This window comes from Calypte anna, chromosome 13 (genome assembly GCF_003957555.1).
Source record: "Calypte anna isolate BGI_N300 chromosome 13, bCalAnn1_v1.p, whole genome shotgun sequence".
Lineage (NCBI taxonomy): Eukaryota > Metazoa > Chordata > Aves > Apodiformes > Trochilidae > Calypte > Calypte anna.
Genome location: NC_044259.1, coordinates 9,693,208 through 9,811,930, shown reverse-complemented (window position 1 = coordinate 9,811,930; position 118,723 = coordinate 9,693,208). Strand labels below are relative to the sequence as shown.

The 118,723-nt window shown below is 44.2% G+C and overlaps 6 protein-coding genes and 1 long non-coding RNA gene across 10 annotated transcripts; 2 read left to right on the top strand and 5 right to left on the bottom strand.

Annotated features, from left to right (window-relative positions):
* Positions 1 to 8,898: 8,898 nt before the first annotated feature.
* On the bottom strand, positions 8,899 to 12,838 carry LOC103532857 (serine protease inhibitor Kazal-type 6). The gene is made up of 4 exons (XM_008498656.1): positions 12,781 to 12,838; positions 10,621 to 10,646; positions 9,674 to 9,786; positions 8,899 to 8,944 (listed from the first exon to the last, which is right to left on the bottom strand). The coding sequence occupies exons 1-4, from the start codon at positions 12,836 to 12,838 to the stop codon at positions 8,899 to 8,901; spliced, it is 243 nt and encodes an 80-aa protein (XP_008496878.1).
* Positions 12,839 to 24,960: 12,122 nt separating this feature from the next.
* On the bottom strand, positions 24,961 to 27,038 carry LOC115599068 (ovomucoid-like). The gene is made up of 4 exons (XM_030459207.1): positions 26,984 to 27,038; positions 26,129 to 26,145; positions 25,581 to 25,696; positions 24,961 to 25,120 (listed from the first exon to the last, which is right to left on the bottom strand). Exons 1-4 carry the CDS (start codon positions 27,036 to 27,038, stop codon positions 25,075 to 25,077), a joined length of 234 nt encoding a protein of 77 aa, XP_030315067.1. The 3' UTR covers positions 24,961 to 25,074.
* A 1,727-nt stretch (positions 27,039 to 28,765) lies between these two features.
* LOC103532860 (ovomucoid) lies at positions 28,766 to 37,493 on the bottom strand. Of its 3 annotated transcripts, none has more exons than XM_030458817.1 (9): positions 37,298 to 37,493; positions 33,730 to 33,894; positions 32,799 to 32,818; positions 31,920 to 32,056; positions 31,362 to 31,419; positions 31,102 to 31,235; positions 30,485 to 30,545; positions 29,357 to 29,466; positions 28,766 to 28,907 (listed from the first exon to the last, which is right to left on the bottom strand). In XM_030458817.1, exons 2-9 carry the CDS (start codon positions 33,782 to 33,784, stop codon positions 28,862 to 28,864), a joined length of 621 nt encoding a protein of 206 aa, XP_030314677.1. In that variant the 5' UTR covers positions 33,785 to 33,894; positions 37,298 to 37,493; the 3' UTR covers positions 28,766 to 28,861. The 3 variants fall into 3 exon arrangements, with proteins under 3 accessions (XP_030314677.1, XP_008496880.1, XP_030314679.1); XM_008498658.2 differs by having other exon boundaries at positions 33,730 to 33,856; XM_030458819.1 differs by having other exon boundaries at positions 33,730 to 33,856; positions 37,311 to 37,493.
* Positions 37,494 to 45,213: 7,720 nt separating this feature from the next.
* Positions 45,214 to 55,705, bottom strand: LOC103532858 (ovoinhibitor). Of its 2 annotated transcripts, XM_008498657.2 has the most exons (16): positions 55,588 to 55,705; positions 54,806 to 54,825; positions 53,832 to 53,968; positions 53,598 to 53,658; positions 52,949 to 53,082; positions 52,432 to 52,492; positions 51,292 to 51,428; positions 50,799 to 50,859; positions 50,027 to 50,163; positions 49,539 to 49,599; positions 48,255 to 48,388; positions 48,117 to 48,177; positions 46,669 to 46,805; positions 46,301 to 46,361; positions 45,832 to 45,944; positions 45,214 to 45,404 (listed from the first exon to the last, which is right to left on the bottom strand). In XM_008498657.2, exons 1-16 carry the CDS (start codon positions 55,640 to 55,642, stop codon positions 45,359 to 45,361), a joined length of 1,416 nt encoding a protein of 471 aa, XP_008496879.1. In that variant the 5' UTR covers positions 55,643 to 55,705; the 3' UTR covers positions 45,214 to 45,358. The 2 variants fall into 2 exon arrangements, with proteins under 2 accessions (XP_008496879.1, XP_030314675.1); XM_030458815.1 differs by lacking the exons at positions 46,669 to 46,805; positions 48,117 to 48,177.
* Positions 46,315 to 64,058, top strand: LOC115599043. The gene is made up of 3 exons (XR_003988103.1): positions 46,315 to 46,397; positions 63,780 to 63,784; positions 64,046 to 64,058. It is a non-coding gene; the product is annotated as an uncharacterized LOC115599043 (long non-coding RNA).
* LOC115599042 (serine protease inhibitor Kazal-type 5-like) lies at positions 61,590 to 115,281 on the bottom strand. Its single transcript, XM_030458816.1, has 11 exons — positions 115,211 to 115,281; positions 76,916 to 77,020; positions 75,740 to 75,765; positions 74,534 to 74,661; positions 73,972 to 74,038; positions 72,134 to 72,261; positions 71,917 to 71,968; positions 69,514 to 69,644; positions 68,850 to 68,931; positions 62,183 to 62,235; positions 61,590 to 61,804 (listed from the first exon to the last, which is right to left on the bottom strand). The coding sequence occupies exons 2-10, from the start codon at positions 76,971 to 76,973 to the stop codon at positions 62,230 to 62,232; spliced, it is 678 nt and encodes a 225-aa protein (XP_030314676.1). The 5' UTR covers positions 76,974 to 77,020; positions 115,211 to 115,281; the 3' UTR covers positions 61,590 to 61,804; positions 62,183 to 62,229.
* On the top strand, positions 113,336 to 118,361 carry SPINK1 (serine peptidase inhibitor, Kazal type 1). Its single transcript, XM_030458820.1, has 4 exons — positions 113,336 to 113,444; positions 114,902 to 114,942; positions 115,528 to 115,640; positions 118,240 to 118,361. Exons 1-4 carry the CDS (start codon positions 113,390 to 113,392, stop codon positions 118,307 to 118,309), a joined length of 279 nt encoding a protein of 92 aa, XP_030314680.1. The 5' UTR covers positions 113,336 to 113,389; the 3' UTR covers positions 118,310 to 118,361.
* Positions 118,362 to 118,723: the final 362 nt, after the last annotated feature.

The window sequence follows — 118,723 nt, the reverse complement described above, 5'->3', positions numbered from 1 at the left end:
GTATGTGTAATTGGAATACAAAGCCACCTGCATGATAAGATGGTGTAAACAAGGCTTCTCTATATAAAGTGGGTGCAAGTTGTTAATAAACAATTTCATACAATCATATTGATGTGTACATGGAATCCTTAAGCCTCCGCAGACTGCTTTCCCACACATGAGCAGAATCCCCACATTAATTGATGATTCTGTGCTTGGAGTGCAACTGATGTCCATGTGTCTTTTGGGTCCCTCTGCTGTCCTAATGATGGATGTTCCTTCAACCAGGATCAAAATAAGCACATTTTTTGAAAAGGTAAGTGTATTAAACTGCCTCAGAAATAAAAAAGATAACATGATTTGTATTTTAAATCTGATTAGTCCCTTACAGATGTCTAAATGTAACAGGTATGTTGTAAAGCTTTTTTTCTGTAACAAAGGGTAGCAAAACAAAATAACTTGTGTCTAACACTTGAAATGAAAGATATTTTGAGCCTCAGATACAGGTGGGTTTGTAATTACATCTCAGCAATATCCCTATCTCCATAAACATTGATTAGTTGAGATAAACACATTTAGAAGCTATTACAATTACTTTGTTTAGAATTTAGTGAGCAGCTGCAACTTGAAGAAAACAGGCAAACTGAAAATCAACTCCTTTATGCAGAATCAGACTATTGAGCTTTGTTTATTTATTTCTACTTTCAAATAGTTCTAGGCTTTAAGAATTTTTCCCCTTAATATGATATTGTTTCGGTTGATTCACTGAAGTATATCAAACAGCCCCCTGAAAAGACACCTTAGATAAACCAAAACTGAGTAAATTTATGTAAATTTAGTTTTGCAACTAGTAAACTACGTTACATACAGTTTTATGGAACTGAAATGCACCCGTGCAGCATTGAGTTGGTACTGTTGTTACTGATAAATTGAATTAATGGCTGGTCACTCACTCATTACAGCAATCCCCAATCAAGAAATGTGACAGTTTGTCTGGTTTTAACTGTAGAAATGCTATAAAATAATTATCCAATTAAACTTACATCACAGATGCAGAACCATTCATTACTCTCCAATGCATGGAAAGATGCAGGGAAGTGCTCAGGATGAGCCTTGCAGCTTGGTGCTGGTCCCAAAGCCTCAGTTGGGTGCTGGGAGCCTTTCTGCACACCTGGGGGTCAGAGACAAAGGGGGTTGAGAAGAGACCAGCAAGGAGAAATGTTTGTCCTCATCTTTGCTCACCTTGCAGTTAACCCAGCACACTGTATGCAGAGGTTACATGTACCCGGCAAGATGAAAGCATCAAAATGAGTAGCAAATCTTCCAAGATTAACATATAAAATCCCTTAATGGATGTCAGCCACACGACTACAGACCTATGGAGCATGACTCAGTTAAGTACAGGGCAAAATTCCAGAAACCATGAAAGGAAAAAAGTCAAGCCAAAAAAGAACAACAGCACTAAGTTATCAGACTACTGAGGCAGTAAGCAGGGCAAAGATTTATTGGCAGAGTTTCCAGCACCAGTTAGTCTTGCAAAGGAACCAATTAATGTTTACATACCTCTCCCACCCACCCTTTCCAGAGGGCTGAGCAGAAGCCTTGCAGTAGGCATAGGACAAGCACCATAGCAAAGTGCTAAAGGCTGGGAAGAAAACCAGACAGGAGCTTTTGAGTTAAAGCTTCTGCCAAAGCCAGTTAACATGCAACAGCTGGATTGCATCAGCTTTGCAGGTGAGGGATGGCACAGAAGGACCTTGTCTTACCTAGTACAGACAGCACTGAGCAGGTGTTCATGCAGCCAAAGTGTTGGTCTCCTCAGCCCTATAACAAGGACCTAGCAAGACTATTTGCCCAAACCATTCCTTGACCCATGGATCAGTATTGTTTCTCCTATTCCTAAATCACAATGAGACATGGGTGCAGCAGGACCCCCTCAGGACAACCCAGATATGCCCTGAAAGCAACAGAGCTGGAGGGGTATCTGCAGGTCCATGCTTCCCTGCTTTCCCCTCAGCCCCTGCTCATGCTGCAGGGATGCAAAATCTGTGCAGAGAGGTCCACAGCCATATCCTAAATCAGAGCACCATGGACACTCATCTCCCCGTGACCAGCAAGGATGGGGGAGCTTGGGAGGAACAAGAACACTCATCTGAAAAAGGCTGTTTTAATTCTTGAGGGTTTTTTTTTTTTCCCCACCCAAAATGCCAAAGAGATGCAGAATCTGTTATGTGAAAGGCCCCCAAGGTCCCTTACAGGGTGCATATCTGTGTCACAAGGCAGGGCTGAAGCCAACATGAGGGCTGCAACATCATCCCAACCGGAACAATGGAGCTCTGCCAAGACAGAAATAGGGGCTTGGCAAGAGGATCATATTTTTGTCTCAGCACCTGTGACAACTGCCAGGCTCAGGGAACTGCCAGGTAAACCTTTGCATGTTATGACCCAGGGCTAAGACTTGCAAACAAAACAAGGACTGGGATTTAGTCCCCAAAATATTTGTCCCCTGCATCATGCTGATTTTTCAAACAGGTTTGTTCTGCCTTTGCATCTTCTCAGTCTTCTTGAAACATGATTTGACCTCATATTAGAGGGGATTAGACAATTTTATTTTTTTTTTCCCCAGGAAGATAGGAGTTTAGCTCTCGCCTAATCGCTGCACTCTAGGAGCTGGGGCTTTACTATAAGCCCCATAGCAAGAACCACAACCTCGTCCCAGAAGCTCAAAGCTGAACTGCTCAGCAGAGACACAGCAGCACTGATAAAGGCACCCGGTCTGTGGCAGCATCCAGTGTCCGTCTTTGGTACTGCACTCTCCCTCCTTCCACCGCTCTCCATTTCGCCCACTGGACTCGGAGCATCATCATCCTGTCAGGTCTTGGAGAGACACCAAGAGCTGGACAGCAGGTCAGCAGCGGCTGGGCAGGCCATGAAGATAAAACACTAAACAGCACCTTCAGCAGCAGAGGGACCTCCGAGATCTTTTCAGGGCAGAGGGGCCTGCACCAACTCTGCAGCTGTGCAGAGCTGCTCTGAAACAAGCGTAGGCAGCAGCTTCCTCCTTTGTCACAGAGGGGGAGAGTGTCACAGAGAGAGACAAAACCACAGCCAGGTTCAATAAAAGGTTTAGCAAGTGTTGTCACTCTTGAAGTCTCTCCACTGATGCTAAATCTCAGTACATCCAGCAACAGCATGACTGAAGAACTGTCCCCAAACCCTAGAGTTACAAAGCCCAGCTAATCTCACTTGCATCTCTCTGCCCTCAAACTTTTTTTTTCTACTGGAGAGGCAACCAATGCCCTGAGGAAGACAGCAGTCTGAGCAGTCTCAGGCAAAGGAAATAATTGGCTAGAGCCACCTTTTTTGTTATATTAAGGGACCATACTGAGACTGGGCCCTGTGCCTGAGTTCTCCAAGTGGTGATGGGCCTGGCAGAAGCAAAGGAAACTTGTTCAGGGGACCCTGACCCAAGAGCAGTCTCAGGAGAGGTGCAGAATGGCTGCCAGGAGTGAGACCCAAGGCACAAGTAACAATCAGAGAATTTACCAGCACAGCTCACAGTGCTAGGACCCCCCCTGCACTGATCTCTCTGAGTTTGTTCATTGCAAGAACAGCTGCTGGGCAGAGCAAAAAGAGGCTAATACAGACACCCATCCTGAAAAGAGGATGGGTGTTGCAGTATCAGGAACTTGTCAGTCCCTAGGGGTGAACAGCTTTACCGCAGCTTGTGCACGGCTCTGTTGTCAGCACCTCTAATTTTAAGCAAGGCTTCGACACGTACGTGGCTGGGCCATCCCTCTGCAGACCATTAGGGCCACGGGAAGGCGTTTCTCTCACTTCAGCGGAGCTGAGTTGCTCTCAAAGGTCGGCTCAGCGGCTGCGGTGCCTCCCCGGCCTCTGCCCGGCGGTCAGCAGAGGGAGCCCGAGGCCCGGGCAGGGAACGCGAAGCCGGTGAAAGGAGTCCCGGGGCCCACCCGCTCCTCCCGGCAGAGATGCGCTGGCAGCAATGTCCCTGCCTGGGACAGGAGAGCAGCGCAGGTGACCTTCTGCAGCCCTCCTAGCTCCTTTCTAATGGGTCACCATCATCATCAGACAAAATTGGAGCATCCACTTGACGGTTTTAACAGTGGATTAAGGGTACATCTCAAGGAGGAAGATGACATGAGGATGCTTTTGCAGGGCAGGGCCCAGGCAGCTGATGGCTTTATCATAGGTGACTCCACAAAATCACCCTCCCAAAGCCAGGCACGACATTCTTTGGGAAGAAGGCCAGAAGCGTCACAGACAGCCCTTGCCACAATACTGACATTTCAGTTCACTCCCAATTAATTGGGCAGCGTATCACACAGCACCACTTCTCATCACCAAGAAAACTTTACTCCACAAGCAGGGTACTGCATTCAGTCCTGCTACAACCACTGAAGCTTTTGCTTACGACCAACTTCTATCTCTCCAGACCCAGCAGAAGCTCAGTTTTTACTTTACCTTTCAAGTCCTAACTGAGGCTCTGCCAAAGCCCTCCTCCCCAAGGAACTGACCTTATTAAAGCTCTTGCTCCTTGCTGCAACAAGGGTGTCAAAGCCAACGACATACCTTGAAACATCATCTCCTAAGTGGAGCTTCAAAACCAGCATCTCTTTACATGATATTTGCCTTTCTCTATGCATCTATCTTATGCCTCCCCTGTTGTATTGCCTCCAATTGCCGATTGCATTGCCTCCCCCTGCCTCCCATGTACTGTGGTAATCCTTAGCTCCTACATGGATTGAATAAGCCTCCCCCAGCATTTTTACAGCAGCTTTATAAGACATCAAGACAAGGCACAATTCCTGCAGCTATTCCCATGAGAAGCTTCCTAAACCACATCACTTATTTTTGAGGAAAAATAATAGACCAAAACCACCAAAGCTCACACCACAAAACAAACCTCACCTCTTTGCTCTGGAACCAGTAAAAACAGTCAGATGCCTGCCCTGGACTCCTATTTAAGTCCTTCAGCTGTGATGAGGATGGCAGAACTGTTGGCTGATTCCCAGCACCTGGCAGCCATTTCATCCCAGAGCAGGCTCAGCTGCTCTCTGATCCTTAAAGGACCCATTACACACTGACATGCTCCTGCTGCTTCCTGCAGCTGTCACCAACTACACCTTTTTGGTACCCTGCAATACTTCTACAGTTCTCCTACCTAATCCCTGAAAAATCATTTTCCTTGTCCACATAGCTCAACCTTCCCTCCCATGTTCAGTTTTAGTGCCCCCTCCAATACAAAAAAGTAATTGAAAAGCTGAAGAAAGTTCAGGGAAGAGCCACCAAGACAGATGGGGACTGGAGTATTTATCCTGTGAGAAGAGAAAGAGGGAAGTGGGGTTGTTTGGCCGGGTGACCAGAAGGCTTCAGGGTGACACAAGAGCAGCCTGCCAGTTGACAAGCAGGTTAGTGATTAGGCAGGGCCAGGCTCTGGGAGTGCATTGCTTGGAGATGAGGCAGTTGAAAGAAAAGAGATTGAAATGGAGTATAAGGAAAAATTTATTTACCATGATGATGAACAAGGTAGCCCAGGGAGATCACACATTCTCTAGCCGTGGAGGTTTTCAGTCCTAGTCTGGATAAAGCCCTGAGCAACCTGATATGATCTCAGAATTGACCCTGCTGTGAGCAGGAAGTTGGACCAAATTCCCTTCCAACCTGATACAGCCAGCCTGCTCTTAAGGAAAAGAGGGTAAACCAGAAGGATAACCAAGTTCAGAGCTTCCTTCCCAGCCAGGCTGTGGGAATGCTGCAGTCAGCTCCACCACCCTAGGATCATCCCATGGCAGCAAGAAAAGCCTTGTCAAACTCTGTGAATGTCAAGGGGAAAAACTAGGACGAAGGATTCAACTGAGTTGCAACACTGACACGTGCCTGTGCTGGGGAGGAGGAGGAAGCAGTGGAGCACATAAGTTAAATGGGCCGAGAGCCTGGACACAATAATGTATCAGCTACATCGTAAGCAGAGTGAGGCTGTAAGATGGAAACACATCCTTCCCCTCTGCCATGTGCACAACCCTGTCACAGAAGGGTGCTCAGCTGTGAGCAATGGCTTCCTTTCAGTAAGAGCAACCATGCACAGATTTAATTCTTCCATTATTTTAACTGCTGAGAGAGACTGAGTGAGATGCAGGGAGTACAGGGCCCTCATTCTGCTGTGAGGGGCAGGTCTTGGCAGTGGCCAAGATGCTGGGACAGCTCTCAGCCTCTGTCCCTTCCTCCCCATGGAAGGAAAAAGCTGAGAAGATGCTCATGTTATCTAACAGAAAAGAGATCTTGAATATATCATGACTCACTCACCTTTCAAAGCTGTCAAAAAAATTTTCCCCCAAATCCAACACATCTTAAAAGGTGGAGGAAGCAAATCAAAGGAAAAGTAGTAGCTGAAGGTCTGGTTTATGGTTTGGTACTTGTGCAGCAAGGCAGCCAGCCACAGATGGGAGCTCAGGCTGGACAGGCAGTGGCCATTGCCACTCTCCTACCCTGTCCCTGACACCCATCCATCAGTCCTGCTGAAAAGGTGAGCACAACACTTGGAAACCAAGAATGAATGATGTTGGCACCAGCAAAGCCTCCCTGCATCTCTGTTGACAGAGGGATGTGCCCATCAGCCGGAAGGACAGACTGAAGCAGAAGCCATTCACTTGGTGTAGATCTGCCTCCCTTGGCCTCTTCTGGAGACAAAATTTCCCTTCCTGGGGGAAATAATCTCCTTAAAAGAGGTAACTCCCATTCTCCAGTTTCCCCAGCACAGGTAAGGGGGGGTCTGTGGAGGTCTGGTTTTATTAGCTATTTATTTGCACTAAAAGTTTCTCTTGTCATCTGTCCTTCTTCTCTCATCCTCCAGATTAAAAAGGATTAGATATGGAAATACAATGTGAGATTTTTTTTAGTCACTGGGGGCCATTTCAAGCATAAAGGTGTCCTGTACCCTCTCTCTCATTTAAGTGTGGCTTTCCATCTTCAAAATGAAGTTTTTTCACTCTTGTTCTCTGATTATGCTGGTCAAGGTCCACACAGTATAATAGGATCATTGCATGGTAACTCAGGTAGGAAAGGTTATGGGGAGATTGTTCTTCTCCAAGCAAGAGGATTGATGAGGAAGGTCCTACCACTTTCCCAACGTGTCCTTCATGACCACTTGTTTTTGTGCAGGAGGTGCTTCTTGCTTCCCTCAATCTTACCCATGTTCTGGATGTCTTGCTCTGGAGTTTACCAATGTAACATCTGAATTTCAAGCCAGACAAGTATACTTTCCGGGGCTATACAACTTGGCACAGAGATTGTTAGTCTGGTTGCAAGAAAAAAGTGAAAAATTTTGCAAAAGTCTGGTAAGTTGAGATAGGAAAAATACCAGGATCAAAGACAGCTGATGTGAGAGAAGCTCCAAGCCAGCAGAGTTTTGTCTGCTTAGTTCAGCCACTGGTTGGCTGCTGCCTGCGTGCCTCCTGTAAAGTTACCAAATTACAAAGAATTTGCCAGAACTGGTGTTGCAGATGTGAATTGCCAGAAGAGAAGCCAGCTTTAAGCGTGCAGATCACATTGCTAAGGCTTCATTTTTGAGGCATTGCATCCCAGTTGACTTCAACGCTTGGATTGTGGCACGATAGGCAAACACCCAAGCTCTGTCTGAACAAGGTCCAGAGGTTTAGATGTTCGGCTTCTAGGTGCTTGCAAAATATGTTGACACCTGAGGCACATGATAAAACCTAAAGCTCCCTTTGAAAGTTATGTGTTTAACATGAAGGAGCTAGTGTCCCACTGATCTGCTGCCAATGTTTTAACAAGGGAATGCCACAAGTATTTCCCTCTGTGAATTTTGCACAGAGAATGGGGAGAGACTATGGCATTCATTGTCTCATGTTGACACAAAGGATTTTCCATCCAGTGTCAGGAAGAAAGAAGGCAGCAGTATGAAAAGTAAATAAAGGAATAAAGTCCATGTGCATTAAAAATTGTGTATAAATAAAAATCCTTGTGCCTAGAAAATCAAGGTCTGTGTATGATTCAGAAAGGGTTTATCCTAGAGGGGGGGAGAGGAAGCCCACAGCTCTTCTCCTCCAGAGAATTTATTTTTTTTTAATTATTGACATTTTATACAATCTGGTGCTCTTCTAAATATAATTTTATTAGCATGAGAAGACACTTGGCAGCAGGAAACTAATGCTGGTGAGTTCACAGTTTTCAAGACAAAGCGTTCTCTCAAAAGGAAGAAGAAAGAGACTGATTTGGAAAGAAGATTCTTGAAGCTTCTGCCTTAAACCAGCCTCCACCTGCCATATTTGTGTTTCGAGCTTAAATGGAGCAATATTCCTTAGCCTTGGCTTTTTTCTATCTGGTTTCCAAAGGAGATGAGGCACATGCAGTCACACTGTTCACCAGCTCTCCTGTCACCCTCCCACAATAACCTCTAAGAGAGGAAGGAACATGTCTATGAAACCTGGGTAAAGAACAAAGGTGCTCACTGTCCCCCACCTCCTGGGACAGGAAGAACTGGTCAGGAGCCTACAAGGGGCTGCCACCCCTGGCTGCCCAGCAGCCACATGCCAAGCAGGATGGGACAGAAAAACTGTGGCTGCTGGGGACCAGGGGACACAGCCCAGGGGAGCAGTGGAAATTGCCTCTCCAGCACAGGGACCATTTTGTTTCTAGGGAGGTGGGTTGTGTAACAGCACAGTATAGCAAAGCCACACATTAGGCTTTAGCACAAATGTATCAAGGCACTTTTCTGGGTATTACGGGAAAAATAATCCAGCCAAAGAATTGTGATGAGTTTTGTTTTATTGAGCAGAGATGATGGAGATGAGGGAAAGCTGCTCCCATGCCCATACCCAGGCTTTAGTGGCACTTGCTGACGGAGGCTCAGCCATTCTGTTCTGAGACAGTGAGGACTCAACATTTCCCCATGTGCTTCAATCTTATTTTCCCTCCACTTCTCCTGCAAAAGGAGCAAGATAGTCTTAGAGAAAGCAGTGTAGGACAGACACAGTCCCCCTCATAGTGTGGGACAATGAACTCATCGGTTCAAAGAGGATGATTTCCCTGGCCCATGTTAGTACCTCCCTCCCTGGAAGCAACATGCCATTTTCTCCTCTCCTTGATCTCCTCTGATTTACCCTTGGGTATGGCAGCCTTGAGTGTGCACCAAATGTTAAGGGCTTGTAAGGGAAAACCAGTGCTCTGTGAGCCTATTGCAGTTCCTTTAAAAGGTGAAATAGCTCAGGAAAAGGAGACTCAGGTTGGGGTGTCTTGCTCTACAAAGTCCATTCAGACTTTACAGGAATAATTTGGCTCAGCTCCTGCATTCCTCCAGACACTTCTCAATATCCAGAAATGTGGGCAATGAGAGTTGCAGCCAGTGGCATACAGTGGGAAATGTGCATCAATTTAGTGCATGCAGAAGGTACAGACATGGTACAATTGCTTCCCAGGCCCCGTGCTGCCTCTCAGCATGGCAACCAGCAGCATGCAAAGCCTAGAAATTAATTTAAATTAACTTGCATTCACACAGCTCTCTTTCCAGCAGGAAATATTCCACTTCACACAATTCAGAGGCTGGCCCATGCAAGAGGAGCTGCCTGAATGCAGGCCTCCCCTCTATGAAGAACACTCTTACCTACATGAAAATGGACTCAACTCTTTCTGGATCCCCTCTGCTTTCACTTACAGCACTGCCCTGCAGAAGGCACACTTGTTTCCATATGTGACGCCATCCGTGCCACAGTGAGGGTTGGACTCCCTTGTGCAGTACACGCTTCTGTCTACATACTCTCTACAAATCTGCAAAAGGAATGAAAAACCCACAACTTGCAAGACTCTCATACTTTTTTCACTTTCCAAATTAGAGACAAGGTCACTAATATAATGCTTTTTCTGGAAAGTGGACTAAAGCAGCAGTGATGACACTGCAAATTTAGTAAAAGACAAAGCCCTGTTAGAAATGAGCAGAATCAATGTTTCAGGGGAGGTTTTGCCCTGTGTTTGAGGAGGGAAATTGTAGTCACCTAGGAGAAGTCTTGATCTCCCAAGACTTAAGCAGATTAACCTGGACATGTGGGAGAAGAGTCAGCACCAATGTGTTTTGGAGCCAAGTTACCTTACTGCTGCATGGCTTCGTGCATCTTGCAAAACTGTGGACTCAGCTTGGTGCTTGTTGAGCTTTCTCCATTCCCAGTGGAAGGAGAAGCAAATCATAATATATAGGGAAATAAAAACGGTGTCCAGGAAATGCACAGATGTTTTATCTGTGATGGGCATTGTTTGAGGGGATAAAAATTCTGAATATTCTATTTGTGCCATGACTGGACAGTGGAGCAAAGTGGACAAAAGTGGTGATGCATACAAATGCATACAAATACAACCCTTTGCGAGCACCCTAGACCTAATCATGGGAAGTGTTTGCTAAAAAACCATCTATTTCCTTGATGTACTTGTTATTGTGGCCACTCATAACATCCCCTATACAACAGTGAATTCTCCAGTGTTGAGACATCTTGGAAGGAAACACCTGCCCCCAGCAGACATTAAAAACTGTTTACCACACATTAAGGTCTCTGTTACAAAATTATTCCTCTAGAAAATGCAGATTCAATAAGCATGAGCAGCTGCACTAACCTCTTCAATGTCTTGACCTTCTACATCTGGAAAGAAACCAAGAAAAAACACATCATGATTTTACACATCAACATTATTTTCTGATACAGACTCAACTAAAGTCACAAACCCTTTATGCAAACCACAGTGAAATATGCACCAGGTTTTTCCTACTCCGTCATCCTGTGTGGAGGAGGAAGGGGCAGGAAATACATTATCTGAATTGCTTTTCAGTATTTTGCTTTTCTGAAAAATGTTACTAAAATACCACGTAATCAGTCATTCAGCTGCTAACTGCACCTCAGACACATAACTCAGTCTCCTGGAAGGCAGCCATTCCTGGGAAAACATGCTGCAGTATTGGACCTGGAACCACAACCAACACAGATTTTAAAGCTATATTGACTTGTAAGACTTCAAGGCTCCTGCACCTCTGAACAGCAAAAAATGGCTGGTCCTGCTAACAAGGGTGTACTGTGGAGAAGGAGACATCATGATCAGCTTTACACCCAACCTCAGCACAGCACAAAGGCTCTTCCATAACAATTTTATCCCAGGCAAGATATAAAGAAACATCATGGGGTGATGTAGAGCAGAACAGGCATTGCCAGTCATAACAGTGACTTTACAATTAAGAGTGCAAAAATACCATCTGTAACCACAGACCCTGGACTTGAGGGTAATCAGTCCATCCCCTTTATTATATTTCTTCACTGCAAAGACTGCAATCAGGCACACTGGCTGAGTCACAGCTCAAGGACAGGGTGACCTTGCCATGTGCATAAGAGAGGTGGCCAGACACTCAGGGATGGATTGAATGCAGATTTGCAGAATCTGGGTTACAGCACTGTGGGACAAGTACCCAACATCTTGCACAGCAGCAGAGGTTTGGATGGGACCTGATGGGCCCATGGGACCATTGCCAGCATGGATGTTGCTCTGGTGGCTCTAAGAAGGAGGAAACCTCGGGCACGGGATGGGATGACCTTGTCCTACACTTGGGTCCCCACACATTGGAAATCCCACACCACACTCAGTCAGCCAGAGCATCCTCCATCAACCCACCATTACTTCCTCAGATTAAGCCCTTCTCAGTTTTATCCCTGGCACTGGTGTATTTATCATGTCCTCAGGTTAAGCCAGGCTGCCTTAATTATAAAGTCACTATTATGGCTATCTTCATAATATTTACAAAATAACTCATTAGATCGTTTTTATAAATATTATATGTGGTACACAAGACTTCATGAAGATGTGTCTTGACATCTGTTTATTTTATAGGAGATCACAGAGTTTGCTACTGTTCCGCCTGGCCTTGGAAGGAAGCTTCAACACTCTGACAGAATCCAGTCCCAATTAAGACTCAGTTAGAGACAAATGAATATTTCATAATGAATAATGTGTACAAAATAATTCACTTCTTTTCTCCATGCGCAGCTTGCCATTTCCTCAAGTGAATTCTTTATTCAAATTATTAACAGAAAACCAAGTATAAATAATTCTTGTTCTGCACATTCTTCAATAACTGTTGCCACAAACCTTGCAGAGCTGGGTCAGCTGGATGCAAGTAACTGATAACACTTGATGTGACCTATATGTTCAAAAATTACCAGTCAGCTTCCCCAGATCATCAGAGAGATGGGTAAATCTCCAGATAAATAAATGCTGGATCCTTTTAATTTGCCCTCTTTGTTCTGAATCCTTGAGGACATCTGAATTCAATTTTCAAGCTTTTCTCTGTAACACAAATGAAAGCTGAAACTTCCATCTAATTATGTTTCCACATCTCCAAGGAAAACACCAAGACCAAGATGCTTAGGATCAAAACAAGAGCTGATAACCCTGAGGTGAATGAATTTCTTCTCTAACTGGTTCAGCAAAACTCTTCAGTGAACATTTGTACCAAAAAATTCATAATTACACTGTGCTTTGGTATATTTGCTGAAGGAGCCACTTAAAGTTTGCTCACTCTGTCTCCCAGTGACACCTCCACTGTGTTACTCACTGTGGAGGTACATGAGGATTGGAAATAGATCATACAAGTCAGCGAATCCTGCAGATATTTCCTGCTTGCTCAGCTTTATCTTCAATCCTGTCATCCATTCACTAAGGCTCTCTGAAGTTTGCTGTTGCCAGGAAAGGTTTGGGGTTTCTTTCTAGCCTAGGGAGAAGATCACTTACCGGAGAGGAAAGAGAACAGCAGCAGGCTGAGCAGCACTAAGGCACCTGTTGCCTTCATGCTGCAGGGAGCTCGTAGGTTCAAGCCCAGCAACGAGTGCAGGAGGTGTTGTCTCAGCACCCAAGCCCACAGTGCACACCCAGGCCTGGCTTAGTGGGTATTTATGTGCCCATCCATAGCTGTCCTCCTTCCCCACCTTAATTGTGAGAACTTCTTCACTTTGTTTCTAAAGACATTATTGGTCCTGGCCGTGTTTATGATGCTTTAGGAATGCTGCCCTGTCCACATCAAATCTAGAAAGGGATAATTATATGAGTGATAGAGTCGGCTTGTAATATCTTTCTTTTTCTTTTTTCTTTTTCTTTTTTTTTTTTTTTTTTTTTTTTTTTCTAAATAGTCACAGGATTCTCACAAGGGTGAATTTTCAAAGCAGTGATTCATCGGGAAGCTGGTAATTTTCATTCTCTGGGCCCTTGCTGAATGCCAGCTCCAAGGCTTTGAGCACAGTGTGATGACACTCACTAGACGTTACGAAATAAATCACAGCATGAGAATGTGTTGTCTGTGAAACCAATTATATGTTGTTCCCTGGCTATTTTTGAGGATGGTTCTAAATTTGGGGGGTTGGGGTGGAGAAGTTCTCTGGTGTGACATGCTCTTGTAGCTGTGTGCACAGTCCCAGATAGGACTGTTGACTTTCCTCCCCAAACTATTTGAACTCTAGCTGTCAATATTTTCCAGTTTTTCACATTCACAAACACATGTCAGGGCTCCTCTCCCACTGCAAGTGGAAGTGAAAGGAATTCTATGGGGAACTGGGAGAACTAAGCTCTATTTCCATCTGAATTTGCGGAAGAATTTGTGTTCAGCTGCACCACCTGCAAAATAGATGTCGAGATAAGAAAAAGCTTAAAATTTTAGTATGCTTTCCTAAGGAGACAAAGCTTAGGAATGCAACATATATAGATATATGTTTATTAGTTCCCCTAGTAAATTTTGAATCTGTAACTAGTTCATATCAAATTTGACAGTGAAAAAAAAAACAATACCACCACCACCAAAATTTCTTTATACTTTTTTTTCTTTTTAGCAACAGGAAAGATGCTGCCAGCACCCTCAGCTACCAAGAGAGCTTCTTCAGGACTGCAATACTATGAATTCCCCACATCTGGGGAAGCATTTGAGTTTACAGCCTTTACAGCCTTCGAGGCACTTTAAATTCCACACAGCAGAGAAACTGTGACTGACAGGTGAATTCTCAAATGTCTGTTAAGGGTAAGCTCCTGATGCAGCCTCTCATATAATTTAGTTATCAAGTCAGTCAGCCGCAGCACTGTGCAAAATCACACTTAGTTCTGCCCCTTACAGCACTATTTGTTTGCCTTTTCTGGTTTCATATGTTACTGCTCGAGGCCACAGACTTATTGCCTCAGTCCTTTAACTACACAAATATTCCAGCTGCTGCAACATAACTGAGTGGCTAAAGCCTTAGAAAATATACCACAGGGATAAACCCCTCCTGGGTATCATTATTACGCCTTTCCACTTTTTTACAACATCTGAAACAAGCCACTTGCTGGCACAGGCGAAGGAGTTCTTCTGTCCCTCTGATTTCTCTGAAATCAGGGTTAGAAGAAGGGTGCTTGGACCTTGCTCTCAGTCTAAGGGGTATAGCTGGGAAAAGTCTTGCTGATGTCAAGCCAAGTACACACTAGTTCGGGGCCAATCTTTAGTCTTATATGACACAAATCTTTCCATCTTCTAAGGAGTTCTTGCTTAGAGGTTCATGAGCCATCTAAGATGGAGCCACAAAGCTGGTACTTGCAAGTTGCCCTCCCTTTGCCTGTAGGTGAGCAGCATTCTGGGCTTTTCCAAAGCCTTCTGAGCTCCTCCATATGTAACTGGCTTCCTCAGGCAGAAGCTTCCACTGCAGTGGAGGCTCAGCCTAGGATCTTGCTGTTGGAAAGAATGTCCTGCTATGACCAAAACTCCACTACTCTGCAGCCACTCTCTAAACCTCTTGGTCAACAAGAAATAAGAACAGAGCTCTGTGCTGTGCTGACAATTTTCTGTTCATATCCACCAGCTACTTAGACCATTCCTATTTTAGACACACAGACAAGATGGAAAGCAGTGAGGACTCTCACTGAGGACTTTCCGGTTTGACTTTTCTTAAGAGCAGGCACAAAGGCACAATGAGATTGATATTGTCTGCACTCACAGAAAGAAAACACCTGAAAACAGAAAGTTCCATGCATCTTCCTAGGACAGAGAAAACATCAGCCAAAAAGATGGCACTCTTTAGGCTCCCACAGTAATGTTATCCCCATACCTTTTGTCCCCAAGATAGACAGCATCTTGCAGCTATCAACACATCCTCTGGCCCTTCTTTTGTGGGCTTTGAAAAAACAGTATTTTTTCCTGAAGAGTCCACTATCCTACTTCTGCCTCAAATACCCCCAGTACTCTTCAGATCTCTTCTCCAAGAAGCTGAAACCTTGAGCCCAGCTTAATTTCTCTTCAGGTTCTCATTAGGCTCATTACAGCCTTGCCCAGCTTGCTGCAATTTTCTGCTGATGAGCACAAGTCTTGATGGACACACCCTTCAAGGAAGAAGCAGTTCCTAATTTTCTTCCCTGGGAGATAGCCTCCTCCCTTTACCATAAGCCTCATTTTATAATGCCCTGCCAGACCTGCCCCTTGCCCAGCTGTGACCACAGCCACCTTTCTCTTTCCCACTTCACCAGGGCCATTCCCCCTTCACAGGGCCCTTAAAGGGACCAGTTTCTCCAAGGCTCAGTGTTGTTACAATGGCAAATCCATTTACACTCCATAAGACACCAGAATTAGGAAAGTGGCCATATTTCACAGCTGCTTGGTTTCTCTTCTGATGGTTTGGTATGGCATGACGTACTCTTGTGAGGGCTGGGGCTGGTGTCTGATGGGTGTTACGCTTTGCTCTTTGTTGTGGTTTATTTCACAACTTCTCCTGCCTGACAGATAAGTACTTACAAGCCTGAAGACCATTACCCCTACCCCGAAAAGAAAACAACCCCCCCAAAAAATGTCCATGGCAAAGAGAGTGTCTGCATTTAATTTATTGATTAGTCAAAGCAGAGACCATTGTGGAACAGTTGAGGGAGCAGGGGAGAGCGTATCTGATTGCATGATTTTTAAGGGAAAATCAGCATGATGGATATGGCTCCAGCACTCAGCACTGGCCACGGTGTCTGAGGAACAGAGTTCCCCGGCTGCGCCTGTGGAGACAGAGTGAGACCAAAATTATGGAGATGGATCTCAGTTTAACAGTTTAATGCAAATAAGCCAATGCTTTTGTGCTCCCCAAGTTATAAAATACTTCACATAATGTTTCACCTTTTTCCTGATTCCCCATGTTACAAATTTTCTCACGTGAAAACTATTTGGGACAAATCCCATAAATTTGGGCACATCCTATGCTCATGCTCTAAATCATTCTGGCAGGGAGGGAGTCAGAAATGCTATGAACCTGCAGATGGGGATCTGGATTTAATTGCAAAGGAAGAAGACTCACTTGGACTTAAGATTTTCAGTGCCTGGGGTGTGACAGGAGTGAGCATCAGAAGAGGAGCACTGAGCAGGGATAGATTTACCAAGGGGCTAACAGGAGCTCCAGAACTTTCACACCAGCTGTCCCCCATGTGTGTGTGCTCCAGATTCTCTGATTTCACAGCTATGTGGTGAGCTCCATACTTACGAAACTGCATTACAGAACTGGCACTTGTTTCCATAAGTTCTCCCATCAGAGCCGCAAAAGGGGTTGAACTCAGAGGTGCAGATGAGGTTGCTAAAACCCTTCTGTGGGCTGCTGTCACAGTCAACCTGCTCCTAATAACAACAACAACAGCTTTTAAAGATTTTGTTCCCCATGTTTTCCTACAAGAGTGCTTTATGTGTATTTAAATTTTATGATATGGCAAAGCAAAAAGGTACTTTTCAGGTGCCAAGCTCTGTTTTTTTTTTAGTGACTGCAAACTCAAAGGCAGAGAAAGTGTTTGCCTGGAGCAGCCTAAAGTGGAGAGAAAAAAAATCTAATAAATACTACCATAAACAGTGAAATGACCATGCTGGTATTTCCAGGCTGGCCCTTCCACTGACTGCTGTGCTCTGGTTCTGGAGAATAGCAGAGGCAAGAGCAGAGCAAGTGGATGGTCCAAGCTACACCATAGCTCGCACCCAAGGAGTCATCACTACAAACAGTTCTGCTTGTGTATGACCCTCCCACCCTTCTGCCGAAAGGACGAGGGAGCATCTCTTGTGCAGCTCCTTTCCTGGTAAATGAAGATCCCATCACTCACTGACTGCTGTGCTCCCAGGTCAGAGGGAGGCTGCATACATGTATTACAGATTTGGTTCTTTCACCCTGGCATACTTTAACTATTTTCCAGAAATCCTATTTGCAAGCCAAATGCACCAGGATAGTGTAGGCATTTCTATTATTTTGTTATACACAAAATAGCATTTTAAAGCTACCAGGTTTTAACTGTTCAAACAAAATTTAAAACAAATTCTTGTAAATCTAATTTTTAAAATTTTCATTCAGTTTCTGACAATTTAAAATTCTGAGGTTTTAATGCAGAATTAATCCTAGATGAGGTTTCTGTCTAGCTCTCTGACATCTTTTCACCCACCGTGGCTCAGCATGGCAGGAGAAGGAGCTGATTTTAGACCATACCTCAACACATTTGCCATTGTGCTTCTTGTCAATGCCACGGTTACGGCTAGAGGAAGAGAGGGAAAAGGAAATAAGGATTAATCTGTTGATACCATGTAGTCATCTCAGTCACTAAGTCTCTCTGCTTGTAAAGCCCCAGTAATTTAATCAGATTCAGGAGCTTTGACACAGAAGATCGCAGGCATTAGGGAAGACAGAAACTTTTTAAAAATCTCGTCCACCCTACGATTAGTCACAATCCCAAAGGCTTTTTCCTGCTGCTTGAAGTGACATCATAACTAATCAGGAGACCTTATACTCACAATATTTCTCTGCAGAGTAAGCACTCATTGGAGTAGGTCTTGTTGTCAGTTCCACAGACAGGTTCGTAGTTGCGGGGACAGGCAACTTGGAGTTGTTGTTTTTTTCCAGATATAGCATAGAGGTACGTGCCACAGGCGGCCTGTTAAAAAGGACTTCTAATGTCTCCAAGTGGAGAGAATGAGTGCTTGCTAATCATATTTTTGCTGCTTTGGAAGACTAGAGTTGGTCATTTTTCTTTTCTCTCTATCCTCCATGGTGAAGAAAAGAGGAAAAATAAAATACGCAGTTTCCCACAGCATCCAAAAGCATCTTTTCATTATTAAGACTTCCAGTACCTTCAGCAAGAATTGTGGGCAGAAACAATCATTCCTTGGGGTATCAGGACAAGGAAGATGTTTTGGCAGTTATACGATAGATGTATAGATTTCCTGCTGGCACTCTGTGCTCTGCTCACTCTCACTCTACATTATTAATTGCTGTCATTTTTATCATCAACATGGTGAGTTATCTTTCTCACACAAGGGTATTTTCTTATCTTAGGAAAAAGACACATTCACTTAGGGGCACTTTTCCCTCTTCCTTTCTTGTTCACTCTCTTTTTATTTTTTTCTCCCTCAAGCCTTCCATGGATACTGTGTAAGTATGAATTATTCATCTTGACTTAGAAATCAAGACTAAATGATAAAGAAGATCTACTACTCACCCGTCGTTGAGAAACAGCAATGTCTACAAAAAAACGCAGAGATTATAAAATAAAAAATTGTACAACATCCTTGACTAAAATTCCTCTGGAATCATCAATTTTCTGTCAGAGTAACTGCCCTTTTTCATTACTGACAACTGATTGTTTTCCCAGGTTTTTTTATCTACTACAAGTAAATGGTAAGTTATATACAAAGATTAGAGAAATCAATTGCTTGTAAAACCAGAAATTTTGACTTGTTAAAGAAGGAACAGGACACGATCTTTTGTTGTTTTGCAGCACCATTATCCTCACTTAGAACCATAAGCTTAAGTCAGACAGTGCATCCTACCAATCTATCGTAGTTACCTGCACAAAGATGAAGTTCATTAAAAGAGATTTTGCATATTCCTAAACCATCACATCTCCAAAAAGGTGAACTATATCAAGATGTTTACTTAGTGTGTAGTATATAAAGGCAAAGGTTCAGGAGTACAAAAGATACCAGCACATACTTACCAGAAAGGCAGCTGAGAAGCACAAGCCCAAGAAGGGCCACGCTTCTTGTTGTCTTCATAGCGGTGCCGGTTGTAGAGTCTGTTAGTTGTAAAGCTGTTGCTGTTGAAGTCATGGGATGGTTCTCAGCCTTCTCTCCCTGCTCTATATATATATGTATATACATCTCTCCAACCACGTGAAGTCATCCCATAGAGTAATTATTTGCTCAGTAAACTAGGAAAACTGTATTGATTATTGAGCTGAGCCAAAATACTTGTTTGTTGGAGTGATGTCCAGAATTAAACAAAAATGTGAGCTACACCCAGCTTGTTAACAAAGGCTCTCTGCTGTACAATGAGTGATTTGTACTTTCCAAACACGAGCACTGTCTCAACAGTAGATGTTGTGAAATTATGTATGGAAGTTGGTAAAGCAAAAGAACTCCCATTTATTGAAAGTGTTTGAACTTGTGCATACCATATTACATACATTACATAGGGTATTTGGGCTCCAGGAGATTTTTCTGGTACACCACAGTGAGGGAACAGCAGCATGGGACACTCTAAGGTTTTACAGACAAAATCTGAGGTTTGACAGGCATCAGTGTACTTTAAATGTGCTGAGGGTTCAATTAATCTCTCCACATTGTCTCCTGTAGTTTCCTGGTACACTGGATTTCTCACCAACAGGAAGGAAGCCATCACAAGAGGAAAACATCATGAAGATGGTCAGAAGATGAGAAGACCTGGGCTTGTTCAGCCTGGAGAAGAGAAGGCTCTAGGGAGACCTTTTAGAGCTGTCTTGCAGTATCTGGAGGGCCTACAGGAAAGCTGGAGAGGGACCTACAAAGGTCTGTAGCGACAGGACTAGGGGGAACAGTTTTGAGCTTTATGAGGATAGATTTAGATTAGATAGTAGGAAGAAATTCTTCACTATAAAGGCAGTGAGACACTGGCACAGATTGCCCAGAAAAGCTGTGGCTGCCCCATCCTTGAAAGCAATCAAGGCCAGGTTGGGTGGAGTTTTGAGCCACTTGGTCTAGTGGAAAGCATTCCTACCCATGGCTGGGGGCAAGAGGGTTTGACCTAGATCATCTTTGAGAGCCCTTCCAACCTAAACCCTTCTATGACTGAGAAGTTTATAAGACATTTCTATGAAGGAACAAGAGTTATTCATCTGCCAGCAATGGGCACAAGTCTGATTATGAAATTATGAGAATAAGTAGCCTTAAGTCTGGACTGGGATAATGTTTCCTCTTAACAGCAAGCAGGTGATGGTCTGTGCAGGTGAAATGGGTTTCTTAATACGAAAGACATTCAAGAAAAATTTGCAACAGCTGCAAATGGAAGTGTCTCCCTTGCCCCCTCTATTGTATGGCATTAAATTTAAAGTGTCAGCTGAAAGTCATGGTTTAGGGAAGATAAGTGAAGAATAATGTGCTAGGCTCTGTTAAGTGGTTCAGCTCTATCGCAAATGGAAAAACAAATAAGGAATATTGCATAAAATAATACATTTTTGATTTAGGGTAGTCACGGAAGGAAGTGAGGGGCAGAACATGTTTGTGCTTTAGAAGAACCTTGATTCATACATGAGGCTTAAATGCAGCCTGAGTTTTAAAACAGAAAACTAGAATTGTTTTTCTTATTATCCTAGGAGAGGTTTAAGTCTTGGCATAGGAAGATAAATCATTAAAATGTTGCTCAAAGTGTAAGGGAACTGCAGTCACAGAACAGAGCTTGCAGGATTTGGCCTGTTCATATCAATTAAATAATTTTCCTGAAAAATAAATGAGTAATGTTATTTGGATCTCATTCACAAATACCAGAAGTTGAAGGGTTCCTTTGAAAGCTGTTTCTCTTGTGTTCTTAGCATCCTGAGTGACTTACCTTTCATATTCCTTGGACTGATTGTGAGCTTATTTGGAAGGGAAGCAGTAGTCATAGAAGTATTAATATTGATTATTCTTCAGGGGCAGTAATGCCAAAGCCTGAAAACAAGTTTTCCTCAGAGCCTGAAGCAGCCACCAGTGGAGATGGCACTCACTGGCTCTGCAGTCATTCAGAAGGCTACAGGAAGGTGGTTTGTCCCCTCTTCAGCCCTGCAACCCAAACTTCTCCATATCCACCTCCAGATCTGAGAACCCCAGTTATCACAAACTGTTCTGCTTCTCTGGTTTCCGCTCCTGCCTGGCTGAAATCACCCTGGCAGGATGTCTGCTAGGGAGAGGCATTGCTTTCATCTTTGGCCAACACCTGCTGTTTAATTAATTAGAATTTCTTGGGAAATCACCCCACCCCTATCCACATGATACTTCTGAGGGCCTGGGTACATCCAGGACTGCTCTAAGAGCAGCTCCTTTTCTTCAGTAATCCCTTGCATTTTAAGAGGGCAGCAGGGAGAAAAGGAGAAACAAGGAAAGAGTCTTGCTACAGGATCTATGAGAAAGGATGAGAGATAATAGGTAGCAGCCAGGGCAGGGCAGAGAGAGCTGCTGGGCAAGGTGTGTCATGGGGTTGCACGAGGAGCTCCATTAATAAGAACCAGAGGGAATGGGACAGAAGTAATTGCAGGGCAGCAGATGGTTGAAAACAGGCATTAAAAGCAATCAAAACCAACTGTCTCCATGCATTTAGAAGAGTGAGCATCAGAAAATGCCATACACATGTTGCAAATGAGAAGGGCAAAGTGGACTCAACTGTCATAACCCTTCTGTCATATTCAAGAGCCTCATAACAGTGGGCTCAGTAAAGTTACTTTGGTCATAGGATTATTTTAATGTTTCTACAGATATGAGATCCACAGGAAACTTTAAATGAAACCCTTCCTGATATTTGAAGTTCTTAGGGGGCAAACATTCAAGAAGATTATGGCCACATAAATAGGATAAACATTGGAAGTGACGTGATGGCTCCTCTTCTATTAGGGTAAATTTTCAATAACCCTAGATGTTCTACTCAGTTCCTAATACAGCACTATTTCTTCCCAATGCAGTGGTATTTCCTGGGAATCTATTCCTCTGGTCTTGAGACTCCCTGTCCCAACAAGGCCATGGTCTACCATGACATAAAAAATTCTTCATTTATGTTCCCTGCTTTGGTTTAAAACTTGTCTACAGGCTTCATCTGGCTACAAAGAGAAATTATACTTAATTTAAAAAAAAAACCAAACAAAAAAACGACAAAGGTGGATATGTGCATGCAAGACCAGGTACTGTTATTGCAGCAGTGGCATCACTGCCCTTACTCCCATATCTGGCTGTCACACACCACAACATAACCAAGAATAAAGCAATCTATGCTACTGTAGAGACAAATGCCACATGCTTTGCTTTGCCATTGACCAGCGATGTGGCCCATTGCAAGAGCTTCGAAAACAGGTTGCTGTTCCCAGACCTCTGCACAGGGGGGCAGGACTGATCTTCTATGAGAATTTGAATCCAGTTTACAGCAAGCAAAGCCCCTGCTCTAAGCCGCACTCACCTAATATTTCTCCTTCTAGTTCAGCTATCTGATTGCTGCCAGCATATCTCCAGTCCTTTAAGCACAGATGATATCACATGCAAGGGTGTCTGGAATAATTTAGCTGCTGGGAGCTGCATACTAACAGCACAAGGATGAGGATGTGGCCCCGCAGATCCCAATCCCTCAGCACATCAGCTCTGCCTGACTGCAGTCCCTCTGACACAATCAGCCCCTCAAAACAACCTCTTCAAGTAATTATCTTTAAAAACATAATTTTATTTTTCTCTGCATCAAAAAAGAATGTACTAACAAAACATTTATCCTGAATGAATCTTCAAAGAGAAACCACATTAACAGAAAGGTCTAGATTGGCCTGAGGTGTATTTTGGTCAGTGACAAGTACAACAATGCACTAGAACAGAAGCATTGATATAAAGTAGAGCAGAACAAAATAACTACATGCAATGTGTTAATCAGATTGCAGGGTAATTGAATGACATTTCCTAAATTCACAAACATCAGATAATGACATAAAGTGCCAGGGTACTGCTTAACAAATTGTACCATAAAATACCTCAGCGGGCAGACAATGTCTCCTGCCTTGAAATTCCTGGAGGGAAAGTTAGATTAGTAATGGAGAGAGGATTTTTTTGTTGTTGTAGCAGGATTTTATTGAGCAGCAACAAAAAAATTATTTTCAACCAAGTGCCCATAAAAGACAACTGTCTTCATCTCCATCCTAAGGAATTGCCCCCCCCCGGGGCAAGGTGTTTGAGGGTGCCTCTGGGGTCCTGATCTGCCCTCAATTACTCCTCAGTAATACTGCCTAATTCTTTAATTTCTACTCACAGTTTCCCTGATATTACGTAGGAGATTTTCCTGTTTAGGGGACATGGTTCCTGGATGAAGCCCTCTGAGGACTACTGGAACCTTGACTGCTATCAAGAGCTGAGTTTGTCTCCAAGCTAGTTTCTGCTTGGCTTCTGGAGGCCATCCTCCTCTCTGCTTCCGTAGGAAATAAAACAGGTGTTGGAGCTGGTGTATACCTGAAGGTATTTAAAAGATGTGTAGATGTGCTGTATAGGGGTGTAGTTTAGGGGTGGGCTTGATAGTGCAGGTGAACCTGATGACATTAAAGGTCTTTTCCAACCAAAACAATTCCATGATTCTCTTATTCCCCAGCTCCCTTAGCCAGTGGAGGAGGACAACAAGGATGAAGTTCCAGAGCCACACAACCCAGCCACACTACTTCCTAGAGCCTCAGCGTGTCTCAGTCCTACGAAATTGCATCTGGCACTGAAATGCCTTCCCACACTCCAACCTGGCTCTCACAAGAGGGACATTCCAGGCCTGGGAAGGGACTTAACATTAAATGTTTGCAGAGAGTCATATCTTTTGGAAATAAAACGTCTACCTTCTGACAGCTGCCCTCTCCAGTCTCTGCGAAGTGACGCATTGTCACTTAAGATCATTAACTATTTGACTGTGAGACTGCTGCCTGCACAGCACTCCACACTGCCAGCACTTTGCTATTAACAAATAATAAATTAACGCTATGCCTCTGAGCCCTTCCTTTCATCAGCTGAGATTTACAGAGGCCAAAGGTTCTCAAAGGATCCTCTACAAGTGACCAGTTGACGTAAGCACCTGCAAACAGCAGCTAAGTGGTGGGTGAGGTGCAGAAAGAGGCTGTGGTACTGATTGCTGGCAGTCCTCTGAACATCAGGTCTGTTATGACTGACTGCCCACTGGTTTTCTGCAATATCCTGCAGTGAAGAATGTTGCAAAAATGAATGTGGGCAGCCATGTATCTGCCTGCTGAGAGAAAACATCCCATCGTGTTGCTTTGGGAAGCAGAGCAGATTGCAAAGGGGCTTCTACTCACCTAGAGGAAGGTCTCCAGTCCTGCTTGCAAGGCAAAGAGGTGCAGCTGGGAAACTGCCCTTATTTACCAATTGTCTTATAAGAACAAAAAAATGGGGCTAACCATGGAAACTGAAACAGTGACAAGTGATGAGCAACCCCAGGTACCAGCAAGACCCTCTGCACCTCCATAGCTTGTGCCTCCACCCCCCAGAGCTGTGACAACCTTGTGACTGTCTCTGTATGTTCAGGGTTGCCTGGGGTCTCTACATGATGCCAAAGTCTCCATCAGTAATTCAGCAGGTATTTCACAGAAATGGCTAGGGGGACAGACAGATCCTCTCAACCCAGCACTGTCTGTCCAAGATGCCCTTAGCCAAATAAATTGACTGGAGCATTGCACCAGGATGCATCTCCAGAGCTGGTTTTCCTTTGCAAAGCTAGATGAAAGCAGAGGACTTCAAGATTGCTTTTGCACTTAGAGCTGATTTTTTTCTAGATCAGAACAATGTATTCCTTCTCCCTATAATTTGCCTGTTAATACCTGCACCCCAGGATTGTTGTAGTGACGCAATCATGCAACATCTTAAGCAAAAACAGAATGAGACATATTATTAAAACGAGTCATAAATGCTGATGGCTTTTTTTTATTAAGCAGAGGTTACAAGAGGCATCAGGAGCATCCAAGCTTCAGGACAAGGCTTTAGGGGAGCACTGGCCATGAGGAGCATTACCAGGGAGCATTCCTCTTTCTGAGCTGAAGCCCAGTGAGAAGTTAACAAGCTGCAAGAGCTCTCAAGCGAAGAGTCCGACGGCTTCTCCTGCACAGAAAGGAATCAGGAACTCAGAGAAAGAGTATCTGGGCCCTTACTGCTTGTCTCTCCCTTTATGAAAGATTTATGATAGAGGAACTTAACCAAAACAGAATTTCTGAACACTATTCCAGATATTTCTTTTTATTACTAACATTCAAAGAGAAGATAATGACTTAATTTAGAGAAAGAACAAATAGTCTGTAGGAAATAGACTCTTTGCCAGAAGAAATCTCTTCAGTAATTATGTAGCAAGGAAATGAAGAACTCTACTAAATGTTACCTATTTATACCTAAGAGAAAGGAATTCCTGGCAAATGGTCCCAATAAAAACTTGACTTTTGCTAGTAAGAGAACAGACAAACACAAAAGAATTTGACCTCTCCAATCAGTCTCCAAGACTGATTGATTAGTTTAGGCTAAGTTAGTCCACCATTTAATTAGTGAAGAGATTTATTCTCATACGTACACGAATGCATTGCAGAACATGCATTTATTGGCATATGTTTGGCCATCAGACCCACAGTGTGGCATGTACTCCATAGAACACATAGGTCTGGGTACCCGGAAGCTGCGGCAGTATTCCTGTAGGTAAATGCAATGTATGTTCACAAAAAAAAAGAAAAAAAAAAGGCTCACAACAACAGACATGCAAGAAAAACGACATTCAGAGATATGTGTGCCACCACTCTCAGCTACCCCTCACAGCAGTGGCCTGCATCAGATGCTAAGAAAAAGCCCAGGGAGAGTTACCCTCAGCAATGAAGAGTCTGTGTAACCATCACAAATGGTTACTCTGAGAATAATTTGGTCACAGACTGAATACTGCACTACTCACTGAAACTGTCATCAGATGAAAAAGGTAATTTCACCCAATAATATCTGTGGCAAATATTGTTCAGACAGCTGGATGACTCAGGATTTTCAAATGCTTGATCACAATGCGATTAGTACAGATTTATGTGGAAACTGCTTTGAGAAAAGAAATGATGGCAAATAGAAAGATCTGTCCCTTACCCGCTGTGCATCAGTAGCTGGAAAAAAATGAAAAAAAGGAAATATTACCAAAAAATGCAATCCATGTGTTCAGTTAGAGTTAAAAACCTGTGAATACGTCCTAAATACACAACTTTCAATTCACTGTTTGCTAGCATATGACTTCTTAGACAAAAATAATTTCAGGCAAAATTTTGTGCTATATTAAATCTTCACAAGATTGATTCTGTAGTACAATTTTTTAATGAGGGCTACGGCCAAGATTGAAATGGGTGTACAAAATTAAAGAAGACAGAATCATTTTCCTTGGTTCAAAGGATGGAGCCAGACATGTACTCAAAGCTAAGCAAGTTATTAGAGCAAACAGGGTCATAAAGCTGGCAAGCACACAGAGGCAGCATCTTATATGGATTGCTACAATAGCTCCTAAGTAAGAGGAGTATTCAGTGAGGCATAACTTTTATAAAGCTCCTACAACTGTTCAGGCTCTCAAATTGCATCTCAGTTCAGAATGACTACAGGAAACGTTCGTTTTCATTCAGTAAAATAATCTGTGTTTTTGCAACATTTCAGAGGTTAAATACTGGATGTCTGAGTCTCCGGGTTGCACCACGTACATGTCACTTCTTTCATTATGCATAAACTAGCACTGAGAGTAGAGCTGTTCCCACAGTTGTTCTTACCCACTCAGTTCTGTTGCTAAAATATTACCCCATAAGTGATAGTCTTTGATGTCAAGTCTTTTCAACACTATATTTCTAGGAGTAAATAAGTCCTTGCAGAATGAAGTTGTCTCCAGTCTGAGGATGTTTTTGTGCTTTTAAAGACAGCCAGCACTTACTCAAAGGCAGAGCAGGAGGCAGGAAAGCTACTCACCTGTGATGCAGCAAAGGGCTAGAGCAAGCAGCAGCAACACACTGGCTGGTTTCATGGTGGCTGAAGCAGAGGAGAGCAGTCTGTGTGCAGAGGAACCTGTGATTTGCTGGGGAAATGGAGCTTTAATTCTGCCCTCAGCTGGCAACCATGCTTATATGTACCTGCGCATGTTGGTGTGTGTGTGTGTGTTTGTGTGTGTTCACACTTGGCTTAGCCACCTTCATCCTGAAGAAACAGGCTAAACTAGAAGTTTTAGATATGCTACATACACTCCCTGCGTTATATCCAGTGAAATATATGAGAGATTCCTTCTAAAGGATCATAAAAATTCCTGTGGGCTGAAGAGTAACTGTAAAAACCCAAGCAGCAACTGCTCTTGCGTTTTCTGCGTGCACCTATCAATGCCTAATTTATACATAGTGCTTTCTCATGAGAAAAATGTTGGATTAATGGCTTCCAGAGTGGAAAGTCTCTACTATTTTCATGTTTCATCCCAGCAGAACATCATTAAGTTACAGTGAAACCAGGAAAACAGCAAACTGGGAAGGCAAACAAGAGCGCCCCAGACACTGAAGGGAGTCCTTGGGCTGGACAAGCAATGGAGCAACTTTTGTGGGTGTATGCAAAGAAATTACAATAGTTATTTCCCCTAAAAGCCACTAGCATTGTGGGTTAGATTTGCAGTAATGGACTGATAGTTTGTTGATGACAGAATGATGTGAGACCCTAGCCTGGATCCCAGGAAAGCTCAACCCAATCTGGAAATAGCTGCTTCATCCATCTGCCTATCTCAATAGAAATCCTTTGTTTTACCACCAAAGCATCACTTTTAGCAGTATCTCATTCCATCATGGAAAACAAGAACTCTCCTCCCTTTGGCTCCCAGGAGAAATACATATGGGAGATATTAATTTTTAGAAGGGATATGCCTAATTTATTTATGGTTTTCTTGTGTGGATCAAACCCCACCAAATTCAATACTCTAGCAGAGGACAAAAAGCAAATAAATTTCATGCACAATACACCAATGACAGGTCACACTCTCAAAAAACAGAAGGACACTTTGTCCTTGGATTGTGAAACACTACTGACTGATTGGGCTGGCAAAGTGCATTATGTTTTTAAAGAGAAAAGACAAGTAAGCAGGAACAGGAACCATCCCTAGGAAAACATTTATCTCAAAACACTGGGAGGTTGCTAAAGGATGAGTCCAAGATGAGAAAAACCTAGGATTGTGTCATTTGGAAGATCCAGACAAATACACAGGGCTCACTCACATGTCTGACACATTTGGGCTTTGCTGACATTGTGCCCTTGAAGAATTCTATGCTTCAGGTAAAGGTTGTCCTTAGGATACCAGGGATCAGCTCCTGGTGCCCATACCACCACTGTCTGAAAGGGTTTTGCTGATGATGCCTGCACAGGGAAAGTGCACCAGAAATACCTTGGGAGAGATCAGTTAAGGTCATTGCTTCAGAGCTGTATTTCAGCCCTTTACAACGTCAAATGTCTAAAAGGGTCTGTACACTAATGTAGGCTGACTATCTTTTACGTGCGAGGTCACACAGCTCGGAGGTTTATGCATCTGTATTTAATTTTCTGCCTTTATGACAGGGAGGGGAACAAGATGTTGTTCTTGTTATATCCCAGAACTACAAGCACGTAATCTATTCATCATGGCATAATTCTTCAAAAAATCAGAAGAAAATGTTTCATGAGACAACACATGAAACAAGAAAAAGAAATATTGCTAGTTTAGTTTATTGAGAAAGAAAATCAGGAGTGAGCTGAGTTTCCCAGAGGGTGAGATGAACTGAGGTGAGATCTTAAGCTGGGATTTGCCAGTGGGGATCTTGTGAATTCTCTCAGCACTTATACTCAGCATTTTCCAAAATGGTTTAAAGTGAGAGTCCCGTTGCTGTCCCTGAAAGTGAGGAGATGAAAAAAAATGATTAGGCAGAGTCCTGCCTGCTGTAATCTGTCCTTTTGCTTGCCTCCTAGAGAAGGCATCAGATATGGTCCTGCCCAGAGACAAAAAATTTGCAGATCAGAGTCTCATTAACTGTTTGATTGTTAAGAGATGAGTGAATATATATCTGAATGTGAAACTATCATGAAACTTTAAAATTAATTTTTCCATAAAAACTCCATTAAGTTTAGTGGTCTTCAAACCATTCACACTAACAAATGAGACATAGCTCTTTGTATGCCCTAAGGAAAAAAAAATATGAATGGTTGGCATTAAAGCTGGTGTTCTCTCCTGCTTCAAGTACCTAATCAACACTGGTCAGCAAACAAGAAAGTGGCAACTGTGCAAACCTGTGCCTATAGGAAGCAACTGATTACACAAAGGTGATCCATGTTTGTACATACATGACTGCATTGCAGAAGTTACACTTATTGCTGTATGTTTTGCTGTCAGAACCACAAAGAGGCATGTAATCAAGTGAGCAGACAGGTTTAGGGTAGTCAGTGCAGTCAACCTGGAAAAAAAAAAAAAAAAAAAAAAAAAGAAAACCAAACAAGTAATGTGAAGGATACATAGGAGTTAATAGCAGAAGGGCTTGTACCACCAGTTGCAGTGCTGACTGTAACAGTCTCACTAAAAGAAATTCTCTTCCTCTTCCTTGCTCAATCTGATACAAACTGAATTGTCAGTTTCTCCTATGCCAGAAGAATTTTAAAATATAAAAATAGAACATAATTTCCTGCTTCAAGAGATGTGTATCATAACCTGGCCACATCATTTCTAAGCAGCAGCTGTTCACTCTGTGAACTTGTTGTGCTCATGATCACGTTGCATCATGTTCCCAACCTGGCCAGGAAATTAAACAGAAAAACACTGGTGTTGGGAGAAGCCTGAGTGTTGATGCCTGTAGGTATCTCTCCCATGTTCTTAAAACAGGAAATCACCACCTAGCTAGATAATGGGAGAGTGGGATTTTGTTTCTTTGTGCAATGGGTGCTACACTTGTTGAGAGGCATTGTGTGCAAAAAAATGTATATGGGTCCAGAAAGAGGCTGAGGAATTTCATGGCAGGAAAATCCATTAAGTCTTACTGACTACACAGAAATCACACCTAGCTGAGGCCCATTGCCTGAAAATAGCTGGAGGCTGAAGAGTGAAAGTCCCATACACTCTTATTTTACTCTCACTCTCTCTTGCACAGCCCTTACTACCCCTGCTAAGAATGGGCTTGATGGGCTATTGTCCTAACCCCAAACTCCATTCCCCATTCTCATTCTCACTTCTGCCCTGATGGATTACTTCTGCTACTGCCCTTTTGCTGACCTCTTCCTGTCCAGTCACCTTCTTCCTTTTTTGACTTTAGCATGGATAATTGACATTACGTGTGGAAAAAGCAAAATATTCCCTGTGCTGAAACAAAGCAGGATTTCCACTCCTGTAGGATCCCGCTGGCCTGGGGAATGCTGCAGACACCAGCAGTGCTGTCCCTGACACCAGTGGGACTGAGACCCCATCTCTCATCATTCACTTACCGTAGCAATTTCCTTCTTACATTCACCATCAAACTTTTTGCCAACACTGGTTCCAGACTCTCTGGAAAGGGAAGAGACTCACATTAGGGACCTCCGAGAGCAATTTTCTCTGCCTGAACCTCATATCCCAACAATGCTGATCAGCCTCAGCTCTAGTATAAGGGAAACAACTTGGCTCTAGATATCAGCTCTGGTTGTGCCACAGCCTGCTGGAGTCCTCTTGAAGAGCATTATGCAATGGGCAAGGGAAGGTCCCAGGTGTTGGGGTGAATGAGGAGCTAGCTTGTGTGACAATGTAGATGCTCCTTTGGTTAGCTGCTGTCCTCTGCAAGGCAGCATTCGCCACACAGATCCTTTTAACTTAGTTAAGAGAAGCATTCAGCCCTGTGTTAGATCCTGACCAAGCCCTTTGATCTCTCTCTCTAGATTAAAACCACATTTTTTGTCCTAATCGCAAAGGAAAACAGGGTTTAGTTAGTAGGGGAAGAGAAGGGTCAAAGTCCACGTGCCGCAAAGAACAGGCCTTGGTAGAAGTCCTGATATTCAGAAAAGCAGCTGCCAAGAGTGCTAAGCACTTGTTGTCCCTCACAGGAGAGCTCTGCACATGCAGTACTCACAGGTTACGGGCACACAGTAGGCACTCATTGTCGTAAGTGACCCCATCAGTACCACAGACAGGGCTGAGGGCTTTGTTGCAAAGCATCACCACTCTGCCTTCCTCTGTTGTGTTGGGATATCGACTGCAGTCCACCTGTTGAGGGAACACACAACAAAGCTTCTTCTTTTGTGTTTGAATTATATCTTGGGGGAGTCAGTAAGGAGCTTTGGCCACTTAGAAGCAGGACATGGCCCTTGTTTTTTACTTGGTTTCACTTACGGGTACAATTTCCTTGCATTCTCCATCATGGTCTTTGCTGACATTTGTCCCATATTCTCTGGAGAGGGAAAGACAAATGTTAGCAAGTTCAGCAAAGAAGTCTCCATTCTAGGTGCTGGAAATATGTAACTAATGCAAGGGAAAGATGATTCTCTACCACCCAAGCTTGTTTATATATTTCTGAGAAGGCAGCACCATCCTCCCTGACCAGCTAGCACTGAGTGGCCAGCAGTGATTTAAAGACCTTGAGAGCTTTAGGACCAATTTGAGCAGTTCAAAGCATTTTTTCATCCTTTTACTCTGCCTTGCTGTGATGAGATGTGCCTTAGGGGGCCGTCATCTGTTTGATACTTGAACTGGAGAAGAAAAACCTGAATTAAGTACAGCAGGAAGATTGAGACACAGCAACTGAAGTGGTCTAGGCAGCAGACTACCACACCATGACATCCAAGCTCATTTTGAAGGAATTGTTCCAAGTGACATGTGACAGATCACCATTGAAAAGAGATTGTGCCAGGAGTCCTAATCATTGCTGCCAGAGACCTAGAGAGTACGTACACATTGTAGGCACAAAGCTGGCACTCATTGTTGTAGGTGACTCCATCAGAACCACAGATGGGGCTGAGGGTCTCAGTGCAGACCAACACCTCTTTGCCTTCTTCACTTGTCGTGTTGGGATATATACTGCAGTCCACCTGCCAAAGGAATGTACAGCAAGAAGGTGGAGAAGACATTTTAGATTCACAAGTTATTTTTCATAAGACCAGATTCAGCCTGCAGTGTTTTCTCCACTCCCACAGCACAGACCTGTGCTGGTGGGTCAATCTTCTAACAAACACCTCCCTGCACAGCAGGACAGGAGAGGAAAAGGAGAGGGGTACAGCTGTCCCTCTTCAACTGGAGAAATCAGTGGTGGCCTTCCACACTCACTTGGCATCGTTTTACAAATATTATCTATTGGTCCCTCAGTTTAATACTCTTGTGGCCCCACCAGTGCACTCCTGCTACTGCTCTATCATTCTCAACACACTGATCAAGTTGACCTGGTCAGTGGATGCTGAAATGTCTCATTGCATTTTATTCTTACAGTAGGTTGCCTTTGAGTAGGTTCTGATATCACAGCCTATGCTGTCAGTTCAGAACCAGTTATATATGACCAGCTCAAAGCTTAGACCAGTTTAAATATGGTGAAAAATTTATTAATTGAAAAAAACCTGTATCTCTACTACTATGTTATTAATACACAGCATAGATGTAAAGCCCAGAAGAGTATAATTTAATATTTTGCACTGTAGGATCTGATTACAATGACACTAATTTAATGCTAGGTGAAAAATACTTAAGCATCTGAAGGCCCAAGATCTTTCCTATTCCTTTTTTTCTGGCTTATCAGGCTACATACCCAAGAAAAGTAAGAGAAAGAAATCTTCCACTCACCTCAACACCAAAGGCAGTATCTGGAAAAAAAAAAAAAAAAAAAAAAAAAGCAGGACCAAACTGAATGATTTCCAGTGAGTGGTTTCCTGTACTGAATAAACTATATAGGAATTTTATTTATTTTTTTGTGTGTGTGTTGATAAGTATAATAACATTGCTTATTGCTGGCTAAAATGAAACATGTTTTTGAATATCTTTGTTCTTTTTTATTTTGAGATAGGTAGACTTATAAATTGAAAATAGAATAGCTTTTCCTTCCTTATCTTTTTACACATCCATTTTAACCCTAAAGAGCTGCTGTTATGCATCTGAAAAGGAAACTGAGTCAATACAGATAAATAAAAATGCAAATAGTCACCTACAGGATAAGCAAATACATACAGCATCTGTTGTCAGTATTATGCATTTTAAAGAAGCTAAGTGAGGAAAAAAAATTGTCTTTGACTTTGTAATTTCATCAGATGTAAATATGCAGTGAGAACATCAGACTCTGGCTTGTTTTCATGTCTTGTTTCTCCATTAGCAGCAAAAGTATTGCAGGAAAGCTGCCAAGCTCCTGCACAGAATTTGCTTCTTGCATTACAATATTTTCATGACTAGTTAGTGGAGGGCTGACCACCTCCTTGTGTCAAGTATATGTCCATTTTTTGCAATTGTAAAACAAGTGCAAGCAGTGCAAAAGTGTAAAACAGCAGTGTAAAAAGTGTAACAGTACTAGTTACCAGTTGCAGTTATTTGTATTTACAGCAGGCAACCAGCTACTACAGTGATTCATTTAAGACCATCCTGAAATCTGCTCCTGCATCCTATGCAATGCTGCTAGCAGCCTAGCTCTTTGCAGAAGATTTTCTCTGAAGCCAATGTCTTATTCTTCTAGAGACAGACAGGACTCAGACATGAAGCCTTTTGTGGTGCCTTGAGAGTCACTCACCTGGGAAGCAGCAAAGTATAAAGGAGAGGAGCACAAAAACACCTGCCATGGTCATGGTGGAAGGATTTCCCAAGTCTACAGGCTGCCTGCTCCTGCTCTGCTCATGAGATACTCTCTCTAAGGCTGACTGCAAATATATACAAATGCAGTGTCTAAACTGTTCAGCTGTAACATAAAACAACCAGCAGAATCTGTCACTGGTACAATAAGGAAGGTAATATTTATTGAGGTCTTGACTTTCAGGTAATGATCCACGCCTGCTAGGCAATTGATTTTGGCTGGGCATCTGGTTAATAGCTTGAGACAAGTATCACATGTTCTCAGTGGTCAAAACCAAACAAACAGCCTTTTAGACAAAAGAAATCTCCTTAGGATTCTAGCAGAATTCCTGTTCTGTGCACAAGGAGCACAATATATTGAGGGGAGCAAGGAGCAGAACCTTCAGGTCTGCAGAGCTACATCTCCCATCAAGGAGCAGCTTAGGCAGAGCACACAGTGCTACCCTGCTTGCAGATCAGGCTGAGAAGCTCTGCTTTCCTTTCTGGTTTCAGGTGAGGGTTTTTTTCCACATTCCCAGGTATTAACCACAGGTATGAACATGGGGCAGGTGTGGCTTTGCCATCATCAGAACAGGTTGAGCTTTGTCAGGTGAGTCTAACAGAACTGTGTCTACCCTATAAACCTACTGATATTTAGCACTTGTTTGGTAAAAGAAAGGACTTCTTGACAGTTTAAAAGAGCTCAGCAAAAGACTTGAAATAAGTTAAATTCTGTCAAACACCACTAAAAATGTCACTTGAACCTTATCACCAGGAGCACTTACTTACAGACCTACTCACAGTTAAACACACCAATTAATCCAAAGTGCTCTGCCAAGCCATCTTAAGAACAAAAGACACTGAAGGTTTTGGAACCTGTTTACATGGCACCAACTATACTTGAAAGTACAATAGGTCCTTCACCTCCACAGATTATTTTGGAAAATTATACTTAAAGCATAAAGCCTGTCCCAGCCTTTCTGTCTGTCCAGCCTTTGTGCAATCTTTGTTCCTCTGTCCTTGGAGGAAGTCTGAACCTCTGCTGTTTTAAAAGGTGCAATTTTGCAGGAGTGTATTGTGCTTTTAACCTGAATTTCTCACCATGACCCCTTTCACAGGCATCACCCATTTACCCTATGAAATGTTGCTGAAATCATCAAGTTAGCCCAACCAATTGTGTTTGTGTCTGATACATCACAGTGGTCCAAAGGGTAGGAATCCCTAAATGTAGATAAGTTGCACCTACAGTGCATGGAATCACCTACCCTGGGCACTGGTGTGTAACAAAGGCTGCAGCATGGCTGTGTGGATATAAAGGTTACATTTTTACCCAAAAGAGATGGGTTTCTCCACAGGAAAAAGCATTAAAATAATTATGCTGCTGGGTTGGTTTCCATAAATTACAGGAAGCTTGCATGAATATTTTAGACAGATTTGGCACATCTTCAAGATGTCTTGTCCTGATGTGCCTTGTGGATGGTGTCTCTGGAAGCCAGAAACTTTCCCTCTCAGTGGAGGCAGCATCATGCTGCTGTCACATGCCATGTTTGTGACCTCCACCAGGTCACATATACAGTCCCTGCAGAGTTGGAGGCAGATGCATCTTTCTGGGTCAAATCCGAACTTTGATACTGCTTTCTCCAGCCTGGCAGCAAGACCTTTGTGAATCATCCTTGCCAGCCCTCCCAAACCCAAACTGGGAGCTTCTGACAGGTTTTCTGCCCAGTGCACTCGTGCTGCTGCTCTGGGCTGCTCCCTGCCCTGCACCTTGCTGTCCTTTAGGTAGGACCCACCTCTCTCCTGATGGGTGGAGGGCACCTTCCTGCCAAAAGGTGGTGTGTGCTGCCTGCATACATCAAAGAAAAATTTTCCACAGCAACTGCTGGGTTCAGGACTGGCTCTGGCACTCAGTGGCCCTGAGATTTCTTCTGACTGCCACAAGAACCTGTCTGATGTTCAGCAGATCCTTCACTGTCTCACCACTCACACACAGACACTCTAGGGACTCAAGCCTGTGACAATTAAATGTTGACTGGAGAAGACCAGTCTCTCCTGAGCCACTCAGGCACCTCACCAGGCAAGCCACAAAAAAGACACCCAGAAATCACCAGGTTTCAGATCCATGCACAGCCTCCAGCCAATATTCATAGCCTCCCCATCTGGGGCTACAGCTCCAGATTATCCTCCCTCTGAGAGCAGGACTGGCTAAGCTCATACTGAGGGACAGATTGCTCAGTTCTTAGCTGCCTCCTGGAAGAACAGTTAGAGGATTTGGTCTGCAATCCTGCCACTGTTCTCATGATGTAATCCACTTCTAATCTTCAGTCAGTGGCAACATATGGCTAATGACCATTTGGCTAAAGGAAAATCCTCCTGTGTGCAGCATGAGGGCAGAGATCTGCAAGTAAGCAAAGTCAGTGCCACATGTTATGGTCCTGACTGGTCTGTGGGCTAACACCAGGGCAAGATTTGGACACTGTACAACTTCCTCTTTGACTTGCCCAAAGAATTACTTGTTTTACATTTTCCATTAGTTTTTGCCAGTTACTGATTCCACGTTCTCTTGAAGAATCAAAACTGATGTTGGGAATTTTTTTAGTGGATGTGCAACTTTTCAGTGTAAGTAGCAGACTGATAAAAGAGTGACAAGTTATTTAATACGCTTTTCCCAACATTCCTGAGTATTGTCACATTATTTAATTAACAGTTGTTGTGAAAGTGGGAAATAACAATAATTAGTTGTAGCTGTTTTGTCATATTGCCTCTAATCACTCCAAAATGCCTGCTAAATACATTTCAGACTGCATTTTCCACCTTTGTCTTTCTCTTGGCCACAGTGGGGCCAATAACAAGTTGTACTGAGCCACACACCTGGAGAAACCAACACAGAATATAACTGAAGCTCTGCCTCTCTCCCTCTGCCTGAAAGCACCATTTGAACGAAGCAATAAAGAAAACAAAGTCACTAACCCGATTAAAATGTATTGATATGAAATCATATCCACGTGTTTATGAACTTATTAAATAGAACTTGATCCAGGTGATGCCAGTGTATGTTTTCCTGAACTAATAAGACCATGTATAGAACTTTGTACCCTGCAGGTGAAGGCTACCATAGTTTCACATTACTTATGCAATTAATTAAATTCACTTGGCTCCACTGCAAGGACAGGTGTTGACAGACGAGAGCGAGTGCAGAGGCCACCAGAGCTCCCAGCACATTTTTATGGGAGATGACCAGTAACATTACAATCTACTTGTTTTGTGGGACATTATTGTTAACCCCCCACACACACTAAACTACTCAAATTTGAGAGTATTATTGCCTCTCAATGATTTCAAAGCCTTTCCACTGCTGCAGCACCCCATGCCTGCTTATATCACAATACTTCCCCAGAACAGCATCAGCATTTTAACTTACAGCAAACTTATCTGTCAGAAAACCAGCTGTCCAAATAGCAGACAGTTTGCTGCTGTGCTGTAGCCTGGACCAAATGCAGGTCTCAGCAGCATCAGCTCTGAGGATGTACCTTCACTTCTCACCTCATCAGCTTGTGCTCTGCTCCAACTCTGGACATTTTCTGGATAATGAGGATGTCAGGTGAGGGCTCCATTGCACAGGACTAGTGTTTCTCGTGTGGAAGCAGGAAAATGCTAGAAAAAGCAGCAGAAAAAAAAGGGGGACACTAAACAGCAGAACATTTGGCTGGACCATAGCTCTGGCTATTGCTCCTTGAAGTGAATGTATTTCAGGGAAGGTGGCTTAGAGGTAATGCAGGAAATATTATCCTGCAGCTGGTCAGAAGAATGGGAAATCATTGGTGTAATCAGTTTTTCTGACAGTTCCATGATCTCAGCTTTACATCACTGAGTGCTTGTTTCATATTTGCCACTGACCAAGCAGAAAAAGTGAGAAGGTGACTGAAGGGAAGTAGCAGCTGACCTGGAACTGACACCACTCATGGGTGCCCAGCAGGAGAAAGACAAAGTGGCAACTTCACAGCTAAGGCTGAGAAAGTCTCTTTCAGGAGATGGGGTCAGAAAAAAGTCTTCTAGAAGTAAAAAAAAAAAATTAAATTCAAGAGATTCTTCTCTGTACGAAGGCATTATTTATAGCTCAATGCAGTTAAAAAAGGATAAATGAGCATGTCCGGTGATGAAAGCAAATTGCTTTGATGTTATATAAACTAGAGGAATAGATGAATACCTCTCCAAAGAACAGCAGATAGAGCATTTTCAAACTACCAGTCACCCAGCAGCATGCACGGCACCAGAATAACACATGGCAGGGGAATTGTGGCTGTCCCCCTTGGATTTCAAACAGCCACAGAAACCACCAGAGTGTCATTGCCAAGAGAGGCTTATAGGCAAAAGATATTTTAATTGACTATCTAGCAGGGCTGAGAAAAGAATTCAGTATGGTTGGGATGAATTGCTGCTGCTGAGCAGGAAAGGGGAATACAAAGGCCTTGAGGAAGATAATTTGATCTCTGGACAGCTGCATTCAAGAACTTGTTTGCAGTGGGATCAGCATCCCGGATGCGACTACAGTAGAAGGGCTATGGCAAGGCTGGCTGGGGAGACAGGTTACAGCCTCTCATGAAGCACAGGGATCATCCTTTTACAGTGAGCTGCCAAATCTCATTAATTCATCATAGGAACATGCCTTCAGTGCTTGCTCTCCTCAGTTCTGTTTCATAAGATTGACAGACATCTCTATAAACCACAAAGTGTTCTTGACAAGAGGGTAATTAACTTCTGATGTTTACATCTCCCTCTTCTTGGTAAGTAACACAGCAAGTTTGCATGTTTTGGGGATAACTGTCTGCAAACAAGTGATGTTTTCCTTTTATACTCTTGATCAGAGGTCAGGAGGACTGCAATATTGATTTTTCTGATTTCTGTGGGGAACAGCAGGCAACTGAGGCAGAATTTCCTTGAGTAAAAGGCCAGAGCCTTGGAATCAGGAGTTTTGGATCATCCCAGGTTTGCAAGTCAAATCCTCATCAGTCTTTGTAGCTCCACAGCCCTTTCAGCCAGGATCTGGGACCTGATTCATGCAAGCTCAGGACAGGGTAAGCTGAGGCTCTGCCCTCCCTTGAGGGAGCTAAAGGTGCACAGGTTTATACACAGATGTATGAGAGGCCAGGAAACATCAATGTATCACATCCCCAGGCAAAGTTTCCTTTCCATGTGAAACCATGGGCATGGGATGAAGCAATGTAAAGCATCAGACAAAAACAACATTCCCAGGTCTCCCCTTATCAGCCAAAAAAAATATCAAAAATCATGTGAGAAATAACATTTGGAAAAATACAAGTAAAGGTGCTCCTTTTCATACATAGGAAGAAATCCAGGAATCTCTGGGATTTGGGATGAATTATGGCTTCCTTTTTAAGAATTATCTTATAGAGTAAGCAGCAACAAGGGTTTTCATTTCTGAGGGATAGGATACAATAAGCTAAGAAGGAAAATTAACTGCTATCTTCATTGCAGGGAAAGAGCAAGAATAGGGCAAGGAGTCTGGCTGCATCGTGCACTGTACTTTGAACACTTGGTTGGAACAGTAGGAAAAGGATGGGAAGTGTTTCTGTAGCTGAAGGACTGTTAGCATCATAACCACTGAAAGCTTATTCCTTCATTATTACACCAGGAGAAAGGAGAACAATGTAATCTATTCTGCAGCATTGAGCTTCAATGAGACCACTGGCTGATTCTTCACAGCTGCACATGGGTGAAGCACCATTGCTGCTGAATTACAGAGGTTTATTATTTCACATACACTGAGGCAGATAGCAGGACTTCCATAACCCCTAAACTATTGCTCTGGAAAAGCAATGCAGTCACCTCTTTAATATGTCTGTACATGCATGAAAACTACAACATTCTACATGATCATCTGGCCCCTACATACTCTGCCTTGGGCACTGGGCACTTTGCAACTTGACAAAAAATTCTTCTCTCAGGAGAGCTGAATGCACTAATACCTGAAAACATTTTCTGTGTGTCCTTTTCAGGTCTTGAAACAAGTTATGGCCCACCTTCTGATGCTGTCACTGAAGGCTGCGTGTGCTTGCACAGCAAGGAAATATTTCTGCTACTTATTTTATATTTTGCATCTTTTTGCCATCCTTCTCTTCATATATTTGAATGTAGCCTATGGAGAAGAGCAATATTGGGAATCTAGAATTAAATCTCTGCCAAACAAAATGTCAACAGAAGGTATATGCATCACTTGCATCCAATCATATGTTCCCTGCTCAGCATCCGGCTGACACTATTTGGGATGCTGCCACAGGCAGCAGTGGGAGCTTGGACTCCCTCTTGTTCTGCCTTCCTCCTTAGTCACTGGGGTGACCATGGTTCCTGAGTCCCTGGGTGCCCCTTGTGCTCTGAAGAAGGGAAAGTCTGTCATTAGAGACTTGGTACAACCATTTTCCCAAAAGGGCACAAGTGCTGGAAATGTAAATAAAACTTCCAAATGATGCAAGTGGAGGAGAGTTCATCTGAGTTAACCACTGACAATGAAGTGGTTTTACCATCTCTATTATAATCCTGTCACATCAACAGACTTATGCCATCTGAATATGCTGCATCATTTGGATTTTCACTCCAGCTATTTTTCTAAGCTATTTTCTTTTCTCAAATCTTCACATTTTCCCCCCAAGCACAAACAGCAAATGGAGAAAAGGAGGATAAACTGGAAAAGCACAGGGAGAGGCCAGGGTACTGTTGCTCAGAAAGCATGTTCTCTCCATCAGACTGACACATTACAGGAACAGATCCCACATTCACTGGTGTAAGTGAAACCATCTGTGCCACAGATCTAGTCCAGTGCTTGTTCAGGGGTCCCTGACTGTCCATCCTCAGCAATGTCCCTGGGGCAAGAGCTACAGGTAAACCTTGAAGGGAACAGAAAAAAAAATAGTTTAAAGCAATAAATTTCCAAACATTTGCCATTCTTCAGAGTAAAATTAATTTTTCACACAGAATCACAGAATCACAGAATCCTAGGGGTTGGAAGGGACCTCGAAAGATCATCTAGTCCAACCCCCCCTGCCAGAGCAGGGCCACCTAGAGTACATCACATAGGAAGTTGCCTCTTGGAATGAAGCTCTGATTCATTTCAAGCCCAATTTACAATTTTCAAGATCTGGTAAGGAAGTCAGCCTCATTTTTCTATAACTGCTATAAAATATCCCAGTGCCCTGTGGACATTCTCTTCTACCCTCATCAGAATGAGAAATAAAGTGCTGTTTACATTCATTCAGTGTTTACAGAGGAAGCTTGCTGGAGGGCTACTCTGTGGCTAAAGCTTTCCTATCTTCCAGGGCGCTTAGAATCATAGAATCATAGAATAGGCTGGGTTGGAAGGGACCTCAGAGATCATCGAGTCCAACCCTTGATCAGCTACCGCCACAGTCACTAGACCATGGCACTGAGTGCCATATCGAGTCGCTTTTTAAATGTCTCCAGGGACGAAGAGTCCACCACCTCCCCAGGCAGCCCGTTCCAATGTCTGATCACCCTTTCCGTGAAAAAATTCTTTCTAATAGCCAATCTGAACTTCCCCCGGCACAATTTAAGACCATGCCCTCTTGTCTTTTTGAGAGTTGCCTGGGAAAAGAGACCAACCCCTGCCTGGCTCCATCCTCCTTTCAGGTAGTTGTAGAGAGCAATGAGGTCTCCCCTGAGCCTCCTCTTCTATGAATGCTTCTATGAATGAAAATCAGGCATGAAGCAATATCCTATGTGAACACTCTTTGTTTGCAAATTCACAGTATGTTTAAACTTATGGGGCTGCACCTCAGCTGGTGAAAACCTGGAAAACCCTTCTAGGAGTGGATGTCTGCCAGCTGGATCCAGGCTCCTTTCCACTGCTGCTTTCTGCTTCTTCTGCATCTCATTGATCAGCAGAGAGCACAGAACTGGTGCCCAGAGCATGGCAAAAAATCAAATAAAATTGTATTAAACATTAATTTTCAACAAGAGAATGAACATTTCTGAGTGTGAACATACTGATGGATGAAGTGGATGGATATTGGGATTATATTCCTTTATATGTAGAGGTCTGAGGTAAATTTTTCACTTCCCAAAATATTTCCTTTGCTATCAGCCAGTTAAGTAGATCTGTGCAACTGACACAAATAATTTGTGCAACAATTTCTAGATTTTTCTTTTGAGGAACATATAAAGTGGTTAAAAAATAATTTAAATAATCTTCTGAAAATGGAACAATTTTAAAACAGTGGGATGAGCCTTGTCATTCCCAAGCACCCCTCAAGAGTGACAAAGTATCTCAGCCCACCCACAAGCCTCTCTCTTTCAAATGCAGCATATGAAAAAGAAGTAAACCAAGGCAAATTATTGCCAGACACTTTTGAAAGGTATAGATTTTTGGTAAAGCTTCTGAATGAAGTTTATGTACATACACTATCAAGGAAAAGCTGGGTTGGTTTGTTTTGTTTTTTTTTCAAGTCCCAGGTGGCTGAGTGCTGATGTATACCATGCTGATAAACAAGGGAAAAAAGCCTTTGGCTCAATAGAAAGACGTAAGTATTGTTTTCTAAATCCCACACATCAATCAAGAATTAAATGATTCACCTCATTCTTCCTCCTTCTTTATGTGCAAGAAAAATGACTGTACACTCAGAAAACATTGATAAGGCTATAAAGATAAGTTAGACAAACAAGGAAGCAGAGAGGACATTTATAATTTTAAAATATTGCCTCTGTGATATGTACTGGTGGCTTTACAAGTGATGAATCCTGAGGTTAGACCCTCATCAGGGGGAAATACGTCAAAGTTTGTCAGCCCTTGGCACCACTCAAGAGCTTGGTCCCTGCTGTCGAGAGCTGAGAACTTCAGCAGTGGCTGCAAGGCAGAGTGTGGAGCTGGACCAGCTGCCTCCCAGCAGTGAACTACAGATGCCTGATGCTGCAGTCATAACAGGCACTGGAAACTCTGCTCTTCACTGCAGCCTTCACTGAGGGTGTAAGGCTGCATCCATAAGTATTTATTTTTATGGCAAGAGTGCAAAAAGAGGAGTCCACTGAAGCAGGGACTAAATCCATGGTTGCACCTGATGCTTTTTGTGCCTCTTTCTAAGGTGAAAAACGAAGGCTTTCCTACTGTGACAGCTGAATGGTCTTTGAGAGTAACCTGACCATTTTGAAGCTGTTCAGACTATTGGCCAAAGGTGAATAAAACAGAGCCCTGGGGTTCTGCACCTGAGAAGCAATGGAGCAGTAAACTGAGCATCACCAAAGCATCTGTCACCCTTGCACTGGAGACAACTACTGAATACATTTGCAGTCTAGCAAACACCGAAATCATGAGATTATGTCTTGGTGCTCCCCAGCACAGGAATCTCTCTATTCAGCCATTTCTCTGCCTATGGCCAAGCAAGCACCTAGCTCAGACAAGTATACCTTAAAAACACTTTTCAGGTCTCTAAGCAACACCTCAAACCTGGTATTTTTCTTGCTCTCTCCTAAGCTACAAAAAAAAAAAAAAGCCAACCCCCCCCCCAAAAAAAAAAAAACCCACTAAAAAGAAAAATCAATTAATCAATTCTTCACTTCAAATGTGCTTGCCTTTGCCTCCTCATCAACATGAAGCAGAAAGAAATAATCTAATTAGCATATACTCAGTAAGTAACCCTGGAACAGCTGAAAAACAACTCTGAGGCACAGCAAACAGCTTTGTCCCTGAGAAGGCTGCCCTACTTTTATAGTTATATTGCTTCATAGAACACCCCCTGAGCCTGGGGGATAATTAAATTCTGATGTCAGGCTTTCCTCATTTTCTGGCCCAGTTTTAGTGATTTATTTCTCTATGTGTTTTTACATGAAATCTACTGGTGAATACTGCATGGAAACCTGTGTCTCATAACTGCTTTGGCTTCTTTCCTTGATTGCTCTGACATAATCTCAACTTTGTGCCTCCTTGAGTTCATGTTTGCCTCTGGTACGAGCTCTGCAGAGGAGACTGTGACCAGCTAATGCCATTCAGTTGGATCTTGACAGCTTTACTGCAACAGTCTATGAAAGCCTGTGCTCAGAGTTAAGGCCAAGTGAAAGTCTGCCAAAGTCCACAAAAAAAAATTAACCAGGTTTTATCCCCAAGGATAACCAAGTAACAACAGCATGTTCTGCAAAAACACCTCAACAGAAAATGGCAAAAAGGTTATATAAACTAAAAGAACATTTACATTAGGACACAGACCCAAGAAAAGTACAATAAGCCATTGTTAGTCACAAACCATCTTGAAAAGTACATTCCAGTCACAGACTCTAATAGCACTGAGGTACGATGGCCTCATTCCCTGGTACAATACCCACCAGAGCTCCAAGACAGGAACATTTGCATTCAGCCCATTCATCTCGCCCAACAATTTAGAGTGACTTTCCAAACCAATCCAGATAATTGTCTTGTTCTCTGGTAAACTATAATAGGACATTGAATCAAAGAGGCACTAGCTGTAGTCCAGAAGAAATCCTTTAACCCTGAAGTAGTGGACTTGCTTGGGGGCTTTGTGTGGAGTTCATGATAGTGGCTGGACCTATGCTGCCAACAGACAAAGGGCAGCCCCGAGATCCCCCTTCCTCCCTGCCTATCCATATAGACAAAGTGACAGCAATTCTATCGACTGGTCCTGAGCTCCTTTGCCCCAAAAAAGTAAGCAAAACATTATCACACAGAACCAATTTCCTATGACTTGCTATATATTCAGTTAAAACTGATCAGAAGTGATCCTCTGTGTCCCTTTCCCTTTCTGAATGGCTTAAGAATTCAGTGATGTCTGTACTGGGGCTGTCCCCAACCCCAGTGGTGAGGCCCAGAGATATTCTGATGTTTTTGACTCCGAAGGAAACTTGACATTCCCCTCCCATAGATTAAATCCAATAATAGCACATAGCACTGAGGTCAATGTGTTAGTGACAGGCTGGGATCACTTTTCCTGACAGCAGCTACTGCCTCTCTTCTATGGGAAAGGCTGCACAGGCAGTGGGACCCAGTATGGGGCCACTTCTCCACTAGGCAGCAAGTTTCCCTTTGCATTTCACAGTAAGAAAATGCTCTCCTTGAGAGCAAACCACCACCCACATCCTAGACATTGCCCTAAGGAAGAAATGGACCATGCCCTTGAGGCAAAGGTTTCTTTGTGCTGACTATAAAAATCGAGCCTGTGATCAAGTCATACAGAGATATTAATGGTTAGATGAGACCAATACTGACAAAGAGACTCTGAGGAGTAAGGAAGTGCCTGGGAACTTCAAAGGGAGGCCAGGCCCTCATCAGAGCAGGAATGACACTGTCACATGGCACATCAAGATTTACCCACATTGTTTGGTAGAGCAGACCATCAATAGAACAATACAGAGGCATCACTAGAACAGTGAGAAGGGGAAAAAGGTATAAGACATGGCCTTTAAGACAAACAAATATTGCCGAATGAGTTTATTGAACAAGTGTTTCAGGAGCTAAGGAAATGAGTAAAACTGAAGGGAAGCTGCTGGAGAAGATCATCCCCTAGGCAATCACACGGAGGGGAGTTTGTCTTCCTGAGCTGGACTTCAGCACAGACTTAACACTCGGCCATACTCACAAGGTTGAGGGTCCTATTGCTCATTCTGGTGAGAGAAGGAGAGAAAAGGATTAGACACAAAGAATATTCAGTGCTGAAGCCAAGTTCCTCATTGCATTAGCCCAAGCACTGGCTTAGTGTTGACTGGATATAAAGAACAGTCCCAAAAGTCCAAACACCCCCATTTCACTATTATCATGAAAGGAAAGATGAATTGTATCAAACGTGTGAAATCTTTCATTTGACTCACTGAAGTACTTTTCACATGCCCCAATACTTATGGGACAGAAGTTAACAAACAGGAGGCCACATATAGATCATCAAAATGGGCCCTTGCACCACGAGTCATGGTGTCCCAGAGGTGTCTTGTACATGCCCATAAACTGTTTGTCAAAAACACATTAAAGCAGCCCTGCCTTTGTAGTAAGTACAGAAATTAATCATTAAAGGAAAGGTTTTGCTCTTATACATACAGGTAGGCATTGCAGAAAAGACATCTGTTGCTGTATGTTATGCCATCAGAGCCACAGTGGGGCGTCAGTTCCATGGTGCATATAGGAGAGATTTCAAGGCCCTTGCAGTGCTCCTGCATACAGAAGGTAGACATGAGTCTGACAAAGTAAAACTGGTCCCCCCCAGCACAAGGAATGACAACCCACTGAGGAATGAAACTTCTGTAACATCATAACAACCAATTTAAAGTTTCCTCCTGGTGGCAGATGTAGTGAGCAGAAATAGTATAAAATCACATTTTTTTTCTGCAGTTACAGACCAATGGGAGGGATGTTGGCTGTTTTATGGCCAGTGTGAAATTCCCAAGGGATGTCCTTAGGTCTGTACCGCTACCACTCTCCTGATTTGTAACCTGGAGCAGAGGACTATTCCCTCCATTAGAGTAACAGACCCTGGACTTTGGTCTTTGATCCCATCATTCCCACTCACTCTTGTAATATCCTCTTCACAGCGTCCGTTCTTTCTTTTGCCAAGATTGGTACGATGCTCCCTGGAGAAAAAGTGTTGTTAGCCACAACTGTCCCCAGTGCAAGAACATAACCTCATTCCCAGCCCTAGCAAGAATGTGCTGTTACTGACAAGGCATTTGTCTTTTGGAATAATGCTCTTCCCAATTGATTTCTTCCCTCTTTGTGGGTTTCTGGACTTGAATACCCACATCAAACACCAACCAGAAAAACAGGAGAAGACAGAGAGGACCCATGCTTCAGAGACAGCCCTTGCTCATTGCTTGGCACTCAAAGATGGATCCAACCACCATCAAAGCAAAGCACCCAGGGAGAAGGATGAACACTTACAGGTTGTGGGCACACAGTGTGCACTCGCTGGCATAAGTGACACCATCAGTACCACAGACAGGATCATAGATCATGGTGCAGGCCACCAGCTGTTTGCCATCCTTCACTGTGGAGGTTCGGTACTGGCTGCAGTCGAGCTGGGCAACAAAGAGGACAAAAGCTCTGTCAAAGGCTCTGCTCTGTGCTATTGCACCCAGACACAACACACACACACAGAGACCCCATCGTCCTTCCCACCCAACCCAGCCAATGCCTCTGTGTTTTAGGATCTGCTGCACAAGGAATTACGGCTATGTATTAACCCATTCCTTGTGCAAAAGTATCCATTTCCTTTCATAGTTTTATGTTGGAGAAGACTGAATCAAGGCTTGAAGGCAGACATCACTCACTCTGTTTTGTATTTACCATGATGCCCCTACTTCTACCTTGCTGAGTCTACCAGGATATTAAAAATTGCAGCTCAAAATAATCTGCAAGTCAAAATGACATGATTTATGCACTTTCTATGAGACAGCTAACTGTGACCAAGGAGTTCTTCACTGCCCACAAGAATGGAGGGCAGAGGTGCTGACAGGGCTTTTGCTGCAACATGATGGCTCCAAGTGTTGATATCTGCCAGAAGGACTGACGGCAGTTGAAGCTGATTTACACCAGCTGAAGAACTGGTGTTGCATTTTAGCACTCCCAGTTTCTCCAGTGTGAGCTCTTCCTCCCTGATTTATGCATCTCACCTGGTCTGAGCACAGAGTGTACTCAGGAAACAAAGGAATGACATTTCATAATTTGTTTGTAGAGGAATTAAATATCTGACTTGGGATGTTGACTCTTTCAAATACATGCTAATGAGACAGCTTTGTTCTTCTATTCCCCAGTGAGTGTAAATACTTCAGAGTTGGCTAAATATAGTTAATCTGGTATTCTTCCAAGATTCATTGTTAGTATACGTTAGATTACATTGCTTATACATTAAAAGGAAAAAAAAATAGAGGGGGTTTGAATCTCCTGGTGCATTAGCTATCAGCATTCAAAACACTGGCAATTTTCTAATCTTTGTGGAACATGCTTTTGTAAAATGCAAGCATCCAGAAGGCACGGGACACCCTGGGTCCTCTGTTTCCCCTTCCCATATTGCCAAAACAGACTGCTAATTTCCTGTGGCATCTATGACAGACTGCTGTGGGAAAGGGATTTCTTCTTGTAAAGCCTTAAATAATTTATGCTACCTGTCTAATAACTCATTCCTTACCTGTCCTCCTCTTTCTTTTCCTGACTACATGCAGGAAATGCACAATGTTCCCACTGCCAGAGGGTGATATTCACCCACAAAAGGAAGGACAACACAAGCTGTAACCCCCGATGGAGGCTACACCTCCAAAACCACCCAGTGTTTATCCAAGCTGTGCAATCAGCACCAGCTCAAGCTCTTGTTTTGCCTCAATTTCAGTTACCTGGGGAGCTTCCTCTACGCACTTCCCATCATGTTTCTTGGCAACATCAGTTCCAAATTCACTGGAAGAGAGAGCAGAGTTTAAAACGTTCAACAAGTAACTCCACTGAGCTTTCAGACAATGACCTTCAGGGCTTACATGTTATGGGCACACAGAGCACAGTCATTGCTGTAGGTGACACCATCTGTCCCACAGATCTCACGCAGAATGTAGGGACAGGCTGTGATGGCTTCCCCAGTTTGGGTATTGCTCAGGTATGTTTTGCACTCAACCTGGGGAGATAAAACAACAATGCTGGATCAGTTTCTAGGACATGAAAGAGTACCTCATCTGCAGTCTGACCAGATTTTAAAGGCTTCTGCCAGAGAGAAATCAGAGTTATTTTCAGTTTAGTCTTCAATCAAAATGAATTAAGTAATTGTAGTAGGGTTTGGTAATGTCTGTTAACAGAGGGAAGAAAAGAACAGCCGGTCAAAAAGATTATTATCCTAGAATAGTACATACACAATCTTTAAAACAAGAATTTAATCCAATGAATCTGGTATAAAGTGTTTGATATTAAGTTCAGATTGACATAGTTAACTAAATTTAGGATTTTGTTTCAGATTTTCCAAAACGGTAGCAAGAACTGTTTCACCATCTCCTGTGGCAAAAATATTTATAATATACAAAATGACAATTTAAATATCTGAGAAGCAAACACCTATTGGAAGTCAGTCTACACTAGGTAATCATCACTGACACTTCACTGTCATTTTGCATGGTTTTCTCAACACAATGTCTCTTATTACTCATATTTCCCACATGGTCTGAGAGCAAATTAAAGCAAAGACAGCATTTTAACAATGTATTGCTACTATATAAAATATAGTGCAGTCCCTCAGGATGCATGAATTTATTTTTGGTGCTTTAAAGCTGCTCTGCATAAGCAGAATAAATGTCTTGAGATATTATCAGCACATATTGTTACTGTGCAGGATAATAAAGCTATTTCTGTACGCATATCTGAGAGCAGATTTTTCCTGGCTGATCATAGCACAAGAATTTTTTAACCTATCTGCCTGGTCCAATGGAAATCCTAGCCCTGAATTAATACACAGACATCCAACGCAGCCTTCTGTCCTCCTCTTCTAGTGTGCTAAAATGGGCTGCATGGTCCTTGGGCTGCCTCTGATGATTTCTTTTCAGAGATCTGCAGTACTGGGACATTTTGTTTCTGAAGTCCTGATCTGTCCCCATTTTCTCCTGCCCTCATATGTAGCTATGGGCAGCTGAGGAGAACTGGAGCACCAGTGGGAGGACCAGGCAGCACCTCTCCGTGCATCCAGCAGCACAGCAGTTGCACCAAGCCCAGCCAGGGTCTTCCTGGAGACCGTAGAGAGAGTAGGAGATAGCTTTTATTTTACAATTTGTTACACTTACAGGAGTACTTTCCTCTTTGCACTTTCCCTCATGGCTTTTCTTAACATCAGTCCCAAGAGCTCTGAAAGGGAGAGGCTGGCGTTAGCATGCTCGGGGGCAAAGCCCTGACACACCCAGGTACCACAGAAAGAAAACCAAACTCACAGCTAATACGTATGATAAAGGAGGCATCAGATTGCCCAATGAACCAGCTTCTCCTGGTTATTAGCAAGGGTAATCCTAAGTGGCAACATGCTTATCAGGTCTCTTCTCTGCATATACCCATCCACTCTTTCCTCTGCCCACATACCACAGCCCTCGTCATGGTCTCACATCGAGAGTTTGCTCTCCCACAGCTCCCCAAGCACAAACAGAGCACCAGAAACAAAATAAAAGTGTCAAGGCTTCAGGAGGTTGAAAGAGAAACAAAGATATAGATTTATAGACAGGCTAGTATCAAAAGAAAAGCCATATGGAGCAGTCACTCCCTGAGAGAGTACATTACTTACAGGTTATGTGCACAGATCCCACATTCATTATCATAAGTAAATCCATCTGTGCCACAGACTGGGAGCAAGATCCTTGGGCAGCGTATCAGGGGTTTACCACCCTTAAATGTTCTTGAGGGGTACTGGCTGCAATCAACCTACAAAAGCAAGAGTGTCAAACCTGGGGAAGTCCTTGTTCTCTGAGAAAAATGCCAGTGTAACCTCCTGCCATGTATTTTGTGCTGTGATACCAAGAGAACAGTAGTGATATGTTTCAGTTTTCTCAAAACCAGGCTGAGTCAGTTCTGCAACCATCCTTTCATGTAGAGAGGAAACTGCAGAGCACTGCATAGATGCCAAACCACCAAAATAAGTAGCTTGGTCAATCCCAAATAGAAGACATACCAGATAAGCCAAAAAACCCAAAAGTTGTAGACTGCAGTTTTGGGGCTTCTTAGCTGATACACTCAGATCAAAACTTCAGGTGTGATCTGTATATCAGAATATATCCCTACCTCAAAAGCTGGTAGGCATGAATGTAATGAAAACTCTGTGCCTATCTCCCATGCAGCCTATCTTCCAGGGCTGTGAGGGCAGGGGGAGTGCAGAGGATACCTGCTGCAGGACAGATGGGATCTGTAGTCATTCTTAGCACCAGGGGCTGACAAGACTTAATAGACATGTGGAAAAAGCCAGGCTTCAGGCCAGCTCACTTTCAGAGCAGAGGTAGCCTCAGGGAACATTTCAGCTGATACAGCTAGGAAGCTAAATATGCTTTATATTGAACACTTACCTCAGAAGACTTTGGTCTGCATTTCCCTTTATGCTTTTTGCTAACATGAGTTCCGTGTTCTCTGAAAGAAGCAAATAATGAAATTAAGGAACTGAACGCTTAACCTTTTGGTCACAGACATGCAAAATGAAGCAAACTGTGGCCTCAGAGTCTGTTGGAGTATAATCAGAATAGCTACATTAGGTTACTCATTAACAAGCTTGTCACATCTTCTCAAAACATGCAATTTAAAGTAATACTCTGAATTATTCCTTCCTCTGATCAGTCACTGCCCAACCCACAGACTAATTCAAGGACCTGACATCTAAGTATTTGAGTTTCCCCCTCACGAGCACAAAGCTGATATCAGACGGAAACTCATTTGTAAATGCAAAACAAATCCATTTTTTTAAGAGACTCAAAGAGATAGTTATAAGCAGAAAGGCAGGAGGAGGGTTCTCAGGGCTGCAAAGCATTGCTGGTTACTTAGGAGTGCTCTGCATGTGGCACTTACCCATTGTGGGCACAGATCTCACATTCGTTACTGTACGTAATGCCATCTGTGCCACAAACTGGATTCAGGAACCTTGGACAGGCTACTAGTTCTTTACCATCTTTAGTGACTTCTCGTGGGTATTGACTGCAGTCAACCTGTCAAAATAAGGATTATTAGCTCTGGTGGAGCCCTATCTATGCAAAAAAAGTTGATGCACAACCTCTTCATTCTGTATCCCAGCCTCTCCTGTTTCTACAACAGGGCAAATCCTGATATACTGAACCTGAACCTTCAATCAGAATTTAGCTTTCTGAATATTACCCTTGTTCTCTTAGAGTCCAGAAAAATTACTCTCTTGGAGAAACGATCCTTCAAACAGAAGGATATAAACAAAATTTAAGTCCCATTCTCATAAAAAGAAACGAATTGTAGGGAAACATTTTTCACCAGCTGGAAATCTGCCTAGTACCTTTTTGTTTGTGTTAGTTTTCTCCCCAGTTCTCCAGCTCTCTGATTACTTATTACATCAGGTTCCCTGTAGTTAAGTACAGAGTTTAAAATGATAGAGGAAAACAAAAATTCATCACAGTTTGGGTATGGACTTTCTACATCTGAGAACTTTGATGCTGAAATATATAAGCATCTCCTCCTGGGGCACCAGACTGTTGGTACTATACAAATAAAAATAAATTATACTCTAGAAATATGTATGCTTGGTGTTCTTAGGAGTCTTGCTATAGCTGTGAAAGCAACTAGCATGAGAATTTTGAATCGCTGTTGAAAAGGGTGGAAATACTTGTGCTCTCTAGAGAGAAAACTGCCAACCTGCATGGCATTTAGGCAAGTGAGATCTTGGGCCTCCCCTCCCTGAGATGTAAACACCAGCTTAGTATGAAGGAATGTGAGTTCAACAGCACTGGCTCACTGAAGCCATCTCCTTTCTCCTTCATCAGTTTGGAGTAGTATGCATGGGATGAACCTCTTTCTGGAGCAGCAAAGATACAAAATCCACTCTCATGATGCAGAAAGACAAAGCATGGACTAGAACCCTTGTAAACCTTGTCATAGAGTCTTCCTTCAGTTCCCTAGGGAAATCCGTGGGATTCTTAGCATTCTTCTAGCCTAAAGAGTTAGGTTTTTCACTTCTATTGCACTTACATTCCCAATGTCGTGCTTGCATTCTCCATCATGTATTTTGCTAATATTGGCGTGATGTTCTCTGGAAGAAAGAAACATTTTGGTTAGGAAACCTTGAGAATAACTTTTCCCATTACACTTTAGGCACTGGGACAAGTAAGCAAGGTCCCATCCTCCTTGTGGGACACTACAACTGCTTGACTCTTCTGAACACACCCTGCAGATGGTAGCAGCAAATACACAATATTTCTATATATAGTATTTCTGTATCACAAGGTAAAAAAGTGCTTGGAGTAATGAGGTGTTACAAGTTACACTTTGATCTGTTCATGGCTCTGCTCTGGGCTGTCCACTGGTTCTTTTGTGATTTGTCTCATTAGCACAGAAAATACACAGGGAAGAAAACTCAGGAATTATAAGCAGCAAGCTCCAAAGAAGTCTACAGAGACTTAAGAAAGCCTAATGTTTTACAGAACTGCTTCCAAAAGCCTTAACTATGGCTAATTATCCAGAAGGATATTCTATGCTCAAGACTTACGCATTAAAGGCACAGATCCCACATTCGTTGTCATAAGTTAAGCTATCTGATCCACACACTGGTTCCAGCATCCTCGGGCAGGCTACCATGACATGCCCATTGCTTTCCATTCTTCGGTACTTACTGCAATTGATCTGTAAAAATAGCAGGAATAGGGAAAAAACATCAACACAACACATTTACTGTATAGAGACATAATGCTCCCCCACAGTCTGCTTACTCTTTGTTAACCTTTGGGAACAAATCTGGCATCAAATTAATTCCACTATCAAAAGTGGAAGTCAGAGCCAGTTCTTTCTCTTGCTGAAAAAAGGGTCACAACAAGGAGGATTGTGATTTGGACTTTGTGAGGTCCTTCACAAGATTCTCTTGGGACTATCCAGATGGTGAGATCCTACCTTCATGTCCAAACAACATTTAAATATTATTAATCAGAGAGGCTAGAGAGTCTAAATTGGAACAGCACAGACACATGGTACCTGACAAGCCCATGGAAATCAATCAAAATCATCTCAGTTTTGGTTATCATCAGATTTTAACTCTCTCTGGGCTGTGCAGATCATCTGTGCACATTCAGATTTCCTGTTATGTGTAGTTTGGGCTGTCTCTTTTTATAGACAGCTAAAGTCTTCCATAGACTTTGTCTTACCACAATAGCTTTTGGCTCACATTCTCCATCGTGTGCTTTCTCCACAGAAGTCCTGTGTTCCCTAGAAGGAAACAGACCTGTGTCAGGGCTTCCTGAGAGCAGCATCACCTCAGGGCTGGTGGTGTCCCAGCCACTAACTCCCATGTTCCTCTGGCCAGTCCATCTCTGGAGGATGGAGCTGTCACCCCTACCCTGAGACCCTGCAGGGTCTGCTGGCTTTCCAGCAATATTCACCTGTTATGCTGGCAGATCCCACACTCATTGCTGTACGTGGTGCCATCAGTACCACAGACTGGCTTCATGATCCTTGGGCAAGCTACCCAGGATGTCTCATCCTTGCCAACGCCACTGGAATACTGACTGCAATCAACCTGTGAAGGAAGCATGGAATCAGCCCCAGTGTTGGCTCCCACATGCAAAGAAACCCCCATGCAACCTCCTACCACAGCCACAGCACCTGCAGCTCCTGCCGGGGGGTAAATTAAAGGTATTATTTTGAACCTACTCAGTCAGAAGGAGTGAATCTTGTCTACAGAAGTTTCTGATCATGCTTTCCTGACAGAGTCTGGGGGAGGCAGGGCACAGAGGAAGGAATGTTGTGGGTGAGACAGGGCTTAATGACGGCAGCAGGTAATTGGGAGCCTGCCCGTACACCAGAGCCCCTCAGTTCACAATCTGATAATTTCCAGTCATGCTGCAGTCTCTGGTGAGCTACAGGAGTCCCATAACTGTGTGGGAAGAACCTGCAGACAAATTCATTGCACAGACTCTGCTGTTTTCTACGTTCCAATATAGCTGCAGAAAATCTGTGCAAGGAACACAGTTTTGAAAGTCTTACTCTATAGGAAAAACCTACCAGCATCAGACTTTGCTGCTTTCTAAGGGTATCATCTTAAAATAGCATTCCTTGTGAGAAGGTAAGTTACTGTCTTTGGCTTGGAGTAACTAAATTGTATGTAAGAGTTAGTACAATAGGATTAATTACTTCGCTTTCTTAGTTTTATTTAATGAACTGAAAATATTGTAAAAAATGGGAGAACTTTTACTGTCCCATGAAATTGGCAATATCATTCAATCATGCACTGCCAAATGCTATTTGAACAAACCAAGCTTTCATTAGATTTAATCCACTTGCTCATCAGGTAATTACATACTCCTACTTTACCAGAAACCTGGAACAGAACAGAATAAATAGATCTGTAGCTCACCTCAACTCCAAATGCAGTACCTGAAAGAAAAAATGGAGACAGACAAAAAAAAGATACCAAATTATTCATATGCAGAAAGATACATGTAATGTCAAGTTCAGTGACTATTAATATATTTGGTTTAAGAAAATACCAAGTTTTATATTAAGTCAGTAAATGGCCATAGTATGAATTCAAAGTTACTAAATAAGGTTTTATTGTACTTTTGAGAGGAGAGAAAACGGGAAAATACATATATTAGTCCATCTCTCAGATGTTGCTAGGAAGCAAAACAGATACTTTCAATTTGGTTCTCTTGGATTTAACATGTTCTAAGAGACCTGATATTTGACTTTCAGAAATTTGGATACTTGTGTTTAAGATGATGGTCAAATACTGGCACCGTGCATCTCCAAATATATCCTTTTCAATTACCAGAAATGGGACAGCAATATAGACCAATCCTAGAAGTTAGATTTTGCATTTATATTGGGTAATAGATAATTATTTGATTTCTAATGGTTTTACTTTGCTCTTATACTCAGTACTCCCACATACAGGGCACTGCCCTGCACTGGGGCTGCTCCTTCAGCAATTTGCTCCTACAAACCAAGAAGATGAAGAGTTGCCTGCATGAAGTTTGCTGAAACCTTAGTCATAAAGCCTAACTTCTTGCTACACTCTCCCAGAAATAGTATTTCTTCATGAACTAAGAATCTCCTTTGTGTTACAAGACCCAAATACTTTTACAGAAATTAAAATTCAGGTAGATCAATCTCTGAGATATCCCAGGAAATACTCACCTAAGCAGCAGCAGACAGCTAGAGCTGCCCTCACAAAAACCCCTGTTAGCTTCATGGCAGACAGAGGCACTTTCTGGCAGGCAGAGTGCAGCCTGCTAGCAACCTCTGTGCAAGAGAGGATGATTGCAGGTAGGAGCAGGAATATATAGCACACCACAGTATCGAATGGTCCCACCTTATTATGTAATGCTCCCAGTCTGTCATCAGCATTCAAAGCCAAAATTATGTTTACCCAGGCTTAGATTTTTAGCTAATGATTGACATAGGTGTGGTATGCCAGGAAGGGGACTTTTGTGAGTGGGAAGCATGCCAGGACCCCTATCCTCCTGGAGGAAGGATCTACCCCCATTCCTGGGCTCCCCCTCACATGGCTGCAGCATATTGGAGGTTCACATCTACTCTTTGACTGGCTGAATGCAATTAGATCTTCCTCCTCCTTTACTGTTTTCAACTGTCAGCTGATAGCCAAAATTCTTAGTATTTACCCTCAGACTATGATTTTGTACTCTGCTGCTGTATTTCATCCCAGTCTGAGCCAAGGCAATTTTAGCCCAGAAGGTCACCCTGTGCCCTGCGGGAGAAATTCTGCTCTTCTCCTGTTTTAAAAAACTCAGCAGTGCTCTCCCTCATGTGCCAACTTTTCTTGTACTATAGCAAAGTGCAAAAAATATGAAGTTTGGTTCTAAAATAGATCTTTTTTGGCTGCTCATTGATAGCTCCCACGGTACCCTCTGCTGATGTGCTACAACCTCCACCATGGCCAGTTCCTGACCCACCTCTCACCAACCCTGACACCATCCCACAGGGCAGCAGGCCAAAGGCTTTTGTTGCCTGCACAGACTGGATGTACTCTATTTCCTTTATCTAGGAGGTCAGCCAACTTTGCAAAGATTGATATTCACCCACACATGTTTTCCTTCCTGAAAATTCACTGTGTAAACTATCCTTTTGCACTTTATAACTTTAGTTTTCTTCAAATTCCTCCGAAAGTTTTGCCCATTATTAAGGTAATAGAACATGGAGTTGCCCTGAACACTTTTTTGTCCTTTATTCAGGAAGATTTTTGGCAATTCTTTTGGTTGGTCTCAATCCCAGTCTTCTCAATTTGCATCCTAAATTCTCCAAATTTCTCACTAATGTTTAATCTTCCCAATTAAAATCTATCAAAATTCTTACTTGTAGATCTATTTTTGACATAATTTAAACAGAATGAGACTGTGCTGAATCATCCCAGTTTTGAGAAGGACATCTCTAATGTCTTTCTCATTTGGAAAGCAAATCCACAATAACACAATTTTGAGGACTACCAAAATGGAAAATTCTATTTGTTTTCATATCTAGGAGCTCTACTAATATGAGTAGCTTGCAGCATGCAAAGATGAAGGCTTCCCAAATGCCAGCATTTCCAGCTAGTGATGGTAGAGACATCTCCATTCATATACCTTACTTTCATTCCTTTCCCTTGATGTGCAGCCCTGATGTCCCCTGTCCTTTATCTCAGTTCCACCAAGTGTTGAGGACACCAGACCTTTGGACCAATGCAGGCCACAACTATAAAGACGTCTGTCCATCCTGATTACATTGTCCATCTCTCAGAGCTTATTCCAGCCAAGACTATCATCAATTAATGCTTCCTGGCAGAGGAAAATGTATCTTGACAACTTAATTGCCTGACTGTAAAAGCTGCCATGGTCAGGTGAATTGCTGCCAATGTCCACAGAGATGACACCTGAAGCTTATCGGAAAGCAGATATTATTTGCAAACTAAATCTGCAGTTAGAATAGATTGACTTAGCGTGTTCTGTCAAGATCAAAGCAGTTCTCTTCAAACTAAATTATTGAATTTGAGGAACAGCTTGCAATAGGAGGGTCAGATTGAAAGGACAGAACTAGAGGAGGAATTGGCATCTGCAAAACATCACCACAACAACAGCCTATGCCTGCTGTCCTTGGCTGAGGCACACAGTGCTCAGCTTCAGGATCCTCCCTTGCACACAAGGAAGATTTATGCTCTGAGCTTACAAGAGAGCAGCCTTCTTCACAGGGCTTCAGCAGAGCTTTTCCCACCAGCTCTTTTTTCCCACAGGACAGTGTCTTTGAGGACCTGCTGCAGCTCACATCCACACAAGCTAGACAGGAAGCTACAGGAGAGGGAGACCTTTGGTTGTCCCCATGTGTTTATATCCTCGTGTTTATGCAACCCTCACTTGCAGATACACAATGTTGACATCCACCTATTTATTTTCCCTTCACCAGTCATGTCAGAAGAAGGTGGCTTTGAAAAGACCACCTGGCTGAGCAGCCCTTGATATGGGCACTGCTCTCTTCTGCTGCTGCCTCTCCAGGTTACATCTAGTCGTAGCTGTGAATCACCTGCCACAATTTCTGCCTAATTTCACTGACATGTGACAAGAAAGGAAGTGATCAGTTTGAGGCAATAAAGTCAACTCCACTGTTTTTTCAGAAATATAAGTAGAAATTGCCTATGCTTCCCCTCCACAAAGCAAGAGTATGTTTTTTACTACACCTAAACTGTTTCTTTATGGATCTTCATGGTTCATGTCCTTCCCGTGCTTCAGAACAGTATTCCAAGGAGGGATCTTACAGAAGCAGAAAAGGGGAGTGGAAATTGCTTCCCCTGGCTTCCTTCTTTTGATGCAACCCAGGACACAGTTGTCTTTCTGGGCTGCAAACTCACATGGCCAGCTCATGTTGAGCTTCTCATCAACCAACACCTCCAAGTCCTTCTCCTTAGGACAGGCTCAAAATCCATTGTCTGCCCAACTTGTGTTCATCATTGGGATTGCCCCAGCCAAGGGATGGGACCTTGACACTTGGCCTTGTTGAACTTCAGCCATTTGCACAGGCCCACCTCTAAAGCCTGTCAAGGTTACTCTGGGTAGCAAATCAAAGTAAATAATGCTGAAATCCCCTGGTACCCATGCACAGTAGTAGCTTTGTGGGATTGAGTGTCACAGGGATATAGGGAGAGCCAGAAAAGACCTCTGCACCATACCCAGAGGGGCTTCACTACACAAATAGTATCATGTCCCCCATGTCATGACTCACTCTGTTCTTGAAGCAACAAATGCCCCGAAACTGCAGGATTTCAAGCACTCTCTACTGTGGCAGATTGTGAGAGGCCCCCTGGCCAGAGCATCCCATACTGTCATGCCTGGGCTCTCCCACCATGTGAGAGCAGCTAGGAGGTGGTGGACAGAGCTATCAAGCCCCAGAAGAACAGACTGCAAAGGATTGAGAAACACAACAGGGAGTTCAAGGTCTGCTGAAGAATCTGACAGAGTCAACAGTCCTCACTATAGATTAAGAGCAGCATTTTCATGCCCTGCAGAGTTGCACAAGTACCTGACACTTTCGATGAAAAAAGCTCAAGAGACTCAAGGCTCCTACAGAGAGTAGTTTAGCTCAAAGCCCACCTGCATTTAGAGACCTGGAGACCAAAGCCATCAATTCATAACACCAGTTCTGCAAAGCCTCAGAAACTTCTGTGAACCTCATGGGGTCTGTGTAGCTTGGCAAGAAAAAACCTTTATAAAGGACAATTTACAGCGAACCAAAGACTCCCCAGAGCACTGGTACCTTTTCAGATTTGTCACGAATGGCTTTGGCCCCATTACCATGTTAAAGGGCAACACAAAGGGTAAGCAAGACAATAACCTCATAAAGAAAATGTGTAGCATCACTCACGCCAAGTCCCACTGGAGGTCCATTGCATGCAGCACTGCTCAGGGTGGACATTGTCCTTGAGCACTTGGAATGACCTGCAAAAGAGGGCTAAAAACAAGAAAGGACTGACCAGGCAGGCTGCTGACAGCAGAAAGGTGTTAGGGATGCTATTTCTGGTAAGGTTGTTCATGACATTATAGGTGGCTTTAGCAAGTCACTGTCTTACACCTTGGCAGACAGGTTTTGAATCTAACAATCTCTTTCTGCCAGCTGCAATTTTTTTCAGATAATTTCTGCTGGAAGCATGAGAAATTCAGAAGGTGCTCAAATACTGGCAGAAGAGGCTACTAGGGAACCATCTTCATCAGTTTGTGGCTTCTAGAGCACGGTTAATGCAGCTTTTATGGGTGATTATTTCAAAAACTAAATACTTGAAATCACTACAAATCGTAATGGCTTTCAAGTGCACTGATTTTCATTTGCAAGAATTTCCTATAAGCCCCAAATTGTGCACTGCTTTTATAAAATCATGTAGATGTCCCTGGCACATGATTTTAGCTGGCATCAGTGAGCAGACATCATCAGGGAACTTTTTCAGTGTCTGATATTCATCATTCACAGGCTGAGTAAATAACATTCAAGAATTTACTTGTTTCATCACAGCTCAAAGGTAGACAAGTTTGCATCCCTCGAAACAGCAGTCCAGGACAAAACTGGACTTTTGCCCTGCGTGACTGTACTTAGGGATTTTGCCACACAGACATAAGCAATAATAATTTATGTCTAAATCTGTGCTTGTTCAGATTAAAAATCAGCATAAAAAAATACCACTACTTAGGTCAGAATACACTGATAATAAAATGCATGCGTAAGCATTTTGAGAGCTTGAGGTGAATTCTCATGAAGTGCTGTAGAAACAAGGTATCTGGTATCTTAACTGAAAAAAAACCCAAACCAAACAACTGTTGTTTGTGAGGGTGAAATTAATTGGTATTAGGTAAAATCTTGCCAAAATTTGAAAGAAAGTCACTCCAGCCTCTTATCTGCAAGAGAAAGTGTTTACAGATCAGGGCACAACTAAAACGGACTCAAACACTGTGTGTGTTCACCCAAGGTCTTCTGGAAATGTCCTGCAATAAAGTTTATACAAATAAAGAATGTATTTGCTTTAAGTAACGGCTATAAAAGAAAGTACAGGAAGTACGTGCAAACCACCAGCAGGTTTCTGTTAACCCACCATCACAGGAGACTTTGCAAATCCCACCCCATTCTCAAATTCATTGCCCTCAAGGAGCCAGGGGAGGCCTGAGCTCAAAAACCTGGCTTTGTCTTAAAATTGTTTCAGACTACAATTATTAGAACTGTCTTTAAAATCAGTTACATCTCAAAACAGTGCTACTTTTCCTTAAATATCATAGACCATTCAACACCATGGAACTTCTGACTTCACCATCCTCTCCACAGCACCAGGACCTCAAAATAAGGATCCCCTCCCTGCAGGAGGCAGCTCCCAGCACAGGCACTGGCTGAGTCCTTGTGCCCACAGGGCCTCTTGCTTGGGGATGGAACTCAGGCCAAGGCAGAAGGGTGAACCAAAAGCACATGGTGATGCTCCATGGGCCAACCAAGCTGCCTGAGCTTTATACCCATGCAGCACTGCCTCAAGGGTGCCATCAGTGCTGCTACCCTCTTGAAGCAAGGAATGCTGCTGGCCAAATTCACACCTCCAGATCCCAGAAACCTCCCTGGATGTGCCTCCAAACTCCAGCTTCATGGGGAAGGGCTCAGCACACTATCTACCATGACCACTTGAGGTGTATCTACTTCCCACAGCTGCTCAAACAAATTGGTCTGGATTTCTCAGTGCCTCAGATGAGGAAGCTGGAAAACAACACCTACAGCAAAAACTAAACTACCAGCCCAATACACGAGACTCTAGAAAACCAATTTTCTTCTGCGGGCTTCCAAATGTAAACCAATTAAATCTCAAAACAACCCTCTGAGGTAGGTAAGTATCTTTTAATATCCATTTTACAGGCAAGAGAAAAGGGCTGAAAAGGCAGTGAAGGAATTGACCCAAGACTCCACCATGAGTCAAAGACAACCTGACCCCTCCACGCAAAACCCTTGACCAAGCTCTTCCTCCTTGGGTCCAACATCTTCGCTGGGTATTTACAGCAGCTGATGCACCCCAGGGGCCTCTGTACTTGTTTATTGCCTAAGGGGCATGTGGTGTAAAGCCAGAGTGAGGACTTGTGTCCCTCCTGCGAGGCTTAGTGAAGAAAAGTGACATGAAGCTGCTGAGTTATCTTTATTGTAGAAGCACATTAAGACACAGCGAGGCGGCAGAGACCGCAATGGCACGTACAGGGCAGACCTGGGAAGAGACCTCTGGGTCCCCACAGCCCTTTGCCCTCCACCTGAGCAAGGAGAGGCCCTGTTCACTGCAGAAGGGGATGAAGCAGCTCTGGCAGTCCTGGGGACTCGGCAACTCCCATGATGCTTGACATCAACTCTTCCTTTACTTGCCCTAGGGATATAGGGAGAAGATAGTTCATTACTATAGTCCCAGAAGGCAAAGGGACCTGAAAGGACTACAGGGAAACCTCAAAGTTATAATGTTCCTATGTTCTGTAGGGCTCTGGGTCACATCTGCCTCCCAGTGATGGGGGACAGGAGCATGCTACTCTGCCAGCATCCTCCCCACTCCACAGGGAGAGCTTGGCTGAAGAAGCAGGGCTAGCAGAAAAGGAAAGGGCAGAGCCCACCACTGCAGGCACTAAAGAGTCTGCACATTCCCACAGGCTCAACATCCTGCAGGACAAGCCCTTTGTCCCACCCAGACAAGGTTGGACACTCATGCAGCCTGCAGAGGACAGAGGTAAAACCACCACCCCTCTCTCTGTACCTTTGGTCATGGCTGATCCCTGGTGTTTATTGGCAGTCTGAACTCCATTACTTCTGGAAAGAAAGAGCAAAAAATTAAGTCCATCCCCAAGCCTGGCCACTGCTATGTGACACTTGCAGACCATTAACAATGGCATGACAGCCCCTTCAGCCAGCTCAGCAGCCACACAAAACCACTGCAGCAGAGCCTGGCTAGCAGGTTGGGTTGCTGCCAGCCTGGGAAAACAAGACCAATTTCAACCTGAATCTAGGTGTTTTCCACACCTATAACCTAACTGGGTAAGATCTTGTTTTTTATCTTTTTTGTCCTTCTATCACCTTAAAAAGAAACATGATAAAAAGTATTGTAAGACCAGGATTTGCCCATCCAATGAAAAAAAAAATCCCCTTAAAGGATATCCCCATAAAGGAAGCTGGATATCCCCTTTTTTTCCTAACCTGTGGACTACCGTGGGCAGACTGATGATTATCACATGGTTGTTTTGTGGAAAAACCTTTGAACAAGTAAAGGAATTTTATGCAGCATTAAAAGTGAAATGTACTGGAAAGACCTACACGGAGTTCACTTATGACACAGTACTGCAGGACCCAGTGGTCAGATAGTTCACAAGAAAGCCTCTAAACCCAGGACACAGACCTACATTCATCCACAGTAAAGTGCCATGGAAACAAAGGAATTTGGTTACGGCACAGACCTCCTAGGGAAGGTGGTGAGCCCAGACACCTGCCAGCTCAAAGCTCTGGGATAGGCTCTGCAGGAAGGTTTCCACCACAGCAATGCACAGATACACTCTGTGGTGTCAAATCTCAAACCACACTGAGCCCACCCCTTCCTACAAGCATCTCACCCGATAGCAATCTGGCCACCTGGCAGGGAGAGTTGACAGAAACACCTGGAAATTTAGGGGTCAGTGCAGACACTGAGGGGCAAAGGGATGAGACAGTTTGAACACAAGTTTTTTCAGGCAACCCAGTAGTCTCCATGGACAATTTCAAAGTAGAACTCAAGGAGACATTGTATTTCGGGTAAAAATTTCTTATCTTCCTCCAAAACTTAAAGAGAGGCCTTTGCATTTTTGCTCTGCACATTGCAACTATCTAGAACTACTTGACGCCAAAAGCAGTGCTGGAGCTGGTTTCCTCAGATTTTAGTAGCATATATTGCATGCCTACATTTTCAGTAGAAAAAACTCGTACTGTAAGTGATCATGACTTTCAGTGTTTAAAATAACATTGCTCTGTACATTGTTATTGTTCATAAGCTCCAAATGAGAAATGGGGGAAGTTATTATGGGCTCAAAAGGTTTCCCAAGGAAACAAGCTTTCATAAATTTTCAGTCTGATTCTTCAGATGACACAATAGCAGAAATAAAGAATAAATTGTTATGCATGGGTATGTTAGGCTTTTTTGCTTTTAGAGAAAAAGCTTATCACTTTTCCTTCTAATTGCACCCACCTCTCCTTGGAATACTTAACATAGCTACAAGCTGTCTGACTTTCAGTAAATGGCACATTCCTCTAATTGCAAAGGCCTGAGAACTGTAACAGCTTAGTAAAACACAAAAGACTAAGGAGGTCCAGACTAGGCAGAGTTTCAGTTGCTGTGCTATACCCAGTCTCATCTCTCTTGGGCAGCATAAGCACAGGTACCAGGGGGTTTGTTTAGTGCCTGGACTGTTCCCCAGTGCTCCAAGAATACACAAGTCAACAGTGATTCCTTCACACCAAAAGCTGAGACCTGAAGGACTCCGGTATGATCACAGGCAAAATTATTTCCCTCTACACAACAATTTCTTCAACTTTAAGAAAAGCTGAGAGCACTCTGCTGCAGGACACGCCACACACTCAAGAGACAAACTGGGAGACCCCAGATGCAAATCAAAGAGCTGGAGACTGCAAAGCTTCCACTGGTGGCAAAACAAAGCATGGCTGAGAAATGCTTAACTCATCTGCTATATGGGATCACAGAAGATGTCAGGCCTCAAGACCTTTCCCAGAAGTATGCAACTTACTGAATAGTTTTAATTTCCCAGCCATCTCCCCAGATACTATTTGATAAATGAGCCCTTTATGGTTTAAGCAACTTTCGACTTTCTGGCCTCACTGAAGTCACAAGAGGAAAGCCAGTTGCTTTCCCAGGACATTCTCACACAAGCAGTCTAGGTAAAACACAGAGACTATGACAGCTCAACACATGGTCTCAGCACAGGCCACACCAGGGGAAAACAAATAAATAAAAATTTTAAAAAGGAGCTGGAGGGTTCTAGTTCCCCTCTGCCTTCCCAGTCTGCAGAAGAACTGAGCCCTCCCAACCTACAGGACTCCCTGAGATGACCCTAACAGTACTGGAGCATGCCATGTACCCGAAGAGCAGTCACAGAGTATGGCTTTAATTAACCCATTGGTTTAGTTAACTTGTTTGTTTAATTAACCTGTTAGTCAACCTGCCTGTGAGGTTGAGGTGCTGACCCCCCAGCTATTGCTGAACAGTCCTGCAGGGCAGCTGGTGCCTGACTGGCAACTCCTGCTCATTTTTCACTCTCCCTTGTGGCTGCCTCGATCAGCATCCCCAGGGGCTGAGATGGTGCCAAGTGGGGACTTTCACAAGGGGAAAGGAAGAGACTGAGGTTTCCCCAGCCCAGCCGTGGCAATGCCGCTTACCACTTCAGGGGCAGGCTTTCGGCATTCACCTCGATAGCTTATCGTGATGTAGTTTGAAGCTTTCCTGCAAAGGGAGGACAAGACATTGCTTGTTATTCGCGTGCAATGCCACAGCGCTCTGCCATCAGCATGACAATCCTCTGTGGACTCCTTAGTGCTTTGATGCTACTTCCAATACGATGGCTTTTATTACTCCCCAAACAATCTTGTGATCAGGCAGAAAGGGAATAGGGGACTCTGGAAACTTGTGTATCTTAATTAGCTGTCATCCGATTAATCTCGGGCATTTTGATCTATGTTTGCTTAACAGCAAGGCACCAAAGACACACTTGATAGTGAGTCATAGTACATCAAAACAAACACTGTGCTGCAAAAGACTCTCGGGAATGGTGGATGGCCCTGTATTACTGAAATCTCTCCTCCTACTCACATGGCAGCTGAACACAAGTCACATTCATTTTTGTATGTTTTCCCATCAGTGCCACAGACTGGTTGTGAGGATTTGCTGCAGAAAATCCTTCCACCCTTTACCCCGTGCAGAATTCGATCACAGTCCAGCTGAAGAGAGAAAGAAATCACATTTGATGCTGGTTCACTTGCAAGACCCTTTGGGAGACTTCAGAGTGCTCCCAAACCAAGCTTTGCCCTGCAGCACATCCACCAGGAAGGCCAGGCTTGTAAAGTTAAAGCATCTCTTCTTGGGCTGGTCAGATAAGCTTCCTGGCCCCACTGCCAGACACAGACCAACTCCTCTGATCCACATCAGCACCTTGGTCCAGAGCAGGTTTTCTTTTCCCTCACTGGGGAGGACACAAGACAACAAAACAACCTGCTACCTGTCCCTAGTCCTCCTGTTCAGGGCTTTGATGCAGTTTCAACTCCAAGAATTAAGATGAGCCCATTGGCCAAAAATTAAGAAAAACTTCTACAGCAGAGCCCCACTGCCTGAGGGTGGTGTGACATGCAGCATCATTTCAACACCCACTGAGTTAAGAGACACAAGAATATCTGAGCAGTAATGACTAACGAGGGTGCCCTCTCGTTTCCTCGAGCATGACAACAGGAACACTTAGACATAGCTTTTTTTATAAACCACACATGGCACAACCAGGAAAGATTCAGAGCAGAAGGACTGGCCTTTGGGGACCCCAAAAAGCCTCTCACAGTTAGGTCTCCACCTAACAAACACACCAGAGCAAGTGTTTGCAGAGTCACAACAAATTTCAAACAGCAAAGCCCAGAGATACCACAGCCCTAGCATACACACAGCCCTTTTCTCAGCCTGGCCACCCACCTCTGTTCCAGGTGTTGAGAAAACACAGAGGTGAAGGAATGACAAATAGGTTCTCATGCCCTTCTCTATGTGCTATAAGACATGTTACAACAAATGCAAATGGTGTAATCAGAGAAGCTGCAATGGGGATGGAAAGGACATTTGACCTCCTGTCTTACCTAGAGATGAACCACTTCTCACAAACTGATGGTTCAGCAGCAGCTCCACAGGGCAGGAAGCAGCATGGGGAAGGACGTTTTGATGCCAGGCAGCACAGGGGGTTCAGTGACATTGTGGTGCTGTGATAGCACAAGCTGGTTAAACGTCACTTGCTAATTTAATTAATGTGCTGCTTCCTCTCTCATCTGAGTAATTACCAATGATGTGAAGGCAGACAACATTGACCTTTGCAGTCCACTGGAAGATGCCTTCCTCTGCACCAGACGTTTCTGCCTGCACTATGACCCCTGTGTCAGCCACCCCACCAGCAGCCCCACACATCACAGGTCCCAGCAGCCACTGCTACCACTCCCTTTGACTCTGGGGCACTGGAGCTGCTTGTGACAAAACCTGCGGGTGGCCCTTGAAAGAGAAGAGGAGCAGATTTGCTCTCTGAATCACTCCTTGTCAGTCAGGCTCATCAGCATCTACTCCTCCTCCAGTGCTACCAGGAAATACCACTAAGCCCTGAAGCAGACTGGTGTTATTATGCCTAATGCTGCCTCTGGAATGCAAATTGCTGTACCTGAACCACCTACTGGGATTTTTAACTCTCTTCTAAAAGAAGTCAGTGACAGGATTCACAGATAGTTAAGGCAGCTCATAGTAAGTTCTGTCCAGCCCCTTAGAAACACATTTTCTATCCCTTCCAAACTGTTATTTCAAGCACTGTATGCAAGTGCTGGAGGGACTAAAACATCAGGTCATTTTTTAAATTACCCTAGCTCTTGACAACACCCTGTGACAGTGAGATCCACAGTTTAGTCACTCTTTTTATTGTAGCTTATTTTCTCTTATTAGTTTCATATTTTCCCCCTTCAGTTTTGTTCAAGTCAGCACCCCTGTAGCTGAGTAACTTCCATGAGCAGCCAAGACGAGAAGCAAGGCTGGCTTAGGAGGATCCTGTACGGGCACATCCAGCCCCAGTCAGTGGCCGGGCAATACAGGGGCTCACTCTGGGGTACAGACGTTTTCACTTTTTCAAACCCTTCCAAGAGCATAGGGCCAAGAGAGAAAGTTTAGTAGGTCACAGTGGGAACAGGAGCAGCAGGAAAGAGAGAAAGAAGCCAGCAGGGGCTGAGCAGCAGCAAAGGAGCACCCTATGGGAGAGGTCCCCATTTATGAGGCACAAGAGGGGGGTTTACCATCCTGTAGGCATCAGTGTCTCTGCTCTGCGCCTCACGGCCAGGTGCCGGGTTGCAGTTACTACCACTCTGAGCTGAATTTCCTTGTGGGCTGGCAGGGAGAGAGAGTGGAGAGGCAGCTCATCACATCATCCCTCTGGAACAGGGGTAGTGGTGTGCAAACCCACCCTCCTCCCCAGCTCTCAGGGAGCTGCTCACGCCATGGCTCCCACCCAACAGGACAGGAGAAGGTGAGAACCCCTCCAGCCAACTGTTTATGGGGGCAGCTGACAGCAGGACAAAGCTTGCCCTGTGCTCAGCCCAAACACATCACCACCCCAGGGCTCTGCACCCATGTCTGCTGGCAAACTGGGACATGAAGGGATGGCACCAGCCAAAAGCAAGAAATATCAGAGCTCCCCAGCAAAGGCTCTGAAAAAAGCAGCAGCTGTGTCCTGCCCAGGTCCAGCAGCTCTGAAACAAACAGGAGCCAGGTGCACCAGGTGCTGTCTCCAAGCCAGCAGGTGACGACAAGCCAGGGCTAAGCAGACACAGGTGCCCTGCCAGGAGACAGGGTTTGCTGGAAAAAGGGGTCCCTGAAAGGGGACCTTTCTAAGCACAGCAATCACTTCATGCACACAGGGAAGTTAAAGACAAAAAGAAGCAAGGGTTGCATGACAAACGTGCCCTGCTGTATGTGTCTCCTCCCCATAACCAGCTCAGCCAGCAGGGAGAAATGCTGTTCTGAGCACCAGACACCAGCATCCAATTCATCCCAGACAGTGCCCCCTGTGTGCTACTGAACAAATCCTGCTCCCACTAACCTCCTTACTACCCCCAAGAAAAAACACCTATATGGAAGGGGCCAGAAACTGGTGCCAGGATTTATGGGGTAGCCAGGGGAAGAGGCTGCCCCTGCCAAGTGCTGCTGAACTCACCCTCTGCTTGATGAGAAGGGACGTCTCTCGTTCACACCCTGCTGTGACCCTGAACCACCACAGATCTTCTGCAAAAGGGGCAGGATCACATTCAACAACCAAGCCCAGAAAACACTTTGGTCCAGCCAGAGAAGATGTAAAGCCAGTCCACCAAATACCAACCAAGGGCTGACAGGAGTGTGGGGAGTCTGAACTTGCCCTTTATATCATATATCGCATAGCACACCACCAATGCAGCAAGAAGGTCTGTTCTGCCAAATTCCAACCTGCATATTTTATATGCTCACACCCAGGACCATCTCACAAATGAGTGAGGCTTAACAATACAATCTCTTTCTCCCCCCATTATTGGCTAGCTCCATCATCCCAAGCACCACAGTCACCCTGGGCTAACCACAGACAGTCCTTGGCCCCTATCTCTGGGCTCAGGGTAGGCTCTGAGCTCCATCTCACCTGTTTTGTACGATCTGAAGCAGACTGCTGGTTGCGCTGGGCAGTTCCACCAGACTGGCCTCCCCTTTGGGCTTCTTTTTTGCTAGAAGAGGAGAAGAAGGAGTGCTATGGCAGTGCAAGTGCCACCAGCACCCAGGGCTGCCCTGTAAGCCAGCATCATGCCATTAGACACCACCTCCCATCCGCAGTCCCTGTTCCTGGTGGTCCTGTTCCTAATTCCCACCCCTAAGCCTTCTCCCTTCTCCTCACCATTCCCACTGTATGCTACATCCTGGATCCAGGTGGCTGCTTTCATATCAGGACTGCTTCTGCATATGCTCTATGGGAGTAGAGAGAGAGCATCTGGAAGGCAAAGTACACGCATGGGAAACTCCTCAGGAGCTGCCCACACCCCACAGTCCCCTGGGAAATGAGTTGCTCTCTATCAGCCTCACTTTTCCTCTACTCCACGCTGCTTCTCACCTGCCCCTGGGCCCTTCATGCTGAAAGGGAAGTGGAAAGAGGAGCAATGGAGCCCTACAGCTGGAGCATCTCTTGGAGGGCCACTGGGACTCAAGACTCCCTCCCAGGCATCTCCCAGATGCAGCTCCACAGGCAGGAGCTGCAGTTTTGCAGCAGGAGCTTTCTCTCTTTGCTGTTGTTGCTCTGAGGAAACTGTACTCACAACTTCTCAGCGCACATGAGACATTTGTTGGTGTGCTGCTTGCCAGAGGAGTCCCGAACAGGGTCATTTTCCCTTGTGCAGGACAATCTTCCACCAGCTTCAAACTCGGAGCGATACTCACTGCAGTCATCCTGCAGAAAGAAGGCAAGTGAGAGGTTAGGGAACCCTCTCCTCCTTGCTTCATTGATGTGACTTTTAGAAGCTTGGGGTTTCCTACCAGGAAAGCACTGAACATTTACAAATGCATCATGGGAGAGCCTGGCTGTGGGCAAGAGAAGAGGGTGTGCAGTACCAGCCACTTAATATATAAACAGAGAAGTGAGTCAGAAAAATTATCGGTGCCTCTGCCTGCACAGCAGATGTTGGGAGTTTTCTAGCATGGTCCAACCAATTATTATTCTCCTTGCTGGGCTATCCAAAGCATGCCAGTGACGTGACCAGTACGGTAATGAGGTCCCTCCTACTTCTCCAGACATCCTTAATACACAGCTACAGCCTTTTGCCAAATTGTAGCTCAGATAATTTCTTTTACAAAGCAAATAGTATCCCTGAAACCAAGCACAGTTTGGGATGTGTCCATCAAGAAGCAGCAGTTAAAACACAAAACCACAACGCAAACATACTTAATAGTCCACGAGCAGTGGAGGGTTGTTTGGAGAATGGATGACCTGTTTGCTACCTGTTCAAAATCACTGTAGAGAAACCACACTAATTTGCCCCTGTTGTATAACATGCATGTAAACTTTCAGTTCCCCTAATTTCAACTACTTCAGACACTTCCAAACTGCCAGTTCCAAATAGCAGGTACAGAGTAACTGGATCGCAGTTACCGTTTACTTTTTTTCAAATAGGTTTTAACACTTTCAAATTTTTTGTTCATTTTGGCTTCCTTGCATTAAAATCCTTAGCAGGTCACTTGCCTCATCTTCTGCTTCACTCAGAAGTTTCCAGCACATCATCCTCTCTGCCAAGGGAGGATTCCCCCAGCACTGTGTCCTGCATCCCACACAGGACACCTCAGCCTCTGGGATCTCCAGCTTTGCTACTGACTAATGCCAACAAAATGCTTGGAATACAAAGCCATGTGTTTTCCTAGAGCCAAGCTAGCCATGGATAGGAAAGATATGACCAGCACAGGATGAGCCTGGACCTACAGCAGCCAGCAGGCACAATGCATTGCTCCCATCAGAATTAAATGTCTCACCCTTCAGAGGGGCCCCTGGAGAACCCCACTGATTTCTCTCCATAACCATCGACTGCTCACCTCCCTGGGTAGCTCAGACAATGCATTTCCATGCCCAGCAAGCCCAGGAAAGCTATCTAGCCTCTCTATGCCTTGTTTCCTGGGACCAGCCAGCTCAATACTCTGATTCACTGTCTTTCCCTAGTAGTCTCTCTCAAACTGTCTCTCTTTGAACTATCATTTCTGGAGCTCCTCCCAACCTGCGCTGCAAAAGCCTCACTGAGTACATCCAAGACACGCATTTGCCTTTTCTATGGCCTGCCACATCCCTGATCCACTAATAAATGCAGGGCTTTCTTATTCTTCGTCACTTCTAACAAGTGACAAGCAGGAATTCTTGTTAATCACTGACTGTGTGATCTTCTACTTATTATATTTTATCTTGTTTCTATTACTTCAGGCCTCAGCACTATCCAATTAGTCCCGAGTGATCTGCTCATCCTCCTCTGATGATTCTGCCACCCAGTTTTGCCATCAGCAAATTTCACTTATGCTTCAAATTTTTTTTTTTTTTGTCAAAGTGTTTTGGAATGGCACTGGAACAGGATTATCCTCAAGACTGAGGCTTCAGAGGAACACACAAGTCCATGCCACAGGAGAAAGCAAAAGGTAAGTATTGGAAAGGGACTTCTTTCCCCTTCCTCACAGAGCTGCTTTTACTAGGAAAGCATCATGGCAGAGAGGCAAGGAGGCTGTGGGATGAGCATGGTGAATGGCAGCACTACAATAGCAATGCTTCCAATGAGAAAAACTAAAACTGAGCAACAGGTCCATGGAGTCTGCACAGGGCTGAGCTCTCCTCCTAGAACACAATGATCTATTGAGCTTATCAGAGCTCAGACTTAATGCTTCTCATCCAATTTTTTTGTTGACCTAATTAGCACCCTCACCAATACTGGCTTCTCCATCCTTTCAGAACATATCTGGTCTCTTATTCTGGTGATACTTGCCTGTCCCTCATGGAATAGATTGTAATATTCTGGCACAAGTTGTTGGGGGATTTAAGAAGATGAATAAGAAATAAAGATGGAAAGGAAAGTGGATCTTAAAATTAAATCAATGGAGACAGAGAAACTGAGTAGAATAACATTGCCTTTTTTCTATCTTGGGTGAATATCCAAGAAAGTTTTATATTGACCTACCTAATACTTGAATCTCACCTTATTTATTCCTTGTCTGTTTTTAGCCAACTTCCGCTCATTCTCCCTTTTGCTGGAAGAAAAGCAAAGATGATAAAGTGAATACCATGGTGCTCCAGAGAGCGAGAGGTTTCCCTGCCACCCCCAGCCCAAGGGGGAGTGATCATATCTGCACCCTGGTTGCTCCAGCAGCTGCTTCCTCAACAGAAAAAGCAGGAGTGGTTTTTTCTCTACTCACAACTTCTCTGCACACATGATGCACTTATTGCTGTGTTGCTTCCCAGAGGAATCCCGGACGGGGTCGTTTTCTCTGGTGCAGGAAAGTTTTCCTCTCCTGAAGAGGTCCCGGAACTCTCGGCACTCATCCTGAGGAAACGCCAAGTACATGGGTTGACATAGGTACACTGACAGAGACACAGGTCTTCCAGAAATCCAAAGGATTAAACACGCAATGAAATGCTATTTTGTTTCCTTGAGGTGATACTCTGTGAAAAACCATATTCTGCTTGATGTGTTCTCTTAAACTATAGAATGAAACATAAAACAAATCCATATGTTTAGATGAGCAGATTTGTCTTTTACATCCAAAGTAGCCTTGTTTCTAATTTCTATTTCTTATTTCTATTTCTAATAGATAAGATATGAAAGAGCCTAATGAAAGGACCTAGACTCTGCTCTAGGTATAAAAGCTCAAATTTCTCCGTGATTTTTGAACAAGGAAATCAGTTTTCTGATACAGTTTAACACTGTGCAAGCAATTAAACAAATGACAGCTTCTCATGAGAGAGCACAATTTTAAAAAGATGAAGCTGCAAGTATAAAAAAAAATATTCCTTGCACTCCTCACATTCCCAGACATGCTAGAGTAAGAGATGGGCATCTTAACCTTTCACTTCACATATTATGTGTTAATGGAATCAAAACAACCTATTTCACAAAAGCCTTTTGTAGCAAAACCTGCTTAAGCATTTCAGCCTGGTCTTTGCTTCCCTTTGAAGAGCTTCTGTACAACTTTCAGGGCACACAAGCAGATTTCTCACAGACGAAATGCACGCTGCATGTGAAGGTTTTATGTTCTTGCATGCAGCATGTTTAAGGTTATCTGCCATGTGATCTATAATACATTCCACAAACACCCCCCTCCAGCTGGGTAAAAGAGATGGTTTGATAACTTATCCCAGATTTGCATATCAGAAAGTCAAGTCTAGAAAATTACGTGCCAAAATCAGATGGAAAATCTATGGCTCAACAAAGAAATTCAGTGCAGTTATTTTTCTGACACTGAAACTCTATTCCTGCCTTCAGGACCACGCTTTTGTTGGCACAAGTGTTTAAAAAAAGATATATACTTTAAAAAAAACTTCAAATTGCCCCTCAGACATACAAGACCTAGACACCTACCCTATTTAACCAGTTTGAAAAATAAATAAATAAACTAAAAATCACTGCAACCAACACTATCTGATGAAAACCAATTCACTCCTCTCTAGAATAAAAACCCAAAGCTCAAAAAGACAACTCCCTCCACATAAAGACCTGCTATCTAGAAAAACAGCTGTGGGTAAGAGAAACCAACCAGGTGCATCAACAAGATAAACAAGGGACAATTAGAGCCAGCCTGTTCCCACACCCTGCCCTAGTCACAGCTCACATGTACCATCATTGCTATAATTACTTTTCAGATGCCAATGGTGTGCCTTATAAACAGGCAGGTATCCTCCTTAGCCTCTTTATCCTCTGGGTCGGGGCCAGACCCAGACCATACATGCCATGCTGGTAATTGCTTGACATGGAATAGATTGATGGGAGAAGCCACAAGGAGTTTTGGTTTCTTTTATGCTCTTGGATGGCACAAAGCCTCCTGGTTCCTTTGGAGCCTCTTACTGAGGCAGAGCACATTTGCCCTGCTCCCATTCCAGACACATCACTGAGCCCTTCCCCACCAGCCAGGCCAACATTTCCCATGCCACAGAGAAGGAAACATGCTCCAGAAACAGGTCAGAGATGGACAACAAAGAATTATCCTGTTCCCAGTGCACTGATAAAACTGGCTTAGGTAGCAATGTTTTGCCTCACCTCTCCCAAGGAGTTCACAATCCTGTTCGTCTCTCCACCACTCCCTTTGTTTTTTGAGCCTCTTTCCCTGCAAGAAAAGGAGGTGGGAGTGACAAAGCAGCGTGCAGTCCTTGGATGTGAAGCCAAAATAGGTAGTGATTAAAGGCCAGTCCTGCCAACCCCACCTCCCCATTGCGCAAGTCAGTGGGATGGACCAGCACCAGGGCTCACACTGAGACATGCCCAGGGTGTTCAGATCTCTGCACTGGGGGCATTTGTCCATTCCCCCCCTCTGCCTAAAACCCAGGTGTTTCCATCCTATTAAACACCATCTCTGGAAACAAAAAGCCAAATCCACTTGTTTTTACCCTGGATTTGCTCTTCACACCCTGTGGTGTGTGTCCCCATGTGATGAGCTAGAAACAGCTATTGAGTTCACAAGGTTTGCTGAAGAGCTACAGTCTGTCTGGCCCAGGACAATTTTACACCACGAAGCCTCACAAGTGTGGACTCATCACTGCAGGAGGGAAGGACACGCTGCAGATGGGCAGGATGGGCATGTGAGCTGGTGGCTGATACTCACAGCAGCCTCTGGCACATCATGCACTTGTTGAGGTCCGGTTTGCCATCTGGGCTGTTGACAGGTTCCTTGTTTGTTGGACAGGAAAACTTCCCGCTGCGCAGAAGGGACCAAATTTTCCTGCACTCACTCTGAAAGCAGAGAGGAGGAGGACAGTCAGTGGAGGCTCCCCTAAGAGGACATTGAGATCTCAAGAACAAGTTTGTTCCCCTTTAAACTTTTTTAGGTGGGTGACATGGTCTTGACAGTAATAGTCTGTTCACACGAGTGCTGAAGCTACCACAATCCTCATCCCTATTTCCTCACCACACACCATGCATGGAACAGGCTATACCCAGAGCCCCACTCATGACTCCTGAGGCAGATAAGACAACTAGAAAGTTCAAAACCCATTGCAAGGGCCATTATTAACAGGAAAATGAATATGTATTTAATTTGCATACAGCTGCAAATCTCTACCCACTGCAGACGAGGACCCTTGTTACAAAGCTAGTCAAGAGTAGACAAAATAGCCCTAGAAGGGCCAGTGGGATGCAAAAGCAATGAATCAATCAGAGTAACTGAAGAGTGATTCAGGTGCAAGGCAGAAGCACAGAAAAGCACAACCCTCTTAAGAAGCAGAGCAGTAGGATTGTGAAATGCTGCAGCAACCACTTGCCTCTTCTGCTGGGTAACTGAAATGCAGACTAGGGAGAATCAATGAACCATATAGTTATTTTTTACTACTATGTTTTCCAAAAGGGTCTTTACTAAGAGATACAAGCTTGCTTCATTAAAATGTGAACAGAGCTGACTTCTCACAGTCATTGAATCAAATAATTTTCTGAGACTCAAAGGACATGCCTTAATTATTTTAATTATCAGATTCAAGAATTATCAGAAGCAGGGGGTTCTGCTGGATCAGAAGCAAAATTCTGAAATAGCATTTGAAGTATAATTCATGCCATCACTAATTTCATCTCATGAGATTTCCAGCCCAGAGCTGTTAGGATATGTGCTCAGTATAGTGCACCAAACATAAATCGTCAGCTTGAGCCACTGCTGTATTACAAAATTGTCTCTAAGCACAGAGTTCTTCACTGCTTTTTCCATAACCGAAAAAGCTTCATAATATCTAAGTATATTCTAAATTATTTTGCTCAGAGCATGCATTAAGCAGTATAGTTGACAAAACAAAATGAGTTTCAGAACAGAAAAGATTGGACTTGCCTTAATCGAAGTTTGGCTGGCCACATCTGCAACAAAAAAATGCAAACACAACAATACAATCATATAAAATCTTTGAAAGAACATTGTTAATGAAAAGCATTTCATTAAAATACTCAATGCAGTTGCTTAATCCACCCAAATACTTCTAGATAAAAGCTAATCCAATGCATTATTGTACCATGAATTGAAAGGATGGAGCACTAGAGATTTTCTGGGGCATTGGACTTTGCTATTCAAATGCAAAAGCACAGAAATTTTTTGTATCTTTGTGACCTCCTTTACTGTGCTACTTTTGCCCTTATCTGAGTTCCAAGGATGATTCTCTAACTGTTCCTTTCTTATTCTACTCCACTGCCTTGATAGTGGTATCAGCCTTACCCGAAGTTTTTTGTGTTTCTTCATGTTCAAGTAGAACAGGAGTACCAGAGGTAGCCCAAAATACAGTTCATTCTAACCTTCAAATTACTTTTCAAAGCCCACTGCATTTGCAGTACTTCACACCTATTACCAAAATTAACGAGTCACCAGGTAGGTACCTGGTATACATTCTTTGAACTAAGCCCCTTAGAACTAGTCTAATACATTTCATGGTTGTCCCTTACATCAGTAGTGGCATCACAGGGAAGCATCATGAAATCTTCCATTTTCTCTTTTTCAACAGAAACAGGCAGTAAAGTGAATGACCACTGCATTAAGCCTAGACTCTTGACAAAGTCTCTCAATGGCAACTAAGTGAAAATGCACTCTCTAGTAAGAGTTTTGACAACAAATTCCTTTTTTCTGAATTTACCAAAATTTGTATTATGCTTTTGTTCAAACTTTTTACACAAAAATTAAGTCTGGTTGGAAATTTGTATTCCTCCAATTAGACAACAGGGATTTTTTTTGTTGTTGTTTCTTCTTAAAGTGTTAACTCTACTAAAAGCAGACACTTTCATTTATGACTGGAATTTCACCATTTTCACATTCAAGAGAAAAAGCCATTGTCAAGAATGTGTTAAATCAAATAAGCACAAGTAGTACAATAAAAAAATTACGGTCTTCTTGGTATGCCACTATGATTTTTAAAGAACAAGGGCTCTCTAATCTTCTCTCTATCTGTCTTTACAGGAGTTCCCAGGCTGTGTCCTCTGCCAGGCCCAGATCTCAGCACAGAGAACATCAGAAGTTACTAACCTGTGAAGAAGCAGAAAAATGCCAGAGCAAGGACCACCGAGGCACCTTCTATTTTCATGGTGAGGGTGGGAGCTGTTTGCCTGTGTTGACTCTACTAGTGCATTGCTCAACGAAACACAAAGAAAGGGCTCAGGTCAGATCACATATATATAGATGAACAGATTCTCCGCCTTCATTATGACATAACCTTCCCAAGAGCCATCATTAGCTGCCAAAACCAGTTTGATGACAGTAGCTCTAAATTCTAATGGTCCCATTAACACAATTAATTTCCATAAGGATGGGACATATCTGAGTCACTCCCTGTATTTTGTTAAGGTAAGAAAATCATAAATGGATCATTTCAGTTTCCCCACACAGCAAGAGAAATTGGTTTTGCCCTTCAAAATCCTTTCCATCTTCAGGGTAGTTCATAGGACAGAGGTACCCCAGTCAACGCATCACTCACACCCTTCATATCTCAACTAAGTAGCTGAAGAGAGTTTTACTTTAATAACTTGGCTCTAGCAGAGACAAAAGAGGGGTCAGGTCACTCAAGATAACTGGAAGTCAGTTTGCTTTTATTAAAGCACCTCAGCATGAACCTAAATAGCAAGCATTTAGATAAGGTTGAAAAATATCAAGTTTGAGGCCTTGTTGAAATTTTTTCAAGTTTGTTGTTGGAGCTCACATAGGAGCTGTCTCAATGAGAAAACCAGTCTCTGAATCCTCGTTCCTTCCCTGTCCATCCCTCTTGTCTTGAGAAGACATTGCCATGTTATCAGTGAAAACCTTTCCTTAGCCCACATGGGACCCAGCCTACCATACAGATGTTGTTCTTCAAGCAGATGAGTGCTCACAGATGTGTTTTTGATGCTGAAGGGGCCAGCAAAGTAAAAGTAGCCCTGCTGAAGTCCCTCCCAAAGAGAGAAAACTGATGCTTGTTACCCTGTGCAGAGTTTCTCAGGAGATTCAAGAGAGGAAAACAAAGATGACATCAAAGTTTTGGAATGCAATTTACATGGGAAGAAGTGGAGTGCCTTGTTCTCTGGTGAAAAAGAGGGGGAATTTGGAGAGAAAAGTAATATGCAAGGTTTGAAACAGGTAGGTAAGTGGGAGCCAAGCAGATCAGGGCAATGAGGAGGGTGAGCAGTTAGTAAGCAAGTAGTAGTAGCTGAGCAAGTAAGCTCAGCTGTGCAGAGATGCAGGTCTGCACCATCTGAGGAAGAATGCAAACACTTCTGCATGATGTGCTTGGCCAGACAGGCCAACACAGCTCAATCCAGGTAAAAAAACCCTTTTAATAAATTGCTGACTCATGCTTCTCAGATCAGAGCAGTTGTTGGTGTGTACAATGGGAGCCAAAGCCAAGCAAGTAGCCTTAATTTGGTGTGTGGTCACCTCCAACTTTTCTTTTCACCTCAAAGCAAAATCATCTGCAGGTTCACAGTGGAGAGTCTGGAAAAGAAAAGCAAACTGCTTGAGGTCATACAGATGGTTCATGGCACATCTGAAGAGCTGTGTGTTGCCCTGAATCATGACAATTTCTGTATCCATTTTTGAGCATGGAACTAGGGGAGAGGCTGACAGGAAAGAGAACTAAGTTAATATGGTATATCTTGGTAAATCCTTGGGAGAGAGTATAAAAAAATCCAGCCCAGAAAAAGGAAAAATATGTATGATAGTTTAAAAGTAAATAGAGCAGGAAATCTATTTGAAGGACAAAAACAAAAGCTGAGGTGTCTTCCCATGAGTCAGCCATGAGGTGGTAGGGCTTGGGGAGGGGAGGAGCATTTGTAAACAGGGTTTGGTTTTTTTTACATTTTATTTTCCTCCAAAAGTTCTATTTCTATAGAGAAGTGAAACAGTTACTGGATTTAAGACAGATGGCTGACCACTTTGTTCCTGAAGAAAATAGAGCAGGTACAAGACCTTGTCAGATTGATCAAATGAGAGCAGTTCCCAGCTTGGCACTGTAGACAGTCAAGGAAGAGGAGAGAGATCCAGGTCCTGACCCCAGCTGAGCCCTGTGGTCACCACATCTCCCATTCCACCACTGCAGCACTCTTTCCACCAGCTACACTCCCACCAACATGTGGGAGAAGGTCATAATGGCCCAAACACACCTTGATACCAAAACCAGAACCACATTCACTACCAAATCTCAAACAAAAAACCCCCAAACAACCAAACAAAAATATTTTCCTCCCAATTACTACTGCATAACTACAACCTCCTAAAAACACACCAGGATATAAAATGCAATGTCAGAGGATGGGAGAACCCTGCAAAGTCATACAGTCTTAAGGATTTGCTCCTGTGTGTTTGAATTACAAAAGGAAACCTGAGCAAAATAATAAGGGATGACAGCAAGACCGTATTAGGGATAAACCTTGCCTGACTCACTTGATTGCCTTTATTGATGGATTTACACAATAAAGTTTCAATCCTACACTGAAATCCAGACAGCCCATTAATTTCCATAGGAGTTTGTATTGCAGGATCAGATCAGAGGTGATCCTGATGCTTTAGCAATGGGTTTAGTACAGCGCCTTGCTAATCTTTATTTTAAAATTATGCCAAACAGCTGAAGAGCAACATGTCACTGAGAAAAGCAGCCAAGGACAAGGAGAGATTTAACAAAGATCCTTTTGTTAAAGCCTCAGTTAAAATTTTGGAAAAAGTACACTGCATATAATGATGTTATGCCTGGTAGGACAGCTCTCACTGCTCTCACCCTCAATTTTCCACCATGTTCTGTTAAACAGGAAATAGGATAATAAACATAGGATTTAAACATAGGATTAAAAACAGGAAATAGGATAATAATAATCACAGAGGAGAAAATAGAAAAATGATGGGGAAACATGAAGTTTAGGCAAACTCCTGTCAGGTGGAAACCCAAGAGGTTGTGAGGAGTCCTAGGGACCAAGTCTTACAGCCACCAAGTTGAGCCAGCACCATGTTGGGTAAGACAAAGTCACAGGGGATATTTATCTGTTCCCTTTTCAGAGGCCTGAGGAGAATGGGAAAAGGAGTCTAATAAGCAGCCAAATGACACACAGACCAGTTAATTATGAACATTCTTACAAATCCTTTCCTCTAATAATTTTCCCATTTTCTGATGTTCCCACATTTCACTCATTCACAGACCATGACTGCACACAAATGTATCTGTACTTATAGAAAAATAACTGAAGTGTCCTTACCACTTAGAATATTGCTTTTCTTCCCTTTAGTGGCATAACACTGTTTTGCAAGTGGGATCATTTTCTCCCTAATAGGTTTAAAAACACCTAGGGATGTTTTTGTCAAGCAAAAGATTCTTGGTAGCATAACTGCTTGGTGTTTATATTTGCAGGAGAATGAGGGTTTGTTTGTTTTTATTAATACACAAATATCTCCGCTTTGGTAGCTCTTCATTGTTTGAATGCATATCTCTAGCACAAGCAGCTCCAAGGATGCTCTCAATGCTCAAGAGACTGAGCTGTGCAGGCCATTCTTATGCCAGAACAAGGCACTGGACTCATTCATACCTAGTGGAAAGTATCACAAGTAGGAGTTTTTCTCAGGGATAAAAGAGGCATAGTTGTTTAGCACATTTAACAAAGGAAACCCAGAGTAGATGGTATTTTGAATCACAGCCAAAGCAGAGTCCAGAGCTCTCAACTTGTCTTTCACAATTCACACCTCCAAAGTGGGATATTTCAAATGCAGGGACTTCAAACACCCGATTTTAATCAGTCTCTGAGCACTATTAACACTGGAGATTCACAGCAAACAGCCCCTTGCAGCTAACTTTGGTCTCACTTGCATGCATTAAGTAAATATAAGATCATTGTGCTATCACACACTGCAAGCCCCTTGAGGCCACATCTGTGCAATGCTGCGCTGCCCTCAGAGAGGGTCTGTTCTGTACATCTTGCCCAATGCCTTGAAAAAGGACTCACATCTGCTGGCAACTACCACACCAAGATGGCTTTCTACCCCCAAGACACAGAGTTATGGTACCACCCCAGGCCAGGCTCTGCTGCAAGAAGAGCTACAAGTCACCACATCCTCAGTCCAGCTTGAAAAGCACCTCATTCACACACATCCTATGCAAAAACAAGGTTTGGACAAAACTCTTCTCTTTGCATGCACTTCTGTGTCACCAGAATGGTTGCTGACCAGCCAACAAGCCAGTCAGCTCCAAGCTAATGGAAATGAGTTTGAGATTCTGGATTGTAACAGCCACATGTCTCAGAGCTCCCTTGTTCATGCCTACTGCTGCTTCATCTCTCAGATGACTGCTGCCCAGATCTCCAGGGAAACAGGTCCTGGACATCCTTAAATCCCATCATCACTCTAGGAACTCATGGTCTACCCCGTAGTTCTTCTTCAGCCAGGATGAGCTTCCCAAGCCTAAAGCAGAGCACCACCAGTCTGACACAGTGAAAAGTCCTTTCTGAAGTAGCTCCTCATTTTCCACCATCATGTTGAGCCTCCAAGCCAGCTCAGCAGCCCAGTCTGCAGCCAGAGAGTGTCAGCTCTCAGCATCGTGGAGAACCATTCCCTCTCTGTCCCACTACTAAGGAGGGTGAGCTTCTAGAGGTCAGGAGAAGAATGATGGCAATTTCCTGATTCCATCCACCTCTGAGCATCAGGGACACAACAAGTCCTGTGCACCGTAGACCAGATGAAGCATCAAAAAGCTTTTCAGAAACATATCAGGGCATAACAACAAGCCTAAGTGAAAAATAAAACACGCCCCAAAAATATCTGTGTTAAGTGGACTCACTGCTTCAAAAGTAAGGAATGTGGATAAATCTAATTCAGATCAGTTACTTCACAAATCTCTGCACCAAGAGATCTAAAAACTTCTATCCAGCATCTACTATATCCTCCTCTGGTCCCAGTGTCTCATGGGTCATACATTTCCCTGTCAATGAGTTTCCTTTCCTGCCCAAATCCACCTTTTAGCTCTGATATAAAGAGCAAAAAACATCCTGGGCTATAAACTGTCTTCCATGCCATTTGTACACCCTCCAGCACAGAAATGTCCCAGATCTACTTGTCACATCTGCAATGCAATGGCAGCAATTTCCAGCACCGTGTCCTTGAGCCAGAGCATGGGACTCATCTTTGCAACCCTTCCCAGGCCATGAGCCACCATGACATGTGTCTGACTGTCCTGGCCAGGCCTTTGCCATTGCTGACTTAGCTTGACAGTGCTGGGGAGGAGGGGGAAATGAATCAGGAAGTGAGCAACAGTGAGAGGTATATGTCCAACAGGCAGGGATGAGGCCAACTTTGGCGGATCACAATAATAGCATGTAACACATGCCATCTTCAAAGGACTAATGAATCCCTACAAGGTTCCCCTGTTATTATTTGCATTTCACAGATAGGTACACTAAGATGCAGAAGGCTGCATTATCCTATGGGTCACACCTATTTCATTCTATTCATCCCTGGTCTTATATTGGAACTCACCCCTGTAGTGTGAGAGATCCTCTCACAAGTCAAAACAACAATGCCCACTCTCAAGCAGGCCAGGTACAGGAATCACTTGGATCATCTGTAGTCTGGTTTGCATGGCACACCAGAACAACAGGTCCTATTTATCTCTCCTGGCCCTAAAAGCTTATCAGTAACTTATTGGTTCTTTCTATCCAACAAGTTGAAGGGTATAAGAAGCTCTGGCTTAATGCTGGATTAAATTTTTTTAAAAAAACCCTATTTCTCTCTTTCTGTTTGTGAAATACAAGACAGAGGAATCCAGGGAAGAGAGGTATCCAAGTGCTTTACACCATCCAACCTCTTTCTATGCTGAGGTCTCAGTTTGGCTTGTGGAAAAGTCCCACCTTCCAGTCAGGAGCCTCCCCACAGCTCAGTAACTTTTGTTCACAGAAGAATGAGGCTGCCCTTGGAAACTGTGCTTGCTGGGAGAACAAAGTTACTCCCCATGCTATAACCAATGCCATGTGGAGCTGGGGTTGCTGGAATTGGTCTCTGCAGTCAGAGGGAGATCCAGCATCGAAGCAATGAGCTCTCCCTGCCAACTCTGGGGAAGCAGCCTGGCATTCCGACTGTCAGCGCCTTCCAGGGTGGTATTTGCTCACTAAAAATTGTTAGGCAGGAGTTGGGTTTTGATCTGCAAGGCCTCAGCAAGTAACATCTGCAGAGTGGAAGGACTTCCCATGGCAAAGGACCACGACATCCCGCAGAGCTGCATCCCTTGCAGCCTCAGAAGGCCACTAAGATTTGTCCTTTGATGGGCCTTGCCAGAGATAGCTGATTTCACAGCCGTTAACAGTATTTGTAGCTTAGATAAGGGTAATCAAAATCTCATAATTCAGGGCGTAAACTGATCGCCTGCAGGGGTTAGAAAGGAATTTTACTTCATGTGCAGCATTGCATAACCACCCAGATTCATTGTGGGTATTTTGTAGCTTCTGCTGAGCACCAGCCATGGGCCACAGCTTAAAGCAACACATGGCACACCGGCCGAGAAGCCAGAGTCATCATGTGAAAAATACAGCTCCATTGTTTGGGAACAAAGTAGAAACTTTTCAGATTCTGGATTCAACTCACACATGGAAATAAAAGACAATGACTGTCACTGGCCTGCTGAAACAGCACAATTTCAATAGAGGAAGAAAAAAAAAAATCTGTCCCGAGATTATTTTCCTGTGGTCAGAGTGAAGAGAGCCTGCAGAGCCCATGAGCACAGTGCACAAAGGATTATGCAGCATGAAGTGACCTGTCTGAGTAATACTGCCCCATCCTGTGCTACCAGCTGGACCCTGCGAGTTCCACTCTATCAAGGGGTATCACCAACCTGCCCTCCAAGGAGGTCTGAGACTTTCCATATCACCCAGCAACCCTCACCAACAGCTACCCGCCACCCACCTGAACAACAGGGGACAAGAAAATAATGTTTTTCTTTCTGCAAAATTATTATTTATGTTTTATCAGTAGGAAAGGCTCCAGTGTCAGAATTGGCCATAGGGTGTGGCGGCCTAAGTGCCAGTACCCATCAGGGAGGCCAAAAACACGCCCCATGTGGGTGTTGGTTGCTCTTAGATTATAGTATCACCACGCCCCACTGTGCTAATTCCATCATGAAACTCTGAACTCTACTCTGCCTCACAGCCAGCATCACAGTGGGTGCTTTCAGCCATGCATGGGATCCATCACAGCACCAGCAGTTCCTCTGGAGGAACCTATGGAAAGCCTGGACCCTGAATTTCTTCTCCCTGTAGAAGGCAACTGGGAAAAAGGCATTTCTGTGCATGCCGCTGAAAGAAGAGAGGCACCTGCTGTCAGGGATTCTAAATGGAGTTTCTTCCATGCCAACAAGGATAAATCCCAAATAAAACAATCTTTTTGTTTAAAAAAACCAAAACAAAACAACTACAGCTGAAAGTAGAATGTCTCCATGTGAACTATGGACTTCCCATAATCTTCTGTTTCTACTTCCATGTGCCCTAGATTTAGGAGAGAGCATACAACTGGCAAACACTTGCATTTAGTCCCTTTATACAAGATGTAAAAGGGCTTAAATCTTAAGGGAAATGGAGGCATGCTGACAAACAGCATCATCACCTTCAATAGCATCACTCTGGTTGCTAAAGGAATAGTTCAGCCTTATCAACGCTAATTGTTCAACCCTTGATACTTCAGAGGGCAGAGGAATCACCAGAAATGCATCAAGATTTTGGGGAATGGCTTTAGTTCTAACTCAAAGATACCATCTCATGACTGCACACCTGTCCCCATTCATACACCAAACCCCACCTTTCATCCAGCCATTCAGTGGGCACCCCTAGAGTCTGCTCTTCCACACTGGGGTCAAATATTCCAGAGTGCAAGTCTGTAGTTATCAAATCCCTTGCAAATTTGTACCTGATTTGCAGCTAATATGCTTGAATGCAATATGATCTTGTTGAGCTAATAATCCCTGTGCTCTGGGGCAAATGTTTGCCAGGCTCTTTCTAGCAACAGTACAACATGACCAAGTACACCACAACAAATCCCAGCCAGCAAGGCTTCCCTGACACACAAGCAGGATACCTCTTGCACTGGTGTCCCATAGCAAAGCCCTCTTACTCTCTGACACCAGGGCTTGTCTACATAATACCTTCTGACCCTTACTCTGAACTGCACAAAGGCTTAAGAAACACCCCATCAAACATGGCCAGTGAGCTGAGGCACACCATGCCCAGAAGACATGCTGCATGTCCAGCCCACCCCATGGATCTGGCCTGCCTCTGGATTTCATACAGGTGTGGGTAATGCCTCCTAAAAAGGAGTGCTAAACACTCACCAGGCAGTGATTGCTAAGCTACAGGTATTTTCCAGCATCTCCAGCAAACGTGGCTGATCACCATGGTAGTCTCAATGTTTTTTTCAGTTTTTCATCTCAAGGACAGAATAGAGAAGAGTGAGCCACCTCTCTTCTCCATATCAGCAGGGACTATGCCTACATTGTGGGCTTCCCTTTTTGTTCACTTCTCCAGCCTCCCACTTACTCTTCATCAGAGTGAGGGAAAGCAGCTTTCCCAGAAAGTCTGTGGGTCCTTGGGGCTCTGTCTTTTTGTTATGGTGCTGTCTGAAGCATCCCCTCAGATACTGCAAACCACCCTCAGAGTCCTTTTGTCTGCTTCTCAGGCACAGGCCCTTCATGGAGTTCAGCACACATTTAACCCAACTCATTTCCCCGAGGACTGTTACAAACCATGCTTTTTCCATAGTCACTCATCCACATGCAGAGCTCTGTTATCCCTGCAGCAGGAATGTGCTCACCACGGGAAGCTCTGAGGTTTGCCTGATTACCTTTAACTACCTGTGGCTTGTTCACTTCCATTTAATAACACTGTTTCACACAACACACTAGCCTATGCACCTCTATCCAATTTAACATGCAACCTGTTGCAGCTGGGTCACCATCCTAGTGGTGGTGTAGATCAGCCAGTAAATGTCTAATGATAGCAGTGGGAACACGTTCACCAGCAGAGACTGATTAGCAAATTGGTTGGTGGCAGTGGCATGTGGCAGACAACAACAGCATCCCAGAATCAAAATAAGGCCAGGGAGGGATCCAAATTACTGACATTTCAATTTTTGCAAGGAACATCTAGATCATGACCTGGCCCTTCTTACTACCTGGCAGAAGGGTAAAACTGATAAAACTTCAAACAGGCAGCATGCAGCAAAGGAGCCCAACTCCCCTTGGTGTTGACATTGTCCTGATATGCTGTCTTGATTGAATATACTTCAAGTGTTTGTCCATGATGGTGGAAGACCAACAGAAGAACTTCCTTTCCTGGTGGACTCCTAGGGTATTCCAGCCTGTTGTCCCTTCCATGGCTGGGATGGTATTCACTGTTTGTCTCCCAACTGAAAATAGGGCCATAACCCAACATTTGGGCTGCAAGGATGGAGGTGAGTAGGATTTAGTAAGTTCACACAAAGCCTGCATTTGCATCTTTTGTGGGAGCTGGTCATGGAGGTGCAGATGACACCCACCTGCTGTTGCACTCAAGTATATCTGTACAAGCACAGCTTCATTTCACATACAGTGTGAAACAAAACGGTGACCTCCCCAAAACAGGGTGCTTAGAGACAGACAGAGCCCTGGGGCTGGGGACCAGGGACCAAGCTGCTGCTTCTAATTCCTCCTTCATTTCAGCAAGTCTCTGCTTGCAGCAAGGGAGGTCTCCTCAATTTGCAGAGTCCTTTTCCTTTCTGTCCCATCTCAATCTGTTACATGTACACTTGGTCTCTGTTGCTGCACATCCTCCCATCCACCTGCCTTCACTGCAGAGGCTCCTCTGCAGGGGAGATTTAGCCACACACCACTGGCTCAGGACCAGATGCAGCAAACAAGTCTATCAGTGTCCAAATATTATTTTCTTGTATTCATTGCTACACATGCTTGGTCACATAGGCTGCTGGCTTGGTGTGTTCTATCTAGGAGACACACTTTGCCTTGTTAATGACAGTGGCTGGAGATGCCACGGAGCTGCTTCCACAGATGCACACATGATTCACTCAGGCATCAGCACTGTGCTGCCTCTGTGGAGCACAGAAGTGGAAAGGGCCTCCTGGGTCATGGAGTTCATTTGCCTGTCGTCACCAGTAACCACATCACTGAAGGACTGGGCTATCACAGCTAATGGGCTCCTCAGTCTGGCGGAGGAATAAGAATCCAAAGACTAGAAGCCACAACTAGGAAACATCACACTGGAAACAAGGGGTGACCATTTAAGAGTGCCTGGGTCTGCTCAAGGGAAGGGCAGTTCAGGGTATCCCATGTCACCAGCAAATTTTCAGTCTAGACTGAATATTTTGCCAAGACAATTATATCCAGTGGCTTTCTGCCCCATATCCATGAGTCTCTGGGAACTCTTGGGCTGCTGCTACATGGTTTGTGAGACGTAAAGAAGAAAAGCAGTTTCTACCAGCTATGTAATAATACCTTTACTGGGAATTTATTAATTTTCTTTTAAGGAATTGCACCTTGCCTAGGAGTCATTCAGAGGAATCTACAAGCTGAAAGAAAAGGTTAAGAAAAATAAATCACTGCTCTGAGTCAAACAAGAATTAACTCAAAATAATCCTCTGGCTGCAGCTAACTGGTTTAAATCCTCCCCTAAGAGCTACACCCATCAGTAGGTTTACAAAAGCAAGCAGTTAAATGGAATTTATTTTTTTCAAGGTATGACATCAAATAAAATAAAAAATACCACATGCCCTAGGCTTTTTCCCACATGCCTTCGCAGATGCTCTCCTAGAGATTAGACTGACATCTAGGATAATTAGTATGTCTTAGGGCTGTAGATTTAATTAACAACAAACAAATAATAAGTCTCTCATATTTACTAAGAAACCTGGGCAACTTTCATTGTAATACTTCCTCCTGGCTCATCACATGCACCATGGTTATAGTAGTGCTAGTTTCTATAATTCTCAATTTCAGTCTCTATAATTATCAAATTATCAGTTTCTATAATTATCAATTCTGTAAGAAAAAAACCCCAAAAACCAAAATTAAAAACAAAAAAGTTGAGGGGCATTACAAGTTTTTCCAGTCAAGTAAGATGTTTTGGTCCATTCTTGAGGTTTTCTATACATTTCACACAAAATCAAAATATCTCACTTGTAATTATGTAAATCACTGCAATAACTGCAAGTCACCACACCATCCCAGACACATTCAAAATAAATACCTGCATTGCATAGGGTCATGTGTCAGGCTTGTGTGGAATGCTTAGACTCTGATTTGCAGAATTGCCCAGAATTCACAGCACATTCTATACAAGAGATTCTGAATTTGTAGTGAGAATGTAGAGTGGATTTTGAATCATTAAGTGACTGGATATGAATTCACCTTGCCACTGAGCAATAAGGTAATAGTTTTGTTCAGGAATGGAAAACACACCTATAGCTTCTTGCCCAATATTTGTGGAACCTCTCAAAAAATAACAGACCTGAAAAAGTGCAAAAAACATTAGAAAAAGGAAAAAAGAAAAGTATTTACCCCTGATTATGGTATCATTCAAAGCAATAATTTACTCGGTCTCTGTTTAATGGATGTCTGAAGACCCTTTTCAGATGATCATCCCATTCAGTCTAGCCTAATGGGATCAACAAGGTCTGAACAGAGAATCCATGCTGAGGATTTGAGCTTCATTAGATTTGTTGCACATAGACAGCTGAACAGCTTTGTGCACATCTGTTAGGGCTGGTCATGGGCAGATCACTTGGTTCTGCACATTGTGAAGGGTACCCATCAACCTCAAAGACAAAGTGCCAAGTCTTGTAGCGAGAACATCTAAACCATCTAAACTGCTGGGAGAAGAGAGAAATGACACATCCAAGAACATCTTGGAGCACTCATGCAGACCAATAGCTCAAAAAAAAAAAAACCAAACAAACAAACAAACAAAATATAAATTAAAATTTTTTAAAAAAATAAACTGCCACAGGGATGGAGGTGTATTTTTTCATACTAAGGATATCCCTCTGAATACAGTTAATTCTGTCAACAGGATGAAAAGGTCAGCACAATGGAAACAAACAACTGAGGACTGAAAAATAAATTGCCTGTTGGATACTAACTGGGTGGTCTCACATCTGGCTGCCTGAGAACTCATGGTGTGGTCCACATGGTCACCACCAATGCAGGATGGAGAGAACAATCTCAAAGGCAAGATTTAGCTGGTAGCTACAAGGCTAAAGGCCAGGACCAACGCAGTAACATACTTAGAAATGCTTCCCTCAGTGGCCTATGATGAAATCCAAAGTCACTGAAAGAATCAGTGTCAAATACCTTGAAGACAGACAGACTTGAAGAGGTAGAGCCTATATAGTGAGGATCCACATAACAAACCCAAACAAAAATGGATCAAGACTACTGGCACATAAGGTCTTTTAAACTAACCACTGTACAAAACCCAATATTTTAACATGACATGTGGTTTGGGAAAATGCAGCCCTCAGCAGAAAAGTCATGAAAACTTTGTATCCTTGAAAGGGCAGGAGAGAAGCCAAAACCAGGGAGGAAACAGTAGACTACATCTGCATCAGATATCCCACAAGGCTGCAGACAGAGAACACAACAAGGTACCACATTTATTCATTTCTATCCAAGTGCCTAGGGCCTAAAAAGCAAAATGAGTGAACAGCAGTGCCCTGGTTTTAGATGGAGCTATTAACATAACCAGCACCTCAGAATCCTGATGGAGGGAAGATAAGCAGCAGGACATAGTAATGAGCAGGTATAAATTATAAAGGAATGAGAGTAGGCTGAGCAGGTGGGAGAGCTGAGCATCAAGGAGCTGGACATTAAGGCATACATTAAGGAGAGCTTATCAAAGACCAAAACCAATTTAACTTTATGAACAAGTACCACAGACTCCTTAGAATTGCAGTCCCATGTCCAGACATCATACTGTTAAAGCTACTCCATCATCCACCTATCCAGAACAGGGCAACAACTGCAATACCTTAAGGGTGATGAGTGAGGCTGTGATGGATATGAGGCTACAAGAGCACACAACAAAAGAGGTCCATTTCCCCGTACAGGTGGGAAGCTGACAGGAGGGAAGATGTCTACATTTAAAATGGGAAGCTACTGCTCCTGCCAGCAGTGATTCATGACCTCTGAAGCAGAGAGCTGCTGCTAAGCAGCATCCAGGAACTAGTGAGTTTGATTTCAAACATACTATCAGTGGCTTTTTGCACCTTAAAATCTACAGTATTGAAGGTATCCTCACAAGCCTGCTACTCTAATTTTAATTTGCAGAGCTACCTGAAGACATGGACACTTGTCCAAAGGAAATTAACAAGAAAAGCTAGTAAGAAAAAACATACCCAGGAGGAGGGAAGTCTATTTGAAGAAGCTGTTAGAGTACACAGACATCTCTTAAGGGATAAAAAAAAAATAAAATAAAAGCTAGCATGCTTAACAAAGTAAGAAAATTAGCAGTAAGATGATGCTTATTAAAGTAGAAACACTGTCTAAATGCAGATGTAAAACTAAAGCCTAAAATGTAAAACCTGCTACTGTGCCAAAATACACCACAGATTCTGAGCAGAATTTTCCAAGTCAGAGGCATTGATAACAAAACACTTTGAGGAGTCCATGATCAAAGAATTAAGGGAGCCTCCAAGGAAGATAGCACTGTAATAGAAAACTTAAATTAACTCATATGCACAATAATCTGATAAAACCCAGTAACACAGAGCCACAGTCAGGGATTAAACCACCCCACCAGCACTGAAGGGACTCAAACAGGCAACACCAACCTCAGGCTCCATACTGCACTTTGGGGGGCAAGGGAGGAAAGCTCATGTAAATGGAGTTATGAAGTACACAAGTGACAGGCTGGGAAAGATTCATCACAGGTTTGAGGGAAGAAAAGTCCTCCCAGGTGTGGGCAAGAAATGACATTGCTTAAGATAATGAACTTTTGTTTCTAATGAACCAGTTTCAAGATTCCTACTCTAAAAGCTTCTGAAGAATGTAAGTTACTGCAAAGGCACAGCTTCTATGAGCTAAAAATGGTTAAAAATGAACAGTATTAAGAGGTCAGCTTTCCCAGAGGTGAGACCCAACATGAATCTCTGCAGCTCAGGTTTTTATAAATGACTCGAAACTGCAACTAGCAAGGGGACAAATGGAATGATTCAGAAAAATTCAAAGCTTCAAGTTAATCAAGAGAAAAGCATAAATCACTCATGACACAGTGGCTGGACAAGAAAGTGGCAGGCAAATTTCTGTATTGAAAAATGTAGACAGAGGAAAAAGCTAGCTGTGCTCTACCTTTATATTACAGCTCTACATTAGCAATCTCTGTCAGAGGTGAATTATGGATACATTGCAGGTAAGGTCACAAATAAATGTCACTTCATTGCTGAGCAGCAATCAAAGGCTGCTCATCTGAGAGGAACTGCTAAGAAACAAAGAGAAGACAAACATTATCTCTACCATGCTGCCATATGACTACTGGGTCTCCTCAGATGCATCATTCTGCACAGCTGTGGTACCCTGGACTTCATAATCACAACAGGGATGTGAGAAACCAGACAGGGCACAGAGACCCCCTCTCCTGGTGAGAGGAGACAGAGAGGGACAGAAACAGGAAGGGCTTCTGTCTAAACCCACAGCAACTCCTATGGTGGACAACAGGGTACAGACAGGGGTATCATTACACATAGTCCACAAAATCAGGAGTGACCCAGAGAAAACAAGTAGTAGATGTTATTCAGGATTAGTCATAGCACTAGAATTAAGGGATACTAAATAAATTGTCATATAGTAGGGTTAAACAAAGGGAAGTGTGTCGTTTTGTTTTTTTTACCCTTCCCATACAATCTAATTGCATTGTGGAACTCATCGCCCCAGGATGTTGTAGATGCCAAACACATCAAGGGAGTCAAAAGTCAATTAAATTCATGGACTGGTCCATCAGTGGCTATTAAACATGATGATGGAGATGCAGCCTCTGGCTGGCAAGTCCCTAAGCCACATGAAGCTTTATCACAGGAAGAATTCCTTCATTCTTGCCCTGTTTATTCCCTTCAGCATCCATAGCCAACCATGATCAGAGCCAGGATGCAGGTACAGGAGTTACTCCAAGCCAGTTCAGGCTCTCAGAGTTGCTGTGGACATTCACAGATCTCAGCACATGCCAGTTCTGGACTGCAGATCTGAACTTCCCCTTTGTCCCTGTCCTGAAGTGACACTAAACCTTCTGAAAACAGCATGGATTGCCAACATCTTGGGCTAAAATTTTGGGCTTTAAACCCCAGGAGAGTCCTAGGACATGAAATCCAAAATCACACCCAGATGTCAGTCCTTTGTTTGGATGTCATGATTTATATTCCAAGTGACACTTCCTCTTCTGTCTCCCTAACAATGACAAAACAAAGAGCTATAAACAAACCCTGGCTCCAGATGTTCTTTAGCCTTCATTAGCAACCATCTTGGCTAATACTATTTCATCAGCCCTTTGTTTCAGGGTGGCAAGCCAACATCAGCAAGTTGAGGACACTTTGATGGGCTCTCCCCCCTTGGGATGTGACAAATTCCCAGGACACTCCTGCCCAGCACTCACTACAATAACAAGCACGGGGCTGAATTACTGCCCTCGACAATGTTTGGTACGTGGAAAAACTTGTGCTTGCTAATTACTGTGATTGCTCCATAAAAAATCCCCCTCGGGCAGCCACGTGCAATCCCAGTGATCCACAGCCCTGCCCCTCGGCAGCCCACGGCAGCAGCCCAAGTGGAGACAATGGTTCCTCTCTTTGAAGAGCCTTCCCAGCGTTGGAGGTGTCCCACCCACTCTCTCCATCTATTCCTAGACATACCAGTTTCTATTTATTTTCCCACTGACTGTTATGCTGGTGGAAAGAGACAAGGTTAAGAATCAATCAGGCCAGACACATAAGCAGGCTACAAAACAAAGATCTTTCTCTTCCTTTGAAGGCTAATATCCATTATTTTTGATAAGAGGTGCAGCAGATTTATTTCCCTGTTTCAAGCACTCCTAAGCCTCTTTACTAAGCCCAGCAGCAAGAACCTCAAAGCAGATGCCAAAATGCAATCTTTTTATGTCTGGTAGAAGTAATTCCTTTGCCTGGTGCCTAGGAGAGCTGAACCCTGACGTCCACACTGCCTGCTGATGGAACAACATTCAGGAGCCAAAGCAGAGCCAGTGACAGGGTCTCTTCTCCCTGCAAAGCATCTTCTTTCTGCAGCCAACCAACAACCACAGGCTTCACTTTTGTCTGAGCTCCAGCCACAGTCTTGCACCAAGGTTGGAAAGAGATACACAGCTCTTACCCCAAAGCCCATCAGATCTCTCCACAGGGAGATTCGAGTCGTTTCCTCCCTACAAGGGATTCTTTACTCTTCCTCCTCTTGTTATTTCACTTCTACCTACAGAGGCTTTACAAACTGAAGCTTAGAGCCCAAAAAAACTCTTATAAAAAGGCAATGCAACTCTGAAAGCCACCCGTGTTTCCAGAGAAATATGGGCCAAGCTAACAAGGTCCTTTTGGCTGGCTGGCTGCCTTGAACTGATGAAGTCAAACAACATGAGTCACAGCACCATAGCCAAATCCTCAGCATCAGGATAATTGCAGACATTCTGAACCAGAACAAGTTGCAAGGGCAGAAAGAAGCTAATCATAAAAGGCATAAATCAAGGGGAAATATTTGGCACCTCACTTTTAGAAGGGAGGGGCTGATCAACTTCTACTGTGGAGGAATAAGGAGGAGTGAGAGAGGGAAGATCCACTTTCACTTCAATCCCAGGATGCCCAAGGACTTTCACATCCCTGCACAGAGAACAGCTGCTGCAAGTCTTTATGTCTCATAATGATAGATCCCTAATTTAAAAATAAATCAGTGCAGCCTGGGATGCATGCCAACACATTTCCCCCAGTTTTCCCACGTCCTACATTTTAAAGGCAGCTGATAAGCTTCATCCTTTCTGATCTCTCATCCTTCCTTTACTAACTCCATGTTCCCATTAAAACCAGTGCACTGCCCTCTTCACCTTTCAAGTTCCCCAGAGCTGGGGCTCCCCTCTTTAGCTGCTCTTGGTCAGTTTTGCACTATATTGCATTACTGCTTGAACAGCACAAGCAATGTGTGAAGTTCTTTTGGTAACTTCTCCCACAGCCATCACCACTGAACACTTTGTACACCAGGTCTAAACAAACAAACAAACAAAAACAAAACAAACAAAAAAACAAAAACAACCCAACACCTCTATTGAGTTTCTCCATCTCCAAAAATGCAGGCAAATTAACAATTCAGTTCCAGTTGGAACCAGCACTGTTTTTCTTTGTATATTGATCTGGACCTTCAGGTTGATATTGTTCCCTAAAATTTATGAAAAGAAACCCAAGATTTGCAAGGCACTCAAACACACCATGCTGTACAATATGCAAGCTATTAAACCTGGGATTTCATTACACTCTCTACTTCCCACTCCAGGTTGTGTTCCCTTGTTACATCTTGTTTCAAAGTAGATGGAAAGCTCATCATGCCAGCAGCAATGGCTCCCTGTGGTACCACTGCAGCAAACAGGATTAACATGCAAGACTAATGGCAGCTCTCAAAAACATCAAAAAACAAAGAGGAAACTGAAGAGATGTGGGAAAATCCATGCCCCTGCCCTGAATGAAGAACAACTCTCAAGATGCTTGAATAACTTCAGGACATGTATGAACTTGACTTCTCTATCACAAATTTCATTTTTCACTTCTAGCCTCAGCACTTCACAAATTAAGTGAACAAGTGAAAAGATGCTTTGCACAGTCTGAATATTTGTGTTCCGTATCATCAGCATAGCTCAAAGATTTAAATAGTCCACTTAAACTGGGTCATTTGTGTTGCAGAAAACCGGGCACCCTCAGGAAGCAGGAGATATAAGAATTTTGGTGCAAGAAAACAAGCAACCTATTCCTTGTCAACAGACTGCTCTTCCTAGCCCAGTATCTCACACCCTCCAAAGCATGGTTTTGTCTCATTCCCAAAGCATGGTTTGCCTTACACCCTTTGACTTCTGTGTTAGGATTTACTTTTGTATTTAAGCTATCCATCCCACAATAACAGCTGGTTGGATAAGTGCTGCCTGAGCAGCACTCAATTCCACCCAGAGCCCCAGGTGCTGCCTTTCCACCAGGACATACCAAGACCTGGCATTTACATAACTGACCATCACCTCCCAGGGCTTTACACCAATTGAGCCATCTTTCCACTAGCCTCAAGAGGGTTACCTGGGAGTAGCTCTGGTTATCAGCTGGGCTATGGAGAAAGGAGAGATTTGCCACTGAACACCAAACAAGTCAGTGGTTAGGGCAAGACACTTTTCACCTTCCCTGGAGCAGAGCCTGGTGTTCAGTCCACTATCCCCCATAATATCCCAACATTCACCTGACAAGGTCCACAAGAACAACACTGAAGTTTAGGAGGTGAGGGAGAGCTCACATTGCACACCTATTTCACCCTGATGCAGCAGAAAGTTCCAACCCTCTTCACTGGACACTATTTCCGTAACAAGCAGCTTTAAGTGCTAGAAATTCCCAGCCCAAAAAGTGTAGGTCTAACAGTTCAGGTGCACAACAGATCAGATGTCACTGCTTTCCAGGATGCCTTAACTCCTTTCTTCTGCTCACCTCCCCTAGGAGCAAATCTCTGCAGGTCCACCTCTCCCAGACCCAGCTCATGGATGCTGGATTTTGCTTCTACAGGGCCTGCTGACACCAAAAATAAAGAAGTGGCTGATGTTCTCTACATCTGGTGATGTTCTCTAAGTAAGCATAGCGGAGCTACCCTAATGGCACCAGCATTCCTGTCACTGGCACCACAGACCTTCTGAGAAGAATGTTCTCTAAGCTACAGAGGGAACAGGTAGTGCCCACCCAGGTGAGCAGACATATTCACAGAAGACAACAGCACTGGAAAGCAGAGCTGTCACCCATGGGAAATATACAAACAAGATTAGTTTTGCACTTTTAATCATTCTCCATCCAACTGGTGCTCAGGACAAGAAGGTTCACAGGCAAAACTTACCTGCTCCTCCTACTGCCCTTTGCTTGCAGCAGTAGTTAAAGACCACAAATGAGACCACCATATCTGCATGCCCTTAAGCCTGGCACTACAGTTTTCCCACTGTGAGGAAGGACTCCTCTGTCTCGGTGGGGTAGGGTGGTCCAGGAACAAAACCCTTTTCTACAGAAAGGGAGAAAGAAGTTCGCTGTCTCCTGCCTCATCCCAGAGTTCTGGAGTGAAGACACTTATGGCAACAGCAAACAAGTGCTCAGCAGCACTGCAGTGATGTGGTTTAAGTAAAAAAAAAAAAAAAAACCAAAAAAAACAGTCCATCTTTCTTGAGCTGGACCTAAGCAGGCCCAAGGCAGTAATGGGTACATGATGAATAATAAACCCATCTGAAGCAACAAGCATGAGTCAACCCAGATGAAGAGTTCCTTATAGTTCCCCCCTCCCCCTTGCCTTTGGCTGTTCCTTGGAAAACCCATATGTGTTATGAGGGTGTCCATAAAACAAACATTTGGCTTCTTTCTTAAAGAAATCTTGGAGAGCCCAAAAGTGGCTGTGTGGGCTGAGTCCTCAGCAGGGTGCAGTAACTGAAGCAAGAAACCTCCTCAGGGGCTGCTACAGCATTCGGGATGGGGGGAAGTAGAGCAGAAATCTTTATAAAAAAGCAATTTACATCTGTTTGACCCTTGTAAAGCGAGTCCCCAGGCTCTTCCTCACTTAGAGGCACTTGGATGAGAGGCAGCAGCAGCAGTTTTATCCTTCCCAGGGGAAAGCAGTGGTACAGAGCAGTCACAGGTACCACCACAACCTGTGCCAGGGAGCTGATGCCAGCAGAGCGATCCCACCTGCTTTGCAAGGCAGGAGGGGGGCCACAGCAACTCCCTGCAAGGACTGCAGTGACACCTCTTGGCTCACAGTCCCACCTTTGCAGCAGAAGCCAATGAAAGGGAAAGATACCTGCACCCTCCTCCAGACACCACCTTGCCACTTCAGCCTTCCTGGACAGGTTGCTGCTCCTCATTAGGAGGCCACTTATCTTCTCCCACTCAAATCTCTTGATGTGCTTGCCAACACCCAGCCTACTCCAGAAGGGTCTGGCTGCCCAGATACTGCCAGCTACTGCTCTGGCCTACCACAGGACAAGGTGACTCTAGGTCTGCTCTTCCCTTGCTTTCTTCCAAATTCCCATTGGAGGTTAAGTTTACCCACCCCAGTACCGCCTGCTAGCCCTAGATCATGGAAAGCCATTTCCAAGGGGAAGAGGGATCCAATGTACTTTGATCAAGAGAGTCCAACACAAACATTTCTGCTGTTGCTGAAATTAGTGTGGATGCACACAAGTGACCAAACCATCCAGCTGCCAGGTCATGAAGCCAAGCTCACCCAACTCACTGCCCCAGTCTGCCTCCACGCTTGCTACCCCAGCCTTACTCATCCAGATGCCAACACCATCTCTAGTTCTCCCTGCATCAAGAGAGGGACAAAACCAGGACTCCAAAGGTGATCTGCTTGCCAGGGACCATGAGCAGTGGGAAAATGGGATCAAAAAGCCAGAAATGCATGGCCCTACATCCAGCAGTATTCCAGCAACTCCATGCTGGAACTACAGGGTCCACAAGAGGTAGATAAATGGTGAGCCACCTCCATATGCTCTGTCCTTCCAGAAGGAAAGTTTCAAGTCTGATCTCATTCAGAACAGCACTGGGTGTGACAGCCAGCTCACCTGCTGGCTTTTGTCCTGCAGGATGAGGAGCAGTGACGAAGTCTTGCCCTGTCCACTACTTCAGGAAGAGGGAAATTTTTTTTTTTACCCCCTCTTCTTCCACTGTGTGAATGGCAAATGCAACACAACACATGGCATGCAGATGGCTGGTACACAGACCTCAGGAGAGCTCTGCTCCAAAACCCAGAGTGTTGGCTACCCCATGGCAGCTCTTCTTTCCCTGGGTACAGGACATCCCTTTGCAGTTGAGGGTCTCCACTGGGCTCACCCCCCAGCAGGTGCCCAGCACTGTGAGCAGCCAAGCAAACATTGTCTCCTCCTTCTTCAGACTGTTGAGCAACCACCAGTGGGTGGACACACACCCATGCTAAACACAGCTCCAGTACCACCACCCCCATCTGCTGTGGCTTATACACAGGTCACCAAACACATTCTTGCTTTGGGTGCACTAGTTCTCACGCTCCTCCCCGGGAGGGAGCCCACATTGCTCAATCCTGCTCTAGCTCTGGTTTTCCCTACGCTGAACCCGGAACAATATTCTACTCCTCACAAAGAGTGCTGGACCTCCTTGCCAACACAGCTCTGTCCCAAGGAGGATGCAATGCTGCCACCCCTACAGCAAGAGCTGGCCCACATCTTGCTACTGAGGCTGCAGCAGCACAGCCCATCCCTGTGAGCAGGGGCACAGGATGGCCCAGGACTGCATGGGGAGGGTAAGGTCTTGGTGTCGCAATTGCCATTCTTTCTAATCCCTGTGTTTGACTGCCTGTGAGCACAGGTCAACCCGTGAGGCACCTGACATCTGAAGAACAGAGGGTTTAAGGCTCAACAATGCCTCCTCAGCCCAGTCGTTGCCTCCACTTGACACATCTAGCTTTTGCAATCCAGGTTAGCACTCATCTGCCCTATTTCAACTTCAAAGCACTTTACAAACATTAACCAGTTAATCTTCTCACCACCCTCTGAGGGAGTCGAGCATCTTTATTTTTATCCATTTCCCCATCAGTGAGAGGGAGAGAGTTAAGTGTCTCTCCCAAGGCCATCTCCAGCTGCCTCCTAGCTGACTGCACTTGCAGAGGAATGTACGTGGTACACCTGGAACAATAGGAAACCTGCAGCAGTACTCACAGCCACCTAAGCAGAGCTGTCACCAAGCACCTTTGTTTTTATCCATGCCCCATATTAATTGGCTTCCCAAGTACTTTCTGTTCACCATCAGCCAATGACCTGGAAGGAAAATTATCTGAGGCAACTGAGAGAGCAGACCACCAACACACAACATGAACCAACTGGAAAGCCAGGATACACACACAATAAGTGTTTTTAACAGGCCCATAAAAACTCCTCTATCTTGCAATAAAAAGCAGGAACCAGTGAGGGTGGTACCAGAGTATGGGAACAAACTTCGATTTGACTGAAGCTACACACACAGCCAAAATGCAACACGAGCTACTGGCAGCGCTGAGCTTTTGCTAAAAGCTGGGCCAGAATATCCCAGCTCATTCTGCACTTGAAATCACACTTATTTCCTCCAGCTCAGGCAGGGCTTGGTTTAGGGAGCCTCACAATCCTCTGAGGCATTAATAAGGGCAGGAAGCTGTTCTTCAACTGGGAAACTGGAGGAAGTCAGCTTGTGTCACACCAGTGGGACGGCAGCTCACTCAGAATGGGACACACGTCACCAAGAGTGATGCTCCCCTCTCAGCTGTCTTTTACATGTCAGGACTTGCTCAAACACTGCCAGCAAGCAGCACTGCACCCACCTTCACCAGGTCCATCATGCACCTCCAAGGCATAACCAGCCAAAAAAGTATTTTGCCACCTGAAGTTACTACTGATTTGTTGAAGACATGGGGCTGCACTCCTCCCTCACCCAGGTGGGCAGAGCTCCCATGCAAGGGCATCCAGGTGTGCTCAAAAGAAGGGAATCACCCTCATCCCTAACAGCCCCCAGAGACAAGGGGCTGCTGAAAGATAAAGTAGGGTGCACAAGGAGTGGTTTTAACCAGACCCTGCCATCAGTGATGGCTGCATTTAATAACCCTTTCATGGATGAAGCTACTTGCTCAGGAGAAGGGACCACCTGAGCCAGAGGAATTCTCCCACTCATCCCATGACAACCTGGAACAGACCTAGTAGGGCTGAGAGGCTACTTCTGCTTCAGCAGCAATTTCCAACCCCAGGGTTCCTTGGAGTATGCCAGTGAAAGTCTCTCTGTTTTTGCAGCACTGCTGACCCAGAGCAGGACTCCTGCTCCTCCACCACTGCTCTGATGGCAGGGAGAAACCCTTGTTGCTGGGCTTACAAGGAAGCACTGGTTCATTTTTCATCATTTCCACTGGCTGTGGCTCAGTGCTAACTGCTGATAATTATTAATTACATAAGATCCCAAATTGCTCACTAATCCCCATGAAGATGTAGGGATCCCAAAGCCTTTATGCAACACTCTGAAACATCAATACTGGCAGGAGCTGGAGTCAGTCCAGCATCTCACTGAAGCAGCAGGAGAATTTCAGGCAGATGAAATGCAATTCTCTAACTGCAGTCATTAGAGACAGCAAGGGTAGGAGCCTTACAGATACAATACCATCCCAAGGGAAGGATTTTCTTAGCATCAAGAATCACTTTGAGTATCTGCTTAAAATAGTGCGAATAAAGTGCTTTAAATTTATAGCTCAGCCTTTTGTCTCAGCAGTACCTTAGAAAGCCAGATCTGCTCCCCTACACAGAGAGTGTTGCATCTGCACCCACAGCATGGTAGGAAATGGGTCCCTGTGGGGAGGCAGAGCTGTGGCACCCCCAGTCCCACTCTCCATGGAGCACCCCGAGGTGCAAGAAGAGCACTGGGTCGGCTCGCAGCAGACACTGCCACCTGCTGACACCCTGTCACCGGCCCAGCCCGACCTCCAAGGTTGCAGTGCACCCTCCCAGGTCATCAGTTTTCTCTCTCATGCTTCTCAGGCCCCAACAGCAGTGGTAATTCTGCTAAGTATTGTTGGGCCATTCCCCCTTTCCACGTGGTTGTGTAGGACAGACAGTGAGATGCTGGGTGACTCACTTCTGGTGTGACCATAACTGTATCACAGGATTTAACATCACCTGCCAAGACTGTTCTCCAAGGCAAGGAGGAAGAGACAGGTACCTGTTCTGGGATATAGCAAGGAACAGCTTCAAGGTCTGCTTTAATCTTACTCCCCAGCTGAAAGCCTTTTTCTTGAATATTACCAAGAATATGGATGGAGCATTATCATCACATATTCCACTCCTGAACCTCTCACTAGCCCAGGCTCCTTAGAAACCCCTTGGGAATGAGCATGAGCAGGTAGGCCACCCCACACTATTCATACCCAAAAATTAGATGTGTATTTGGATACTGCAAATGTACAGTACACCCACTGACCCAAAATGCCTTAGATAATGGTTGTGGTTTAGCTTGACCCCATAGTGATGCAACATCCTAACAAAACCCCTATGAACTCCTCCAGGCAGCATTTGCAGCATTACCCAAATCAGAATTAAAACATGGAGCCAAGTCACCAAGCTCAGCAGGACTCTGGGGCCCTCAAAAAGTGGGAAGGTCCTTGACATTCACTACAAGAAGTTTCCTAATAAATGGGTACATTCTTTATCATATTCTCAAACTTACAAACTTTAAACTAGCTCTTATTTTAATTAAAAGAGGTTGGAAGATGGAATCCCCATCCCCAAGAAATCCATTTCCTAGTCAACTGTCAAGCCCAAATTTGTTTTTCAACTGACTGGCCACAAAAATCCTGAGGTCACATCTTACTTCATTCCTTGACCAACATCTCATTAACCTTTGTCATCTCTGAGAATTCACTAGGAAAGATACTTAAACCAGTCTACAGAAAAAAAATTGAAGCTAAAGGGAAAAATCTCCAGAAATAAGAGCCTTGGCATAAGTACCATTATCACTGATTATTTACTCTGTAGCAGTCACTACAAGCCCTGGTGCCATTGTGCCAGGTACCAGATAATATGCACATGTTAAAAAGCAACATTCCTTTCCATAGAAACTGCAAAGAGAGAAGAGACAAAAGACAACAGAGCATCGTTCTCATATGGAAGCAAAACCAGAAATTAATTGACTAGCAGAAGTTATACAATGAATAGCAATACTGAGCTGTGCACACTAATTTGTGTATAAACATGCTTATTAAATATGTTAATGGCCATAGGACACTGCTATCAGTCTGTGTAAACAGCACCAGCCTGTAGTCTTCCATTCTCACTTACAAAGCTTACCCCCAAATCTTCCCTCCTCCTGCCCTGCCTTCCCCTCAGAGACACTCTAATTTTAGAGCTAATTAAATTAAACCTCTGACTCACCTCAGATCTCTGATTTAGGCTTACATGAACTTCACTACAAGATCTTTCCCTGCTGTTCTTTGGCAGCACTCCCCCAAACACACCTGACTGCCTCTTCTGCAGCCTGGTGATGATCAGCAACTCTCAGAAAAATGTACTGGGCACGAGCTAAGAACCCAGGAACGTTCTCAAAAAAAACAAAACAAAACAACCACTACCTTATATATTTGTGGTCAGTTCACACATAGCACAGCAACATTTCACTGCCCTGACTCTGTGGAAGGGATGCCCAATAATTTAATTCATATGCAGGTCTCATCCCAGAATTCAGAAAGACAGCATCTAGACCTTTCCACTGTTACCACCCATCTGATATTCCACCAGAGATGGCAGCAAGGCTCTGGATGTACCCAAGGAACAAAACCCCCAAATGCTATAGAGATTTCATCACCTACAAAGCCCATTCTCAAGATCCTTTTCTAACAGAAATACCACTGACACAAAAAGCCTGCAAGGCTTCTCATAAACCTGACACACACCAAAAACCTGCCTGCCCATAAGCAAAGGGAGATGGAGACACATTTCTGATGGAGGAGCTTGTTCCTCTAAGCCATCTGAGAAGGGTTCACCCTGGAGGGGAACCAGCTAATAAAATTAAAAAAAAAAAAATCACCTTTGCTGCCCATACCCCCCCAACATGTGTCTTTGAATCCAAAACTATTATCACAGCTCACCCAGCAGCTTTCAAATAAAGCCTTACAAAAGCACAGCCATCCCCACTTAGTCCCCTGCTACTCTAAGACTCATCATTACCTGAAGTTCAACTTAATTTAATAACTCACATTCAGTCTGCAGATCCCTCAAAGCCCAATTACAGCAGGATCCACTGCTTCCCCGTGGAGCACCCAAGGCACTTGACACCACAACCCCCCTGCTGCCTGCCCCAGCCAAGTTCCCTCCCAGTGCAGGAGGACACATATTTATATCAGGGGTCACAAGCTTTGGGTCAACTGAGCTTGTTTCCCAGGTTTTTTCTTTTGAATTTTTCCCCTTCAATCAGAGCTCTAAGTGGCACAGGAGAACCAAATTCAATTAACCTGATTAATAGCAATTAAGCCCCTATATTGGAAGCAGGGTTGTGGTCTTTAGGCCTGGAAAGACACTGTAGCGAGATAAGCAGCAGGTGATGCCAGGAGTTTTTTATTTTCAAGGAAAAAAATTGGTTGTCTTTCTGCAAGCCTCCTCCTCCCCCTTTTTCTCTTTGATCAGAATTTGGCCCAGATGGAGCTGAATCCCTTCCAGCCCATTCCTGTTTCAGCCCCACTCTGAACATGGGGAGAGCTCAGCCTCCTCTGAACACCCATTATAGACTGAATAAAGCATCTTGAGGCAGGTCTGTGTAAAAAAAAACCAAACAAAAAATCAAAAACCAACCAAAAAAAAAAACCCATCCCCATCTCACAGCACATGTGGGAAAATGGCAGAGCGTTTGGATGTGAGGCTGAATTTCTGGGCCATGGGAATTGCTTACAAAAGCTGAACCCCAGTGTGTGGGGAGGCTCTGCAAAGAGGACCATGACCATGAGACTCCTGTTCCTGTCCCCGACCCTTCCCACTGCAGGGTCAGTCCTTGCAGGCAGGAAGGCAGTGTCACTCTGGCAATTTTTCTCCCATTATCACAGCACCTCACACTAATTATTTTAGCTACAGAGTAGCTTTCTGACTTCCTGTGTCATAGCTTAGTGCTCTTCCTAATTGAGGGCTTTTAACATTAACAGCATTTAGCAGCTGTTCTTCTTCTGCCATGGCAGCAGGGAAGGCACAAAAATTTTTATTTAAAACCCTTGTGTAATGAGTGGAAACGTGGCCTGCACCCTGAGCAGATGCCCCTCCTTTTAACCACTGGTCCCAGAATTGCTGAATTCGTATACATCATCCCCAAGAAAGAACTAAGGATTTCTGTCTGAATATTCCCTCCTGAGCCAGGCATGGGGCTCCCTATAGTTTGGCTGGAGTTGGAGGCTGTCGAGTCTCGTGCTGGGCCATTGGTGTCCTCTCCCTGCTGTGCCACTATTCATCCCCAGCCACAGTAGGATCTGCACAGCAAAATGCCTGAGACCTCAGAAGAGGGCTAGGATTTACTTTTGTCAAGGACTTGAATGTTTTGAAGTCCGGAGAGAGGCAAGAAGCAGCATGCTCCACCAGTGCCCTGGGGAAATTGCAATGGAGTCACCAGTCAAAAGCATTCAAAGATCACAAACCAGATCCAGATGGTTATGAATCACAGCTTAGAAGCTGCAAACAGTTCTTAAGGCCCTTCAAAATAATGGCATTTACCAACAGGCTCGTTTGGGGTGGTTCACATTTTCTAGCCTTATTCTGAGCCCAGGAGAGAGAATGGGCTAAAGAAAAAGTAGAGTTCTTCCTGCAGTCCCAGCACACAGGAATGGGGACAATGAAAGGGAGATGCTGAGACAGCTGGCACAAGCTCAGTCATGATGCTGAGGTTGGGGCTGCATGCTCCTCAGGTTCAAGTGGATGGGCAATGCTGAAGCTTCAAATGACAGCAAGACCTACATCCCAATAAAACACAGGCAGTAAAGCTCTCAGGTGTCATCAATGTTTTAATCCCTAATTTAAATGTTAATATAATGAGAGTAAAAGCAGTATCCTTGAAAGGACAGGGTCATCTAGTCCAGCACCCTGACCTCAAAAGTGACCCAGAGACCTCCTCCAAGTTCTTTACCTCTTCAGTCCACTGCTGACTTTGTAAGTCTTGTAATACTAGTTCTTGTTTACAGTAATACTGCATCACAAATGCAAAGCTGGACATCATATTATTTATTATGACTTACACTTCTGGCCAGAACTGTTACTATAGAGGCTTTAATTATCATTTAGGCATCCTTATTCCACAAAAATCTCAGGGCTCTGTGTAGCTGAAAGCTGAATTTATAGGATCCTGGAAATGGCAGAGCCTGGATCCAATGAGAAAGGTTGCTTCTAACCACAAAATGTCAGACCCAGTGAAAGGACAGGAATGCCAGACAGGGAAAAAATGGAAAAATGAAGCAACAGGGATGTGGCAGTCCCAGCAGATGGAACTATAGTTCCTGGAGTAAAAGGGACTTTCTGGCAGCTACATCTGTGCCTGATCTGTATCTGCACCTTGATAGAGATGACCAGAGAGATGTCTTTGGTCTGAGACCCCAGCTGGGCAAGAGGCTGACACAGTGATTTCAGCAGCACAGACAGTGGGGCTCAGGGACAGAGGCACCCTGTGCCTCTGTGAGGGTACCCTCACTCCTGTACCCCAGGCTCCCAGGCCCTTGCAGTAGTGTCTGGACACCTCCCATATAACCCTGGTGGATGCTCAGGAAGAATGCAACCTCTGGGCACTGGACAGCTTTGCAGCAAAGCCCTACCAGAAGAACAGCAAAAACACAAAGCTCAGAGGTGTCTCAGCAAACCAAACAGATGCAGGACAGTGTGATCAGCACCAACACCTGCCTCCAACAAACCTGTCTCTGCTGGCTCCTAGCAAGCATCTCACCACCGGAGGAGAGCTGCCTCAAGCCCAGGCACTGCCTGGAGATTGGAAGCAGACTGGATTTCTTCTTCCAAAAAACACAGAGCAAAAAAGTGAATATGCAATATGTCTGAGTATTTCCTGCAGAAACCACAGCATAACATGGGAACCTCAGTTGGTTTTTAACAGAAAAACCAAGTTTCTTGCTAAGTGGGGCTTGAAACTATGAGCCAGGAGCTCTAGAATCTCAGAAAATGGGAAAGAATGAAGAAAAGGGGATTTTGGCAGGAATGAATATGGATAAGAAAGAAAAACATACTGAAGGAAGCAGTCATGGGGTTTGGCAGCCACTTCCTCATATGGAAGTAAAAAGATCAAGTGAAAAGCTCCTTGGGAAAGAAGGTCCAGCAGTGCATTATTTCATCTCCATTACCAGAGCAAAAGGACTGCTCCCCATATCCTTGATGGGTGGAAGACTGGGCTTTCACTGCAAAGTATCTTGCTTTCACAACCAGGCCAAAAACATACAACACATAAAAAATAATGTCACATTTTTTAGGAAAGGGATTCAAGTACAAAGTTCACCAAGGCACACAGGGAGCTGACTACCTACAGAAACCAAAAGGAAACCCTTGATTGAATGAAAATGCTCAAGGACTCCCTAAATCAGACAAAATTCCTCTTAAATCAAGGCCATTCACCAAAGTCAGAAGCACACAGAGCTGCCAACAATGCCCAGTGTCACCTTTCATGGCAGGGCTGCAGGTGCTGATGCTCCTGTACCCCAGCATCTTTCCACTGATACTTCATACCTGCCTCCTGAGAGCAGCTCCTGGCATTCAACAGAAAGCATGTTTTTTTAAGGGACAATAAATATCAGGCCATCAGCTAAGCTCCAAAGCATCACAGTGCCCCTATTTTAGCTGCCTTAAACTTTCAGCCTCTGTCTTTGAGCCTAAGCAGTTATTAGGGAAAGGAGTAAGAGTTAATTGGGCCTTATCTAATCTTAGCCCAACCCAAGGGTCAATAGCAACTAGCTAAAGTTTATCAGCAGTGTTTAACCATCATTTATCAGCTTTAGGAGAATTTTACTCAGAGAGGTGTGCTGCATGCTGACGCATAGGTGAGGTCAGTGAGCATTGCTTTTCCACACCAGAAAGCAGGTAAGAACAATTAACACAACAGTAAGTGCACATTCATTTTGGCTAAAGCAACAAGAGGTACCAATAGATGCTGGCAGGATAAGACCTCACCATGAATATAGTACAAATTTATGGATGAATGTCTGAACTGACTTCACAGTGCCTTGTGGCAGCATGGCTTCAAGAAAAAGCCAGCTCTGGAAACAGGCTCGGTGTTTCCAGTCTCTGCCAAGCTTTTCTCTCCCTTTTTCAGTATGTTCAGGATCAGAATCCAGCAAGAAAAAGATTATCAAAAGCTCTAGCCCATGTCAAATACTTTTCCCTTTTTCCTCCTAAAATCTAATTTCTGTCAGTCCGTGAAAACGTGTGCTCTCATTTTAAAATCTCTCCATAGCTAATGGGTAGAAGAAATGTTGTCAGAAATGACAGATTTGTTTCATAGTTTGCATTACTTTACCCCTCCTTTCCACACCTTCCTGTATTTTTTAATAGCCAGCTTTTCCCATGAAGCTAAGCAGGCTGAGAGCTCTCTGCTGACAAAAACTTGTCTCCTCTAATTGTCTGAAATGTTACAATGAGGTGGACATAAGAGTTTCAGCCTCCTTTAGCCTCATAGTTGATTGAAATCAGAAGTACAATAGTGTTTTTCTGAGTTCTGAGCCATAGAGCAAGCTGTGTATCAATAGCCATTAGTGCTGCCAATGGAATTCACAGCAGTAGCTAGAAATGCCAGATATTTCCAGGGTTGTGATGGAAGTCATTAGCAATTTTTTAAATTATTTTTTTATCAACTGGCTTACAAAGCAATGTAAAGTATTACAAAAACTTGACAAAATACTTTCAAGCAATTAAAAATGTGAAAATAGTCTGCATTTTAGACCTCCTATAAAAAAAGTTCCTAGTCCTGTGGACATCAGATTAGTTAATGAACACAGAGGGGACAGGCTGTTGCTAGTCTGCTGGTTTTCGAAAGCTTCTGCAGAAAATACTGTGATGTGAACCCCTGCAAAGATGGGTACTCCACAGACTTTTTGGTCCCGCAATGGTGTTTGGCCACCCTCATGGTGAATGTTTTTTTCTACTATCAAGTTGAGACAACCCTTCCTGCAACTTGTTTCTACTGTCTCCAAATCTCTTGCTGTGCAGCTTCAAGAGGGCTCTGGCTCCGTGTTCTCTATCTTCAGACCTGGTCAGTTCATCTTCTTGCATCAGCTCTGCAGTCAGGTTAATGCACCCAGATTTCACTTGGACTTCACCCAACTCTTCTTGTCAATTTTCACATAGATACAGAAGGTCAGATTAGATCAGATCATCCCCCTGGAGTCTGTGACCCTGAAAGGATGGTTCATACCATCTCCTTCCCAGCTGTTCAGCAGTGTGAAGGAGAGATTGGAATGGAGGTGCTGCTTGTTCAGAGAAAGGGGAAATGCCTTGCTGGAGGAGATTGAAAAACGTGTTTGCCCAATTATCAGCCACAGTACTTAATGGCTCTGCCCTGGATCTCTCTGGCAGCCGCAGGGGCAGTCAGATGTGGAGGCGGAGGCAGATAGGATTTAATGAAGAAGCAATTTTATGAAGGAATTCGCTTTTGACATTTTCTGTAGGAGTGGGAAAATGATGCTTTTTCTCCAATAACACCAGCAAAAGCAAGAATAGCAGAGCTCTGTTTTTTTAGCTCCTGGGTGGCCAGCCCCACATACTACCGCTGGCTCTGCATCCCATGGAGATCCAGCGTGGAAGCTGAGAGAAAGACAAGCGATCAGGGAAATTTTGCAAGAAGCCACCACCCCCCCTTGCACTGTTGCTGACCCAGGACTGCTCCCAGTTGGATGGTGGCAGCAGCTGTCCCATCTGCAAGGGACAAAACCCCAAGGCCACTGATGATGATGGAGTTGACCATAGCCCAGAGATGTTCCTATTGGCTATGTGCCAGCACCTAGTAAGCCACGACAGATGAGTGGGAGCTTCCATGGACTGGGTCTGTGGGGTCTGGTGTCACTGCAGTGTTTGGAGAGTGCAGGCAAAGGGGCCAGGAGCTGCACTAGGAAATTACCTCCACACTAGGGAGAAGTGCAATTGCACCCCAGCCAACTTCCACCAGTAATCCTTGCAAACACATCGCCTGTCCCCAGCACATTCATCCTCCTCAGGAAGCATTTGATTGGCATTTAGGCACAGCCTCTTCTGAACAATCCCACAAGCTATGATGTATGCAATGTCTTTGTCTTCAGACACTGTTGTCAGTAATACCCACCCTCAGGGGAAACTGCTGATGCCTACAGATTTCCAAAGGTCACTCTCATGGACACACTGCCCTTGCTGAAGGTTAACAAGCAGAAGCTTTAGTAAAAGCAAAAATGATCATTTGTTAATCTTCCCCTGCAGCTGTGCTCAGCCCCCTCTCCAGAAACCAGAGGCCCAGGGCAACATTTCCAGGACAGAAGAGAAAACAAATCCATACCCTGCCCTGGGCTGCAGAGTCTCCTACAGCCAGAGAAAATAAGTGATGTTTTCACAGCAGCTACTCACAGGATCCTTTTGCCTAAACTGTCAGAGTGTTCCAGAGCTTCCATGCACACAGAGCAACAAAATAGCTTTCTCAGCCATAATGGGAAGTAATCCAAGACAAAATTCACTGTGGACCAAATTATGGTTGCTTCTGTTCTGCAGGAAAATTCAGTGTTTTAGCTGCATGCCCTGCATACAAGAGCAGCCGATCACTGCACAGCAGCCAGCTCTCACCTGGCTGCTTGCAAAATAGCCTGGTCTGTCTCCCATGCCTGAATGGACCCAGCTGCATCATCCAACTTCCTCCTGGTGACTTGCAGATCTCTCCATGGGCTCCTGCACGTACAGATATCCTCCCTCCCTCCAGGGGTGCACACTGCATGGGGCTCGTTCTGCTGCACTGTCTGCACTGTCTGCTTTCAAACACATCCTGGAAACCAGAGGCAAGGTCCTAGGTCCACCTGCAAGGTCCATGCCTGCAAAATCCACTGAGTAACATGTTTAGGGATTTTTAGCCTTCAAATCTAACAAAGGCAGCTCTTTGGACCTGAGAGGGCTTTGAGCATATTGGGAACTGTCTGTTGGCACTGCCGGGCTTCTCTTTACATCAGCTTTTCTCCAACTTTCACTTGTCACACCCATCTTAGGACAGCAGCAAACTCCCACCTGACCATCCCAAGTACTAAGAATCGTCCTGAAGGTCCCCAAAAGATGCCATCCCTTCATGTATCTGAAGGAAGGATGCCATGAGCACAGGGCTCTTGATCACAAAGGCACTCTTGGTGGCAGGGGTTGGGACAATGTTGGCATAGGGCCAAGGGATCACCCCCCACCTGCCTGCCCTAGCAGATGAGTTTCCACATGAGCCCATGCCATGTGTCACAGCCTCTCCCTGCTACCACCCTAATTCCTGGGTGCCAGGACTGGATGAGGAACTCTGCTTTTTTTTAGCCCATTCTCTTTCCTGGGCTCAGAAGAAGGCTGGAAAATGTGAACCACCCAAAACTAGCCTGTTGGTAAATCCCATTATTTTTAAGAGCTTTAAGAACCATTAGTACCTTATAAGCTGTGATTCATGACCATCTGGATCTGTTTTGTGACCTTTGAGTGCTTTTTGACTGGTGACCCTATTGCAATTTCCCTGGTGGCTTTTCTCTGTACATCAGGTCTTCACAAAGCCCAAATTCCAGCCCTGGTACAACCACACATTCCCTGTGGATGGACTATCACAAGGAAGTAGGTGAATTCCAAAATTTTTCACTCAAGTGCAACTCAATTTTTTTGTACCTTTGCAACACTTCACTATTCAAAAAAAATGTAACTTGAAAGTGCTCAGATTTGGCTAAAAGATGGTTCAGACATTCATGTAGCAGGATAAGAATCACCTCTTCCTGCTAACCCACCTAGATGCAGACCTGCTGGTTCAGTTTGCCCCTCACATTCCTTGCCCTGGTCCACACATTCCTTGCGTGGCATCAATTTCCCACCCAAAAGCCTTCCAAAAGCCCAGAGAAAACAGAATCCAGCATTTGCAGAGGACCTCTGTCACATGCCATACGTAGTGGCCACACCCCAACAAGGTGACCAAGGGAAAGCCATCCCACATGAGCTCCTGCTTTGGAGCTTGCCTGGCCTCTCTATTTCCCTTAGCAACTCACACAGCACGGCTGGCTGAGCTGCCTGACTCATTTTTCTCTACTCCTTCAGCTGATGTGTTTGGAGGAACACACTGCTCTGACAAGGTGACACATCCTGAGAAAGCCCACACTACTGAAGACATCTCCCTGCTCCTTCTACCAGGAGCACCCAGCACAAAAGTAGTTTGCAGCTCTTTTCCATTCCTCCTCAGTCAAGTAAACCCCAAGCATGTCTGTTTTATTTCCTGAGGGATGTAGAAGAGATGTCAATCAGGCTAGAGGAGCCCTAAAATCACACATTTAGAAGGTATCTCATAAACACACAGATGTCAGAAGAGGCTCTTGGAAAGGAAGGGCAACTGCTAACAGAAAAACTGCATCAGAAACCTTGTGTGACTGCTGCTCGGCTGCAGCAGCATTAACAGCCCATGTTGGAGTCTTCTTTTGGCAGAGGCAGCTATCCTTGAAGCAGTTAGTTTGGCTCAATTCACAGTGGAATAATTAAGTTCAGTCCATCCTATTGCATAATCTGGAGCTTCTTCAACCTACTTCCATAGTCAAGTGCTTAATCTCATACAGCTCTGGGAGGGGTTGCAAACATAAAATTAAGTCAGTACTAATCTATCAGGAGCCCAAGCAATGAGAGGGTGAAGAGAGAAGTGTCCAGAAGGCAGGGAGAGGCCAGCAGCATGCCTATGCTTTGATGCCTCTGACTTGTGGAGGAAGGAAAGGAGAAAACCACGGTGTTACACACAATTGAAATGTCCCAGGAGCCAAAATAGTTCCCATCTGCAGAGCAGCTCTGGTAAACCCTGAGGATTTACCCATCAAACTCAAGTTTGGAAATGTGCCTGGATGTTTCCAAGGAATCTGAGGAAAGAAGTTTCTGTTTCTGGACAATCAAAACTATCACATTTCCTGGCTACAGCAACGATCTCTAAACTGAAAATGCGCAAATGTGTTTTACCAGGAGTGGGCACATCCCAAACAATCATAGAAACTCTTTTCAGCACTGCTCTATTTCCATGTGTTACATATTGAAGAGGCAAATCTTTTCCCCAGCTACCCTGGTGGATAACTGTAAATGCCCTTGCTAAGTCCCCTTCCAGCTTTGGGAAGAGAGACCAAAGCAGCTATTGGCTTAACTCACCTGTAAACCTGGCAGCTGTGCTGGAAGAGCAGCAGGGGACAGTGCTGGATCAAGATGAACCTCTTTCAGCTATAAAAAATGAATATCCCTCCCTTTCTTCTCAGAGGGCAATAACACTGTGCGAATCCTTGTCCCAGAACTGCTGCTTGCTCACAGAAGCCCATCAACACCCAGCCCAGCTGTTCACAGCTGATGAGCAGGTCATACCCAAAGCCAGCTTTACTCTCTGAGTTAATAAGAGCAGTTCTTTCAGCCTCATGTTTCAGATCACCCCAGGGAGAGCAGAGGGAAGCCCAGGCAAGAGCCGTGGAAATCTCCATCACCACCAAAGCAAACACATGAGGAATATTTCTGGCAATGAAAAATGTCCTCCAGAACCACACTCAGACTGAGATCTCCCTTGGACAGTGGAGCAGCTGCTGACTGAGCTGAGATTTCCATCTCACAAACAGCTCCTTGAATTGCTCTTGGCATTGACTTTTTTCCTGTTCAGCTAATTAAAAATCTGTCTTTGAGTCATAAGCCCCCATTAGTAATAATTTGCTTTGCACTTCTCCAGTGATTTATGGCTGAGATATCAAAGTACTTTAGAAACATTAATTAATCCTTCTAATACCCAAGGGACTGATCCACTCTCCGCAATGCACCATTGGTGGAGTAAACGAAGGGGGTCCCCAGAGGTTACTCTAAACTGCAGGCAGGAGGAGAGGAAGGGAGCAGCATCTGACCCCATGAGCTCATTTCAGCTGCCTGCCTGCGATCAGAGAGATGTGCAGTCAAAATAACATCACTGAATGTGCAGCCACAAGCGAGCTCAGGGCACATCCAAGCTCTCTGCTCTCTGGTAGCAGCTTATGCTGCTGTCTCTGTCTGGGGTGAGAAGGGGACCTGTGACACCCCAGCTCTGCTCTGCAGATCACACCAGGAAAGGCACATGTAGACCAAAGCCGTCTTCACCCAGAGCCCTGAAAGTGGCAGTAGCAAGGTCATTAATCAAAACCACACCATTCGTGCTAACACATCTATTTCCCTTGCCACCCTCTTATTTCTCCAGTCTGATTCTTGTACAAAGTAATTTTTTCTGGGCTTGCAGTGCAGACCCAAGGCTGTCTCCCACACCTGAGATTTGGACCCAGTCCTTACTGGCGATAAGGGTCGTTACCTCCATTGGCTTTGGAGAAGCTTTTGTCCTTGTGCACACCAATGAGCCATTTGCCACCTGGTGCTCTCTCTGTACTTTGAATGTTGTCATCACAAGACTGTGGGGTGGAGCAGCCCATGCAGGGTGGTGCCAGAGATGGGGAAAGGTATAAAGGTCCCAGCATAAACTGCCAGAGATGGGATCTCTGAAAGCCTGAGAAGTGTCCCATTCTCTCCTTGGTGTCCTCAGTAAAACATCACCTTGGTCATGAAGGCAACTGGTGTCTTCCTACTCCTCTCTCTGGCACTCTGCTGCTACCAAGGTGAGTGCAACATTCCACTTAGGAGGAGCCATTTCCTCTCCTTGCTAAAGCTCCTGGGTCTGACAGGTGGGAAGGCAACTCTGGGAACGGGACAGCTGGTGCTGAGACTTTGCTCTGACCCTGGGCAGGGAAAAAGCGTGATCCCCACAGTGCTGCAATGGCCATTGTGCATTAAAGCAGTGGTCTGAAAGCAACACTAAGGCAAAGGCTTTAAAAAGGTGCTGGACACCTGCTCCTAAAAATGAACAGACCTGCTGGCCTGACACCCTCCCTTTAGGGCTGTGATTCGACCTGGAGCTGGTGATTTCTAGGACACTGCAGTTCCTTTAGAACTAGTGGGTGCTATTCTGGTTTTAAAAAAAGCAAACCCAAAATGACAGGAAATGCATCTATGTGAGGGAAAATGCAGCTCTTGGAACCAAAGTCAATGTTTAAGCCGACTGTGTTTTCAAAACCCCATATGGTGAAGAGAGATGAGAACTGTCGCTGCTCTTCAGGTCCTGCTCACCAGGGATTTCTGCATTTGTGCATTCATTCAGAACAGGAGGGTGCTTCTCAAACAAGTCCTCCATCATCCTATTCACTGTATGGCAGCTGCCATTGCAGAACTGTCTGAGCACAAAATTTGGATTCATTTCAGATGAGCTGAGCATGTCATGAGCTACAGTTCTGGGCTGCTAATCCAAAGCAAAATCTCTGAAACTAAACAGTGTAGCTAACAGATTCTCAGCACCAAGCCATTTCACTGCACAGACTCACTGTTATTGGGCCACACTGGTTGTTAATGTAGGTGTACCTTAAATCATCCATGTAGATGACTTTGGGATCTATAAGCAGTCCAAGGTCTTTTTAGCACTGCCTTTTGCAGAACAAATTCAGGTTGTTTTTCAAAATACACCCACAGCATGTTCCACTCATGTGATCCAAGCTGTCAGTTCAGGGCCAGCTTCTCCATGGAGAAGCCCACCAAACTCATGGCTTGCTCCAACCAGCTCAAGGTACATTGCTTTTTCCTTCTAGTAGAGACCCTCAGCAACTTGTCTTTTGCTCTGCTTTCTTGTGGTTCAAACCCACCAATACCAGAAAAATCACCTTGGATTTATTCCAGCCACAGTGCATCAGCAGCAGGAGTTTCTCAGTTTCCCATGAACATATCATAAGGGATAATGGGATAATGAAAGGCATTTTTCCCCCTGGATGATGGCACTAGATGTGCATCTGGCCTTGGCAGGCCTTACACCATCACAGTGTTTCTGACAAGGGGAAGACACAGATGCAGCAGGCCAGGTCTTGGCTGTAAAATCAGGGAGATCCAAGGGAAGAAGTTGTTTGCTGGGACAAAGGTGTCCTGAAGACATATGGTCCTTTGGCTAAAGAAGCGTTAGTAGATCCCCCTTGAAACCAGCCTGAGGGATGAGTGCTAAGGTGTCTCATCTCTCTCTCTACTTTCTCTGTAGGAAACACTGTAACGGATGGAGATGCTGACAAAGGAACAGAGGTGAAGGCTCCTATTTTTGTGTAGCAAAAGAGGGTGCCCATCTTTGGTGAGACAGCACTAAGCCATGCATTGGGGAGCCTGAATTGCTAAATCGGTGAAGTACAGTGAGCTGCTGAGGTGGCAGCCCAAAGACTCCAGTGCCTGGGAACTTCTTTCTATCTGCTGTGCCACAGCAAAATCCCAGTGATGATACTGGTTTCCCACTGCAATTCCCCATGCTCAGTGGAGAAAAACATCTAATAAAGAGCTGAACATTACTGTTACTCACCAAAATCAGAGATCTCTGGTCTGCAAGTGTGAGGGCAAGTATCATTGTGGCATAAAAATAAGAACAGGGAAAAACATGATCAGGCATTGTCAATGGAGCATTACTCAATATTGTCCCTCCCACGGGTATGCAGGAGTGCCAGGGGGTGTTCAGCAGGCCAAAGGACAGCATGGTGACAGCCAGTCCTAGAGAGCTCTGAACAAGATGGGACGGGTTATCAAGATATCCAAAATTTGCATCTCCTAGTAAATGCAAAACTCCTATGGTAATTTGAAAGCATGTCTGACTTTTTCAGCATTACCCTTTTGTGTCTCCAGGCAGCTTGTGACATTTATGACTTAAGTAAAGGTTGTACGAAGATCTTTGACCCCATCTGTGGCACTGACCACCACCTCTATGGCAACGAATGTCTGTTGTGCTTTCATAACCTGTGAGTATCCAGACCTCCTGCAAATCTAAGTATTACACACATGAGAGCTCCTACATATGTCTGGGATTTCCTAGAAAGAAAGATGTTTGCATGCAGCTGGGAGGAGCATGGGCAGCAAGCCAAACACATCTGGTATGAATCTGTCCTCCTGTGCAGATGCTGCACCTGCTTCTCAGAGCATGTGGACTCCAGATGCAAAAATAGGTCTGACACTGCACATGAGCTGCCCAAAAGCAGGGACCTCATGGCCAAAGTGTCCCCACACCCGCAGCTGCCAAGCTGCAGCGATTGCTCAGACTGTGTCCATGATCTCAAATAAATGGCAAAGTCCTCAAATTCTGCCCAGATCTAGCATGTAGGGAGGAAAATAATTTTCTAGGTGACTTCAGATGTGTGGTAGCTGAGGAAAAACTGTGGTTATTCACCCAGCAATTTATAGATGAGTTCTTCTTTCTATCTGCGTATAAAAAGATACAATTTGCTCAGGGTTTTTTTAAGAATGAGCTTTTATATTCAATCTCTGCTAGTGCTAGATTGCACTGTCATAGAAAAAGGCCAAGTCCAAATGCTAGCAACATCTCTGGCAAGACATGATTCATTTTATCTGGCTTGGGCCCTCAGTGATTTTAAATATATTTATTCATTGCAGGTGCTCTGTGTCAGACAAGTGAAGGAATTCCTTCCAACTCAATGCTATTAGGTGGTTCTTAATTCTCTGTCAGGAAGCCTGAGTCTTCTCTGCAGCCAAATGCCCCAGTCTGTGGGGCTAAGGGAGCTTCACCCTTGACTTTACCTGGTGGAGGAAGGGATTTTTGGTGATCAGACTCACGGATCCATCTGCCATCAGCAGAGACATCTCTAACTGAAGCTCACATTCCAGCTTTTCTGTCCCTGGATAAAAGGGCTAATGGAGCCAAAATCTGCTTTTAGGAACACTGTCTCCCAGCTAACTCTAGAGTAGCAAGGAACAAAGTTTAAATCACCAGGAAAAAGAGCCTAACTAATGGCCTGGTTCTCCCAGCTTCCCTTTAATAAACCAGGCTGCTGCCCCATATTTTGCTCCTGCCCTGCTCAAATGCTGGGTTTACATTTTAAGGCTGAAGAAGATGCATGTTGAGTGGGATCTTCTGAATGAAGGCACCACAGCTAATGACCCAGCAAGATATGGGCACGGTGGTAATGGCCATGCTGGAAGCCAGCAGCCCAGCACCAGCTGTCAGCTGTACAGCACAGCAGATGGAGGTGGGAGGTTCATCAGACACAACATCATTAGGGCTTTGGCCATGAACCAAGAGCAGGGCAAAGAGAGAGGGGAAGGCTTCAAAACCAGCTATGCAGGGAGCAAAGTGGCATCGAGGATGCTACATCCCTCCTGGTGCAGAGCACAGCTTTGGAGGGGATGGAGGACCTCAGTGGTCACAAGAAGGGAAGTTTGGGGTTCAAAAAAGAACTGAACCAGTAGCATAACCAGAGCCAGCCAGGAGTCAGGGGAGGAAGAGATGGATGAGACAGTGGTGGTGGCACCTGCCTTGCATTGACAGGCACTACATCCTTGGGCTTCTTAAAACTCCTGCTCCTGTAAGCTCTCAGCAGCTGCAACTGGGAATATGCTGATCCTGAGGGTCAAAGCCCTGTGCCTTGGAGGTCCCCTGTCACATTGCCAATAGAATGCATTTTGGGGCTAGGAACAACAGCCATTTAACCTCCCAGTCAGGGTCATCCAGACCAGGCACCAGGACTTTGAAGCTGTCCGGTGCCAAGCATCTCAGGGGACAGATAAATGGAGTGTCCTCATTTATAAAGTTTTAGTCCACTGGGGAAAAGTCTGGTAGCCGAGAGGCAGGATAAAGTGTCATTTGCAGTTCTGTGTGTGCAAGTTTTGTGTCTGACAGGAGCTGGAGGCTTGCTGGAGTCTGGGAATAACTACTGTAAGAGCATCTGGTGGATCCCTGAGGCAGCTGTGTCTCACTTGTCGCCTTTGGTCACTTCACTGTGACCAGCATGCAAAATGGATTTTGCAAACCACAAAACAACTTGATAATCATTTTACCAGCCTTTCTCATGCACCTGAGAAATTAGTTTGTCTTTCCAAGAGAAGAACATCATTATTCCATATGAAAATGTAATTATTCTGAGTAATTAGGTTCACTACTGGGCAAAAATAATACTTTTTGCAGGTGCCTTTGTAACATTTTCCTTGCTTTTGCTGCAGATGCAATGAGGAGGGGAGGTTGGGAGCAGGGCTAAGCCCAAACAAGACACAGTGGCAGACATTTGTCTGTAAAAACCCACAAAACAAAGTCATAACCTTTCTGCAGCCAGAGAGACATTAGAAGTGTCTTAGGACTGTCCTACAGCTTAGAGGTGAATTATTCTGCCAGGAAGTGTCAGGAAGCACCAGCTTTTGAGCTCATTGGAATTATTTAACACATGCCCATGGTAACCTTCAACTTTCTGTCAAGAATATGTGGCCTTATCTACTGTGAATAACACTTAAATTATGATTCAAGCTTCCTTTCCTTTCCTTCTCCCTGAGCCAGGCTCTTCTCTGTTTCAGGATCTGCAGCAATCCTCTTAATGTTTTCATCTTCTTTTCCAGTCGAAAAAACACTAATGTGCGCATAAAGAACAGAGGAAAGTGCCAAAAACCATGCTCCACTAGAAACTGAAAGGTGAAACCATTCTGGAGAAGACAGCACAAAGATGTCCCTCACCTAAACAAACTCCTAATAAAATGAAAGCATTACCACGTCTTGCACTGAGATTTCTTAAATACACAGCAGACTCATCTCCCTGACATTTAAAACACCTTCCTGGAAAACATCGTTTGGGATTTTTTTTGTAACATCCATAAACAGCTGTAACCAAATTACTGACAGAGCCCTGAGGACAAGGACAAGACATGCCCAAGGAGAGAGCCAAGCTCTGCCGTAAAGCTCTTTTTTGTATCAATAATGTTATTTTACTTAATTTCCAAGCAATAAGAGATTTTAGCATTCTCATGATTTGCAAATATACTTTTTTAAATACAGGGCGCCAAAGCACTTATTCCAGAGCCCTTGTCAGAAGGAAAAGTCCAATAA

Coding starts and splice junctions, on each gene's coding strand:
- LOC103532857 (XM_008498656.1), bottom strand. CDS start 12,838: ATGAAGGCAACAGGTGCCTTAGTGCTGCTCAGCCTGCTGCTGTTCTCT. Junction 9,787..10,620: donor AAGGTCAAGACATTGAAGAG/GTTAGTGCAGCT, acceptor TTCCTTTTGCAG/ATTTGTAGAGAGTATGTAGA. Junction 8,945..9,673: donor GCCTTCTGCAGGGCAGTGCT/GTAAGTGAAAGC, acceptor CTCCTTTTGCAG/GAGAAGTGGAGGGAAAATAA.
- LOC115599068 (XM_030459207.1), bottom strand. CDS start 27,038: ATGAAACCAGCCAGTGTGTTGCTGCTGCTTGCTCTAGCCCTTTGCTGC. Junction 25,121..25,580: donor ATGTTCTGCAATGCATTCGT/GTACGTATGAGA, acceptor CTTTCTGTGCAG/GAGAAGCCGTCGGACTCTTC.
- LOC103532860 (XM_030458817.1), bottom strand. CDS start 33,784: ATGACCATGGCAGGTGTTTTTGTGCTCCTCTCCTTTATACTTTGCTGC. Junction 32,057..32,798: donor ATACTGCCTTTGGTGTTGAG/GTGAGTGGAAGA, acceptor TTCCTTTGGCAG/GTGGACTGCAGTATATATCC. Junction 30,546..31,101: donor CTACTGTGTGCCCGTAACCT/GTGAGTACTGCA, acceptor TTCCCTTTCCAG/AGAGTCTGGAACCAGTGTTG.
- LOC103532858 (XM_008498657.2), bottom strand. CDS start 55,642: ATGAAGCTAACAGGGGTTTTTGTGAGGGCAGCTCTAGCTGTCTGCTGC. Junction 50,164..50,798: donor GCAGACCAAAGTCTTCTGAG/GTAAGTGTTCAA, acceptor TTGCTTTTGTAG/GTTGATTGCAGCCAGTACCC. Junction 45,405..45,831: donor CTTTTCTGCAATGCCTACCT/GTATGTATAAGA, acceptor TTCTCTCACCAG/AATGAGCAATAGGACCCTCA.
- LOC115599042 (XM_030458816.1), bottom strand. CDS start 76,973: ATGAAAATAGAAGGTGCCTCGGTGGTCCTTGCTCTGGCATTTTTCTGC. Junction 74,039..74,533: donor ATGATGTGCCAGAGGCTGCT/GTGAGTATCAGC, acceptor CTTTTCTTGCAG/GGAAAGAGGCTCAAAAAACA. Junction 69,645..71,916: donor ACAGACAAGGAATAAATAAG/GTGAGATTCAAG, acceptor TTCTTTCTGCAG/GATGACTGCAGTGAGTATCG.
- SPINK1 (XM_030458820.1), top strand. CDS start 113,390: ATGAAGGCAACTGGTGTCTTCCTACTCCTCTCTCTGGCACTCTGCTGC. Junction 114,943..115,527: donor ATGCTGACAAAGGAACAGAG/GTGAAGGCTCCT, acceptor TTGTGTCTCCAG/GCAGCTTGTGACATTTATGA. Junction 115,641..118,239: donor CTGTTGTGCTTTCATAACCT/GTGAGTATCCAG, acceptor CTTCTTTTCCAG/TCGAAAAAACACTAATGTGC.